We start from the raw sequence: 115,727 nt of genomic DNA, 5'->3' as shown, positions 1-115,727 counted from the left end.
CTAGAAACAGCAACAACTGAAATTAGGCAAATGCAACAAACGCTCTTTTCCCTTTCTTTGGCACTGTTGACAGAAGCAAAAAGGAGCTCCTCCATTTTTTCCAACCCTAGGACCGTAAGGGCTCTTGATTTGTCCTTAGAAAGGGCCTGGCCACTTGCAATCTATTCCGTTCAATCCCATTTTTTTTAAAAATTGTTTTAAATGTTTTTTGTTTGTTTTGGAGAGAGACAGAGCATTAATGGGGGAGGAGCAAAGAGAGAGGGAGGCCCAGAATCCGAAGCGGACTCCGGGCTCCGAGCTGTCAGCGCAGAGCCCAACATGGGGCTCCAATCCACAAACCGTGAGTGAGATCATGACCTGAGCTGAAGTGGTTGCTTGACTGAGCCACCCAGGCGCCCCAATCCCATTTTTTCTTAAAAGCTTAATTTACAGGGTGCCTGCTTGGCTCAGTTAAGCCTCCCACTCTTGATTTTGGCTCAGGTCATGATCGGTGGTTTTCTGAGTTAAAGCCCCGAATCGGACTCTGTGCAGGCAGCCCAGAGCCTGCTTGGGATTCTCTCTCCCTCTCCCTCTGCCCTTTCCCCACTCACGCTGTCTCTGTCTCTCTCAAAATAAAAAAAACATTTTTTTATTAAAATAAAAAAATTTTTAAAAGTTTATGCTCTTTGCCATTTCAATCCTTTCAAATGCAACCTAGCCACAAGCATCTAAACAGTGTTGCTCTTTGCATTTCAGTTTCCATTTATAGGAAAGACTAATTTATAAGCGGCCACTTAACATTCTCCACTTGTCCCCAAAAGCACCTTAAACTTAACGGTAGTAATCTCCAAACCTAATCTATTTCCTAGTGCCGCAATTAAGTAATGGTAGTTATAGTCACCTGGTTTTTTCATACTAGACAAGTGGGCATTTTTCTTGACATCTCCTGCCTCATTTCCACTACCCTGTTCATGATAGTGTTCATTTCATATCCTATCATATGGTAAAAGGTGATGTGAAATGTTGGGGTCCAGGAGCAAATGGTCAAGAAAGAACTGAGACCTCTCCAGTGCAAAAAAGTGAGTGTATTGAAGCACAGGACCCTGGGCAGAAAGAGCTGCACTGCAGTTGTGAGGAATGGCTGATAATAGACTTTCAGGCTGGGAGGGGGTCAGGTATCATGTAACTCTCTAAGGAATTTGGAAGCAGGTTTTCCAGCACCTTGAGAGGCAAGCTGTTGTTAGGAAAAGGTCATTTACAATGGTCTATAAAACCTTAGTCATGAGACCCTTCAGATGTGTACCAGTGGCCCTGTGCTTGGAGGATAATTGCTAACATGTATCTTGGGAGGTGGGGGTGGGGATGGGTAGAGAGTTTCCAAAGGGATTTTCCAAAGGATCTTTGATCCAAAGGGTCAGGTTACTGTCAAGCTAAGGTTGCCTTTTGCCTTTAGCAAAGTATTAACACTGACACAGCTAAGATCCTTGAGGAAGGTTGCTGTCTTCCTCAAGTACTTGTCAATACGCTGTAAGTGATTAGGAAGTTTAATTTTTTCCCCCTTTGTTCTCCACATTAATAGGCATTTTGCTAAGTGCTAGGATTTAGCTTTTTTTAGTCTTGGGAGGGTGCACTTATTCCAGTGATGCTATTATCATATTTTGAGAACTTTAAGAAATACTTTCAGTTCTCCTAGTCACAGTTTATTATTCACCTTATTCAGACTTTTTCTCTAAATGATTTTAAATTATGGTTTAAAGTATCAAATCAAGGATTGAGAATGATCACCTTGGACAATGACTGTACTACAGATCTTGAGGAGGACTTCACAAAAGGAGTTTTAACTTCTTAAGGTGGTTAGGAATAGTACTTGTTAGGGTATCTAGATTGTGGTATACTTGTTTAAAATACTATTTTCTTTAGCCATACCTAATGTAACAAATTACAGATTTTCAAAATACATGTAGTATTCTAAGATACAATAAAGGAAAGTTACTCAGAGGGTAATTTAAAAATTTTTGGTATAACTTAGAAGGTGCTCTGGAATTTTAGTGTTTGAATCATCTTTCAATAGTATTTATGATTCTAGATTACAGATGTAGAATAGGATTTAGAGACTGGACTGTGTATACATTATTTCATACCCAAAAGCTTTATCTTTAAACTCCAGTGACTTCCTCATGTACTTCCCTTTTATATCCCCCTCTCATTAAATGCTGCACTATATTCAGTTTGTGATTTATCATTGTTTGGATTTCAGAATAAATAGGGATTTACTACATTTAGGTTTACCTAAGTTAAAGAGAAGTAAAGTAATTTGAAAAGTCATTTTTCTGTGTGGGTAAACCATCTGCATACTTCAAATTTTTTTGTTTTGCTGGAAGCCGAGCTATCCCAGCCTGAGTGGCAGGGCCCGGGCTGTGGACGGATTGGTGACTGCAAGGCACCAGCCGACAGGGAAGCTTCTTGTCCTCCCGCTTTTAGGTAATTTGGCCTTAAAACTACCTGGGGTATTGTCTGTTGGGGAATTGCCCTCGGCAGGCCCTCTGGGAAAAGAACCAGTAGGAAAGAAAATAAGGTTCCGCAAGAAATGCGCGGCCTTACGTTTAGCCCTTGCCATTCCCCATGGAGACTCCTCTACTTATAGGAAGGATAGCCTCGTACCTTTGCCAGCAAAGAGGGCCTGTATAGGAGAGACATGGATTTGAAAGCCCCACTCTGGCAACTAAGGAGTGTATCTAGAGACACAGGTCACTCTAATCCCTAGGCCCACTTGGCGCCCAGGAGGCATTCCAGATGATGACTGAACCTAGTCGGTTAAAGTACAGAATGGTTCATTGGTTCCCAGGTGCACTGTCTCTCTGAGAATGTATAAGGCGTGGGTTTCTAAGGCCCTCTTGGCCCTCTTCCTGGCACCTCGGACCCAGGCGAACACTTTTGTTCTTCAAAACCACGAATGCTTCAGGGAAACAACTAACAGGTTGTGTCCCTCTAACTGTTCCACTTGAGGTGTTGAGAGATAAGTGACCTTTCATGAAAACCGCAAAGCAAATACTTTATAGATTATAGATAAACGTAGATACATAATAAAAACAATGAAAGAAATTAATAAGCAAAGGGCAGGAGGGAACGTTATGAGAAAACAATCATGTTATTCCTTATTGGGTGATGATACATAGAAACATTTTCAAAATTAGGTAATTTTAGAAAAACATAGATGACGTATGCTACAAGGAAATCACTAGCATATATAATGCCACGTTTGGTACAATAAATTGGCCAGTTCAACACACCGCTGTTGTCTGTGTCCATTTTTATTTTAGTTTTAGTTTTTTATTTTCCAGTTTTTTATTTTAGTTTTATTTTCACCGACGCTGTTCTTCCTTCGGGAACCCCTGGTTGCTGGAGCTGGTCTCTGGCAGTGTTTGGAAACTATTAACTTACTATAAACCAATAAAGGGCAAAAGCTGAATATAGTGAAAATTGTCTTTACTTTTATTGCCTTTTATTTTCAACAATGATTACTTGAACTTAAAAAAAAAAAAGCCTTTATTAACTAATGGTTATTGAAAAGCCAAACCTTTCCAGCCCACTTCATATTCTCTTTCAACCATTTCAGGGCAGAACAATGTTCCAAACTATAAACCTGTTCCTTATTAACATTGACGGTCATGTGCTTAATGAAGAGCTTTGGGTCCGATATACGAGCAGCCATAATTAGTCTTTCCACTGCAGCTTGATAATCATCCTTACTCCGAGATTTGTCTTCTTCACATCTACAAAGTGAACACTTCCCGAAGTCAGAAACTGTTAAAAAGGAGTTCTATCGTTTCTCCAAAAGACAGTACTTTGCATTTCCTGGTACTAAGCTATAAGAATCTTTTTACTATTTTCTTCTAACAGTGCCTTTCAAACTTGTTTGAACATAACACACAGCAAGAAACACACTTTATATTGTGACCCGGTGTATACCCTCCACATCAAAATGGAAATAAGAGTTTCACAAAACAAGACTTACCCTTATGACAATGTACTCTATTTTCTACTCTCTTTTAGTTTTGTAATAACGTTGCAATCCCCTGAACTGATTTCACCAACCAAATAGGCTACAACCCACAGTTTGAAAAACACTAATCTAGAACACAGATAATAACCTCTTTGTATTTTGAAAATTGATAACTGCGTAACTATTTATTGTAATATGTACAAAAACATTGAGTTTAATCAAGTTTGGAGTTACTAATGGTCATATGTTTTACCTTGATATTAGCTATTTTTAGTTATAAGCATATACGTAATAGGTAGCTAACATTTGGAACTGTCGCTATGTACCTTTACTAAATTTCCAGTTATTTTATTTAGTCTTGATTTAAGATTCTTCACTAAGTGCTCAGACTTACTTTTCTAATAACTCTTTTACCAGTCTCCAACTTTCATAAAATTCATACCTTATGGCTGTTTATCATAAGGGATAGGGAATGGGAAGTACATACATTTTTTAATGTTTACTTATTTTTGAGGGTGGGGAGAGCAGAGACAGAGGAAGTCACAGAATCCAAAGCAGGCTTTAGGCTCTGAGCTGTCAGCACAGAGCCCTATGCTGGGCTTGAACTCATGAACTGAGAGATCATGACCTGAGCTGAAGTCAGAAGCTTAAGCAACTGAACCACCCAAGCGTCCCTGGAGTGGGAAGTATTTAAAATAGAGATGTGGCTGTTACATTAGGCATCAGTTCTTTATGTTCACTGTATCCTGCTCTTGGCACCTGTAGGACCCAACAGCAAGGTCCAAGAGTGAGCCTACCCACATCAATACCTTAGTATGGTACAGAGTGGTGGGAGTGAGGACTTCAACTTAGAACAGAAACTTGTCACAGAGAGGAAAGATTGGTCAGGCACCTTCTACTACATTCTGGCTTAGAAACTGGTGCCTGGGATCTGGTAGACCGGGCATATGCCAACTATGTGCACTTTCTGAAAGTCTAAAGATGCATAGGTTCTCTCAGAGAGAGGTTCGTATAGCAAGGCAAGGCTCAGTATGATGATGACAATAAGAGAAAATAGTATTGGTTAGGACAAAATTAAAGATCTAGGCATGTCACTAATTTGCACTGAGGTCACAAATAGCAACCAAGTTCAACAATGAATAAAAAGGCTGCATATGTGTGGGGAGTCCTGAGAAAACCAAACCCTCATTAGGAAGATGGGGAGCCGAGATGCCTCATGCCACGTATAGTGCATAGTAGTAAACAAGGAGGCCCTCAGAAAAGACCTGTATCAATAAAGCTAATTTAGTGAGTTTTTAAAAAATTGTCGACCTAAAATAAATTATTTCATAATTCTCCTCCCTTTAAGTATGGGCTAGATTAAATGACTCGTTTATCACATATAGGATAAGGGTGCCTGCCTGGCTCAGTTGGGGTTGTGAGTTGAAGCCCCACACCGGGTGTAGCGATTATTTAAAAAATAAAACCTTAAACAAATGACTTGCTTATCACATATGGAACAAAGCAGAAATGACAGTGTGTAACTCTGGACACTAGGTTATCAGATGACAATTCTTCCTGGGTCCCTGAATTTCTGGAAGTTTTGAGGACAGAGACAGTAACTACCTCTTGTTCTGAATTTCAAGGATGTTTATATAGTGAACAACCTTGAAAGACAAAGATAGGCCCTCCCTCTGGAGCAAACGATAGGTTTGCTTACAGCCTTACAAGATAGTGATGGTGTTTCCCTGCAGAGCAACAGGGCACGCATGCTTATCATTTATAGTAAGAGACTTAGGTTCCCCAAAGTTCAAGATTCCTCTTCTGTAAGAGGGCCCGGTACCTGTGCAGGTATCCACCAGGGCCCCTCTGTGGGACTTGGGAGCAAAACCAGAGACACAGATATGCATATAATCATACTGCTTGCTGTACATAAGTAATAACATCCTCTGTCTCCAGTGCAAGCAAGAGTCTTACGTCTTATGCTAGGATCCAGGACACTGTCAGCCTGTAATTAGGGTAAAATTCAGAGCCTTCCCAGTTCTTGATATAGCTCATGAAAGGCACTGTAGCTTCCTCCTTGTCTTTTTTCTCTTGGATCACTCACTCAGAGTGTCATAAAGACACTCAAGGAATGTATGGAAGGACCCATGCGGCAAGCAACTGAGGATTCCTGGCAACAGGCACGTGAGTGAGCCATCTAGGAAACAGATCCTCCAGTCCCAGTCAAGCCATCAGGTAGGTGACTTTACCTCCTGACCCACTACCTCAGAGACTCTGAACCATAACCATACTGCTAAGCTACTCCAAAATTCCTGACCCACAAAAACTAACATAATGTTTGCTGTTTTAAGCCACTACATTTTGGGATAATTTATACACAGTGATAGATAGATAGATAGATAGATAGATAGATAGAAAGAATATCCAATCTGATGATGTGGTTTATGATACCATTAAACTGAAGCAAAATTCTTGTCAAGAAACCCTCAAAACAGGAGTTCCATGAGATCTTTATTAGTTTCCTGGATAGGCTAACAAGAAATTGGGAGTGGTGTAAGTCTAAATTCTGGGACTTTGAAAAAATTATTTAAAGAGATACCAGTCTGGTCCAACAGCTAAATTGTATGCATTAGTAACACTTTAAATGTAGGCACTAGGCTGATGGCTTTATTTTCAACAGAATTCTTAAAAAAATTTTTTTTTAATTTTATATTTGAGAGAGAGAGAGAGAGAGAGACAGAGTGTGAGTTGGGGAGGGGCAGAGAGAGAGAGGGAGACACAGAATCTGAAGCAGACTTCAGGCTCCGAGCTGTCAGTGTAGAACCTGATGCAGGGCTCGAACTCACGGACTGTGAGATCATGACCTGAGCCAAAGTCGGATGCTTAACTGACTGAGCCACCCAAGAGCCCCTCAACAGAATTCTTGACTGAACCAAATTCTTGACTGAACCAAAAAACTATCACATATTTTCCTTTTAGACCTGGTTCTTAGATCTTCTGTGTTGACCAAAAAGGTAAATAACTTAGATACCTATCTCAAAACCATCAGTGCACAAGAAAGATACATACCTAAAGAAGGCCCATCTCTTTGAACAGCATCTTTGGAGTTGTTAACGTGTTTATTAAATGCTATCAGCTTGTTCGTTTTAAGTCTCAGGTCAAATCCTTTCTCAATTTAAATGTTACCAAAATTTGTAAATGCATACAAACACAAGTATATACATATATATGAATATGTATGTGTATACATACACACACACGTGTGTAGAAATGTGTTTGTGTATATATGAAAATATTTATGCATAAAAATATATAAAATATGTATTACAAAATATAAAGTAGAGATAAACATTTACATCCTAGGGCAGGTGTAATGATCTGCTTTTAGCATGCAGTTAGAAGTTATATCAACCAACCTTTTCAAAACTATCTGCAGCATCTGTGTAGAAGTTCCAGGACTCTGAATACTACTAGCATTAGATACCAGGAAGATTTCAATAGCTAAAAGCATTTCAATCTCAGATAAATAAGAAGGAATCAGTAGAAGTTTTCGGTATAAATTTCCCTCCAATGGTGGATAGCAACCCAATGAAAGAGCACCTGGAAATCAAATAACAGATCAAACTTTATGAAACCCCAACAAGTGAAAAACTAGATTTCCAAAATATCCACAGGTGATAACTACTTACATCATAGAATGATTCTTCACATTAGTAGGTTTATTATACAAATTATATGGTGGTGAGCTTATCCTAATACATGGGAAATTATTCTTTGTAAAATACTTTTGAAACATTAAGTATGAAGTAAAAATATATATTTAAAAAACTCTCCTAAAAATGACTTTTGAGCCTCATCGTGGCAAGTGACCATTTATTTCAAGCCACAGTCAATCAATACAACATAATTTTAGAATAACTAAAAAACCAGAATAGCGACTTGGGTTTTATTTTAATGGGATCTGGTCTAATAGCAGCTACACAGATTTGTAATTATTGCCTATCTTGAATTATGAATCCAAAATGTAGAAAAAAAGAAATTATAATTTGAAGATTTTGTTATACTATTTTTTAGCACTTATTTATACTGCTGTTATAGTTTGTATAATAAACATTTACTGTTCTAACCACAAGAGACTCTTAACAATAAGAGAACAAACTGAGGGATAATGGAGGGAGGTGAGTGGGTGATGGGCATTAAGGAGAGCACTTGTTGGGATGAGCACTGGGTGTTGTATGTAAGTGACGAATCACTAAATTCTACTCCTGAAGCCAATACTGCATTGTATGTTAACTAAAATTTAAATTAAAATAAATAAATTAATAAAATAAAAATGGAAAAAACACATGTACTGTTCCTACTCTATATCTGGCATTGAGCTAAGCACTATTTAGATATGAAAATAAAATACATATCTTAAAATATGTATCTTTCCTGTAGATGGTCAATGTGTTGTAGCTATACTCACCAAGTAATGTTCTAAAAATTTTACTTTTCAAGAAAAGAGATTTAACTTTTAAACTGTTTAGGTGCTTATTACAAATGATCTATACGGAAAACCCCTGAAGTCTTGGGGTATCCAAACTGTATATAAACAATATTATACTGTCATATTTCACTGAAACCAATTTAAATCTGTATGTAAAATTTGTTTAAAATGTTGTGTTAAGATAAGTTTCTTTAAAAAAAAAAAAAAAAAAAAAAAGATAAGTTTCTTTAGGGGCACCTGGGTGGCTCAGTTGATTAAGCGTCCAACTTTGGCTCAGGTCATGATCTCAAGGTTTGGGCTTTTGAGCCCGCACCAGGCTCTGTGCTGACAGCTCAGGGCCTGGATCCTGCTTCGGATTCTGGGTCTCCCTCTCTCTGTGCCCCTTCCCCAGTCACACTGGAGGTCTCGGTCTCTCTCTCTCTCTCTCTCTCTCTCTCTGTCTCAAAAATGAGTAAATATTAAAAAAAAAAAGTTTCTTCAAGAAATCTAATGTGGATGATGACTGCTAATCTTTGGGGGCCTACTATGTGCCAGGTACCTGTGTTAAACATAAACACATAAGTTTTCCCTCATTTTAACTGACAGTACTACCTTTGAAATCAGGTATACTGACTCCTACATTAGGTGAAGGGCTCTGGCAATCACCCCAGCCTCTGACTCCAGATCTCGGATTCCTAACTACTAGGTAGTTCCACTCCCTAGGTCGCTTGCAGGATTAACATACTATTGACTCATTAACTTTCTGACTATTGATAGGTATAATTTACATACATTCTTGTTTTACTTTGCTGACCGGAAGAGGAAAACAAAAAATAACAAACTGAGTAGAAATTTACCAACATTATTTTTCCTCTAAAAGCAAATATGAAAAGAAAAATATTCCTATTCAGTTTTAGGGGAGGGAAACATACTGGAAAGACACACTAACATCTCCCCTTCCTGACTTTTTGGCTGAGAGAAAATCAGTATTTTTAGGACTAGGGAGAACAAATCAGGAGCATCAGGAAGGCAACTTTACTGTCCCTGGACAGTTTCTTTATGATTAGTTCTAAAATAAAAGCAGAGCCAAGCCATTAAGAAAGTGAAAGACAACTGACAGACTGGAAAAAAAAATATATTTGAAATTCATGTATCTGACATGGGACTTGCATCCAGAGTGTGTGTGTGTGTGTGTGTTGTGTGTGTTGTGTGTGTATGTACATATATGTATATATATGTATATTATGTGCATGTATTCTTACAACTCAATAATAAAAAAAACAAAAAATGTGCAAAGAAAAAAATGGGTAAAGGATTTAACAGAAATTTATCCAGAGAAAATACACAAATGGCTAATAAGTACTTGAAAAAGTCACTAGGATCATGCAAACCAAAACCACAATGAGATACCACTTTATATCCACAGGAAGTCTAAAATAAAAAACACAGTGTAACAAGTGTTGGTGAGGATGTGAGGAAACTGGAAATCTCAAATTTGGGGAGTGGGTATATAAATACAAAATGATACTGCATCTTTGGAAAAGCAGATTTGGCAGTTTCCTAAAATGCTAAAAACAGATTTATATGAGCCAGCCACTTTGATCCCAAGAGAAATAAAAATATATGTCCACACAAAAACTTGTATGTGAATACAGCAGTGTTATTCATAATAACTAAAAACTAGAAACAACTCAAATGTCCATCAAAGGATGGATGGATAATCCCATACAATGGAATATTATTCAGCAATAAACAGGAATGAAGTATTGATACACGCTATAACAGGATGAGCCTTGAAAATATTACACTAATTACATGAAGCTAGTCATAAAAAACTACATATTGAAGGATTTCATTTATGTGAAATGCCCCAAATATGCAAATCTACAGAAATAGAGTCAATTAGTTGTTGTCTGGTCAGCAGGAGGCATCCAGGGAATGCTAATGTGTTTCCTTTTTGGAGGTGCTGAAGATGTTCTAAAATTAGATTGTGGTGTTGGCTACACAATTCTGTGAATATAATAAACACTAATGCATTGCCTAAATGGCTGAAATTTATGGTATGTGAAATTATTTCAGTAAAGCTATACAAAATATTTTTTAAAAAAGCAAAACAAAGGCATTGGCAGCACAGTCTTAACAAGTGCCTTGATGCAAAAGCCATCAGCCTAAAATCCAGTACTACTGGACCAATTATAACGCTTTTCTAGAGTGTGAACTATGTGTGAAGATAAACCTAGAGAGTTCCAATGATATCTGAAATGTCAGCATTGTCAGGTAATAAGATGTTTTTGAAGACTGATTGGTGAGTATACATCACTCTTTTCGTTTTATAACTCAGGCACATTAAAAATACCAAAAATACTCTTAGCCCTATACCTAACCTGCATAAGTCCCAGTAGTTCACTGCATATGAAATTAGGCATAGATGTATTTAAATTATTATTATCATTTTTAATTTGAGACAGAGAGAGAGAGCATGAGTTGGGGAGACAGACACAGGGAAGGAGGGAGGGAGAGAGGGGGTAGGGAGGGAGGGAGGAGGGAGGGAAGGGAGGAGGGAGGGAAGGAGGGAGGGAGGGAGAGAGGGAGAGAGGGAGAGAGAGAGAGAGAGAGAGAGAGGGAGGGAGGGAGGGAGGGAGAGAGAATCCCAAGCAGGCTCCACACTCAGTGTGATTGCACGAACTATGAATACCTTAAGACCACTGTAAATGGGTGAACTGAATTTGAATTATATCTCAATAAAATTGTTAATAAAAATTTTTACAAATGATTAAGTTTAGCTGCTTTAAAACAGAATTTTATTTCCAACTAAGAAACAGAGATTCATAGAAATCTCATCTAACTGTTTCCAAGTTTATGTTTTGTTCCTATGGCAGAGAAACACCTTCTATGGCATGGTCCCCAAATCGCACAATTATTTTGAAAATAAATAACCCCACTGATACTAAAAACTAAAATAAAGAAGTTACAGCAAAAAGTAGTATATATATACTTTGTGTGTATGATTTCTAGTAATCTGCAGGGAAATAGTACAAGGAGTTGAAACATAAGTTGAAATGAGGTGTTTATGAATAAACAAATCTACGTTTCCTCTGAATTTCTGATCATTTTTAAAAATTGTTTTTAATTTTATTTATTTATTTTGAGAGGGGGGAGGCAGAGAGAGAGAGAGAGAGAGAGACAGAGAGAATCCCAAGCAGGCTCCATGCTGTCAGCACAGAGACCAATGTGGGGCTTGGTCCGTCAAAACGTAAGATCATGACCCAAGCTGAATCAAGAGTCAGGCGCTTAACTCACTGAGCCACCCAGGTGCCCCTAAAAAAATTCTGCTTTTAAAACTTCTTTTGATTGTAACCTACAATAAGAGGTACATTTTACATATTGACCTGGTACACATACATGGATATATGTAACTGAAATGAAAATTTTATCAAATAATACTTCATCTTACCACCTGTAATGTAAGCTAATGTTTTCTTTCCTATTTCATTGGGGAAAAGTTACCACCTGCTAAACGGCTGGTAGTGTGAAAAACACTCCCAAGTTCAGAGAGGTTTCTGGGCTGGCAGGGGTGGCTGGGATGTTTGGCACATCTGGCACAGTGGGGACATGTAGTAGGCACTCGAATGTCTGTTAGGTACGTGGCAGTGATAGAAACGTAAATTTGGGACAAACTAGTGCAGGAAGGCAGAAGTGTTTTCTGGGTCTCGACTCTACATGAAATTACTTCCAATGCAAATACCTATGAGGTGGCTGGGACTAGAGAAAGCATTAGTTTTCCAGGCTTATTGGTTAGAGAGAAACAACTGTAAATAGATTAATAAAGTTCTTTTACTAGGAACCACGTGAAAAACCTATGTGTCATGTTCATTGTAATGGCAGCCTCTGTACTTCTTATGTGGCCTGCTATCAAATATTCTAACTTATGAATTATAAAGATCAGGGATATAGCAGGGATGAATAAAATATATAAATATTCCTATTGTTTTACTCCTATATATTTATAAGCTATGTCAACTGGTTGAAATTCTTTCATTTATTTCCTTTGTGCACCCTCAAGTGGGCATACTAACGTGCAAAGAAATAAAGATATAGTAATTAGAAACAAGAAAGAACACGTTTCAAAAGAGAGAACAAATCTGTGTCCACCATTATCTTCGTGTATCAACTGCTCCTTTTACATATTTAAATGCCTAGTCATAGACATTCTGCAAGGATTCTTGGTTAGAAAATCGAAGTCAAAACCAAATTTCAAATATAAATTTTTAAAATGCAACTTACTTTTGTAATGGGCTCTGGCTTTGAGCCATAAACAACTCCTTCCCAAAGAAGTAATTAATCTTCTAAGAAAGGAGAGCTCAATAGGGATGTTCTTTGAAATCATGAAGTCTGCCACGGAGGATGACATACCAAGACTGTTGCTTTCTATACAGGCATCTAGAAGTTTATTAAAAAGAAGGCTGTACTGTGAGACCTCCACAGTTTCTGGAAAACAAAAAGGATATAATGAAATCAATCTATCTTAGTCTCTCCATCTTCCCTCTCTCACTACTTTTCTTTTCCCTTTGCTCCTGTTGGGATTTTCCTACCCACTATGGGAGTCACAGTCGCTAAAATGCAATCATATATTCTCTAAGAAACAAGCATTCAACAAAAGAAACCTCCTTCATTTACTTTGGAACAAAGAATAAGAAAGGAACCTTGTAACAATGTGGGTGAAACCAGAAGGTATTATGCTAAGTGAAGTAAGTCAGGCAGAGACAGATACCTGTTTTCACTCATATGTGGAATTTGAGACACTTAAGACCATGGGGGAACAGTAGAGAAAAAAAAAGTTACAAACAGAGAGGGAGGCAAACCGTGAGAGACTCTCAAATACAAACTGAGGGTGGATGGGGAGGTGGGGGCGGGGGACAATGGACGATGGGCACTGAGGAGGTAACTTGTTGGGATGAGCACTGGATGTTGTGTGTAAGTGATGAATCACGAGAATCCACTCCTGATGCCGAGAGCACACTGTATACATGTATGTTAGCGAAGCTGACAATAAATTATGCTTTAAAAAAAAAAAAAAGGAAGCTTGACAACTATTGCAGAGGCTACATTAACACCGCTGTCTGTGATTCCACCTGCGACCGCTCTCCCAAATGAATGACTTGCACAGTTCTGTTTGCACTGTCTACAGTTCAGACCTCAGACTGAATTTCCCATGACTAAAAATAAACCACCGCCTCTAATATTCTCTCTCAAATTAAAAACAAATCCTTTATTAGGTATTTATCGTTCTTTCAATTCCTCACTTAGAAGAAAGTGAAGTCACCTTGGAGACTGTGAAATCTCTTATTCCCTGTATTGTCAGTTCAATCTATGACCTAGATTTTGGTCTTTATCACTTCATCTGTAGCATCCTTTAGTGATCCAGGCCTGAGCAAGAAGTTAATCTCCTTACCTTTTAGTCTCTTCCTAAACATCTCCACCAATGGAACTTTCCTAGAACACGTACTCTGATAAAGCACTGTGGGAGGCCCTCAGGTTAACATTCTCATGAAGTGGCAACTTGCCACTCTGAAACCATTACTCAGTTCATTTTGATCCAAAGCTTTTGCTCATGTTTCCCTTAACATGGACCCCCTCTGGTCTATATAAAACTTGAGTGTCAGGATTCGAGAACACTACCTACTATTGTCCACATTAATATTCCCTTTCTTTGAACTTGTCATTTCTTCCAATTATTTCATATTTTCCTATGTTCCAAGGTAATGGAAACTAAGCTCTGTATTTAATGTTAAGTAATAAAAGAAAAAGTATTCTTCATTATTCTAATGCAATGAATTCTTTTATGACACAAAACTTGCTGGGTCATTATTGTTTGCTGCTGACCTGACAGAGAGGGAAAGGGGACTGACGAAAACAGTTGAGGGAGGGAATGGCTGACAACCCAAAGGTAAGCACCTCTGCTTTTGAAAAACAAAAACAAAAACAAAAACAAAAACAAAACAACAGAAAAAAAAAAACAAAAAAGAGAAAGAAAAAAGAAAAACATATTGAATTTGCAGAGAACACATTTAACAGAAAATAATTTCATTAAAAATATATGCTGGAATATAAAACTCAACCAAAACAGGTGGAGAATGGTTTCTTATTTAAACACCAGATGGACATTAGAATTGAGGCTTTTAAAAAACATACCTTGAGAATTTTGAAAACCTGGTAGATTTTGCAAAACTTCAAATGTCTGTCTATAAAGGCTCTTGGCTAAGATTTCATGTGCAATTGTACAGAGCAGATTATGTCGATTGAGTACATCCAGTCTATCACAAGGCCACAGTGGTGTATTGATGATCCATTCTGATTCTTCCAAAAAGAAAAAAGTACTAATACTTTATACTATGTAAATTACACTTAAGAGTATAATTACAACTAATGTTTTCAAATATGTTTTGTTAAGTATCAAAATTTAAGTATGTGTATTCAGAAAAGATAACAATAACTCAAATTTATTAGAAACAACTTGTATAGTAATGGTCACTATCCTAAGGGGATACAAACGAATGAGTACTTTGTTATACTTGTTTTTTAATTTTTCATTTTTCTAAGTGTACTAACTAGTTTTTAACCCTAAGGTTAATGTTTATTTTTACATGACAAAAATGTTTCTTTGGTAGTAAATTATTTGTTATAATGTAAAATATTTGTGTGGACAAGTTTAACAATTTTATAATAAAGAATACATAAATTAATTACTTTTTGGTATTTTGGGGAATAGCTTCCCCCCCCCAATTTCTTACATAAGTTTTATTACAAGATAGTTGATATGTGCACAATATATAATGTATGTAAGTTATAAAAGCAAAATAACAAACTTTTATGCACGCTTCACACAGCTTAAAAAAAAGAGAATATTACCTATAATGCTGAAGTTCCTTAATTTCTGCCTTGATATGCACATTGAGAAAAACAATAGGAGACTATAATACAGAACACTGAGATACTATAATATTAGAAATGTCAGTATTTTATCATTTGCCTAATTCTCTCAATCATCGTACACCAGACACATAAACGAAACATTGTTATAACACTTAAATCATATTTCCCTGTTTTTTAACTGTACTAAGTATAGGAGTCACGTTTTCTTTTTCTTTGGGGGCCTTCCCAGCACAGTGAATACAAAAATTATTGAAGGGAGATTTGGTAATTCATGTACACAAATGCCAAAATAAAGGCTTAATTATCCAGTATAACTTTAAAACAGGAGCTAGTTTTTAAATTAGTAGAGCCCATCTGACAGACTGATTGACTGACTGAATTGCCTTATGCTATGTGTTAGGCAATGTTTTACAAATATTGGTGCTTTATGAATCTTAGCTCATTTAAACAGATATTTCCATTAATTTACTTCCAAATCTGCTTAAACTTTACTTTATAGAGAAATTTAAATGAACTTGTTATCTTTTGAAAGACTGCATAAATCATTAAGCATAATTCCCATTTTCCCCCATAATTCCCCAAAGTAAAACCGCTAAATCACCATTCCTTATAAACTGAATTTTATTTTTATCAAATAAGTTCAATTGTTTTTTGTTAATGATATATCTGGTAGATATGTCACACTTATAAAAAGTAGACCATGTGGACCTTTCTCACAACAATTGTACTGTTCTTTAGTACTCATTTTTTATTGTTAAGGTAGAATAATGGTCACAGTTTTTGAAAGAATAGATGGTATTTTAGGAGCTTCATTTTGAAATCTTACCAAACTATGTAGCTATGTTAAAAACTCTGAATAAGCTGGTCATTTTATGTACTAAAGTTAACTGAAACTGGTAATTGGGTAGTCATTTAGACTTTTAACTAATCCACCCCATTCACAAGTCTATCAGCATAAACACTTCCGAGAAATTTTGTAAGACCTCTTATGAGAATTAAATTTTCAAAAACAAAAACCAGTTTACTGGTGTACTTTAATACCAGTTTTATGGTGATAGAAGTCCTTATTGCATTAATCCTCATGTTTTTCACTCTTCGACAGTTGGGAATATTTTCCATTTGTCTAAAATGTCTGAGTCAAAATGCAAGCAAATTTTCTATAATAGCCATTCTTTATCCACTAACCTTCCAACATATGCATATTCAGTCATTTGACTCATGCAAGATTTTGAATACAAGGCACTGAGAATATAAAGACTATTAATATGAAGATGGTCTGCAGTGAATGAATTTCCAGGCTAGTCAGTGAGACTATCAAATAACTATCCTTGACTACCATAGTGAATGCTACATATACCATAAAGAATATCTAAAGATACCTTTCTCCTTTTAATATATACATTTAACATAATCCCAATCAAATTTCCTTACAGAACTATATGAAAAACTCAATAACTGAAATTCATCTAAAAGAATAAGCACTTGAGAATGTGAACAATAGTTTGGAAAAGAGGAGTGAAAGTGGTGTTGCCTAAATAGATATTACAGATATTCTAAAGCTACATTAACTAAACAGAGTTTGGTGCTACCATAGAAACAGATCCCTGGGAGAGAAGACAAGTATAGAAACACACCTAAGCAGATACAAGATTCTAATAAATGATAAAAGTGTCATTTTAAATAAGTGAGTAAAGGGTGAGTTGGGACATTTTGGGGAAATAAATACAATTTTGTTCCCATTTCATATCAAAATTTAAAACTAGTAATGAACGAAAAAATTTGAAGAACATGGGTAAATATATAATTTTGAGACAGCTAAGGAATGCCTAAACCATGATACTAAACAAAAAGTCATGGGAATAAAAGGCATAGCAAAGGGAATATAGTCAACGGTATTGTAATAGTGTTGTATGGTGACAGATGTATAGCTGTGGTGAACATAAGCGTACTGTATAGAGATGTTGAGTCACTATGTCACTATGTCGTACACTTGAAACTAACGTAACATTGGTGTCAGGTATACTAAAAAAAAGAATATTAAAAAAATAAAAAGCTATACTAAAAAGAGAACACTAAAAAAATAAAAACAGTTTATGTTAGGTAGAAAAAATGTCAGGTGGACAACAGAAGAAAAACAAAAATGCAAAAAAAATCATAAAGTTAAAGGAAAATGAAAAGCTGAGAATAATATGTGCAAATATCCAACAGATGAAGGACTCATATCTTTAATATGTAAAACTATCATAATACAAAGGGACATAATTTACAGTATAATATTTTCTAAGTGTGATATATACATCATTGATGATAAGTACCTGAACTGATTTTTAGATCACATTATAATGTTAATAACCTATTTGATTGTGTACTATAAAAACTGTAAAAATAAAAGAGTGCATCAAGTACAAAAACCACATTAAACAGGCGATTTCAGAAATACTGTTCAGGATGAGGCCAAGCTGGTTGATTTACTTCTAAAATAATGTTTATTTAAAAAAATTATTTTTTAAAGTTTATTTACTTATTTCTGAGAGAGACAGAGAGAGAGAGTGAAGGAAGGGCAAAGAGAATGAATCCCAAGCAGGCTCTGCATGGTCAGCGCAAAGCCCGATGTGGGGCTGAAACTCACGAAGTGTGAGATCATGAGATCATGACCCAAGCTGAAACCAAGAGTTGGACGCTTAACCAACTGAGCCACCCAGGTGCCCCTAAAATAATGTTTATTTAAAAAATATAAACAATCACAGAGATGCCTGTGTGGCTCAGTTGGTTAAGCGTCAGACTTAGGCTCAGGTCATGATCTTGCAGTCTGGAAGTTCGAGCTCCCTGTTGGACTCTGCACTGACAGCTCAGAGCCTGGAGCCTACTTGGCATTCTGTGTATCCCTTTCTCTCTTCCCCTCCCCTGCTTGCATTCTGTCTCTCTCTCTCTCTCTCTCTCTCAAAAATAAACATTATACACACACACACACACACACACACACACACAATCACTACAAAAAATTAAAACAGAGAAGTATAAAGAAGAAATGAACAAAAATTGAATATCCCATCACTGAAAATGACCAGTGTTCACATTTGGTGAAAATTACCTGGGAAAGAAGTGTTAATGACCTAAATAATGGCTATGCCTACATAAGTAGTTATAAGTGAAACTGCTGTATGAAAACAGAGATTAAACATGGCCTGGCCTAACATAACATTGTTCTGAACAGGGCTATCCACGGATTGAAAATAAAGATGATGCAGTTTTTAAACATTAACATTGTTTATATGCTTATATTAGTACTGCAGTGGCAGTCACTGGTCTAGGTGTTCAAGCTAACCTTTATGCTAAATTTCCTATATAAAAAAGGGTAACACTTTCCTAAATAAACAAAAACACACACACACATCTATGCTTTAAACAAGTCTAAGCTAAAACAATGTAGATGGACCTTGAGAGCATTAGGCGAAGTGAAGTAAGTGAAATACAGAAAGAGAAACACTGCATGATCTCACTGGTATGTGAAATCTTAGAATCATAGAAAAAGAGATTGGATTTGTGGTTACCAGAGGTGGGGGTGGGGGTGGGGGTGGGGGAAATGGATGAAGGTGGTCAAAAGGCACAAACTTCTAGTTGTAAGGAATACTGGAGATGTAATGTACAGTAACACGGTGACTATAGTTAACATTGCTGTATGACATCCAGGAAAGTTGTTGAGAGTAGATCCTAAGAGTTCTCATCACAAGGGAAAAAATGTATTTTTCTTTTTTTTTTTCTATCTATAGGAGATGATGGATGTTAACTATATTTATTGTTTATTTGTTGTGAATCACAATTCACAACATATATGTCATTATGCTATACTCCTTAAACTTACACAGTGCTGTATGTCAATTATATCTCAATAAAACTAGAAAAAAAAATCTAAAACAAAAACCTCTCCAGCCATTTCCTCCCTAGGAAGGTACAAAGAGAGTTAAATGTAGAAAATCCATAAATAATACATAATAAAAATGGTAATGCTTGTGGCACTGGTTAACAAACTAGGGGAGTGACTTGAGGAAGTGTGGTTTAGGGATACAGGGGAGGTGTGAGAAATGCCCACACAAGAGAGCTATAGGGTAGTGGTCTTCAAAGTGAGGTCCCAGACTAGCATCATCATCAGTAACCTCTGAGAACTTATAAGAAATGCAAATTCCCAGGACCCATCCCAGATTTAATGAATCAGAAAATCTGGGAATGGACCAAGCAATCTGTGTTTTAACAATCTTTCAGGGTGTTCTGATGGCCAACTTTGAGAACTACTGTCTCAGATTTATAAAAACAAGATCAGAATCACCACTTTGCTCAGGTGGCTGACTAGGTCAGATCCAGGTCGTTTCTGTGGTTTGTGCTTCTTCCCCGGTTGCAATTTTACAAAGTCCATTTAAATGAAAGATTAGGGAAATAACAGTGGTATAAGGTTTTCATATATGGACTCTGCAATCAGACCTAGATTGGAATCGCTGTGTGACCTTCTCTGTGCCTCAGTGCCTTCATCTTGGGATACCATCATCTACTTAATAGGGTTAGTGTTGATTAAATGAGATGACACAAGTAACACACTTAGCATAATGCTTGGTATATAGCAAATAATTACATTATTAAATCAATAATGAAGAGATATATTAAAATTTGAAAACAGACCAAGAGGGGCGCCTGGGTGGCTCAGTCAGTTAAACGTCTGACTTCGGCTCAGGTCATGATCTCGCAGTTTGTGAGTTCGAGCCCCGCATCGGGCTCTGTGCTGGAGCCTGGAGCCTGCTTCGGATTCTGTGTCTCCCTCTCTCTGACCCTCCCCCACTGTGCTCTGTCTCTCTCTATCAAAAAATAAAAAAATGTAAAAAAAAAAAAATTAAAAAAAAAAAGAAAACAGACCAAGAACATGAATAATCCACAAAAGAATAAGTAAAAATGGTAAAAAGGGGAAAGAGTTAAATTTTCTAATAAGCAATTAAATGCAAAGTAAAGCGGCAAATATCACTTTTTCTCTGTCAAACTAGCAAAGAGAAAAGAAAAATAGTATTCAAAAAATAGTATTGGTGAGGGTGTTTCATAACATGCATCTTCACATGCTGGTAAGACTAATTACTACAAACTTTCTAAAGGTGCAGGGTACTTTTATATTCCACTTGCAGAGATAAGACCTGGAATGGAATGTATTGAATGGCCAGATTAGGGATTGCATAGACTGGAATGTACCAGTCTGTCTGACAACTAAAAACCATAATATTCGGCACTAACTCTTGGACTGTTTATATGCACCTATGACCCCTAAAAGGACAATGTCTTTATAGAATAGATACCTATGTAATAGTTCTCTAGGATTTTCTTACAAAGGGAGGGTTTCTAATAAACTCAAGATAACTTGATGCAAATCTGAATGGGAATAAGGGCAAATCTACCAACATTTACCAAAAAGCTTTAAACTGCCTTATCCTTTAACCCAGCAATTCTGTCAGAATTTATCCTAAGGATGTAAAATTAGCAGGAATGTTTAGCATGGATTATTATTTATGATGGACATCTGGAAACAAGCTAGATGAAGAAATGTGGGTCTATGGATATATTTATGTATCTACATTTATACACTTATATATATTTTTTCGTAAGATGGAAAACTAAGCATCCCATTAAGTGACGTTATAGAAGAACATTCCTTTACACAGAAGATGTCCACAGAAAGACTGTTCCCTAGGGGCACCTCGGTGGCTCAGTCGGTTAAGCGTCTGACTTCAGCTCAGGTCAGGATCTCGCGGTCCGTGAGTTCGAGCCCCACGTCGGGCTCTGTGCTGACAGCTCAGAACCTGGAGCCTGTTTGGGATTCTGTGTCTCCCTTTCTCTCTCTGACCCTCCCCCGTTCATGCTCTATCTCTCTCTGTCTCAAAAATAAATAAACGTTAAAAAAAATTAAAAGAAAAAAAAAGACTGTTCCCTGAACAAAACAATGCAAGGTACAAAAGGAGTCTGTATAGTAACGTTAAAGTGGTTAACAGTCATTTCTGGGTGGACTGAATAAGGAATTTTTATCATCAGTTTTTCTTATCTACCTTTTCCTACTGGTTGCTAATGAACATGTGTTACTTATGTTGAGGCAATAAAATTTATTTTAAAGTTCAAAGGCAGCTTCTCAATAAATGGCATAACTTTTTACAAAATGCATATTCTAGGGAGTTAGGACACTTATTTTTCAGCCTCTAAGCCATGATTATAAATTATGGTTTAAAGGCTTTTTTTTTTTTTTTTTTTTTACTCTGGTAAGGGGAGAAGGCAGGAATTTATTGTTCATTTGCCAAGATACAAGCTACTAGTGCTGAGAGTTTTAAATGTCAAACTGAAAAGCCAAAACAATAGATTTCTCATCATAAAGTCTGCCACTAACTAAAATGAGTAAAATATTCTGCATTTCTCCAACACAAGTAATGTATAACCCTTCTATAAAAAGTTTAGTAGGTAGTAAGTGCACAGGTTTTCAAAAGGAAAAAATATTGAGAAATAAGATGGCAGAGGAGCAGGGGGACCCTAAACTTCCCTTGTCCCTTGAACACAGCCAGATAAATATCCAATCATTCTGAGCACCCAAGAAATCGATCTGAGGACTGAGAGAGCAAAACTGCACAACTAGAGGGAGAAAATGGCCACAAAAGGCCACATCGTGGAAGATAGGAGCTACGGAGAGTTGATTTGGGAAAGAAAAGAACTGCAGGTGCTGTGAAGGGGAGGGAGTCCTGATGATGGAGAGATGAGAGAATATAAGAAAGAGAAAGAGGGGGCGGGGGCAGTGCGGAGCGACGAGCACATGCAGGGGACTGCACAAGCAAACTCTTTCCCCAAGACCACTGACTAGGAAAAGGAGAGCAGTGGAGCACAGTCTGAAGCTTTGAAGGTCTGCACCATGGTTGTGCCTTGTGGCCCCGGTGGGGAAAGACTATGAAGACCTGGGAGAGGCCAGCAAGATCTGAGGGTTCCCTGGGTCACATGGGAAGAAACAGTTCCCCTGCTAGGAGTACATTTGGGAGTGGCCGCACAGCCTCTGCGGGGACAAAACAACCGGCAGCACCAATGGGTTCCCTGTTCTCAAGCATAGGAACAAAGACACAAGCAGGGGAAGCAAATCTTGGTGCCAATTTTGTGCTGTGCTTTACAGAAACTCCAAGCTGCTGAGCTGTATTGTGACCATTTTTCTATAACAAACCAGCAAACGCAATAGTACAGTGAAAGCCTCCCCCAGACGGTCAGCACGGGTCCGAGCAGCTTGGATCTCTAAAATTTGGAATTTTGAAACTCACCTATGTGCCTGAGATAAAACATACGAATACAGTGTCACCTGGCAGGTAGACAGCTCAGACACTGGCAGGGTGAAGGCAGGAATCTGACAGAAGCTGGGGACACAAAAGGGGTGAATATCTGCTCTTCTGTGCCAGCTTCCTAAAGAGTGGTGGGTGTGAGCTTCCTGCTCTGGGGAAGGAGGAGAGAGCGGGGCTAAGCCATTACCCTCCCTCCCCCACACCGGCACTGATGTCCTTCAGTGAGCAAAACAGTGCCACCCAGTGTAGGCGAGAGCAGCTTACACCAAGGCCCTGCTGGGCACCTCCACTGGGGCAAGTCCACCTGAGAATCATCACTGCAGGCTCCACCATCATGGGACCAGCACAAACCCCTCTTATGCACTAAGTCTACTGATCATAGGGTGCTGCAAAGCTTCAGCTCTAGGGGAGATAGGATCCAGCTGCCTTTTTTTTTTTTTTTGATCTAGTTTCTTTTAATAAGCAGACCAAAATACACCTAGGATCTAGCTTCCTTCCTTTCTTTCTTTTTTTTGAACTTCTTCTTAATATAGCCATTACTCTCAGGAGCAGGAATACGACAAGCTTTCCTAACAATCTCTCTCTCTCTCTCACACACACACACACCCAGTGACTCAGGCAAAATGACAAGATGGTTGAATTCACACCAAAAGAAAGAACAGGATGAAATCATGGCCAGGGATTTAATCAATACAAATATAAGTAAGATGTCCAAATCAGAATTTAAAATAATAATTATAAGGATACTAGCTGGGCTTGAGAAAAGCATAGAAAACACTAGAGAATCCCTTACTGCACAGATAAAATAACCTAAAAACTAGTCCAGTCAAAATAAAAAATATTATAACTAAGATGCAAAACCGACTGGGGGTACTGACAACAAGGAAGCAGAAGAACAAACGAGTGATACAGAAGATAAAATTACGGGAAATGCTGGAGCTGAAAAGAAGAAGGAAAGAAAGGTACCGGACCATGGATGTGGACTTAGGGAACTCAGTGACTCCTTAAAGCACAACAACATTCCTATCATAGGAGTCCCAGAAGAAAAGGAGAAAGAGAAAGGAGCAGAAAGTTTATATGAGCAAATTATAGCTGAAAACCTCCCTAATCTAAGGAAGAACACAGATCCAAATCCATTACAACCACAGAGAATTCCCATTAAATTCAACAAAAGCCAGTCATCACCAAGACCTTTCACAGTCGAATTCACAAAATGCTCATATAAAGAAGGAATCCTGAAAGAAGCAAGGGTAAAAACAAATCCTTAACCTGCAAAGCAAGACAGATCGGGTTGCAGCAGATCTGTCCACAGAAACTTGGCAGGCCAGAAGAGAATGGCACGATATACTCAATGTGCTAAATGGGAAAAGTATGCAGCCAAGAATACTTTATGCAGCAAGGCTGTCATGCAGAATACAGGAAAGACAGTTTCCCAAACAAAAACTAAAGGAGTTCATGACCACTAACCCAGCCCTGCAAGAACTATTAAAGGGGACTCTTTGAAGTGGGAAAAAAAGAGCAAAAGCATAAAGACTAGAAAGGAAGAGAGAACATCACCAGAAACACCAACTTTATAGATAACACAATGTCACCAAATTGACATCTATCAATAATAGCTCTAAATATAATGGACTAAAAGCTCAAATCAAAAGACACAGGGTATTAGAATGGGTAAACAAACAAGACCCATCTACGTGGTGCCTACAAGAGGATCACTTTATTTTATTTCATTTTATTTTTTTTAAACTTCTTTTTTTGTTTGTTTATTCATTTTTGAGAGACAGAGCATGAGCAGGGGAGGGACAGAGAGAGAAGGAGACACAGAATCCAAAGCAGGCTCCAGGCTCTGAGCTGTCCGCACAGAGCCCAATGCGGGGCTTGAACTCACGAACCGAGAGATCATGACCTGAGCTGAAGTGGGATTCTCGACCTACTGAGCCACCCGGGTGCCCCTAAGAGGATCACTTTAGACCTAAAGACACCTACAGACTGAAAGTGAGAGGATGGATAATGATTTATCATGCTAACAGATGCCAAAACAAAGCCAGAGTAGCCATACTTATATCAGACAAACCAGATTTTAAACCAAAGACTGTAATGTGAGATGAAGAAGGGCATTATACCATAATTAAAGGACCTACCTATCAAGAAGATCTAACAATTGTAAACATTTATGTACCCAAAAATATAAATCAATTAATAACAAACATAAAGAAACTCAGTGATAATAATACAATAATAGTAAAGGACTTTAACATGCCACTTACAACAATGGATAGATCATCTAAGCAGATCAACAAAGAAACAATAGCCTTGAATGACACACTGGACCAGATAGACTTAACAGATATATTCAGAACTTTTCATCCTAAAGCTGGAGTATACACATTCTTCTCGAGTGACCATGGAACATTCTACAGATTAGATCACATACTGGGTCACAAATCAGCTCTCAACAAGTACAAAAAACTGAGATCATACCATGCATATTTTCAGACCACATTGTTATGAAACCTGAAGTCAGCCATAAGAAAAAATTTGGAAAGACTGCAAATTATTGGAGACTAAAGTCCGACTAAAGGATAAATGGGATAACCAGGAAATTAAAGAAGAAATTTAAAAAAATACATGGAAGCAAATGAAAATGAAAACATGATAGTCCAAAACCTTTGGGATATGGCAAAGGGGGTCCTAAGAGGGAAGTAAACCGTAATACAGGCCTACCTCAAGAAGTAAGACATGCCTCAAATAAACAACTTAAAGTACACTTAAAGAGGGTACAAAAGGAACAGCAAATAAAGCCTAAATCCAGCAGAATAAAGGAAGTAATAATGATTTGAGCAGAAATAAATAAAATAGAAACAAACAAAAAAACCCAGTAGAACAGATCAATGAAACTAAGAGCTGGTTCTCGGAAAGCATTAATAAAATTGATAAACCCCTAGCCAGACTTATCAAAAATAAAATAAATAAACAAAGTCACAAATGAAAGAGGAGCGATCACAACCAACATCACAGAAATATAAAATTATGAGAATATTACAAATTATATGCCAACAAACTGGTCAATGTGGAAGAAATGGTCAAATTCCTAGCAACATACAAACAACCAAAACTGAAACAGGAAGAAACAGAAAATCTGAACAAACCCAAACCAGCAAAGAAACGGAATCAGTAATCAAAAATCTCCCAACAAATAAAAGTCCTGCGCCAGATGGCTTCCCAGGGAAATTGTACCAGACATTTAAGAGTTAATACCTATTCTTCTCAAACTTCCAAAAAACAGAAATGAAAGGAAAACTTCCAAATTCACTCTATGAGGACAGCATCACCTTGAATCCAAAACCAGACAAAGACCCCACTATAAAGGAGACTTACAGGCCAATATCCCTGATGAACATGGATGCAAAAATTCTCAACAAGATACTAACAAATCAAATCCAACAATACACTAAAAGAATTATTTACCATAATTAAGTGGGACTTATTCCTGGGCTGCAGGGCTGGTTCAATATTTGCAAATCAATGTGATACACCACAATAAAAGAAAAGAACCATATATCCTCTCAATAGATAAACAAAAAAAAGCATTTGACAAAACATAGCCTCCACTCTTGACAAAAATGCTCAACAAAGTAGGTATAGATGGAACATACCTCAACATCATAAAGCCCATATACAAAAGACCCCCAGCCAATATTATCCTCAGTGGAGAAAAACTGAGAGCTTTTCCTGTATAGCCAGGAAAACTCTCACCACTGTTACTTACCATAGTATTGGAAGTCTTAGCCTCACCAATCAGACAACAAAAAGAAATGAAAAGCATCCAAATCAGCAATGAAGAAGTCAAACCTTTGCTCTTTGCAGATGACATGATATTCTATATAGAAAACCTAAAAGACTTCACCAAAAAATTGCCAGAACTAATATATAAATTCAACAAAGTTGCAGGATATAAAATCAATGTTCAGAAATCCGTTGCCATTTCTACACACCAAAAGAAGCAGAAGAAAAATAAATCAAGGTATCAATCCCATTTAAAATTGCACCAAAAAACATAGATACCTTGGAATAAACCTAATAAAAGAGGTAAAAAATCAGTACTCTGAAAACTATAGAACACTCATGAAAGAAATTAAAGAGGGCACACCCCTATGTTTATAGCAGCACTACCAACAATAGCCAAAGTATGGAAAGAGCCCAAATGTCCATCGATAGATGAATGGATAAAGAAAATGTGGTATATATATACAATGGAGTATTACTCGGCAATCAAAAAGAATGAAATCTTGCCATTTGCAACTACGTGGATGGAACTGGAGGGTATTATGCTAAGTGCAATTAGTCAGTCAGAGAAAGACAAAAATCATATGACTTCACTCATATGAGGACTTTAAGAAACAAAACCGATGAACATAAGGGAAGGGAAACAAAAATAATACAAAAACATGGAGGGGGACAAAACAAAAGAGACTCATAAATATGGAGAACAAACTGAGGGTTACTAGAGGGGTTGTGGGAGGGGGGATGGGCTAAATGGGTAAGGGGCATTAAGGAATCTACTGAAATCATTGCTTCACTATATACTAACTAATTTGGATGTAAATTTTAAAAAATAAAAAACCAAGGTTAAAAAATTAAAAAAAAAAGAAATTAAAGAGGACACAAAGAAATGGAAAAACATTCCATGCTTGTGGATTGAAAGAACAAACACTGTTATAATGTCGATACTACCCAAAGTTGTCTACACATTTAATGCAATCCCTATCAAAATACCACCAGCATTTTTCACAGAACTAGAGCAAACAACCCTAAAATTGGTATGGAACCACGAAAAACCTCCAATAGACAAAGCAATCCTGAAAAAGAAAGGGAGGGGCGCCTGGGTGGCTCAGTCAGGTTAAGCGCCCAACTTTGGCCCAGGTCATGCTCTCATGGTTCATGAGTTCAAGCCCTGTGTCGGGCTCTGTGCTGACAGCTCAGAGCCTGGAGCCTCCTTCAGATTCTGTGTCTCCCGTCTCTCTGCTCCTCCCCTGCTCATGCTCTGTCTCTCTCTCTCTCTCTCTCTCTCAAAAATAAATAAACATTAAAAAAAAAAAAAAAAGAAAAAGGAAAGTGGGAGGCATCACAATTCTGGACTTCAAGCTGTATTACAAAGCTGCAGTTATCAATACGGTGTGGTACTGACACAAAAACAGATCAATGGAACAGAACAGAAAACCCAGAAGTAGACCCACAAGTATGTGGTCAACCAATCTTTGACAAAGCAGAAGAGTATATCCAATGGAAAAAAGACAATCTCCTCAGCAAATGGTACTGGGAAGACTGGACAGCAACATGCAGAAGAATGAAACTGGACTACTTTCTTACACCATACACAAAAAGAAATTCAAGATGGATGAAACACTTAAATGTGAGACAGGAAACCATCAAAATCCTAGAGAACACAGCGAGCAACCTCTCTGGCCTCAGTCATAGCAACTTCTTACTAGACATGTCTTCAGAGGCAAGGGAAACAAAAGCAAAAATGAACTATTCGGACCTCATCAAAATAAAAAACTTCTGCATAGCAAAGGAAAACAATCAACAAAACTAAAAGGCAACCTACAGAATGGGAGAAGATATTTGCAAATGACATGTCTGAGAAAGAGAATATCCAAAATCTATTAAGAACTTATCAAACTCAATACCCCCAAAATAAACATTCTAGTTAAGAAATGGGCAGGAGACATTTATAGACATTTTTCCAAAGAAGACATCCAAATAGCTAACAGACACATGAAAAAATGCTCAACATCACTCATCATCAGGGAAATACAAATCAAAACTACAGTGAGATACCACCTCACACCTATCAGAATGGCTAAAATTTACAACACAAGAGACAACACATGTTGGCACGGATGTCTAGAAAGGGAACCTTCTTGCACTGTTGGTGGAAATGCAAACTGGTGTAGCCACTCTGGAGAACTGTATGGAGATTCCTCAAAAATTTAAAAATAGAACTACCCTATGAACTAGCAATCCACTAGTAGGTATTTACCCAAAGGTTACAAAAATACAGATTCGAAGGGGTACATGCACACTGATGTTTATAGCAGCATTATCAACAATAGCCAAACTATGGAAAGAGCCCAAGTGTCTGTCCACTGATGAGCGGATAAAGATGTGGTATAGATATACAATGGAATATTATGCAACCATCACAAAGAATGACATCTTGCCATTTGCAATGATGTGGATGGAGGTAGAGTGTATTATGCTAAGCAAAATAAGTCAGAGAAAGACAAATACCTTATTATTTCACAGATAGGTATAATTTAGGAAGCAAAACAGATGAACATAGGGGAAGGGGGAAAAAGAGAGAGGGAAACAAACCATAAGAGACTTAAATTTTTTTTTAATGTTTATTTTTGAGAGAGAGAGGGAGAAAGAATGTGAGCAGGGGAAGGGGGTGGGACAGAGAATCCGAAGCATCCTCTGTGCTGACAGCAAAAGCAGGGCTGGAACCCATAAACCATGAGATCATGACCTGAGCCAAAGTCAAGACACTTAACCAACTAAGCCAGCCAGGCACCCCAAAGACTCTCAACAATAGAGGACAAACTGATGGTTGATGAAGGGAGGTGGATGGCTGATGGGCTAAATGGATGATGGGCATTAATAGGAGGGCACTTGTGATGAGCACTGGGTGGTATATGTAGGTGATGAATCACTAAATTCTACTCCTGAAACCAACATTACACTGTATGTTATCTAAATACTATTTCAATAAAAATTTGGAAAAAATAATTAAAAAAGAAAAACAAAAGGAAAAAATATAGAAAAAGCATATGGAAAAAGTTAATCTGCCTCTTATCCATGTCCTCCAAGCACTAAACTCTTCTTTCCAGAAGCAAACACCATTCTTTGTTTCTCGTGCATCCTTCTAAAAATATTTTAAGGATATAAAAGGAAATACGTCTGTGTCCATCTTATTTACATTACTGTGGACACTGTTCTGCACATTCCTTTTTTCATCTGGCAACAGATCCTGGAGAACATTCCAAATGAATATCTGTAGATCTGCTTTATTCTACTCCATCATATGGCTATCACACAGTTAATCAACTTGTACTCTCTTAATGAAACATTTAAGTTATGTGGAATCCTTTGTTAGCACTGTGATGGTTAAAAAAAATATTCTAGGGGTTCCTGGGTAGCTTACTTGGTTGAACATTTGACTCTTGCCTTTAGTGTGGGTCATGATCCCAGGGTCATGGGATCGAGCCCCGAGTTGGGCTCCATGCTGAGCATGCAGCCTGCTTGAGATCCTCTCTGTCTCTGTGTCTCTCTCAGTCACTCTCTCCTTCGCCCCTCTCTCCCTGCTCGTGCACACTCTCTCAATCTATCTCTCTCTCTCGAAAAAAGATTGTAGACAACTTACAGTACATACTTGTGTTTGCAGGAGAAATTCCTAGAAATAGAGATGAAACATAAAAGAAAATATGCACTATTAGATTTTAACAGATATTTTGCCAAAAAGCCCCTAAAGACAATGTATGTGAATGCCTGTTTCTCTATACTTTCACGAAAAGTATATCACTAAACTCTTACTTTGCTACTCTGACAGGTATTTTGTAATTTTAATGTATATTTTTATTATGAGTATTGCGCTCATGTATTACAAGTGAGATAGAGTCCTTTGTATTTCCTTTCTTGAGAAAGGCCTGTTTACTGCAGAATGCTTTTAACAACAAAATAATTCTGGGGAGAACTTAGTATACTTCTGTGGGTCTTTCTTTTGAAGAAGTAAATTTTTATTTATGAAAATGACTTTCAGTTGAAATTATCCCTGCAAAAGGAAATCCTGTGTTATAACTTACAGAATTTTTAAAGAGAACATTAAAATTGTAAAAATTTTAAATCTCCACAGTTCATTTCACACCCTTCACACAAACTCTCCTTCATGCTCTAGTTTGAGAAAGATTGGTTTTTCCAGAATTTTTAGGCTGAAATTTCCTATCATAAGGTGACTCACGCTCATTTTTATCAACCATTTTAACCTTTCCATTCTCACCACATCTCTCCTTTCCAACAAAGCTTGTGAGCTCTGGCTTACATCTTGCTAATTTCTACTTTTGTATTTTGGTTACCCTTCCCCACTTAGCAAACTTCACTGGCTATATTTGTCAAGTTGGAGAAAACCCTTTCCAACAAGCTTTTGATCCTGAAGTCCACTCAGAACCTCTGTATTCCATAAATCTCAGCCCTGAACAAATACAAGGCATTACATATATGTATGCAATTATTCCGCGTATATAATACATAAATTATATATTCATATGTATGTGCATGTATATGGGCTTGTGTGTTAGTGTAAAGATTATCTATTTGCTCTACCTGTGCATATATTCTATGTTCCCACCTAAACCCAGAGATTTTTAATTTCTTTAATGTTTATTTATTTTTGAGAGAGAGAGAGTGAGCATGAGCAGGGAAGGGGCAGAGAGAGAGGGAGACACAGAATCCGAAGCAGGCTCCAGGCTCTGAGCTGTCAGTCAGCACAGATCCTGATGCAGGACTCGAACCCATGGACTGTGAGATCATGACCTGAGTTGTTCAGATGCTTAACTGACTGAACCATCCAGCTGCCCCATAAACCCAGAGATTCTTGAGGTTTCTTCACTGTTATCCCATTTTATCAAATGAAATCTGCCTGATGGTTTAAGCAGCCAGAGGTACCATCATGTAGCATGTTGTGTTACTAGTGTGATCTCTAAGTTTTCATTTACCTCATAGCAAACCAATTGCTTTTCCTGGCTTAATTTCATTGTAATTTCTGCTAGATGGATTGACGTACTAGGGAAGTAACCTTGCTTGTCCTGTCTTGAAGTCATGTTTGCCTGTATGTACAAAGGTTAAGAGTTCATGCAGATTATCAATAGGGATTTACCTGCCCCAGTGGTAGCTGAAGCCTGGGCTCTGAAGCTGGACTGTCTGGGTTTGAATCCAGCCTCCACTTCTTACTTGTTGTATCATTTTGGGCAAGTGGCTTAATGTCTCTGACATTTTTTAACTAACAAAAAAAGGGGGTTACACTAATTCCAAACTTGTAGAGTTTCTATGAAAATTAACTGAGATAATTGATATAAAGCATTTATTAGTATGGTGCCTGGGCTGAAGTAAGAACTAGCTTTTCAACAAAGGGTCATATGATTTTTTCTTTAAAGTGAGGTTAACTTTCTCCTTCCATTTAACACATCAACCACCTTTCCTATGCACATGATCACTAGGGTTTATTAGGTCAAACTGCCATTCACAATTCAACATCAATTTAAGGTAATTACATAGACAAGAATTTGTAACAACAAATTATATTATGCTTACATATATCAGAACTTACCCCTCAATACCCAAATGGCACCATCTAGGCTTCCACTTTTTAGAAAAATTTCTGCTGCAATATTCACAATTTGACATCTTGGTGCTAACTTCTCAGGCCCTGTAAGTCCTTTTAAAGTTGTAAAATGTATTTTCAATTCATATAGTTTATCTAAGACCTTCCTTCCCTAGAGTAAAAGTAAAGAACACTCATTGAATATCATTCATATAGAGTATCACAGAGGTACAAAATGAGTAATTATATACAAACCAATTATCCAATATTAATCATCCTTCTATACTGATGGTTTCAAACTGCTCTAAAATCCCTGTTTTCAGTCCCCTCCTGCTTAGCCACAAAGACAGACAGGGAAAGGGAGGAAGCAGGGCTTTGCCTCACTATTAATCTTCACACTGCTGACTCCTTTTTTCAAGTGTTTTTATACTTGTGCTTCCCCTAAAGATTTCTTTTGGAAAAAGGAGTTCTTGCCCTAATGTGGAAAACTACTGATTACAAGTTTCTGCACTTCTTCTGTTGATCACCCTAAGAGTTAAGAGGGAGAGACAGTGAAAATCGAGATAATGTCTTATCAAATTTATAGGAAGAATGACAGTGAGGGAAAAAAAGAATAAAACTACTGACTGGAAACTGTCTTTTTTATTCAATAGACCATTCACATAGTCTACATAAAAGATTAGCTCTAGTGTGGACATCAGAAATGAGACATATATTATTATTTTATATCAAGAGTCAGCAAACTTTATTTCTATAGACAGCCAGACAGCAAATACTTAGGCTCTGCAGGTCACATTTAGTCAGTTGCACATTCTTTTTGGTTGTTGCTGTTTTTCTTTTCTAACTGTTTAAAAATGTAAAAAACACTCTTACCTCTTGAGATGTAAAAAAACAGGTGAGGGCCAGATCTGGCTTTTAGTTTATGGACCCTTGTTTTATATTATATTCTATACTACCTGAGTCAGATTCATATTGTGATGTCAAAGTATTTTTAAGTTGCCTATATAAATGAGTGCATTTTTAAAGGGAAATCTTTAACTTAATTTTAATAATTTTGTGTTCAAAAGGAATAGGTTTCCACTAAAAAAATTCATACTAAGTAAAATAAATAAAATATTTGTTTCAAACAAGACAGTGAAAATTTTAAATCAAAATTCGGGTACAAACTCACCAACCTCTTAAGAGATAGTATTAACCAAATAAAATTAAAATATACCCTAAAATTGTAGCAAAATCTATCTTTTTCAAAAAGATTTTATCATGTAGTCCTCAATTTCTCAAGCATTAAATATCTAAGAAATTAATGCGAGGATGAACCTTAAACTAGATTGTGAGACCAGGGACAAGGTATATTCTGCCCATCCCAGTATGGGATCACATACTAATCACACATCAGTTGGTATGGGATCACACATCACAGTAGGTGCTAAACCTCATGAAGAGCTTGGAGACTGAAGACCTTATATATAAGGATTCTGTTGCTGTTTAAAAAAAAATTTTTTTTAATGTTTAGTTATCTTTGAGACAGAGACAGAGCATGAGCAGAGGAGGGTAGAAAGAGAGAGGGAGACACAGACTCTGAAGCAGGCTCCAGGCTCTGAGCTGTCAGCACAGAGGCCAACACGGGGCTCAAACTCATGAAATGTGAGATCATGACCTGAGCTGAAGTCAGACGCCCAACCGACTGAGCCACCCAGGTGCCCCTGTTGTTGTTGTTTTTCAAATAAAACAAATCCATGGGGGTGCCTGGGTGACTCAGTAGGTTAAGTGTCCATGTTGGCTCAGGTCATGATCTTGTGGTTCATGAGTTCGAGTCCCGCATCCGGGTCTGCGCTGACAGCTCGGTGCCTGAAGCCTACTTTGGATTCTGTGTCTCCCTCTCTCTCTGCCCCTCCTCCGCTCACGCCCTGTCTCTCTCTTTCAGAAATAGATAAGCATTAAAATTTTTAATATCCATGAATCTGTATATGTAGGAGTGACCCTGTGCTTAAATGTTATTGAACACATTCAATTATAACTTACTCAATTCACCTTCAATCATATGAAATATAAGAAGTAGTAACAAGAAGATATAATAGTTGATTCAGTATTGACCACACTCTCAACTGCTCCATTCATCCCTCAGCACTTACTTCTTATTTTAGATTTTCCTGTCCTTTACTTTATTTCACTTTAATGAATCTATAACCACCTGCCACCTCAGGGAAATCTAAAGAATGGTAGTTCAGTATAGTCCAGAATAACTAGACCACTTCTATTCAGATATCCCAAAGCAGATATCAAGATATATGGGATATAGTGTTCCAGAGCATTCTAGGAGATGATTTTTAAGAAGTTCTGTTGTGAGTTTCCCAGATTCATCTTAAAAAAAAGGTCTTGAACTCTTGCAAAATGGTATTTAGCACAGCTTCCCAAGTGCTCCCTATAGTGAGATACTTCAGGGTAGCTGGTCTCCTGATACTTCCTTTCCACGTTTGCTTAATATACTACCTAATAATTCACTTACTAGTCTGGGACTCATTTTGCCACTTGTAACATTATTAGCAAATTTCTAATTTGTAGTGCTAACTATATTCTGTCAAAAAATTTAAAATTAACACTTTCTGTACCAAGCCCAAACAAAATTTAATGACATACCTTGGCCCACTGCAACAGCTTGTGATAGAAGTACATAGCACTGATTCCAATTCTTCCCAGCAAAGTTTTATCTACTTCACTATTTTGTGGATCTTTGCTAACTGGAACACAAAGTAGGCATATGGGAAAAGGTGGAAAAGTCATTTAAAATGACAGAAAAGGCAAATTAACATGAAATTATTGATACTAGACCAAAGATCAGGTGTCAGCAAACCACAGCCTACATGCCAAATCTGGTGTGTGGTCTGTTTTTTTGTATAGCCTGAGAGCTAAAAATGGTTTCCCTATTAAAAAGAATTTTTTTAATGTTTTTATTTATTTTTGGGAGAGAGAGACACACACACAGAATCAGAAGCAGGCTCCAGGCTCTGAGCTGTCAGCACAGAGCCTGATGCAGGGCTCGAACCCACAAACCATGAGATCATGACCTGAGCTGAAGTCGGATGCTTAACTAACTGACAGAGCCACCCGGGTGCCCCATGTTTCCCTATTAAAAAAAAATTTTTTTTTAAATATTTATTTATTTTTGAGAGAGAGACAGAGTGTGAGCAGGGGAGGAGCAGAGAGAGAGGGAGACACAGAATCCAAAGCAGACTCCAGGCCCTGAGCTGTCAGCACAGAGCCCAACACAAGGTTCAAACTCACGAACTGTGAGATCTTGACCTGAGCTGAAGTCGGGCACTCAACCGACTGAGCCACCCAGGAGCCTCCCATGTTTCCCTATTTTTAAAGGGTTGTTTGAAAGGAAAAGAAGACTATGTAACACAGATTAAATGTGAATGTGTAAAGCCTAAAACATTTACTACCTGGCCCTTTGCAGAAAACATGTGTTGACCCCTGATAAAGAATATACAGCAGTGAAGGGGCACCTGGGTGGCTCAGTCAGTTGAGTGTCTGACTCTTGATTTCAGCTCAGGCCATGATCTCACGGTTTGTGGGATTGAGTCCTCTGTCAGGTTCTGCGCTGATGGTGGGAGCCTGCTTGGGACTCTCTTTCTGCTTATGTTCACTCTGCCTCTCTCTCAAAATAAGCAAATAAACATTTTAAAAATATATAAATAGCACTGAAGAGCTCAAAAAAAGTCTCAAAAACATGAATTTTGTTGACTTGTAGTGAAGATAGTAACAACTTAAATGATTCAAAAATTCAGGTGCTCCAGTATAATTTGCTAGGAATAGTTTTACCAATCTGAATGAAAAGAAAAATAAAACATGAAGCATGAGATATTAAAACACCAATTCTTGACGTTATTATCATTATAATCTAAATTAATAATAAAAAGATGGAAATATTTATAAAGAGAAATCTGAAATCTGCAATATTAACTTATCCCCAACGTGGAAAATATTAAGAGCTTTACATTCCTGTTAAGAACACTGCACCACGCTAACACACAGAATACTCAGACCCAAATAGTGACATTTTACCTGTTTCAGCAAATTCACAAAATGGAACGCCTGGTCTCTCTTCTTTACAGTTTTTTGTTAGTGTTTCAGCAATACAAGCACAAAATCTCTGGAAATCTGCAAAGTTTCCACAGCTCATTTTTATGTTAATGTATAAATTTCCCAATTTGGTCCAGTCACCTTTTTCTTTACAATGCTATCAGAATTATTAGAAACAAAACAAAACAAAACAAAACAAAAAAAGAGAAAGAAAACTGTCACTATGCAAACATATTATGGAATAGGCACATGCTGACATTAGATATATAGAAATTAATAAGACAATTTCTATAGGTCTTATAAACTTACCAGCAGTGTTATACCATTAAAAAACTTTCTATCATACAATTTGTGTTTCTGACTATAGCACAGTCTCTATAAGTTCCAGATGGCAATGTCCATTTGTTTTAATGGTCTTGTTCCTAATGTACTTAAGGATCTCACCCTCAAACCTGAACTAGACAGTAGGATAGATTTTATGGAAAAGAGATAATTAGCAATATGATTTGAGCTGTCTCCAGAGAAATACATTATTTTGCTACTTTTAAAGATTGCATTTTATTATTATTTGGCCCCATTTATGATTTGGGGCCCAAATATCATTTTGGGAATCACATTTCTTCTATGATAGGGAATACAAAGTAAATTTCAGTAAACTTAACATCTTCTCATTATTTTCTATTATAAACAAAGAAATAGTTTTCCATACCAACAGATTGTTTCAAGGATATAAATACTAATTAAGACTAGACCAACAATTACTACATGAATATAAAAATCATCTTAAACCAAACAGTAAAATCGTCCTGAAAGTTCTCCATTTCTTATCCTCCAAACGCCTGGAAAAGGCACACTGGCCTTGGCTTTCCACTATCATCTCACATATCGCAGCCATCCATGGACTGTGACAAGAAAGCCAACTTTCTTATGCACTGAGTCTGTCCAGTGATAAGAATTAAAGGCTAATTAAGCCTTAGATTATTATGCCTTGATAGAAGTTAACTTTGGAAATGAGCCAATTATTTCCAGAATTATTTTTAGAATAGTCCGTAACTCTAGAAGTTACATTTGCATTTCAAAGTATTAAAAAAATTAAACTTTTTTCTTGAGCACTTTCTTTGTATAACAGTCACATTTTAAAAACTTTTCCTAAAACTTTTACTATTCAAGGTCCTTTGTTATTACTGGTTTTCAGAGATCACAGCTATTTATTCAAAAAAGTAAATGTCATACCTGTATTTCATTCAAGGCTGAATCTAAATCACATTTCCAGTTCTGTTTAAATTGCCTCATCCGTAACCTTTAACAATAGAAAAGCATTAATTATGTTCACACCCCCCAAAGTCACTATTGTCCCTAATTCACTTGTTCCAAAGTATATACCTCAGAGAGTGGAAAAAAAAGGAATGCAGTATCTATAAAAATTCTTTAGAGCTGAAGAAAATGGCAAATGCATAGATACCCACCTCACATTATTTCTTCCCCAAACCATAGGCAACAGGAATGAAAAAGGAAATTCTACATGAAACCATACCTTCAGCCTGTAAAGTAACTAAGACAGAAAATGCCAAAGCTTCAAAATAATTGTGAATAAAAAGAGAAAAAAAACCACTAAAACCAGCACTTGTTCTCTCCTGCTCCCACTTCATCCTTGCTGATCCACAAGGATTTGTGATAAGCAGAAACAGACCAGAACAAAAACAATGCAAAAAAAAAAAAAAAAAAAAAAACCCAACCAACCAACCAAACGAAAAAACCAAAAACCAAAAACCAAAAACCCTGTGGGGGAAAACTGAACAGATGGAACCTAACACTGATTAAAAAAATACAACAGACTAAGTCCATACTAAATTTGAAAATGATTTTAAAAAACCCACAGAAGAAAACAAAAACTGGGTAGATTATAACCCAAATCACGCAGAAGGAACTTAAAAGTTTGTATGATTTGAAGAACACAATCTAGGGATGCCTGGGTGGCTCAGTCAGTTAAGGTGTTGGACTCTTGATCTCTGCTTAGGTTTGTGACCTCAGTTTGTGAGTCTGAGCTGAATTGGGCTCTTTGCTGACAGTGTGGAACCTGCTTGGAATTCTCTCTTCCTCTCTCTGCCCATACCCTGCTTGTGCTCTCTCTCAAAATAAATAAATCAACTTAAAATTTTTTTGAAAAAAAAAAAAAAAGAACACAATTTATAAAATGCATAGCTTCTGGGAAAGAAAAAACGACAAAAATGAAGAAGAAACATCCTTTGGCAATTGGAAAGAGAAAAAGAAGAAAAAAGGAGTAAGAGGGTGCCATTACTGTACATCAAATTATGGGGCTAGTTTTGATAATTAGTCCCAATGCTCTATAAATTAACTTATAATACTCTATAAGCATTAAAATGGAATTCCTTGGGGCGCCTGGGTGGCTCAGTCGGTTGAGCGTCCGGCTTCAGCTCAGGTCATGATCTCATGGTTCGTGAGTTCGAGCCCCGCATCCAGCTCTGTGCTGACAGCTCAGGGCCTGGAGCCTGCTTCGGATTCTATGTCTCCCTCTCTCTCTGCTCCTCCTGTGCTCACACTCTGTCTCTCTCTCAAAAATAAATAAAGATTAAAAAAAATTTTTTTAATGGAATTCCTAATTCCTTTCATGAATCAAGTATAAATAACATTGATACTTAAACTAGATAAAGGCAGAAGAAAGAAAAGTACAGAACAATATCAGTTATAACAGTGATGAAAAAAGCTAGATAAAATATTAACAAGCAAATCAGTTTTACAAAATTGAAAAGAGTTACGCAGATGATGGTTGTGATGGCTGCACAAAAATGTGAATGTGTTTAACACTGCTGAAATGTACACTTAAAAATGGTTAAGATGGTAAATATTATGTGTATTTTACCACAAAATTAAAAATATTGACAAACAGAATCCAAGACCATCTTAAGAAAATGACACACCATGACAGAGTGGTATTTATTTTGCAAATGTAAGGCAACTTCAGTATTAGAAAATCCATCAATATCATATACCATATTAAAAAATCTAAGGGAAAAAATCATGATTATTTCCATAGATATTAAAAAAGACTGATAAAATTCAACATCAATTCACTTATGAATATAGGGACCGAGAGACACTTTCTGAAGTGATTAAATACATATATCTTATTCCTAAAGCTACTATTGTATTTAATGAGAAAATTCTAGAGATATTTCCACTATGATCAGGAACAATGAAAAGATGTCCACCATATCCATTATTACTCATTATTATTCATTTAAAAATTTTTTTTAATGTTTATTCATTTTTGAGAGAGAGACAGAGTGGTAGCAGGGGAGGGGAAAGAGAGAGAGGGAGACACAGAATCTGAAGCAGGCTCCAGGCTCTGAGATGTCAGAGCCCCGAAGCGGGGCTCGAACTCATGAATCATGAGATCATGACCTGAACTGAAGTCGGACACTTAACCGACTGAGTCACCCAGGTGGCCCTATCCATTATTATTCAATACTGTACTAGAGGTAGGAGCCAAAGCAGTTAGGTAAGACAAACTACTTACAGGCAATAAAACATACATGCAAGAAGAGCAAGAGAGACATGGAAAAGAAAAACTTCACAGGGGATTATCCCCACAGAATGTTAAAACATATTACTAAAGCCTCTATAATTAAAATACTGTGGAACTGGTGCACGAATAAACAAATAGTCCAGTGGAGTAGAATACAAAGTCCAGACACAGACCCAAACACATATGAGATTTAGTATTTGACAAAGGTAGCATTTCAAATCACTCAAATTAAATAAGTGGTGCTGGGAAAACTGGGACAACCAATGGAGAAAAAAATTAGATCTGTATCTTACACCACACATAAGAATAAACTCTAAATAGATTAAGAACCTAACTATAGAAATGAAACCACATAAATAAGGAAACATGGGTGAATTTCTCTAAAACCTTGGTTTAGGTAAATTATGACTCAAAATTCAGATGCAATAAAAAATAACTATGACTCAAAACTGAGGCAATAAAAAAAGATTGATAATGTAGGTTGAATAAAAATAAAAGTTTTTGCATGGTAAAAACCATAAATAAATTCAAAAGACAACTGACAAACTAGAAAAAAATATTAAGGAACAAAGAACCAGAATCCAATAGAAAAATGGACATGAGCAGACAATTCACAACAAAAAGTATAAAAACAGCCCTCAAATACATGAAAAGTTTTAAACTCATTTATGGTAAAAGAAAAGCAAATCAGAACACTGAAATACCATTTGTTACCTAATAGACTAGAAAAGATAAAAAAGTATGACAACACACTATGTTAGCAAAGCTGTGAATAGTTTCTGAAGTTTCTGGATATATATATGTGTGTGTGTACATATATGTATACACACACACACCACAGGTACATATATGCACATATACCAAAATACGTATATACACACACCACACAAACAAACATATACACCGTGTATACAACATATCTATACAAACATAATGTATATATACATACCATGTATACAAGTTGGTAGAGCCCTCTGGGCTGTATCTAATATATGTACTTACCCTTAAAAAACTTATATTGAAATAATTATAGACTCACAGAAATTTTCAAAATAGTACCTAGTCCTGGTACTCTTCATCCAGCTTCTTCCAATGATGATTTCTTATATAATTGTAGAACAACATAAAAACTAGGAAACTGACATTGTTACAATACTGTTAATTAGACTACAGATATTATTTAGTTTCCACCACTTTTTACATGCATTCATCTGTGGGTGTGTAGTTCTATGCAATTTTATCCCATATATAGATTCATGTTACCATCACCACAATACAGATATAGAACTGTTCCATCACCACAAAGGAACTTCCTCATGTTATCCATTTATACTCACCCCCCAACCCCTATCCCCATCCCCTGTCAACCATACTTGCTTCTCCATATCTACAGCTTTGTCATTTTGAGAATGTTATATAAATGGAACCACGTAGCATGTGGCCTTTGAGATTGGCTTTTTAAATTCAGTATGATTTCTTTGAGAACAATTCAATTTGTTTCATGTTTCAATAGTTTGTTGATTTCTATTGCTAAGTAGTATTCCTTGGCATGGATGTACCACAACTGAACTGTTCATTCACTTGTTGAAGAACATCTGTTTTCCCCCTAGGTTTTGGCTATTACAATTAAAGCTGCTATGAATGTTTGTACACAAATTTTTGAGTACAAGTTTTCATTTCATTACAATAAATGCCCAATAGTTCAATGTTATACTTGATTTTTATATGTTCAGTTTTTAAGGAAACTGCTCAACTATTTTCCATAATGGCTATATCATTTTACATTCCCACCAAAACATATTAAGAGACACTTTTCCTAAACCCTTGCTAGCTAGCATTGTTATTGACACTTTTCCCCCAGTTAAACCAAGGCATGCTGACAAATAAAAATTGTATATAAGATATATAACATGTTTTACTAAATGTATATACATTGTGAAATAATTGTCACCATTGAGATAGTTAATGTATCTATCACCTCATCTAGTGTGTGTGTATGGGGGGCGGTGAAAACACGAGATCTACTCTCAGCAAATTCCAAGTTCACAATACGTTATGGTTAACCATAGTCATTATGTTGTAAAATCGGTCTCCAGAACTTACTAATTTTATAGCTACAAGTTTGTACCCTTTGACCAACACCTCATCTGCTCCCATCCCCATCTCCTGGTAACCACTATTCTAATTTGTTGCTGAGTTAGACTTCTTCAGATTCCACATACAAGTGAGATCATGCAGATCCGTCTTTCTGTGACTGCCTTGTTTCACTTAGCATAATGTACTCCATGTTAATCCGTGTTGTCACCGATGGTAGGATATCCTTCTTTTTAAAGGCTGAATAATACATATTCTGTATATATACACCATACCCTACTTTGTTCTTTTTGCTCAAGATTGCTTTAGCCATTCGGGGTATGTTGTAGCTCCGTATGAATTTTAAAATTGTTTTTTCTATTTCTGTAAAAAAATGTTATTAGAATTTTGATCGAAATTGAATTGAACCTATAGTTAGTTTTGGGTAGCATGGACATTTTCACAGTATTAATTCTTCCGATCTATGAACACAGAATATCTTTTTATTTTTTTTGTTTTGATTACTTTTATCAGTTTCATGGTTTTCAATGTATAAATCTTTCACCTCCTCAGTAAATTTATTTGTTAAGAGGTTATTGTAAATGGGATCGTTTTCTTGATTTTTCTGAATACTTCGCTATTAGTATATAGAGATGCAACTTTGTATTTTAATTTTTGAATTTTTATTTTAAGTTTTAAGTTTTTATTTAAATTCCAGTTAGTTAACACACAGTATAATGTTAGTTTCAGGTGTATAATTTAGTGATACAACACTTCTGCACAACACTGGGTGCTCATCACAAATGCCCTCCTTAATCACCATACCTATTTAACCCATCCCCCTGCCTATCTCCCCTCTGGTAGCCATTAGTTTGTTCTCTATATAAAGTGTCTGTTTCTTGGTTTGCCACTCTCTCTCTTCTTTTCCCTACAGTCATTTGTTTTGTTTCTTAAATTCCACATATGAATGAAATCATATGGTATTTGTCTTTCTCTGACTTATTTCACTTAGCATTATACTCTCTAGTTCCATCCACATTGTTGCAATGGTGAGATTTCATTCTTTTTTTATGGCTGAGTAATATTCCATTGCATGCATATATATATATATATATATACACACACACACGCACACACACACACCCACGCAGTAAAATCTTGGTTTGCGAGCGTAATTTGTTTCAGAAACATGCTTGTAATGCAAAGCACTTGTATATGAAAGTCAATTTCCCCACAAGAAATAATGGAAGCTCAGATGATTCATTCCACAACCCAAAAATATTCATATAAAAATGATTACAATACTGTACTATAATATAAAATTAAAAAGAAAATACAAAATAAAAAGAAAAATAAATTAATCTGTACTTCCCTTTGTAAACCTTTGTGGCTGGTGTGAGGGAGACAAGAGAGAGGAGGGTTATTGTATAGAATGACTTTCTAACAGAATTGCTGCCATCTATTGGCTCTGTGGAATCTTTTTCTTTTCATGCAACTTTAACAAGGAACCTTTCCAAGGACACTTGCTTTCGCCTCCTTTTGAGGATTCTGCGGAAATGTGACATTGCATTGTTGTTAAACAGATTCATCGCTTACACTGCTAAAGCCTTCATCAGGTGGTGCTTTTCTCCAAAATCTTGCACTGTTTCTCACATTTTACCCACTTCCCTAATCTCATCTGAAATGAGGGATACCTTTATCTCCTCCTCCTCCTCTGCAAACGAGATATAGACATAGACTTCTTATAAAATCTTGCAATTTTGGCCTTCTGCATACCTCATCTGTACTTCTCCTTTTTTACTTCCATTGTAATTATCTTCTTACTGCCTTTCTTTTCAACCTTTTTCTGCATGGGGGCCATTGTATATGCTCACACAGGTTGACTACAGTACAGTATTAATAAACTCTTGTCATATACTGTATTTAATGTAACAGGCAATAAGACAGCAGAGGAAAGGGTCTATATCTGCAGGCAACCTGACCCAGAATGCAGCAAAGCATTCCTACTCTTGTATGCAAAAGCAAATGACTGTCCATAGGTGCTTTGAAGTGACAAAAAACACACTAGTAGTACCAGCTGTGGGCACCTTCCAGCGTTCTGAAAAATCACTGATTTCTGCCAAATACTGTAGCCTGAGACCGAGCATCCGAGCATGAGAGATGATCACATACAATCTGCAGCAAGACAGAGAAGAACCAATGGCTAAGTTGTGATCCTGTGACATTCAGCATTACATACTACTCACATTGCAAGACATCACTCGTTTATCAAGTTAAAATTTGTTAGAAATGTTTGCTCATCTTGTGGAACACTCACAGAACAAGTTCCTCACAAGCCAAGGTTTTACACACACCACAACTTCTTTATCCACTCATCAGTTGATGGACATTTGAGCTGCTTCCATAACTTGGCGATCGTAGATAATGCTGCTATAAACATCAGGGTGCACGTATCCCTTTGAATTAGTATTTTTATATTCTTTCGGTAAATACTAGTGGTGCAACTGATGGATCGTAGGGTAGTTCTATTTTTAACTTTTCGAGGAAACTTCACACTGTTTTCCAGAGTGGATGCACCAGTTTGCATTCCTACCAACAGTGCAAGAGGGTTCCCCTTTCTTGACATTCTTGCCAACACCTGTTGTTTTTGGGTTATTGATTTTAGTCATTCTGACAGGTGTGAGAATTGGTAGTTTTGCTTTGCATTTCCTGGATGGTAAGTGATAATGAACATATTTTAATATGTGAATATGTTTAAACACACAAAACATGTGTGTTTTGTTTTTTTGTGTGTGTTGATTTCAGCCATTTTGACAGGTGTGAGGTGACATCTCATTGCAGTTTTGCTTTGCATTTCCTAGATGGTGACGATGAACGTATTTTCATGTGTCTGTTGGCCATCTATATGTCTTCTTTGGAAAAATGTCTAATTATGTCTTTTGCCCATTTGTTAACTAGATTATTCATTTTTTGGATATTCAGTTTTATAAGTTCTTCATTTATTTTAGATACTAACCCTTTATCAGATATGCCATTTGCAAATATCCTCTCCCATTCTGTAAGATGCCTTTTAGTTTTGTTGACTGTTTCCCTTGCTGTGTAGAAGTTTATTTTGATGAATTCCCAATAGTTTATTTTTGCTTTTGTTTCCCTTGTCTCAGGACATGTATCTAGTAAGAAGTTGCTATGGCCAAGGTCAAAGAGGTTACTGGGATTTTAATGTCTCACAGTTAGGTCTTTGATCCATTTGAATTTATTTTTGTGTATGTTGTAAGAAAGAGGTCCAGTTTCATTCTTTTGCATGTTGCTGTCTAGTTTTCCCAATACTATTTGTAAAAGAGACTGTTTTTTCCCAATTGGATTGTTGAAAACTGACCACATAGTTGTGGGTTCATTTCTGACTTTTGTGTTCTGTTCCATTGAAATATGTGTTTATTTTTGTGCCAGTACCATACTGTTTTGATCACTACAGCTTTGTACTATAACTTGAAGTCCAGAATTGTGATGCCTCCAGCTTTGCTTTGTTTTTTCCAGGTTGCTTTGACTGCTTGGGATATTTTGTGGTTCCATACAAATTTTAGGATTGTTTGTTCTAGCTCTGAGAAGATACCATCAAAATAACATCTTTCCATTTCTTGTGCCCTCCTCAATTTCTTTCATTAGTGTTCTATAGTTTTCGGAGTACAGAACTTTCACCTCTTTGGTTAGGTTTATTTCTAGGTATCTTATGGTTTTTGGTGCAATTGTAAATGGGATCCATCCCTTTATTTCTTTTTCTGCTGCTTTATTGTCAGTATATAGAAATGCAATGGATTTCTGTACAATGAATTTATATTCTAAGGCTGTTGAATTCATGTATTAGTTCTAGCAATTTTGGGGGTAGAGTCTTTTGGGTTTTCTGTATAGAGTATCATGTCATCTGCATATAATAGTGGAAGTTTTACCTCTTCCTTGCCAATTTGCTGTCTAATTGCTGTGGCTAGGACTTCCAATACTATGTTAAATAACAGTGGTGAGAATGGACATTCCTGTCTTGTTCCTGACTGCAAAAGGAAAACTCTCAGTTTTCCCCCATTGAGGATGATATTAGTTGTGGGTTTTTCATATATGGCCCTTATTATGGTGAGGTATGTTCCCTCTAACCCTATTTTGTTGAGGGTTTTTATCATGAATGGATGTTGCATTTTGTCAAATGCTTTTTCAATACACAACTGATTTTTGTATGTGGATATGACATCCTGCAACTTTACTTACTTTATTAGTTCTAACGATTTTTGGTGGCGTCTTTAAGGTTTTCTGTATGTAGGATCATGTAATCTGCAAACAGAGACAATTCTAATCCTTTCTTTCTAATTTGAATGTCTTTTATTTTTCTTTAAATTTTTTTTTCCTTTTTTTAAAAATTTTATTTTTTATTTTTTAAAATTTACATCCAAATTAGTTAGCATATGATTGCTAGCAACAATGATTTCAGTAGTAGATTCCTTAGTGCCCCTCACCCATTTAGCCCATCCCCCATCCCACAACCCCTCTAGTAACCCTCAGTTTGTTCTCCATATTTATGAGTCTCTTCTGTTTTGTCCCCCTCCCTGTTTTTATATTATTTTTGTTTCCCTTCCCTTATGTTCATCGGTTTTGTCTCTTAAAGTCCTCATATGAGTGAGGTCATATGATTTTTGTCTTTCTCTGACTAATTTCACTTAGCATAACACCCTCCAGTTCCATCCACATAGTTGCAAATGGCAAGATTTCATTTTGATTGCCGAGTAACACTCCATTGTATACATATACCACATCTTCTTTATCCATTCATCCATCGATGGACATTTGGTTTCTTTCCACACTTTGGCTATTGTTGATAGTGCTGCTATAAACATGGGGGTGCATGTGTCCCTTCGAAACAGCACACCTATATCCCGTGGATAAATGCCTAGTAATGCAATTTCTGGGTCATAGGGAGTTCTATTTTTAGTTTTTTGAGGAACCTCCATACTGTTTTCCAGAGTGGCTGCACCAGCTTGCATTGCCACCAACAGTGCAAAAGAGATCCTCTTTCTCCGCATCCTCGCCAACATCTGTTGTTGCCTGAGTTGTTAATGTTAGCCATTCTGACAGGTGTGAGGTCGTATCTCATTGTGGTTTTGATTTGTATTTCCCTGATGATGAGTGTTGTTGAGCATTTTTTCACGTGTCGGTTGGGCATCTGGATGTCTTCTTTGGAGAAGTGTCTGTTCAAGTCTTTTGCCCATTTCTTCACTGGATTTTTTTTGGGGGGGGAGGTGTTGAGTTTGATAAATTCTTTATAGATTTTGGATACTAGCCCTTTATCTGATATGTCATTTGGAAATATCTTCTCCCATTCTGTCAGTTGCCTTTTAGTTTTGGTGACTGTTTCCTTCACTGTGCAGAAGCTTTTTATTTTGATGAGATCCCATTAAAATTTTTTTTTAATGTTTATTACTTTTGAGAGAGACAGAGTGTGAGTGGGGGAGGGGCAGAGAGAGAGAGGAAGGCACAGATTCTGAAGCAGGCTCCAGGCTCTGAGCTGTCAGAACAGAGCCTGACATGGGGCTTGAACTTGTGAACCACGAGATCATGACCTGAGCTCAAGTCGGACACTTAACTGAGCCACCCAGGCACCCCTGATTTCTTTTTCTTGCCTAATTACTCCACCTAGGACTTCCACACTGTGCTGAACATAAGTGGTTACAGTAGACATCTTTTCTTTGTTCCTGATCTTAGAGAAAAATCTTTCAGCTTTTTACTGTGAAGTATGTTAGCTGCGGTCTTGTCATATATGGCCATTGTTATACTGAGGTACCATTTTCCCTATACATAATTTGTTGAGAGTTTTTATCACAAAAGGGTGTTAAATTTGGTCAAATGCTTTATCTGCATCTACTGAGAGAATCATTTGATATCCATCCTTCATTCTATTAATGGGACATATCATATTTATTGATTTACACATGTTGAACCATTACTGTATCCCAGGGACAAATCCCACTTTATCTTGGTGTATGATGCAGTTGAATTTGGTTTGGTAATATTTTGTTGAGAATTTTGTATCCATGTTCATCAAGAAAAATGTCCTGTGATTTTCAGTTTTTGTGGTACCTTTGTCTGACTTTGGTATCAGGGTAATACTGGACATGTAAATGAGTTTGGAAGTATCCCCTCATCTTCAATTTCTTGGGAGAGTTTGAGCAGGATTGTTATTAACTCTTCCTTAACTGGTAAAATTCATCAGTGAAGCGATCTAGTCCTGGGTTTTTCTTTGTGGAAAGATTTTTAATCTCCTTACTCAAAACTGTCTGTTCAATTTTTCTATTTCTTCATGTTTCAGACTTGGCAAGTTGTAGGTTTCTAGGAATTTATCCAATTCTTCTAGATTGTCCAATCAGTTGGTGTGTAACCGTTCTTAGTCTTTTAATAGCCTTTGTATTTCTGTGCTGCCAGTTATGTCTCCTCTTTCATTTCTGATTTATTTGCTCCATCTCTTTTTTCTTAGTGTAGCTAAAGGTTTGTCAATTTTATCTTTTTGAAAACAAACCCTTAGTTTTGTTTTTCTATTGCTTTTCTAGTTTCTACTTATTTCTGTTCTGATCTTTATTTCCTTCCATTAACCCTGACCTTAGTTTGTTCTTCTTTTTCTACTTCCTTGAGGTACATATTCAGTTAGGTTTCAGATCCTTCTTTTTTCTTAGTGTAGGCATTTATCACTATAAAGGTCTCTGTTAGAACTGCTTTTGCTGTATCCCACAGATTTTGGTATGTTGCATTTCCATTCTCATTTGTTTAAGGTTTTTTTACTTCCCTTTTGATTTATTCCTTGATTAACTGGTTGTTTAGGAGTATCTGTTTAATTTCCACATATCTGTGGATTTTCGAGTTTTCCTCCTGTTATTGACCTCTAGTTTCATACCATTGTAATCAGGAAAGATACTTGACTCAATCCTCTTAAATTTTGTTTACTTGTTTTGTGAACTAACATATGATCTATCCTGAGAATGGTCTGAATGTGCTTCAGAAGAATGTCTGTTCTGCTCCTGTTGGATGGAATTGTTTTGTATATATCTCTTAGGTCCATTTAGTCTAAAGTGTAGTTCAAGTCACATGTTTCTTTACTGATTTTCTGCTGGATGATATACCCATTGTTGAAATAAGTACTGACATCCTCTACTTTTATTATACTGGTGTCTATTTCTCCCATTAGATCTGTTAATATTTGCTTTAGATATTAGGCTGCTCTGATGTTGGGTGTGTGTGTGTGTGTGTGTGTGTGTGTGTGTGTGTATATATATATATATTTTTTTTTTTTTTTCCAATTGTTATATTCCCTATCTATCTTTTTATTTTGGGAGAGAGAGAGAGAGCACAAGCCAGGGAGAGGGGCAGAGGGAGAGAAAGAATGTTAAGTAGGCTCCACACTCAATGCTGAGCCTGATTCGGGGCTTAATCCCATGACCCCAGGATCATGACCTGAGCCAAAATCAAGAGTCGGACACTCAACTGACTGAGCCACCCAGGTGCCTCATACAATTGTTATACCCTTTGATGAACTGACTCCTTTCCTTATATAATGACTTTGTCTCTTCCTACTTAAAAGTCTAGTATTTCTAAGAAAAAGTATATCCTGCCCTCTTGGTTTCCATGTGCATGGAACAGCTTTTTTTTCATCCCTTCACTTTCAGCGTATATGTATCTTTATAGCTGAAGTAAGTCTCTAGAAGGTGGCATATAGCTGGATCTTGTTTTTAATCCATTTAGACACTGCCTTTCATTTGGAGAATTTAATCCAGTCACATTTAAAGTAATAATTGATAGGCAAGACTCACTGCTGGCATTTTGTTAAATTGTTTTTTGGCTATTTTGTAGTTCCTTTGTTCCTTCCTTACTATCTTCTTTGGTAATTTGGTATTATAGAGTCTCCAACTAAAATTATAGATTTGTTATTTTATCCATTCAGCTCTATCAGTTTTGTTTCACATATTTTGAAGCTCTGTTGTCTGCTGCATACACATTTCAGATTACTAAGCATTCTTGGTGTACTGACGATTTTGTTATTATGCAGTGTTCTTCTTTGTCTCTGGTAATTTTCTTTGCTCTGAAGTGTATCTTACCCGTAATCAATACAGCCATTCACATTCTTTCTTTAAAATTACCATTTGTATGGTATATCATTTTCCATGCTTTAACTTTCAACCTGCCTATATCTTCATATTGGAAGTGAATTTCTTATAGATAGTATATAGTTGGATCGTGCTTTTATACCTACTCTGCCAACTGCTGTCATTTAATTGTTATAATTGGAATATTTACATTTAGGGGCAGCTGGGTGGTTCAGTCGGCTGAGCATCTGACTCTTGATTTCAGCTCAGGTCCTGATCCCAGGGTTGTGGGATCAAGCCTGACACTGGGCTCAGTGCTGAGCGAGGAGCCGGCTTGAGATTCTCTCACTCTCTCCCACGTGCCCCTTCTTTCATTCTCTCCCACGCTCCCCTTCCCTGCTTATGTGTGCACACGCACAAATACATGCACATGTTCTCTCTCTCTCTCTCAAAAAAAAGAACATTTACATTTAAAGTGAGTATTGATAAGCTAAAAAGCTTAAGTCTGCCATTTTATTATATGGTCTGTTTCCCTTTATCTTCCTTTGGGGTTACTTGAATATTCTTAGAATTTCATTTTGGTTATCCATACCTTTTTGAGTACTTTGTATAGTAGTGCACTTATCTTTTGACCAAGCAATCCCAATTCTAGAAATATGCCATAAAAATATACCTCCAACAATACAAAAATACATACATTCAGGGTTATTCACTGCAGCACTGTATGAATATCCACACAATGAAGTATGGTGCAGTTCTAAAAAAGGATGACAAATTTCCCTATACTAATTTAAATTGATTTCCAGGATATACTGTTTTAGTGAAAAAAGCAAAGTTGAAGAGAGCATTTATTGTATGATACACTTTATGTAAGAAAGAATTAAACATAACAAAATATATATATATATCTATCTACATACATATATATATATCTACATATATATATATCTACATATATATATATATATCTACATATATATATATATCTACATATATATATATATATCTGTACATACATATATATATATATATATCTAGATATATATATCTAGATATATATATATATATATATATATATCTACACATTATAAGAAGGACAAACCAGAAACTAAAATACTGGCTACCTTGAGTAGGTGGAAAACAGGTAAAAAGAAGGAATGGAAATAGGGCATTAGGGGTAAGGAGAATCAACACTTTTCATTGCATACATTTTAGTACAGCTTTGACTCTTAGAACAAACAGTAATGTTTCATATACCACCTTAAATAATTAAAACCAGGATTTGGAAGAACTCAAAATATAAAACAAACAGTAATGAATAACCTCAATGTTCTACAAATGAATAACCACACTGAAAGGAGTGAGGCAAAAAAGAACTAACCTAAGTGAGGAACTAATTTTTTTGGCTGAATACTATAAGGCTAAAGAAAAAAAATAACTTTATACTAATACCAAACTCTAAATAAATTTTTTTTTCACAGGGGTATAGGTTAGCAGTTCTGACACCACTTTATGTGGATAGGATTTATAAATGACTAAACATATTATTCATAATGAAAGTCAGGTTTCTCACTGTCAGAAAGAATTTATAAATAAGAAAAAGGGAAGGCTAAAATAAACCTGTGGTTTTGGATTAGAATCAAGCTGTCAGTATGAACTCATGTTTTTTAAATATACATACAAAGAGAAAAATTTATGTTTTTTGTGTATATATGTATATGTCTATGTATATAGACACACATATATTTCCTATGTGTATTTTTATTTACATATTTTGTATACACATATATATGTGTATATTTCCTAGCCCTGTCCACTCAGAAGGCCTGGCTGCAGTTATGCTCCTGTAGCAATGATCAGATCTTGGTCTTCGAATACCACTCTCCCATAAAAGGAACCAAAGCTCCTTGGAGAAGCTCCTTGGTTGTTGCCAATGTTGCAGGAGGAAAAACAGAAGATGACACTTAAAGCAACTTTATGGCTCCAAAAAATAAGAAAATGGTAGAAAAATGAACAGAATGTGATGGAAGGATATAGGAACTACCCTGAAGCACTTCCCAAAAGTCAAATCTGGAATAATTTGAGCAACAAAACAAATAATAATAGTATTAGATCATATATAACCCCTAAAATAAAAATAAAATAAAATGAGCTCATACTGATATAAATAAATGAAGAAATAAATGAAGAAGGGGCAGCTCTCCTTTACTCAAAATTCCAATTAAAAAAATGTACAAGAAATAGGGAAAATACAAAATCACCATGGGGCAAATACCACAGTAGTAACTTCCAGGAAAGATCCCCTGATGAATCCTAAAATTAATGTGTAAAAGTTTGAGGAGGAAGCAGATAATGTATAATGTTAAAGTCTCTTCCCCCAAATATTAATTACAAAGGGGCAAAGAGTATCTTTACATGTAGAAACCTGGCAGTTAACACTGTTTTTACTAAGTTATCAAGGTTAACTTATCTGAAATGTATTGGCACCATGTACCTCCTATGAGGATGCACTGAGACGTGTAGTTAATTGGGTTTTACAGTAGTGATTTCCTGGTTTTGATAACTGCACCATTACTATGTAGGATATTAACATGAAGGGAAGCTAGATGAAGGGTTCATGGGAAGTCTCTATACTAATTTTTGCAACATTTCTGTAAGTCTAAAATTATTTCAAAATAAAAAAAATTACTCATTAAATGTATGTTAAATGTCCTAGATTATAGACACACCTACATTCTCACTGATATCCTGAAAGTAAATGTTAGAATTTTTTTCTAGCAGCCTTATCTACTGAAAGTGAAAACCTTCCAAATGAACTATAAACTACCTAATTAAAAACTATAATAAAATCAAAGTATGAGTGTCTATTGAAACTCATTTCCCTAGGCCAGAAAAGGGTAATTATTTCAACAGGTGTCAGGAAAATACAAATATAAAATAATATTAATTTTTTTTCCTTCTGCATTGAGGCTGCATCCACATCCCCAACCATAAACTGTACCTTTTAACTACCAAGTTATTTTCCTAGTCTGTCCTTCATCAAATAGGTCACCAATGTTAATTCCTCTTAAAAATACTAGATAATTCTTTTGAAGTGGGAGCATACGAAGTAGTAGAGTATTTAAGGATACAATTTTCAAAATTAGGGGTTGTAAAATAAACTACAAAAATATTTGCGAGATTGTGTCAATTTGAAAATTTGAAAACTAAGGCTGGTTTGTTCTGGAGTCTTCCTATATCAAGAGATCCTTTTCCCAGTCAGTGCCTGAAGGGTTGAGTTGTATAGCTGTTCTGGGTACCAGGGTACTGTTGCTCCTTTTGAACATGGACGCGCACACTTCCCTTGTGCCAAATGCTACTCAATCTGGCAGCAGACTAACATCTGCTAGCCACTTCAGCTCTCCGTCATAGCTGCCACTGTCCAAAAAGCCAACTTGTTAGCATGTGGATCAGGAGAGGAATGACTTAATGTTCTGAAGAAAACATCCATGTACTCTAGTTATTATAAATGGATTTAATCCCAGAACTCTATGCTAGACATTCTTCTCACAAAAATTTATTTCCTAAGTAGTCCCAACACTTTATGTAGCCTGAAGAGTATTATAATTTTTATAGACAACATAAATTGCAATTATCATTAGTTAAAGAAATGAAACAACTCCCAGAACTTGAAGAAGTCAAATGTATCTTCAATGCTGGTGCTTCAAGGGACGTCCTATTACTTAGTAGAATCACTGCAATTCCCTATCTGTGTACCAGGACATCCAGGGCTAGACTATAGCAAATGCATAGGACCCTCACAGGTTATTGAAAGTTTTTAAGAACCTCCTGTCAGATATCATAAAATTACTACTATTAACTTGTTTGCATCTAACTACGTAATAAATGTGACTATTAATGTACTTTTGGCCTACGGACACTATGAACCAAGGAAGTCAAAAGCTCTGTATTAGAAAATAATGAGAAATGAGATGACAACAGCTGTAGAAGCTGTATGAAGGAACTTTCTAGGCATTCTCAAGGACTTTGGTGGTTAATACCATTTGTATTCTATCAACTATGATTTCATTCAAAAGTCACGGTTCTTTTAAACACAATATGTAATACTTTCTCTATGTATATAATGGTTTACTTAAAATTTCTGTAAAAGTCAAGGCTTTCCTTTTTCTCAATACAGGTACATTATGATACTGCTCATAATTATCATAGGTTTCCAAATAAAAAAAGTCTTGGGAGTCCTATGAGCCACATAGAGAAACTGAGCAAGTGAGAGACAGATGAAGAAGGGGATTAAAGTATTTTATTATAGCTAACATGAAAAGAAGTGAAAGAAAATAAAGAATTAACGCAATTTATATACATAAAAGAGAGTGCAGTAAGTGTAATTAAGTAAGTTCTGAAACAAAGGATAAGAGATTCCTCTTACACTTGATGTGCAGGCATGGAGATGAATGAGGTACTGACAAAGATTTGGTGAGGCTGGTCAGAAGGGCTGTCTAGAGGCAGCCCGACTAATGACAATGTGACTAGGACAGAGCCAAGAGATGGGAGAAGGGCTTATGGTGGGTTACTACCCAGGTGTTTGAACAGTGGTAAGTGCTTTCCTTTCATCCTTTGTAAGTCCGTAAGTATATATATTTAAATATATAAATATATAGAAAAATATATATATAAATATAAAACTTAACCTTAATTATAATGACTTTTCTCACCTGGATTTCATTTCCAGAACTGCAGTTATTTCTTGTTGGGAAGCCTGTAGTTGGTATAAGAGCTTGATGATATGGTTAAAGTGTTCTGGGTCAAACACCATCCCAACTTCAACAAACTGTAGAAGACAAAAAAAAAAAAAAAGAAAAGGAATCATTTTTATACAAATATGAAAAAGTTAAAAACCAGTATGTAACAATTAGGAGACTGGTGGACAAAATGAAATAAGCGGACAAGCAGAATTAAAATTCACCTAAAAAGTCTGAAGCATATATTCTTCCAATATTTGAGAACCAAAATTAGACACACTACTTTAAGAATTTAAGGTGAAAATGAAAATAATTCTTTAACTCAAAACTTGAATACTCTTTCTGTTTTTCAAGTTATCTCAATGAATTTATCGTCCGTACATCTTGTTTTGTACTCATTTCATCTTTAGCATAGCACTGGTGTTTATACCTTATCCCAGATTGTAAACTTCCTGAGAAGTATCAAACCGAGCTTTTCTACAACTATTAGTGGTAATCAGTAATTTCTGGTTCAAAAAATTTCTAGGCAGGTAATTCTGTCAAGTTTTGTAAAGTGGAACTAGAGGCATTCACTGAAATATGTGTACATCTGCTAGAGTGGTTCCAATGCTGCTCCTTAAAGAAAATGCAGGCTTTCTTGCTGTTAGCCTATTCTGAAATGGATGGCCATGCAGTGCTAAATACCAGTAAGCATCCAAAAGTACAAATTTTAACATATTTTTAGGAAGCCATGAAAATTATTTTTCTTTTTGTTTAGTGTCAAATATAAAATTAATTCCTAACCTCCATGTTTTTCCCTATCTACTTCCTTTGTTTCGGTCATGATTTTCTATTCATATATTGATTTGCATATTTATTTTTGTTATAAATGACCTCAAATCTTTTTGATGAAGAGAGTTTTCTTTAATCATTTTTAAGGTATCAAGATGACTTCACAACTTAAAAAGAAGTCACATGGAGTTCTTGGAATAATTTATTTAAGGGGAAGGCCTATCAGTCACTGGAGTCCGTTTATAAATCCTCTTTCAAGAGAAAAAGAACATTTCTGAAAAACAGAATTCTTTGGCATCAATAATGTGGATAAAAGGTGCTTTAAGAGTGTTAGTGGAAAGAATTATTTTCTTGGTTAGTCACTATCAGAGAATAAAAGAGATAAAATAAAGCATACCTTACAAAATATATCAATTAAAGCAGGTACAGCATTCCTTAATTTCATAGTTGCCACATGCTCAAATATTTTTAGTAATATTTTCAGAGCAGGCTGGATAAAACAAAAAAAATTACACTCATTTTCATGTCTTCTTTCTGTACACCTTAAGTTTCTCAAATTCGTTTATGCTGAAAAACACAAGTGTTCTCTAGGAAGTATTTGACAACACAGAAATTTAACTGCTAAATTATACAAACAACAAACATAACAGAGAAGTTCACATATGAGTTAGAAAGTATATATTTTTAGGTTACTTACCAGCATTTTAACCATTATGCTGAGGTTCACTACCTGAAATACTTCTTTCAATAAACAATGTTTGAGTAAAGAATTTAGAAGGTCATTTAGCACTTGTAAATCAAAGTGTATACCTGGAGGAAACTTTCTGTAGTACTCCATAAACATGTTTACTAAAACAAACAAACAAAACATAAAAGTCATGTGCTGATTTTAAGATATTTATCTTTCCTAAATTAGGCAAATTTTCTATACTTAAAAATCAAGTAGTATAAATTTATTTTCTTGAAAGGTACATTTCCACATCAGAAATATTTGATGAAAGTAAATTAAAGCAGAAGTTAATAACCACACAACATTTGAAATCAACGAGGCATATTAGGCACTAGACCGGGAGCTAACTCAATGTGCTAACCACACGAAATATGTCGAAGTTACCTCATATACCATGGTCTCAATATGAACTCTGAGGGAGCCATGCTCTCGGGGAGTGTTCAGGCCTGGCCTAGTCATGTATGAGAAACTGTGTAATTGGGGGTGGATGTAGACTATTCTGACACACACAAGAATGTCATTTTAACCCCACCAACATGTTAATCCTAAGGATAGTTTTTTTATTCCAGTTTATGATTATGAACATTCTACTAAAAAGTACAGATTAATTTCCTTTGACAGAGTAACTTCTTAATGTCAATTCCTTAATCTATTTTCTATACAACACTTAACCATTACATATTTTCCCCATTAATTTTAGGGATCATTCATTGATTATTTTTTCCCAATTTCAAAATTTCATAGGTCAAAATCTATACACCTTAGCTGAAACTGCCTTAATAAAAATTACTTTGGGCTTTACTCTTGTGTAATTATTTCTGCCCAAAATACTTATTACTATCTGGATCACTTGGTGATGCTTGGGAAAGTCAGTAACTACTGATAAAGTTCAATAGCATAATAAGAAAAAATAATTGTTGAAGTTACAATAACCTTTAACTACCTTAATACGATATAATAACATTCAGGTTTTCTTTTTTTAAAAAAAAATTTTTCTTAATGTTTATTTTTGAGAGAGAGAGAGAGAGAGAGAGAGAGGGAGAGAAAGAGAGGGAGGGAGGGAGGGGGAAGGGCAGAGAGAGAGGGAGACAGAATCTGAAGTAGCTCCAGGCTCTGAGCCATGAGCACAGAGACTGACGTGGGGCTCCAACCCAGGAACCATGAGATCATGACCTGAGCCAAAATCAGATGTTTAACTGACTGAGCCACCCAGGTGCCCCAACATTCAGGTTTTCTTAAAGCTTCTTTATATACAATTGTTTTTCCTGGGCGCATACAGATGAGTTCTTCCTGATATTCATTTTGCAGTATCTGCATAGTTGCCTTCTTAGCAGGTAACATGGGAAATTCAGAGTGCTTGCTATTATAATTTATTAATAAAACTGGAACTGCATGTTTAAAAAAAGAGGGGTGCCTGGGTGGCTCAGTTAAGCGTCCGATTCGTGATTTCTGCTCAAGTTATGATTTCACAGTTTGTTGGATCGAGCTCTGTGTCAGGCTCCGAGGTATGGAGAGGAGATTGATAATTCTTGGCATTTTCTCTCTCTCCTCTGCTCTCTCTCCTCACCAACACCACCCCCCTCTGCCCCACCGCCCTCGGGAACATGGGCACTCTCTCTCAAAATAAATAAACTAAAAAAAAAAGCATAGTTGGAAAAAATTTGTTAATGTTTAAGTAGTCCACTAAATGACATGAAGCCCTCCTTCTTTTGTCATGAACTACTTTTAAATTTTAAAATATTAATATAACTTCTCTTTTTAAAGTAATCTCTCCTGGTTAAACTGTTGGGTGACAAAAGTTTAAAAATTGTGATGGCTTTTGACACAATCTGCTACATTGCTTGCCCCTCCCCCCAATTTTTCATTGTGATAAAATACACATAATATAAAATTTACCATCTTCATTATTTTTTAATGTTTCTTTATTTTTGAGACAGAGAGAAAGACTCATAGTGTGAGCAGTGGAGGGGCAGAGAGAGAAAGGGAGACACAGAATCAGAAGCAGGCTCCAGGCTTCGAGCTGTCAGCACAGGGCCCAACGCAGGGCTTGAACTCACAAACCATGAGATCATGACCTGAGCCAAAGTCAGACGCTTAACCAACTGAGCCCCAACCAACCCAGGCACCCCACTGTCTTCATTATTTTTAAGTGTACTGTTCAGTGGTATTAAATACATTCAAAATGTTCATCCATCTCCATGAAATTTTTTCATCTTATAAAACTGAAACTCTATACTCATTAAATGATAATTCTCCCTTTTCACCTCCTCCTAGCCCCCCACAACCACCACTCTACTTTCCATCTCTATGATTTTGACTACTCGAACTACGTCACATAAATAGAATCACACAGTATTTGTCTCTTTGTGATGGACTGACTTCACTTAGCATAATGACCTCAAGGTTCATCCATCCATATTGTAGCATGTGTTAGAATTTCCTCTTTTTAAGGAATAATATTCCTTAAATATTAGGAATAGATACTGTATGTTAATGCACAAATTTTTTAAAATTTTCATAAAGTCCAATTTGTTTATTTTTCTTTTGTTGTCTGTGTTTTTGGTGTCATACCTGAGAAATTACTGTGAAACCAATACTGTGGAGCTTTTGCCCTTAAGACTTCCAAGAGCTTTATTTTTGTACATTTTGTACATTAAGGTCTTTGATCCATTTTGAATTAATTTTTGTATATAGTGTTAGGTAAGGGTTTAATTTTATTCTTTTGCATGTTGGATAGCCAGCATTCCCAGCACCATTTGTTGAAAAAAACTATCCTTTCCCCATGAAGTAGTATTGGCACCATTGTCTAAAATCATTTGACCATATCCATGAGGGTTTATGTTTGGGCTTTCTATTCTATTCCATTGGTTTTACGTCTTTATGCCAGTACTACAGTTTTTGACTACTGTAGCTTTGTAGGAAGCTTTCAAGTCAGAAGTTTGATTCCTCAAGTTTTATTCTTTTTCAAGATTGCTCTTCGATATGCGGAGTTTAGGAAACAAAACAGATGAACATAAGGGAAGGGAAAGAAAAATAAGATAAAAACAGAGAGGGAGGTAAACCATAAGAGACTCCTAAATAGAAAGAACAATCTGAGGGTCGCTGGAGGGGAGCTGTGTGGGGTGATGGGCTAAGTAGGTAATGGGTATTAATGAGGGCACTTGTTGGGATGTGCCCTGGGAGCTGTATATAAGTGATGAATCACTGGGTTCTACTCGGGAAACGAATACTACACCAGTAAATCAATACTATGTTAACTAACTTGAATTTAAATAATAAATTTAAAAAAAAACTTGAAAAAAATTGTTTTGGTATTCCTTATAATAGATAGGTTATTCTATTTCTGCAGACAAATGTCATTGGGATTTTGATAGGGACTGCGCTGAATTTTAACAATATTAAGTCTTCCAGTCTGTGAACATGGAATGTGTTTCCACTAGTTTAGGTCTTCTTTAATTTCTTTCAGCAATGCTTTGTAGATTTCATTAGACAAGGCTTTCACTTCCTTGGTTAACTCCTAAATATTTTATTATTTTTGATGCTATTGTAATTGAAATGTTTTTATAGTTTCCTTTTCAGATTGCTCAAAAATGCAACGGATTTTTGCATGTTGATTCTATATCCTACTTTGCTGAATTCATAGTTTAGTTCTTATAGGGGTTTTTTTTTTTTTTTTCGGTGTCAAATTTTTAGGACTTCTACATATAAGATCATATCACTTGCAAGCAGAGATAATTTTACTTCTTCCTTTCCAAAATGGATATATTTCATTTCCTTGCCTTGCCTAATTACTCTGGCTAGACTATGTTGAACAGAAGTGATGAAAGTAGGTATCCTTGACTTTGTTCCTGATCTTAAGGGAAAGAGTTTTCAGTCTTTCACCATTGAGCATGATATTTGCAATAGGTTTTTTATATACAGGTTCCCCTCATTCTCTGTAAGTTTGCTTTATCCACTTTACTTTTATGAAAGTCCTAGCTTAGTGTGCCTACCTTGTTTTATTGTACTTTGCTTTACTGTACTTTGCACAGTGCATTTTTTTTTTACAAATTAAAGATTTGTGGGAACCCTACATCAAGTAAACCTATTGGCACAATTTTTCTGATAGCACTTGCTCATTTCATGTCTGTGTGTCACCTTTTGGTAATTCTTGAAATATTTCAAACTTTTTCATTATTACGTCTGTTGTGGTGACCTGTGATCAGTGTTTAGGACTAACAGAGGGCTTAGATGATCGTTAGAATTTTTTAGCAATAAAGTTTAACTAAGGTTCATATGCACATTGTTTTTTCCTATTACACACTTAACAGACTATAATATATAAATTTTATATTTACCAGGAAACAAAAAATTCACCTATTTTTTCTATATTCATTTTATTGCAGTGGTCTGGAACAGAACTCACATCTCTGAGGTATGCCTGTACCTATTTTCACTAACAGAGAAACCTAAAGAGGATTTTCACTTCTACAAAATGGTAACTGCTTCTCCACTTTATGTCGCTTTGGCTTATGAAAGGTTTCCTAAGAACACTTTACTTTCAGATAGTGGGAGAAACTTATACAGCTTTTACATCAGTCTCCTCTTATTCCCAGTTTTTTGGAGTGTTTTTATCATGAAAGAATGTTGAATTTTACCACATGCTTTTTCTGCATCAATTGAAAGGAGTATGTGGTTTTTCTCTTTCATTCTGTTAATGTGGTGTATTACTTTGATTTTGTATGTTGAACTATCCTTGCAATTCCAAGAAGAAAATCCCACTTGGTCATGGTGTATAATCCTCTGAATGTGCTGCTGACTTTGGTCTGCTAGTATTCTGTTGAGGAATTTTTATCAGTTTCATAAAGGATACTGATTTGTAGTTTTCTTTAGTGTCTTTGCTTTGCTCGCTATCAAAATAATGACTAACTCAACCTCATAGAATGAGTAAGCACGTGTTCCTCCTCTTCAACTTTCTGGGAAAGATTGAGAATAACTGCTATTGGTTCTTTTTTTTTCTTTTTTTCTTAACACTTACTTATTTTGAGAGAGAGAGAGAGAAAGTGCACATGTGGAGAGAGGAGAGGGAGACCGGGGATCCAAAACAGGCTCTGTGCTGAGGGCAGAGAGCTGGATGCACGGCTTGAACCCACAAACCACCAGATCATGACCTGAGCTGAAGTCAGCTGCTTAACTGACTGAGCCACCCAGGCGTCCTGGTATTAGCTCTTTTCTAAATGTTTGGTAAAACTCACAAATGAAGCCATTGGGCGCAGGGATTATGTCAGGAGCCTTCTGATTACTGATTTAATACGCTTACTAGTTATAGGTCTATTTGGATTTTGACATCACTTAGTCTTGGCAGGTTTTGGGTTTCTAGGAATTCATTCATCTAGTTTTGTGTACAATTATTCATAGTATTCTTTTATAATTGTTTTTACTTTCTGTAGAATCATTAATGTCTTTCAGTTTTTATTTTAGTAACTTGAATATTCCTTTTTTCTTAGTCAAGAAAAAGGTTTGTACATTTTGATGGTTTAAGAACCAACTTTCAGTTTCACTGATTTTTTTTCTCATTGTTTCTCTATTCTCTATCCCCTTTATCTCTGCTCTAAGTTTTATCATTTCCTTCCTTCTGCTAGCTTTGGGTTTAGTTTGTTTTTCTTTCTCTAGTTTCTTAAGTTGTAAAGGTAGGTTGTTGATTTAAGATCTTTCTTGTTTCTTAATGTAAGCCTTTAAAGCCTTAAACTTCCTTCTTAGCAGCACGTTCACTGCATCCCATATGTTTTGGTATGTTCTGCTTCATCTTCATTTGTCTCTAAGTTTTTTCTCATTTCTCCTTTGATATACCTGTTCAACTTCCACCATTTTGTGAATTTTCCAGTTTTCCTTCTGTTACTGATTTCTGATTTTATCCTATTGTAGTCACAGAAGACACTTTGTGCAATATGTATCTTTCAAAATCTGTTGAGACTTAATTTGTGGCCTAACATATTGTCTATCCTGGAAAATGTCCTATGTGTTCACAAAAATAATGTGTATGCTATTGTTATTAAGTAGAATATTCTGTATATGTCTGTTAGACCTATTTGGTATATTGTGTCAAGGGCTCTTTTATCAGGTTGCTCAATACATTATTGTGAATTGGATACTGAAATCTCTATTATTGGAAAACTGTCTCTAATTCTGTCAATTTTTGCTTTATAGATTTTGATGGTCTTTAGGTATATAAATGTTTATAACTATTATATCTTCTTACTATATTGAAACTTTTATTACTATATAATGTGTGAACTTAAGGTATACTCAGGTCTTTTCTGAGCCTTTCCCATGCATAGTCACTTTTTAGTTTTCTCCATAAATGGATACAGCAGTTGTTTTTGAATATTCTAGTCTCTAATGGTTCCCGTAAAGGAAAAAAGAGAAAAATGAAAGGGAGGATAAAAAAAAAGGTTGCTAGCTCTTTAAATCCTCTGGAAGTCACTTTAGCAGGAAGGAGAGGGGCTTGCAACAATGGGGAAAATTGCAATAAGAGCTGCCCATCCCTTTGCACCTGTGATTAGAAGCAGCAATCAGCAATCTGAGTGTAGATCCCTGATAATCTGGGGGACAGCATCTCTATTCCCCACCCTGGCTCTCACAAGCTGTGTGCAAACTGCTCCAGGAAGTCATGTGCAGCTGCCCATTAAATGGCTCTGATGAGGCAATGGCAGTTGTTACTGTGCTAAGAGCTGAAATTGACTGAAATTAACCCCAATTTATCCCTCAAGTCTTCTCATAGAAGTTGCAAACCTTCAATAGACTCTGGAGTTCTAAAACAGTTGTACCAGATTCTGCCAGTGCAGTTGTTATCTAGGTGGGAAGACAGATACATACACACACACACACATCAAAGAAAGACAATGGCAGTGTTCTATAATAAAGGAGCATAAAGAGAACAACTAAATGTAATGACTGATCCTGATCTGGAGGGGAAAATGATATAAGCACATTATGGGTTAACTGACAGAATTTGAATACAAATGTAGATTAGACAAAAGTATTGTACCCAATGTTAAATTTACTGAGTTGATAAATGTGCCATGGTTACATAAGAGGATATCCTGTTTTTAGGAAATATACACTGAAGTATTTAGGAGTAAAAAGCCATGATGCATGTAACCTACTTTTGGATGATTCAGGGAAAAAAATGTTGTGTGTGCATGTATACCACACACATGCACACACATGCATACAAGGAGAGAAGGAGAGGGGGATAGAGAGAATGAGTGCAAACATTAAAGTAAGGATATGTGGGTATTCTTTGTATTATTTTAAGTTTTGCAACTTCCTGGAAATTTGAAATTATTTCTAAGTAAAACATTCAAAAATCGCTTCCAGAAAGAGAATTTTATGTCTAAAATCAAATATAAAATATATAAAAGAGGACCTATGGATAAATAGGGGATGAGGAGTCCTACCCACTCAGTAACTTCCCCTGTGTACCAATGTAGGTTCTCTGTAGAGCCTGAACAGTTAGACCTACACCTTATACCTGTGGTATTCGTTTCTCTTTCTAAAATGGTATCTAGTTATCCTAACATCATTCATTAAATGAGTCTTCCCTTACCAAACTCTCTGGTCTTTCTAAATATTAAAATTCTTTATATGTAATATTGGTTCTATTCTGAGCTATCTATTCTGTTCCACTGATCTAAGTTTCTGTTTTCACACCAAACATAATTTCCACAGGTTCTTACCAACTTTCATTCATTATAGGTCTTTATTTTTGTTCTCTGTATTTGTTGATTTTTATTTATTTGTTAATTATTATTATCTTTTTTACATTCTAATAAGCCAAGAGCTTTATTGATGCAGTAGGCACTTTACAATGAACCCAAGAGAGCCCCATCTTCCCAGGGATGTCTGTACAAATCTGGAAGTTTTACTACTTCAGAAAAACAAGGCTCTGCCTTTTACCACAGCCCTTGGATCTGTACCTGCTCAGATAGTCCCTCTTCCATTTTAAATAGGCAGAGCACACATGTACACCTGGCCAAGATGCGCCAGCCACTCCAGCAGGCAGTTACAACATCAGTTCTGTGTTACTTGTGGACAAAGGCATAGACTATCAGATCCTACAAAGGATTTAAGAAACAGACGATTTCTCCCTCCACCTTGAAAATAAAATACACTTCAGCGGATGCATGTCCTGAAATAGTTTAGCTGGGAATTCCTAGGAAGATGGTCCAGTGTCAATCCCTTCTTCATCAGCCTGTGCATCCAAAATTCTTCTCAAGATAAGAGGAGTCCCTTTTTTTTTCTTTTTAAAGTCTTTCTTGCTGTGAGAACTCATAATGGAGCCTAGTCCTCCTACTGCTAATGCCTTTTCATGCCATTGGGGTAACACTGCGCTGCTGTTTTCTGTGGGCTTCTCAAACCCTTTATAAATGTACTTCATTGGCAAGTCAATGCCATTTCTGTCCAGTGAGTGCACAGCCTGCTCAATTGCTCTGCTCTTAAAATCTGTAAGTACTTTCAGCACCATGCTCTGGGACCGTTCCTTCACGGCCTGATTCTTGGTGTTGATGGGACAGTTCTGCAAGCAAGGCTGCACGGAATGCTCGAAGCACGCCCCCTTGCTGCAGAAGGCCATCCGCCTCACCAGGGTCCGGGCATGGTCTGGCCACCGCTGCCTCCTCCTGCTTGCCCAGGAATCTGTTCTCATCAAACTTGTCGATGTCCACCCAATGGAAGTTCTGGGCTGTGGCAGGGAGTCAGAGCCTGCTCAGCCGGCTCGGCTCTGGGTCCTGCCCCGGCTCTACACCACTTGGCACTGGCTCAGGGGCAAGAAGCGGCTGCCAGGGGCCTCCTCCACCTCCTCCGTGCACAGACGCCGCCACCCATCCCTGTATTTGTTGTTTTAAAACTAAATTCAAATATATTTCTCCTGATACACTAGATGTTTACATAATCAGAATTACAATTTTGGGAGTTTTCCTGGTTTTGTTTTTTTTTTTCATGTCATCCACTTTTCTTCCACATCTCATGCTATGGAATTATTTCTGGAATATACATGTTCATTGACATCTAATCATGCAGCTTCTCCCATCAATGCCTTGGTGATGGGTACATTCTCTATATAGGCTCCTATTACTTCTCCCTTGCCTACTTCCTCCTTACTGTAAGAGTAAGTTCAGTCATAGCAGTTCCCTCAGACGCTTCCTTTAATCCTTGGGGAGATGATGTCACTCAGCAAAACAAATAATAAACTTGTCAGAAATTTTGTTTTTAACCAAATGAGATTTCAAGCTGATGAATATGCAGCTAACATGCTCTATTACCACGATACTATGTGGCTTGGGTGGCTGTGTCAGCGTGACAAATATAAATAAGCTTGGTCCCTTCCTCTTGACACTCAAGGTGTAGTAGGGGGAGACGGTGACAGAGAATGGGATGAGGCAGTAGAGTCAGATAACGGCTGACAGAGGAGGTAATCCTATTTCCTATGACTAAAACTTGCGAGATAAATAGGTCTTTGCTGTGGGGAAAGGGGATGAAAGAAAGGCATCCCAGATAGACAGCAGGGACAGCAGTGGCTCTGATATTATACCACAGCCTGTCCTGCTTAGGGAACTGAACAGAACTCAGTATGGATGGTGCATCGGCCTCAAGGGGTAAGTGTTAAAAGAGAAGGATAAAGACGTAGGGAAGATCTAGTTTCTGAAACATCCCTTCAGAAAGATTTTAAGCCAATTATCTATGTTATATTTTTGTCTTACACACATACATAAAATTTCTATCTATATCATGCAATTTGGTTTTAGAAAATGATAGTGCTAGGTGGATTATAGTTTTTTAGTAACCAAAATGCCAAACTTATTTTTAATCATTTATAACACCAATAGAGCCACTCTAAGGCATTCAGTTTTCATACTTACAAGTATTGAATTTACTTTCAAACTGTAAGATACAATTGCACATTGCTTGAAATACTCACATTCTTGAATTTATAGTAATCATCCCTGTCTCATACCTGCACGTTGTAGCAAACACAGCTCGTTGATGCTTATATATTTCTTAAACACATCCATACAAACCTACAAGTAATGAAAAATATAACGTTACCTTTTTATATTTCATAAAGAAGACAAAATTTCAATCCTATCTTTCTGCTTATTCTCAAAGTGAACTTAAAGCAATGGAATAAAAAAACTGATGTTGGTTAACTCACAGATTTGAAATGTATACTGAATTCACTATAAAAACTTAATTTTACAGATGTTCTGACAAAGAAATAGTCAAGGAAATAGCAAGATTAGCAAGCAATTGGGGAGGGAAGGAAATTCCTGAATATTCAAAATTAAAAAAAAACTTATTTAGGTCATTTAAAAAATAGCCATTTACTGACTCAAGGATAAACACATTGACCAATGGATTAGAACAAAGAGCCTAGAAACAGACCCACTCATATATAATTAGCTGATTTATGACACAGTGACCCTGAAGTGCAACAGGGGAAAAGGATGGTTTTTTTAAGTAAATGGTGTTGGCTTACAAAGGGATCCTCATGCAGAAAAAATATTTATCTTGACCTTGTTTTCACATGAAAACCAAAAATCAATTCCAGGTGGCTTTGTGTTCTAAATGCCAAGATAAAACAACAGACCTTTTAAAGGAAAAAATATAAGAGAACATCTTCATGATCTTGGCAAAGATTTCTCCAACAGGATGCAAAAAGTTAACACCGTAAAAAGATCGACAGAATCGGACTACGTAGAAATTAAGTTGTTCTGTGTACCAAAAGACACCTTAAGAGGGTGAAAAGGCAACCTTTACAGTAGTAAAAGTTATTTGCTATACACATACTCAATAAAGAACTTATACCCAGAATATATAAAGAATTCTTAAGGTATATAAGAAAAAGACAATCCCATAGAATACAGGCAAAATATTTAGAGATTTCCAAAAAGAGTGTATCCAAGTGTCCAATAATGATTTTGAAAGATGCTCAGCTTCGTAAGTCATCAAGGAAGACATCACTCCCCACTCACTAGAATGGCTAAAATTAAAATACCAAGAGCTGGTAACGCTATGAAGCAAGCTGAACTCTCAGACATTGCTGGTGAAAAAGTGTAATTGGGCAGACCACCTTGGAAATCTGTTTGGTACTATCAACTAACGTTGAATATATGCAGATCCTATGACTCAGCAATTCCAGTTTTAAGTATAACCCATCAGAAAGTACACATATGTTCACCAAAAGACACACAAAAGAACACTGATAACATCACTACTGTAATTCCCAAATTCAGAAATCCAATGAATCAAAAGTAATATTTATCAATAAAATAAATTTTGATATACTCACAAAATGGAATATTCAATATTACAATGAGAAAGACATGTTTATAATTAAATAAAAAAATATAGATGAATCTCAAAAATATTGAGCAAAAAGAAGCCGGAAACAAAAGAATACAGATTGTATGATTTATTTAAAGCACAAAACCAGACAAAGCTCATCTATGCTATTAGGGGTTAATGAAAATCTGACTTAAAACATATAACTGAGATAATCTGAAAACAATCTCTACTTCAAGAACTTTACATATTTTACCTTTTCATCCCCTTGCTCAGGCACATGAGCAAACTTGCATTGTGATCGCTCACAGCCACGTAATGTATTAAAATGAAATTTGCAGTATCTATGGGGTAGCATCAACCCTAGGGGCTTCTGGAACACCTAGAAAATTAAATAAATTTTCTTTCTGTGTTAATTGTAAAAAAATACCATAATCAGGTAAGAAAGCATTTGAAGGAACCAGAAATTATACCCAAAACTGCACCAAGACAAATTGCTTGCTGACTTGATAAAAAAATAAAACTCCCAACTTAATTTATATTTTCAAAAATGATGAAAAAAACCAACTCAAAGTGGTTTGTCTGACTTTTTGCAATATTTTGAAAATACTCCATCAAAGTTACTACTGTTTTACTTTACATGTTTTTAAAAGTTTTACATCCCCTCCCTTTCTCACATACTTGCCCTGTTTGCTTTTACAAAAAGTTAGTCCTATTTACAATATGTACCATATTTCAGATGCATTTATTTAGAACTCAGATTTTTCTTAGCTTTTCTGATTAACAGAAAGAGAAATGACAGATTCAAAATATATACAACAAACTTTTCCTATAAACAGCTTTAAATCACTAGTTTTCTCTTCTATCACCAGGAACTATCCATCCTGTATTTTCTGTTTTGGATATCCCCTCTCCACCCCGCCTGCCCAGCCTTCTGCTTTCAACTTCTTACATTATATGTGAATATCCTCTGAGTTACTACTCATTTTCTGCTTCTCATCACCAAGTGTCATTCAAACTCTGTAAACGTCCAGAAGTGCTTAACAAATGATAGGGAAATACAACCAAAATATGTGCTTTGTAAGGTTTTTTTTTTTAAATGGGGGACTTACCCCTACATTTTTTTCCCTCTTAAATATTTCACAAGTTTCAGGATTCTGCAGCTTTAAGAGAGAATGTTTTCCTGGAAATCTGAAATCTAGAAATGATTAAGAATCACATCAAATACCAATATGTTATAGCTTCTTCCCTTCATAACAATGAACAGATGACTACTACTATCTGTTTAAAGTTTCACTTTGGACTACTCATACTCAGTTCACAGACTATGCTGCCATGTGTATTCCTGTGAAATTATTTACATCTTTGGTGCTCCTTAAGTATTTCTAGGCCTAACTGTAAAATTTTAAACTCATTTTAAGCTGAAGATACTTTCTTAAAAGCCTTAAAACAGCAGCACTGAACACTGCACTCAAATGACAGTCTCCATGTTAAACAAATATGATAGACAATTAAAATCTCTAAGTAAATTAGTGACAAACCTAAGTGTTATGAAATGAGCCTCACAAATTCATATGCCCTAAACCTCAGTGTGACTTTATTTGAAGATAGGGTCTTTTACAGAACTAATTAAGGTTAAATGGGGTCATAAGGAAGAGACCCTGAGCTGATGGAATTAATGCTCTTATAAGAGACAGCAGAGAGCTTGCTCTCTCTCCATGCACATGCACCAAGGAAAAGCCATGTGAGGACTTAGCAAGAAGGCAGCCATCTGTAAGCCAGGAAGAGAGCTAGAAACTAGACCCTGCCAGAACCCTGATCTTAAGACTTCTAGCCTCCAGAACCGTGTGAAATAAATTTCTGTGGTTTAGGCCATCTAGTCTGTGGTATTTTATTATGGCTGCCTGAGCTGACTAATATACCAGGCACCCTATTCCTTAATGTTGGTCCTTTAAAATGAGAATTAGGACATCTGGAAATGTTTTTTTCTAAAGATATTTTATTTTTTTATTTTAAATAATTTCATTTTTCAGTTGGCAGCATTCAGACAGAATTTGGAAAAAGCTGAAGTTTCTGCTGCATAGTTTTGCTGTAGTTTCCATTATAAAATCTGTTAAGGCTTTTTAAGATAAAACACACAATCATCTGGACATGCTGCAGTCCTACAAGACACCAGGAAGCACAAAGTCAACGACAGGAAGGGACAATTAGGTGTGAGCTACACAAAGAAAATTTATTGTTTCCAAATTCATTCCTCAATCTAGCTTATTTTGTTCAAAAGCTTTATGGATTTTCAAAAAAACTAACACAAATTTTAAAATACATTATAATTCTAAAATATTCAACTAAAATATGAATATTTTAGGTATAACCTATAATTTATTTGCACTACAACTATCACGTAAGTACAGATATTTAAGAAATTGTTCCATCAAAAGTATTTACAAGTAAAGGTATACAAACTTCCTAATTTTAACATATCCTAGGCTGGTTTTGATTTTTTTAACCTTTTTTGTTTTTGGTGAAAAAAATCTCCCACATAATTTCTATACTATCAAAAGGCAACATAATTATATTAAGAAAATAGTACCATTCATCCAGGGCTTCAGTAATATGTCTTCTTGATGAGCACTTAGATTCAAAGGTGGCACTGATAAGCACAGAGGTTTGGGGGCCAATGTTGATAACTGACATTCACCAACCATCTCTGAATTTTTAGGATCTTTGCTGTATGAGCAGAAAAAAACAAAATCAGAATTTAAATTTATTCTAAAACCTTTAAAGTAATGAGAATCGAGTGGAAACACAACCTAACACTATGTATATACTATATACCATGCTGTATAGTGTTACCGTACTATGATTCTTCATTATTTTCAGTAAGCGTTCCTGCCTTCTTACATAGAAAACCAATGCTTGTTAAATGGCCAGGGTAGAGGCAGGAGTAAGGTGGTTGGGTTAAAACTAGAGCAGAATACTTTTAAAAAAAATTTAAAAAAAAATTTTTTTTAACGTTTATTTATTTCTGAGACAGAGAGAGAGCATGAACTGGGGAGAGTCAGAGAGAGGGAGACACAGAATCCGAAACAGGCTCCAGGCTCTGAGCTGTCAGCACAGAGCCCGACGTGGGGCTTGAACTCACTGACCGCGAGATCATGACCTGAGCCGAAGTCGGCTGCCCAACCGACTGAGCCACCCAGGCGCCCCAAAAAAACTTTTTTTAAAAATCTTTATTCACTTTTGAGAGACAGAGCATGAGTGGGAGAGGGGCAGAGAGAGAGGGGCAGACACAGAATCCGAAGCAGGCTCCAGGCTCTGAGCAGTCAGCACAGAGCCCGACACAGGGCTCGAACCCATGAACCATGAGATCATGACCTGAGCCGAAGTTGGACGCTCAACTGACCAAGCCACCCAGCTGTCCTGAGCAGAATACTTTTGATCATGCCAGACAAAATGTCCAAGGAGGCACTGAGCTGGCATTCTAACAGAAAAGATTATCCAATTATTCTATTGATAGTATAGTGAAAAAAGAATGAGTTATAAATTAATTCTTTGGGATAAGTATATTTAATAAATTTATACATGTACTTGAGAGCTTCCTTTGGGAAGAAGGTATAAAAAATTTACTGTCCTTGGTTGCTGATTTAAACAGTTTCAACTAGGGGCACCTGGGTGGCTCAGTCGGTTAAGCATCTGACTTTGGCTCAGGTGATGATCTCACAGTTTGTGAGTTTGAGCCCTGTGCTGGGCTCTGGGCTGATAGCACAGAGCCTGGAACCCTCTTGGAGTTCTGTGTCTCCCTCTCTCTCTGCCCCTCCCCTGTTTACTCTCTCTCTCAAATATAAATAAACGTTAAAAAAATAAACAAAAATAAACAGTTTCAACTCTATTTTAATATGTGAGATCCTATATAACCAATTTTAGAAAAACTTAAAAAGAGTTTGCTGGACAAAGCAGGAAAGAATATCCAATGGAATGAAGACAGTCTCTTCAGCAAGTGGTGCTGGGAAAACTGGACAGTGACATGCAGAAGAATGAACCTGGACCACTTTCTTACACCAGACACAAAAATAAACTCAAAATGGATGAAAGACCTCAATGTAAGACAGGAAGCCATCAAAATCCTAGAGGAGAAAGCAGGCAAAAACCTCTTTGATCTTGGCTGCAGCAACTTCTTACTCAACATGTCTCCGGAGTCAAGGGAAACAAAAGCAAAAATGAACTACTGGGACCTCATCAAAATAAAAAGCTTCTGTACAGTGAAGGAAACAATCACCAAAACTAAAAGTCAACCGACAGAATGGGAGAAGATATTTCCAAATGACATATCAGATAAAGGGCTAGTATCCAAAATCTATAAAGAACTTATCAAACTCAACACCCCCCCCCCAAAAAAAATCCAGTGAAGAAATGGGCAAAAGACTTGAACAGACACTTCTCCAAAGAAGACATCCAGATGCCCAACCGACACGTGAAAAAATGTTCAACATCACTCATCATCAGGGAAATACAAATCAAAACCACAATGAGATACCACCTCACACCTGTCAGAATGGCTAACATTAACAACTCAGGCAACAACAGATGTTGGCGAGGATGCGGAGAAAAAGGATCTCTTTTACACTGTTGGTGGCAATGCAAGCTGGTGCAGCCACTCCGGAAAACAGTATGGAGGTTCCTCAAAAAAACTAAAAATAGAACTACCCTACGACTCAGCAATTGCACTACTAGGCATTTATCCACAGGATATAGGTGTGCTGTTTCGAAGGGACACATGCACCCCCATGTTTATAGCCACACTATCAACAATAGCCAAAGTACGGAAAGAGCCCAAATGTCCATCGATGGATGAACAGATAAAGAAGATGTGGTATATGTATACAATGGAGTGTTACTTGGCAATCAAAAAGAATGAAATCTTGCCATTTGCAACTACGTGGATGGAACTGGGGAGTATTATGCTAAGTGAAATTAGTTAGTCAGAGAAAGACAAAAATCATATGACTTCACTCATATGAGGACTTTAAGAGACAAAACCGATGAACATAAGGGAAGGGAAACAAAAATAATATAAAAACAGGGAGGGGGACAAAACAGAAGAGACTCATAAATATGGAGAACAAACTGAGGGTTACTAGAGGGGTTGTGGGAGGGGGGATGGGCTAAATGGGTAAGGGGCACTAAGGAATCTACCTGAAATCATTGTTGCACTATATGCTAACTAATTTGGTTGTAAATTTTTAAAAATAAAAAATTAAATTAAATTAAAATAAAATTAAAATCTCCCCCCCCCCAAAAAAAAAGTTTTCTGGAGTTTCACTTACCTAGAAAAAGAAATAAGCAAGGGGGAGAGGAGGAAGTATCTCAAAGCTGACTAACAGACAACTAATAGATAAGGAAATCAGTTTTTTGGAGAAAGATCTCTCAGCTAATATATTTTATCTTAAAAACAATTCTAACAAGCTTTTTCAGCTGGGGTTCCCTGGACCAATGGAGAGTAAAAATAGAAAAGGGTCCCACACTTACAACAGTTGAAACTTACTAGCATTGACGGGGCTTAAAAATTACACAGAAAATAAAGATACTTCTCTTTCCAACTTGGGACATAATTAATATGTGCATTCAATAATAACCTCCCTCAAAACAAAAGCAATAACATACAATAAACAAATAAGAATTATGGAATTTTACAGATGGAAGAGATGATCTAGTAAAACTTTTTGTTTTTGATTGGATGACTGAATCCAAGGGTAATGTAGTGACTTCAATGTCAACATTCCTGGTCATTATGGTAGATCCAAAATCATGATAAAACTCTGCAGGCTGCAATGACACTATTTAGTTTGTAAGCAAAATGCTTTCAATAGAATAAAAAAGTTAAATTGTCATTTTTTCCTTTAAAAATTTTCAAATGGTCATGAATCGTACTGGGTTTCTGTGCCAATCTAATTCTTACCTAGCTTTCCCTTAATACAATGGTTCTCAAACTCGAGCACCTCTTAGGACTAGCTAAGGGGCGCTGTTGAAACACAGACTGATGGGCTCCATCTCCAGCGTTTCTGATTTAGCAAATCAGGGATGGGACCAAATAATTTGCATTTCTGACTCATTCCCAGATGCTGCTGCCACTACAAGAATCACACTTTGAAAACTATGTCTTAACATAAAAAGACTTGAACACATTTGTCACCTGATTTGAGTGTACCTTGCCTCAACAGCAAAATGGGAGTGCAGGATGGTCAGGTGATCTCCAAGGTATCCTCCAACTCTAAGTTTTGTATTTGCATATATTCTAGTGAGTGTACTGTAACTTGCAGTACTCATGACCACAACCATGTCAGATACCTGCAAACTGCAATATTCATCTGATTTCAGCTGCTTTTGCCTTCACAAATGTCATGTACACATTCTTTTTTCTTTTATCACTACTCTTTACTCCTTCCTTGAAAAATATTTTAATGGCTCAAAAATCTTTGTGACAGCTTTAAGGTAACTTACAGTATTGCTGACATCTGTGTGTACCTGATACACCAATTTAATAATACCCCTATATGGCTTACGGCATAGTGGCCCAAGTACATAAAGCAGAGAATGAAAAACACACTCAAAATACAAATTATTTGACTATTTTAAAGTTACATAATTAAAAATGTTACAGACCTTTTGCAAACTTCAAAAATATTTTCTTTTTCTTCTTTAATAGTCACCTCTTCTGAAAATCTATGCTATAAGGAGATTATGGTTAAAAAGTACAAGTGAGTATCTCTGTATTCCATATTAAGCTGAGGCTTACCAGACATACTAGAATTTATTAGATGTTAATTAAACCACCACCTGATGGCCAACCAAAAACACAACTCTGTATTATTTAAAATAATAAATATTGACTTAAAAATTCCACTGTTGCTTAAAAAAAAAACTAATAGAAATAATATATTTTCTCAGCTTTTGACATCACTTTTAATTATACAGGCTGTCATTTAAAGTTATTAGGAACAATTAAAGTTACATTTGTTTTCTTTCAGACAAAAAGCTTCAAATGATTTTTATTTTCAGATGGTATTTATGAACATAAATTTATTTTTCTCATTAGAAGTATCTATATGGGGTGCCTGGGTGGCTCAGTCGGTTAAGCATCAGACTTCAGCTCAGGTCATGATCTCGTGGTTCATGAGTTCAAGCCCTGTGTCAGGCTGTGTGCTGACAATTTGGAGCCTGGAGCCTGCTTTCAATTCTCTGTCTCCCCCTCTCTCTCTTCCCCGCTGCTCGCACTCTGTCTCTCTTAAAAATAAATTTTTAAAAAATTTAAAAAGGAAGTATTTGTATGTATTTTATATATCACTATACTTAAAACATTTCACATTAGTGTTCTGGAATTGTGACTTTCCAATTATAAGAAAGTTCTAAATGCTTAAACTTTTGAAAAAACAGGCAAGCACCAAGAAAACAAACCTCCAAATCACCTATCATTTGAGCAGTGATAACCATTTAATATCTTACTTTATATCTTTCAAGTCTTTTTAATTTTAAAAAATTATTTTTTGGGGCGCCTGGGTGGTGCAGTCGGTTAAGCGTCCGACTTCAGCCAGGTCACGATCTCGCGGTCCGTGAGTTCGAGCCCCGCGTCAGGCTCTGGGCTGATGGCTCGGAGCCTGGAGCCAGTTTCTGATTCTGTGTCTCCCTCTCTCTCTGCCCCTCCCCCGTTCATGCTCTGTCTCTCTCTGTCCCAAAAATAAATAAAAAACGTTGAAAAAAAAATTTTAAAAAAAAATTATTTTTTAATTATTAAACATTTTTCCAGTCTTATTGAGAATTAATTGATACATATTATGGTGTAAGTTTAAAGCATACAGCATGATGGTTGGGTTTATATATATTGTCAGATCATTACAACTGGTTCAGCTAACATCCATCTTTTCACAGAGATACAACAAAAAGAAGAAAACAAGAAAAAAATTTTCTCCTTGTGATGAGAACTCTGAAAATGCACTCTCTTAGCAACTACTCTTTTTTAAAGTACATAATCACACATTACATAATGATACGCACTGCATATACTACTGTTACGAAGAAAATTAGAAAAATCAAGTGAGAAACATAAAACATCAACAAATACAAAAATATACTATGTTCCTGAATGAGATTAAAAAAAATTTTTTTTAAGTGTTTATTTATTTTTGACAGAGAGACAGAGAGAGTGCGAGCTCAGGAGGGCAGAGAGGGAGACACAGAATCCGAAGCAGGCTCCAGGATCTGAGCTGTCAGCAGAGCCTGATGCAGGGCTCAAACCCACCAGCAGTGAGATCATGACCAGAGCTGAAGTCCGACACTCAACCAACTGAGCCACCCAGGGGCCCCCTGAATGAGATTATTAAATGTAAAGATGTTAGTTCTCCCTAAATTAATTCATACACTTTAAAAACTACTTTACATGTGAGTTTAAAGAACTCTTAGGAAAATATAAGAACAGCCAAAAAATATTTTAGATTTATAATACATTTCAGAATCTTTTAAAGTAAGCGTTCCTTGTTTTATTTTTATTTTGCTTGCCATTTTTATTTTTCAAATAACTGACAATATGGTATCAGTAAAAGGACCTGGGCAATCAATGAAACAAAAGAGAAGGAATAGTTCCATACATAAAAATTTGAAAAATTTAAAGATAGCATTTGAAATTTGTGAAAAAATGATTCAATAAATGGAAGTAGAACAACAGTCTAGCTAACTGGATAGAAAATAAGTTTGGTAGCAACTCACCATATGTCAAAATACTTTTTAGGTTCATTAAAGATTTAAATACAAAAAATATCAGAAATAGCAAAAACAAAATAGAGATAAATTATAATTTGGAGGGTGGAGAAAGACTAAGCATGATACCAGAAGCAGAAACCATAAATTATGATACCAACAGGTGTGAATATAAATATGTTAGATATTTTCTTATGCTGGAGAATACAAAGCACACAAAAGCCATTTGTCAAAAAAAATTTTTTAAAGGTTACATTGTTTCTACCTTCTTTCTCCTAAGATAAATGTTAGATTCAGATAGATAAAAAATTCAAACATAATAAAAAACAACAGAAAAAAGCACCAGGAGGAAATACAGAAGAAAAATTTTAAATCTTGAAATGGGGAAGAGCTTCATTAGAATACCCAGTGCTCATCACAAGAAGTGCCCTCCTTAATACCCATCACTCATTTAGCCCATTCCCCTGCCCACCTCCCCTCGTAACCCTCAGTTTGTTCTCTACAGCTAAAGTCTGTTTTATGGTTTGCCTTTCTCTCTTTTCCCTCCTCCCCCCACCCAGGTTCATTTGTTTTGTTTCTTAACTTCCACATGAGTGAAATCATATGGTATTTGTCCTTCTATGATGGACTTATTTTGTTTAGCCTAATACTCTAGAGCTCCATCCATGTCATTTCAAATGGTAAGATTTCATTCTTTTTATGGCTGAGTAATATTCCATTGTACATATACACAACTTCCTTATCCATTCATCAGTCAATGGACATTTGGGTTCTTCCTATAATTTGGGTATTGCTGATAATGCTGCTATAAACACTGGAGTGCATGTATCCCTTCAAATCAGTATTTTTGTACCCTCTGGGTAAATACCTAGCAGTAAAATTGCTGGATCATAGTGTAGTTCTATTTTTAACGTTTTGAGGAACCTTCACATCGGTTTCCAGAGTGGCTGCACCAGTTTGCATTTCCACCAACAGCGTAAGAGGGTTCCCCTTTCTCTGAATCCTCGCCAACATCTGCTGTTTCTTGAGTTGTTAATTTTAGCCATTCTGACAGGTGTGAAGTGATATCTCATTTGTATTTCCCTGATGATGAGTGATGTAAGAATATATTTAATACATGAAAAGTTCCTACAACTAAAAAAATCAAAATCTCAGAAGAAAAATGGGCAAAGAACATAAAAAGGAAGTTCATAAAAAATGTAAATGGCCTTTAAATATACTAAAAGATGCTTAACTAGTCTCATAAGAGGAAAGCAAATTAAAACTAAAAGTCATTTGTAAAAATAGACAGATGGGACAAAATTTTAATACTGAGTTGGTTAGTGTGTGGGGAGAAAACTGGCATTCTTACCCAATGTTGCTGAATGTATAAATCACAGTCATCTTTATGTAGGCCGATCTGACAATTCTACTTCTAAGAATTAATCCAAAAATGCTTGCACATATACAAAATGCCTTATGTTCAAGGGTACATAATGCAGCAATATTTAAATTGCAAAAAATGGGAACAAAGCAACTGTCCACCAACAGTGGAAGTTGTTGAATAGAGTATATCCATACAGTGGATAATTATACAATTAGAAAAACAGGGCATAATTACATACGTTGAAAAGAAACAATCTCCATTATATATTTAGTTTAAAAAGCAAGATAAAGAATGGTATGCTACTGTTTGTATAAAATTAAAAACAATAAACAATACATCCACTTTGAGAAATGGCAGAGTATGTCTTACTGGGATAATCCTCTTGCAGTTAACAATTCTAAACCCTAGATAAAATGTAAAAAAAATCACTGGAAAGATATGAAAAGCAGGCAGAATCTGGAGCGAAGTCTACACTTGGAAAGAAGGAATAGTACTGACCAGCTCTTTTGCTTTCATGGTTTTATTCCTGAAGGTAGGCCCTAGTTGGAATCACCTGGGAAGGCCAAGAACTTGCCTTGCTGAAACAATGAACTGGAAGGCTAAATTTAGGACATAGTCAGAAACTGGGAAATAAGGATGAGAATCCAGGAAAGGAGAGAACCTAAGACAGGAAACCCTGAAATCTGGTTATACACTTGGTGCAAATCTCTCGCTGATCCTTGAACTGTATCTCTCTAAGGTTAGACTCCAAACAGCCCAGCTGAGGTTACAAGAACCGAAAAAATATTTAAACTAACTGCTACTGTGGAAGAGTAATCTGGAGGCTGAACTCACCTAAGTTAAAACCTAAACATACAATTACCATACAACCCAGCAAATACAGACTTGGGCATTGATCCCAGAGAAACTAAAAATTAGATTCACCAAAAACCTGTACACAAATGTTTATAGCAGCTTTATTTGGAATAGCCCAAAACTGGAGACAAGACAGTTGTCCTTCAATGAGTGAACAGCTTTTAAATAAATGGTAGTAACCCATCCCACGGAATACTGCTAAGCAATCAAAATGAATGAACTATTGATACATGCAACAAACTTGATGACTATCCAGAGCATTATGCTGGGTGAAAAAAACCCCAATCTGCAGTGGTTACGTACTATATCTAATTCCATTTATGTAATACACTTAAAAAAATTTTTTTTAATGTTTATTTTTGAGAGTGAGCGAGCATGAGTGGGGGAGGGGCAGAGAGAGACAGAGAGGGAGACACAGAACCCGAAGCAGGCTCCAGGCTCTGAGCTGTCAGCACAGAGCTCAACACAGGGCTCAAATCCACGAACCGTGAAATCAATGACCCGAGCTGAAGTCGGACACTTAACCAACTGAGCCACCCAGGCATCCCTGTAACATCTTGAAATGACAAAATTATAGCAATGAAGAACAGATTAGCAGTTGTCAAGGGTTAAGGAGAGGTTAGGGGGAGGCACAGAGAAAGCAGGCATCGTTATAAAAGGGTAACATAAGGGATCCTTGTGGTGATGGAAGTGTTTTGTATCTCTGACTGTATTATAGTGTCAATATTCTGGTTGTGGTATTATACTAAAGCTTTGCAATGTTACCATTGGGAGAAATTGGGTAAAGAGTACATGAGATTTCTGTTATTTCTTACCACTACTGTGGTGAATCTATAACTATTTCAAAGTTAAAAGAAATGTGGGATCCTGCTAAGGCAGTATTTATGGATATGTTTATAGCACTAAATTGTCTCAGAAAATAAGTTTTAAATCAGTGACCCCAGTTGTAACCTTAAGAAACTACAAAAAGAGGGGTGCCTGGGTGGCTCAGTTGGTTAAGCCTCTGACTTAAGCTCAGGTCACGATCTCACGGTTTGTGAGTTTGAGCCCCGCGTCAGGCTCTGTGCTGACAGTTCAGAGCCTGGAGCCTGCTTAGGATTCTGTGTCTCCCTCTCTCTCTGCCCACCCCCGGCTTGCACTCTGATACTCTGTCTCTCAAAAATGAATAAACATTAAAAAAATTAAAAAAAAAAAAAGAAACTACAAAATGAATGGCAGATTAAATCCAAAGTAAGCAGAAAAAAGGAGAAAGTAATGATCAGCAGAAATCAGTAAAATAGAAAACAACAGAGCAACAGAGAAAAAAAATTAATAAAACCAAAGCTGGTTCTTTTCAAATAGTAACAAAATTGATAATCTTCTAGTCAACCTCCAGCAAATCTACATCTATTTCAAAATACCAAAATTACAGAGATGGAAAACAGATTAATGGTTGGCTAAGGTTAGGAATGTTAGAGTTAGGGAGAAAAGTGTAACCAAGGAATAACATAAGGGAGATATTTATAGTGATAGAATAATTCTTTACCTTGATTGCAGTGGTGGCTAAAAGAGTCTGCCCATTTAATAAAATACAGAGAAGTATCTATACTATACATTTAATATCAGATTCCTGCTTCTGATGTTGCATTTAAAGACGTAATCAGGAAAAAACTAGGTGGAGGATACACAGGTCCTCTCTATACTACTTTTGCAACTTCCTGTGAATCTACAATTATTTCAAAATAAAAAAATTTTAAAACGGTATGCTAGCATTTTAGCTATATGGGGTTCAAAACTAGAATTAAGTAATTCCTATCATGGTTAAATTTAAAAATTGTTACATACACAAGACAAAATAAAAGGTCACTGGAAAAGACAGAATATACATATACTTATTCCATGAATATTTATCCCGTAAGTATTATATAAATATATACAAAATATCAGTAAGGAAGCATTTATAAAAATTCACAGAAAACTATGTAAAAGGAGAAAAGTAGTAGGCCATACATATGTCCTAAAGTCAATCTATTTATCCCCTCAAATTCCTAAAATGTAAAGTGAGAGAGAGACAAAGTTTAATTCCCAAATTTGGGGGCCAGATATCTTAAAAAAAAATTTTTTTTAACATTTATTTATTTGTGAGAGACAGAGAAAGAGCAAGAGTGGGGGAGGGGCAGAGAGAGAGGTAGACACAAAATCCGAAGCAGGCTCCAGGCTCTGAGCTGTCAGCACAGGGCCCGATGTGGGGTTCGAACTCATGAACCGTGAGATCATGACCTGAGCCGAAGTCGGACACTGAACCAACTGAGCCACCCAGGCAGCGCAGAGGCCAGATATCTTAAAGACAAATATTACTGTTTGGTCATGATTATTTTCTAGAGTTGGTACTTTGAAGCTTACCATAATAGAAGAATAAATGTATCATCCCCTTTTCTTAAACAAAACCAAAAATCTTACTATATATACTAGGAAGCAACTAAACAATTCTGTGGATTATTTTAAAAGAATTAATGCCAAAAATAGTCTACATCTTGAAAATATTTACAGTGTTAAGAATTCAGTGACTTCTGGCAAACATCTCCTAAAATCTATCCTTACAGGAACAAATGGATTAAGTCTTTTCCTCAGCTTTAAGTAGAACAGAGTACAAACTAGTTTTTGTTGTTATTTTGTCTTAACATTCATTTATTTTTGAGAGACAGAGACAGAGCACCAGTTGGGGAAGGGCAAAGAGAGAAGGAGACACAGAATCTGAGGCAGGCTCCAGGTTCTGGGCTGTCAGCACAGAGTCTGACACGGGGCTCAAACCCATGAACCGCAAGATCATGACCTGAGCCAAAGTCCTATGCTTAACCAACTGAGCCAGCCAGGCGCCCGTTTGTTTGTTTTTAATGCTTCAGAGCAAGGGCTGGCAAGCTACAGCCTGCCTGTTTTTGTAAAGATTTACTTGAATATAGCAACTGCTATTTGTTTATATATTGTCTATGGCTTCTTTCATGTTATGACGGCAGAGTTGCAACACCAACTATAGGGCCCACAAAGCCATACAGGAATTTTACCATCTAGCCCTTTGAAAAAAACTTTGCCAACCCTTGCTATACTGTAAGTCAAGGGACTCTGCTGTGAGACCTTGGACAAGATACAGACTCAAAATCTGTTTCTTCATCTATTAAAAAGAATAATAGCACATGCCCCATGTGCAGCAAATGAGTAACTCAGCAAGTCAGGGTTGTCTATACTGTGTACATTGAAGGTATGGTCCTTGATCTACTCCTTGGAGGGAACTTTTAAGCCCTTGGAATGTGCTGCCTTTGGTAATGTGTTTTTGCTTACTTGGGGGTCTGGGACCAGACAGTGTATACTAATAGTGTAATTCATGGCAGGGGCTTTGGGCCACTCTAGACAGTCTAAACTAACAATTTGACTTATGGTGGGGGCCTCAGGTCATCTGGTATCCAGCGTGACCTCTGGAGGGTATGGAGAGACTGAGTGATCAAGGTCAGCCACACAGGCAGTCAGACATGCCACTGTGACTGATCCCAAAAAAGACTGACCAGGGCTCAGGTAAATTCCTTTGGCTAGCATTCCTCTGTGTTGCTATGCATCATTGCTGGGAGAAGCAAGCAGTGTCTACATGGCTCTACTGAGAAAGGACAGCTGGAAACCTGTGCCTGGTTTCTCTTGGACTCTGCCCTATGTGACTCTTGTTTGTGGATTTTTTTTTTAATTTTTTAACGTATATTTATTTTTGAGACAGAGAGAGACAGAGCATGAATGGGGGAGGGGCAGAGAGAGAGGGAGACACAGAATCCAAAGCAGGCTCCAGGCTCTGAGCCATCAACCCAGAGCCCGATGCGGGGCTCGAACTCACAGACCGCAAGATCGTGACCTGAGCTGAAGTCGCCCGCTTAACCGACTGAGCCACCCAGGTGCCCCATCTTGTTTGTGGATTTTAATGTACACTCTTTCACTGTAATAAAATGTAATCTCAAGTATTAACAGCTTTGCTGACCTCTGTAAGTTCTAGCAAATCACCAAATCTGAGGGTGGTCTGGGGGGCTCCTGAGCAGCATCTCATTATATTATGTGGATAAAATGTGATAACCCATACTAGGCACTTAACAGTGGCTGGTTGGCATTATGATAAAGGCTGAGTACATACTGGCTGTTATCATCAAACCATTAAGCAAGTACTTTGTAAGATTCTTTGTGTTATAAGACTCTTATAGCACTTAAAGACTTTTCAAATGGAGTTCATATTCAATATGCATTCAACATTTGTGTTATTACTCTGTATCAGCCACTGCACTAGGTGCTAGAGATTTAGTAGTAAGCAAAATGGACAAAAATCCTTGCTTTCATGGAGCTTCACTCTAGCAGGAAGAGATAAACATAAAAAAGTAAATGTGTAGAATGTTAAACCATAATAAATATAAGAAAGGGGAATATGAAATGTTGAGAGAAAGGAGAACACTTGAAGTTTCAGGTTGAATGGCCAGGAAAGTTATCTTTGAGAACACGAAACCTGAGTGAAGATGTGAAGGAAGTATGAGAACCAGCTGTACTATTTTTAGGAGAACATCCCAGGCAGATAAAATAGCGAGAGCAAAGGCCCTGAAGTAGGAGAAAGCCTACTATGTTTTAAGAACAGCAAGGAGGCTAGTGTGGTCAGGGTGAAATGGATATGGATAGGAGTAGAAGAGATCAGAGAGATAACAAGGTGGGGAATGGGTATAGGAGACAGATACAGGGCACTACAGGTCACAGTAAGGACTTTGGCTTTGAATCTGAATGTCATTAGAAACTAACGGAGAGTCTGAAACAAAATAATGACATGATCTAACTCATGCACGGAGAGTCTGAAACAAAATAATGACATGATCTAACTCATGCTGTGTCGAGAATAAACTACAAGAGAACAAAATTAGAAGCAGGAGATCTACTAGAAGGTGACTGTAATAAATCAGGCAAGAGAGGACCCTCACTTGGGTCTGTGTGGTATTGGTGAGGGGTGATGAAAAGTGGACAGTTTCTAGACATCTGATGGTAAAGCCTGCAGGTTTTCCTTGCAGTCTGGGTATGGACTGAGAGAAAGAGAAAGGAAATCCAAGGTTTTGAGTCTGAACAATCATAAAGGATGGAGTTGCCATTAACAGAGAAGGAGAAGATTATAGGAGGAACTAGTTTGTGGTAGAGGAGGGGATATATAACAGAAGTTCATTTTTTAAAAAATTTAAAAAATTCTTTCTTAATTTTTTATTGAGACATAGCTGACATACAATATTACATTAATTTCAGGTGTACAACATAGCGCTTTGGCATTTGTATACATTACAAAATGATCACAACTGATCTAATTACCATCTGTCACCATACAAAGTGAATACAATATTAACTATATTCCCTATGCTGTAGATTGTACCCCCTTATTTTATAACTGAAAGTTTGTACCTTTTGACCACCCTTCACCCATTTTGCCCCACCACAACCCCCCCTCCTGTCTGGCAACAACCAATCTGTTCTCTATATCTTTGAGTCCGGGTTTTATTGTGGTTGTTGTTTTGATTCCAAACAGTGAAATCATAAAGTATTTATTTTTCTTTGCCTGACTTACTTTACTTAGCGTAATACTGGTAAATAATACTGCAATGAACACAGGAGTGCATGTATCTTTTTGAATTAATATTTTTGGTTTTTTTGGAAACCCTGTAGTGGAACTGCTAGATTGTATGGTAGTTCTATTTTTAGTTTTTTTTAGGAACTGCCATACTTTTTTTCCATAATGGTTATACCAAATTACACTCTTACCAACAGTATACAAAAGTTTTCTCTGTATCTTTTTCTCCATATCCTCACCAGCATTTGTTATTCCTTGTCTTTTGAATAACAACCATTCAGACAGATGTTAAGGTGATATCTCACTGTGGTTCTGATTTACATTTCCATGATCATGAGTGATGTTGAGTACCTTTTCATGTGTCTGTTCACCAACTGGATGTCTTCTTTTGGAAAATGCCAATTTAGGTCTTCTGCCCATTTTTAAATCAGATTGTTTGTTTTTCTTTGTTATTGAGTTGCAGGAGTTCTTCACATATTTTGGACATTAACCCCTTATCTGATATATGACTTACAAATGTCTTCTCCTGTTAAGTTGCCTTTGCATTTTGTTGTTTGGTAGTTTCCTTCTCTGTGCAGAAGCTTTTCTGTTTCATGTGGTCCCATTTGTTTGGTTTTGCTTTGTTTCCCTTGCCTTTGGAGTCAGATGCAAAAAAACTTTGCTAAGGTTTATGTCAAGGAGATTACTGCTTATGTTTCCTTCTAGGCTTTATGGTTTCAGGTCTTAAAGTCAAGTCTTTAATCCATTTTGAGTTAATTTTTGTATATGGTGCAAAATAGTAATCCATATTCATTCTTTTGCATGTAGCTGGCCAGTTTTTCCAAAACTATTTACTGAAGAGACTGTCCTTCCCCCATTGTATGTCCTTACTTCCTTTATTGTAAATTAATTGACTATATATACTTGGGTCTATTTCCAGGCTGTCTATTCTGTTCCACTAATCTATGTGTGTTTTTATGCTAACACCATACTGTTTTGATTACTATAGGTTTATGGTATAGTTTGAAATCAGGGAGTGTGATACCTCTGGCTTTGTTCCTTTTTAAGACTGCTTTGGCTATTCAAGGTCTTTTGTGGTTCCTTATACATTTTAGAAGTATTTTTTCTTGTTCTGTGGAAAATGCCATTGGAATTTTGATAGGGATTGCATCAAATCTGTGCATTGCTTCGGGTGGTACGGTCATTTTACCAATATTAATTCTTCCAATCCATGGGCACAGAATATCTTTCCATTTATTTGTGTCTTTAATTTCTTTCATCAATGTCTTATAGTTTTTTAAATTTTTTCAAATGTTTATCTTTGAGAGAGAGGGATAGACAGAACACGAATGCGGAGGGGCAGAGAGAGAGAGAGAGAGAGAGAGAGAGAGAGAGAGAAAATCCAAAGCAGGCTCCAGGCTCTGAGCCATCAGCATAGACCCCGACACAGGGCTTGAACTCATGAACCATGAGATCATGACCTAAGCCGAAGTTGGATGCTTGACCAACTGAGCCACTCAGGCACCCCAATGTCTTACGGTTTTCAGTGTAACCTATAGTTTTTGGTTAAATTTATTCACAGGTATTTTACTCTTTTTGATGTGCCCATAAATGGGATTTTTTGGATTTCTTTTGTTGATAGCTATTATTATACAGAAACACAACAGATTTTTGAATATTAACTTTGTGTCCTGAAACTTTACTGAATCCATTTATTAGTTCTAACAGCTTTTTGGTGGAGTCTTGAGGGTTTTCTATATATAATATCACGTCACCAGCAAATAGTGATGGTTTTACTTCTTCCTTTCCAATCTGGATATCTTTTATTTCTTTTTCTTGCCTAACTGTCCTTGTTAGGACTTCCAATGCTATGTCGAATAAAAGTAGGGACAGTGGGAATCCTTGTCTTGTTCTTGATCTCAGTGGAAAAGCTTTTAACCTTTCACTGTTGCATATGACCTTAGCTGTGGGTTTGTCATATACAGTCTTGATTATGTTGAGGTACATTCTCTACTCACTTTGTTGAGTTTTTATCATCAATGGATGTTGAATTTTATCAATGCTTTTCTGTATCTATTGAGATGATCATACATTTTTATCTTTCATTTTGTTAATGTGGCATATCACATTGATTTGATTTGTGGATGTTGAATAATCCTTGTATCTGTGGAGTAAATCCCACTTGATCATGGTGCACAATCCTTTTCACGTACTGTCGAATTCCTAAGGTTGAATTTGATTTTGTTGAAGGTTTCTGCACCTGTGTTCATTAGGGATCTTGGCCTGTAATTTTCGTTTTTTTGTGGTATCTGTGTCTGGTTTTAGTATCAGGCCTTGTAAAGTGAGTTTGGAACTGTTTCCTCCTCTTCAGTTATTGGAAAAAGTTTGTGAAGGAGGGTAGGTGTTAAATCTTCTTTGAATGTCCGATAGAATTCACCAATGAAGTCCAGTGGTCCTGGACTTTAATTTTTGGGAGGTTTTTGATTGCTGATTCAATCTCCTTACTAGTAATTATAATCAGATTTTCTATTTCTTCATAATTCACTCTTGGAAAATTGTAAGTTTCTAGGAATTTATCTATTTCTTCTAGGTTGTCCAAGTTTTTGGTCTATAATTCATAATTCATAGTGAACTATAGTTCATAGTATTTCTGTGGTATCAGTTATAACTTCTTTTTCACTTCTAATTTTATTTGAGTCCTGTTTTTGTTGTTGTTGTTGTTTCTAAGTCTGGCCAAGAGTCTTGTAAATTTTATCTTTTCAAAGAACCAGCTCTTGGGTTCCACTGATCTTTTCTACTGTCTTTTTATTCTCTATTTCACCTATTCCATTCTGATATTTATTATTTCCTTCCTCCTACTAACTTTTGGCTTTATTCTTTTTCTAGTTCCTTCTGATGTACCATTAAATTGAGATTTCTCCTGTTTCTGGAGGTAGGCCTGCATGCTATCAACCTCCCTCTCAGAACTGCTTTTACTTCATCCTGTAGATTTTTGTATGCCATATTTCCGTTTTCATTGTGTCTAGGTATTTTTTTCTCTTTTGATTTATTCTATGATCCACCAATTGTTCAGTAGCATGTTGTTTATTCTCCACATATTTGTGATTTTTCTGATTTTCCTCTTGTAATTTATTTCTAGTTTCATACAATAGTGGTATGCTAGATATGCTTGATATGCTTGATGGGATTTAAACCTTCTTGCATTTATTGAGACTTGCTTTGTGACCTAACACCTTATCTATTCTAGACAATATTCTGTGTGAACTTGAGAGGAATTTATATTCTGCTGCTTTTGGATGGAATGTTCCATATATATCTATTAAGTCCATCTGGTCTAAAATGTCATTTAAGGTTTATGTTTCCTTACTGATTTTCAGTTTTTTTTTTTTTTAATTAAAAGGGTATTTTTAAATACTTACTTTTGAGAGAGAGAGAGAGAGAGAGAGAGAGAGAGCAGGAGTGGAGGGGGGGAGCAGAGAGAGGGAGATACAGAATCCGAAGCAGGCTCCAGGCTTTGAGCTGTCAGCACAGAGCCCAATGTGGGGCTTGAACCCACAAACTGCGAGATCATGACCTGAGTGGAAGTCGGCTGTTTAACCAACTGAGCCACTCAGGTGCCCCTGATTTTCAGTTTTGATGACTGATGTAAGTAAGATGTTAAAGTCCTCTACTATTATTGTATAGTATATACAATTATATACTTTGACACTCTTATGTTGGGTGCATACATATTTATAAATGTTATATTTTCTTGCTGGATTGACTACTTTATCATTATGTACTGCATCTCTTTGTCTTTAATTACACTCTCTTTTTTAAAGTCTATTTTGTTTGATACAAGTATAGCTGCACCAGCTTTTTGTTTCCATTTGCACTGAACATCTTTTTCCTTCCCTTTACTTTCAGCCTGCGTGTGTTCTTACAGCTGAAATGAGTCTGGTAGGCTGTATATAGATGTTTTAGGAATTCAGTTTGAACATGTTAAGTTTTATATGTCTAACTGGACATCCAAGTGGAAAAATCCAGTAGACAACTAGACATAAAGGTCTGCAGTTCAGAAAGTCCAGGCTGCAGTTATAAATTTGAGAGTCCTAGCACACAGATGGCATTTAATTCAATGAGGTTGCATGAGACCATTTAAAGAGCAAATCTACATAGGAAAGAAGAACACATCATGGTCTAGGCTCTAGGTCATTCTAATATGTAGAGGTCAGGGAGATTAGGAGACACCAGCAACATTAATTGGGAAGTTGCAGACAGAAAGGCAAAAAGTAAACCAGGCAAGTATGTTTACCCTGAAAGTCAGGGTTTCAAGGAAAGTGTGATCAACTGTGACAAATGATGATAGGTTAAGTAAGATTAAGACTGAGAAAATGTTCATTGGATTCGGCAACAAGGAGGTCAACCAGAGAGTTAAAGGATAATTCTGGTTGCAGTAAAGGCAAATGTCTTTGGAATGGGTTCAAGAGAACTGGAGAAGAGAAACTAGAAATAGTGGGTATAGATATGTCTTTTGAGAAATAGGGTGACAGCTGGAAAAAAAATGGGACTATGTAAAGGTTTTTGTTCTGTTTGAAAATGGGAGAACAACATGTTTATATACTGATGAGAATAATCCAACAATAAAAGAAGAATTATTGCAGTAATATTTTGAGAGAGAGAAGAGATGGACTTTAGCACTTAAGTGGAAGGAATATCCTTGGCTAAATCATCTATTGTAATTGAAGAGAAGCTGGAGTTTGGGGAGCAGATGCAGGTTAAGTGGCTAATGTTTTGGTAGGGAACCAGGATGCTCTTTTCCAGTTACTTCACTTTTCTTGGAAAGTAGGATACTAGGTTGTTAGCCATGAGGATGAAAGAGCAGGAATAATGAGAAAAAAGAAAGTATGAAATAGTTGCCTAGGAAGTCAAATGAATTATGCAAAAGGTCAGGACAATCATACACATTTTCTGGCAGAAAACAAGAACAAACTTTATATCCAAACTTTTCCCCATAACATATGCCAGTGGTATGTTCCGCCATCACTCCAATATGCCTTCTGGATCTGTGGTTAAATAACTGCTGTGTGCATTCATAGCCCTTGAGCACTAGGATATTATTAAATTTTAAAGATCAAGTGATATTCAGAACTTTGTGTTTAATGAGGCAGAAAAATATGTAATAATTTAGAGACTTATGTAGGTTTGAGACCAACTTCAGGACACTAAAAAAAACAAACAAAAAAAAATAAATAATAATTAAATACCTTATTTTCCCAGACAAGTGAAACTTGTAAATAGTGTGCTTATGCAAAGCATCAAACAATATATCCTTAGGAGCAGAATGATGCAATTCTTTTCCTCAATAAAAAGGCGTTACACTTGTCACCTGACCACACTGTTACGATGAATTTCTGTATTATAACTATTTAGACCAAGAAATAAGAAAATGCAGAAGGTTCCCCCAGTACCTTTTCATCCAAGTCTGAACTACTGACAGCATCATTAAGATGAAATTCTGCATTACCACTGTTTAGACCAGGAAATAAGAAAATGCAAGAGTCTCTTGTACCTTTTCATCCAAGTCTGAACTTTTTATGTGTTCACTGAAGTCTCCCAGATTTTCACTTTCAGAGGTCTCATTAGTAATTTCCCCTAGGGAAATGTTTTCACCTTTGGAATCATGTTTTATCTCATTTGCTGAAAAGAAAGAATATTCAACTGTAGAAACTTCAAACAGTGAAATAACTAAGTTATTCAAAGATTGTTCTAAAAATGAGTTGGAATTCAGACTCTTTTAAAGTCCGATGTGACAAACATAAAGTAGTTTTCAGCAAACTATACAATTATTCCTCCCTCTTTCAAAATAACTCCATTATATTAGATATAAAAAGAATGGCACTAAGACAAACTGAGATATATCAAGATAAATTTAAGAATGTTTCTTGATTATGTCCAGTTATTTTAAATATGTTTTTAAAACTTTAAAGTACAATTAACTTTCAAAATATTTCCTGTGAAGACCCAGGTATTCAAACTTATGATTAACTGTAAATTACAAAAAATTATAAAAAGGATTCAGATTTAAAATGTGATAAAGTTTATGGGGCGCCTGGGTGGCACAGTCGGTTAAGCCTCCGACTTCAGCCAGGTCACGATCTCGCGGTCCGTGAGTTCGAGCCCCGCGTCGGGCTCTGGGCTGATGGCTCAGAGCCTGGAGCCTGTTTCCGATTCTGTGTCTCCCTCTCTCTCTGCCCCTCCCCCTTTCATGCTCTGTCTCTCTCTGTCCCAAAAATAAATAAAAAACATTGAAAAAAAAAAAATTTAAAATGTGATAAAGTTTAAATACATACTTCCGTTTAAAAATAATGCCACAAAATTTCTAAGGTCAATGATCCTCTCTTTTGTAGATAAAGCTGAACAAAGTTACTTACTAAATAATCAAATGGAAAATCTCTCAATCTCATCTGTCAACCAAGCAATAAAACTGAGGAAAACTGACAAACTATAAAACATGTTTTAACAAACTCTAAAATGAGAAGCTTCCTATTTTAATGAATTCATTTTGGCTAGGCCTGAATAGAGACACAAAATGATACTTCAATATACATATTTTGAAAACGTCAAATTTTACCTGCTGACAAGGAAGCACAGACCTCTGACTTCATCAATCCAGAATCCGGTAAAGGAAGTTCTCTATTATAAAGCAAACAGAGCTTGAACATTATAAAGGATTCTACACAGATCCACTTCTCTAAACATTATATATTACCAGCTTTAGTAGCTGGTGAAGATCAGCTCAAGTTCTCCAAGGACAGAGTATTACAATGGAGGTTCAGAAACCCAGCACACCCAAGTAGATTCCTCATTTGGTTCTTTTAATCACACACATAAGCCACAACTGTTAGGGAGTGCTGCCATTCAAACTGCTACTCAGGGAGAACCCGATGACAGTTCTAACAGTTCTAAACTATTACACCCATACTAGAAGATGTTTAACTTCTACTCTGAAGTTTATGTATGTACAGCTTACTGCCAATGTAAAAAGGAAGACAGTTTGACAGCTGTTTGAATCTTTTTTTGTAGTCTCTAAAGACCACATATGGTCTAAAGGTTAAGGGTATAGAGATCAGAGTTAGATCAACCTAGGTTCAAATATTGTTCTGCCGCTTAACTGTGTCAACTATGACAACATTATTTCTTTCAGTCTAACCATATCTGTAAAATGGGAATATCACCTATCCATGAGGTTATTGTGAGGATTAAATGAAGTGTTTTTAAAACCAACAGCATAGACTCAACAAATGAAAACTACATTTATATGAGCGACAAATGGCTAAACATTTCTCCATTTTTAAAAATTTAGAAATATATAAAAGAATAAAATATAATAAACGCCCATAATCCCACCATTTTTTTCATTTAATAAATTCGTTTTATTAAACCCAGCCTACGCTCTACAACCACTCACTGGTTCAAGATTACTTCCTACTCAAGAAAGAGAAAAACTAAACAAAGTATTTTATACATCATTCTTTAAAGTCTTTGGAAAACAGGAAGTATTTGCTCCCTGACATAAGATCTAAAACAATTGGAAACATATAGTTTAAAGAATGGAAAAAATAATAATATGAATAGAAGGCTCATACAATTTGACATGATGAGCAGAACACATCCCCAATCCTGCCCATTCATATCTGAGAACTGTCATGTCCTTCTCTGAAATAAGAAAGAAATCAGGTATCATTCTTAACTCCTACCTATGATTAATCAATCAGATTAATCAATCTTCACTTCCTAAATCTCTCCCAAATCCACATCCACTTCTGTTTGAAGTCATCATGTCCTTTGGCCTCATTATTACAATAGCTCCCCGCCACACCAGAGCTACAATGATTTTTAAAATTTAAAAGTCCTTTGGTGAATCCCTATATGCTGTTAGGATAAAGTTCAAACTCACCATGACTTCCAGTTTATCTAGGATGGTCTGTTTAGTCCTGTTGTCTTGACTTAAATTATTAAAAGCTCCTCACTTCACTCTCAAAAGTTTTGCAGTTCAGAAGACAGATTCTATGGTCATTCTATTTGTAAAGGATGTAATTTAATGACTGAGCTTTCTGCACATTTTGCAGCTTTATTTCTTGCCATATGAACCCTAAGCCATGGAACATTATCTCTGTTTCTCAGTTGTGACATGCCTTTCCCTGTGGGCCTTTATACAGGCTATTACTCCTATAACAAAATTCTATTTACTTTTCTTCACCAACTGGCTAATTCTTGGTAATTCCTTTAGTGTTCATCTTAAATACCATTTTGAAAGGAAGTCCTTAACATCTCACACTTCTATTATAGTTTACTGTACTTGCTTAAATATCTGCCTCTCTTGGTGGATCAAAAGCTTAGGGAGGACAAGGCCCAGATGTGTCTTGTTGCCCTCCATATATACTCAGCACCTGACATCTTCGTAGCCAGGTACCACAGGGAGACCCAAATGAAGATGCCTCTCTTCTGTCTAGGAACTCCCAGTATATGGGAGGCTCACATACAAGCAGACGTAATATACTGAGATAAGTGCCAAGAAAACTGCTAGAACAAATTCCTAGAATACCATCTCAGATGAGACTTGAAGGATAGCTGAATAAAAAGAAAGGGACTTGCAGATAAAGTAACATAATGCAAAAGGACTCAAGCACATGACATACTGTAGAAACCACAAGCTGCTTGCTGTGCGTATCTGTTATTACCCTTTTCCCCCCTTCCCCCCACCCCCCAAAACCATATTTGTCAAAGAGAGAATGGATGCAATCCACTAAAGAGCCTTAAAAAGACATGCCAAGCAATTTAGACTCTATCCTCAGGTGGGCAGAAAGCCACTGAAGCAATGTAAGCAGTCACTGGCAGATCAATTTCTATTACAGACTATCACTACGGAGGAGGATAAACAGAGAGTTCAGGGAGAATTAGCCAGGAGCTCATTACAATAATCTAGGAGAAAGATGAATAAGATAGCAGCAGTGAGAATGAGAGGAAGGAAAAACTGTGAGAGATTAAAGTAATAGCATGAATACAATTAAGTGTCTCAATAAATACACAAGAACTGAAGGATGTTTTTGCAGTTTCTAATTATCCTGAAAGTTACATTCTCACATAGGTATAGCTCCAGACACATAGGAGGTTATATCTGCAAACAAAACAAAAACCATAAACAGGCATATAGCAAGTATACTGCTTTAATTTCAACTTCAAAGTACTATATTAAAATAGTATTTTTAATATTGCTGGTATAGCTTATAAGCATGAGAAACTTTTTACTATGAATAACTAGCTCACAGGAAGGTAAAACTGTACATGCTGCTCTTGTTAGAAGTAATTTAATTTTGTTTTGAAGATGAGAAACACAAAGAAATTAAATTCATCTAAACTACAAAAATAATAAAGCAACACTGTAATGCACATAAATATTTTACAGTTTTGTACTGCTGTAATGAAAAGGCACAGCTCTCCCTTGATGGAGTGGGAAGGTTCAAAAATGAAGGGGAGGATGAGGAAAGGAGAGAAACGAACAGACTTGAGTGAAGCTATAGAAGTACAGAGAAGCAAAAGAGATTTGAGCAACAAGGAGAGGGGAGTAAAACTGAAGAACGACATGGATGACATCAAGTTTATCCTCCAACCACAGCATTTTATAAGGGAGTGATGAAGTTTAATAGGTTCCACCCAGGACTTGTTTTGTTTTTTTTTTATAAAACAAAATTTAATACAAAATATGATACTACATCTCTCATAGTAGGGAAAATATTGTTTTTATAAATCTGTTTCACACACTCACAAGTATGTACTGGATTGTAATGCAAAATGTACCTTTGCTATGGGTAACTGACAAAAAGTTGAGCAGGACTGCTCTAGAATTATTACTACCAGAACAAGTCTGAAAACTATGCCCAAGAAAAATTCAAAATGTTATTGCTTTCTTCTGAGATGTTAACTAGCTGACTTGAGGTCAGTGTTCACTTATTTACACATTCACATACTGCTTCTAAATAGGGCCGCTACAAATTTACTGAGGCAATTTTTCTGTAGATAGCAGTGGCCAAAAGCAGAGAAATATTATAGTATCCAGTTCATTGGGCCAGAGGTTGCCTGGCCTGATGCCCTGGTGTGAGGTGCTAGGTCTCTTGCTACTACAAATGAGTATTCCATAAAGTACAATATCATATATTCTGGCAAAGACAAAAAAAAACAATGGTTTATGTGACCCAAAAGAGAAAAAAGTAAAAATAAGAATGACACTTCTTCAAACTGCCCCACCGCCACTTTAGAGAGGAAATGACGGAGAAAAGAGATGAAAAGTAGATTAATGTTCTGTGGCAATCTGTAGAGTAATCAAATTAAAGTCTTACAAATAACTAAAATGGCCCTGTTCTAGCAGGCTGTTTTGGGCTGAGGAGCAAACTTCAGAGCAAGCTACCCTGGGTTCAGATCCAGGCCTTACTAACTTACTAGCTGTGTGTCCTTTGGAAAATTAAACACTTTGATTCAATTTTAAGGAGGGCTAGTTTTGGAGAAACTGAACAGACATTTTTCCTAAGAAGACTCAGAGATGGCCAATGAACACATGAAAAGATGCTCAATACCACTAGTCATCAGAAAGGTGCAAATCAAAATCACTTCATACCTGTCAGAATGGCTAAAATAAGTAACACAAGAAATAACAAGTGTTAGTGAGGATGTGGAGAAAAAGGAACGCTTGTACAATGCTGGTGCAACCACTGTGGAAAATAGTATGGAGGTTCCTCAAAAAATTAAAAATAGAAGTACATTATGACTCAATAATTGTACTACTGAAAGAAAATGAAAATACCAATATATGCACCTCTATGTTTACTGCAGCATTACTTACATTAGCCAAGATAAGGAAGCACCCTAAGTGTCCATCGATAGATGAATGGATAAAGATGTAGTGTATACACACAGGAATATTACATAGCACTAAAAAAAAAAAAAAAGGAAGAGGTCATACTATTTGCAACAACATGGATGGACCTACAGGGTATTATGCTAAATGAAATCAGTCAGACTGAGGAAGACAAATACTATATGATTTCACTCGTATGTGGAATCTAAAAAACAAATGAATAAACAAAAAGCAGAATGAAACCTATAAAGAATGAACTGATGATTGCTACCGGGAAGGGAGGTATGGGAATGGAAAAAGTGGGTTAAGGAGAATAGGAGATACAGGATTCTAGTTATGGAGTGAAAAATTCATGGGAAGAAAAGGCACAACATAGGAAATATAGTCAATGATATTGTAATACTATTGTAAGGTGACAGATGGTAGTTAAACTTGTGGTGAGCATAGCATAAGGTACAGAGATAGTGAGTCACTACACTGTATACCTGAAACTAATACAACATTGTATGTCAACTGGACTTAAAAAAGAATTAAAATAAAAAGGGCCAGTTTCAACCTCAGAATTATTCTACTAAATAAAATAATGTAAGTGATGTATCTAGCACAGGGTAGACACCAAATATCAGTTCTGACAATTCAGTGTAAAATTTTGCACTATAGAGTGTCTCAGATATTCAGTGGAAAGGCAGAATGGAGCAACATAAGCTTCTTAAAAGACAGGCTACAGAATCTAAATATACAGGGAGAGAAAGAATGTCTTCTGAATCATCTGAACAACCTTGGTGTCAGGCATTTTTCCCTCTAGAAGTTTGTGTTTATTATTACCAGCTCCAGAAGGTACAATGCTCTTTATGGATTTAAATCCAATTTGCAAAGGTGGTGTAACTGGTCCTCATTGATCACCAGCATTAGTCCTGTCCTGGTGACTTCAATTTCTGATGCTCAACTTTCCAACCATCTTAATCTGGCATCACCCTATTTATCCAGTTTTATTTCCCAGTACTCATCAACATCTATTTGCTTTAGAAAGAAAGGATTCACTGTCTTCATTTACATATATTCTAATCTAGATGCTTGAGGCACAGCCTACTATGACAGAAATTTAAAGTTTAATTCTCTCCCTTCCCTCAAAGTATGAGGGACTGGGCTTGCAAAGGTAAATGAGACATGGAAACTTCCTACTCTCAAGAAGTCCAACAGTTTAATAGGCAAGAGACATGTAAGCTATTACTATCATAACATCAGTGCCATAATTGTGATAGGAAAAGGTGCTATGGGAACAGAAAGGGCTCCTAACTCTACCTGAAAGAGTCAGGAAATGCTTCATAATCTGCCCTCTACAACCATATTCATATTTACCTTTACCTTATGCCTACCTTTTCTTCATTAATTTTCTTCCCCCACCAATTTTTTTTTCCTTCTTCCCCTTTATTAAATCTAAATCAATCCAAATTTCAAGGATCAGTACAAATTCTGACTTTTCCAAGATACCTTTTCATCCCTCTTTTCTAAACTACTAGTATTTCTTAGTACTTGTTTATGTATTTTTGTTTCAGGCACATTGATTTTTCCTCCATACCTACACAGCAATTCCCTCGAATGCTTGGCAGATTCTTAAAATCTCAATGATCCACTGTATGATATCACTCAACTTATATCTTAGAATATAATAAAATTGTGATTGAAGATAATCCTACGTTCTAGGTCAGCACTATTATAGACAATCTCAGGCTAATGTATTTACAGGCTAATTCAAAAGTTTTATCGTTGTCAAAAATTATGCATTACCAAGCTCATCAGTTCAAGTGTTAGTGGATTAGTTCCAATATGCTTCTGATAATTTGGGTTTTAAAATGAACTCTATCCATTGTAGAGATCAAAAATGAATAAGCATTCTAACATAACTTACACATCTTACAAATTCTCCCTAACCAAGTCTGAGAACACTTCCTCCAACAACTGAATCAATTCAGGTTTGACTATGTTTTAACAGTAAGAAGCAGTCCAGAGCTTCTGACAGTATCTGCCCTAACCCTCCCATACTTTTTTTTTAAAATTATTTAAAAAAAAAACCTTTTCTTAGTGTTTATTTTTTGAGAGACAGAGTAAGAGTGGGGGAGGGGCAGAGAGAGAAAGGGAGACACAGAATCTGAAGCAAACTCCAGGCTCTGAGCTGTCAGCACAGCAGCGCCTGACGCAGGGCTTGAACCCATGAACCACGAGATCATTACCTGAGCCGAAGTTGGCCACTTAACTGACTGAGCCAGTCAGACGCCCCCTAACCCTCCCATCGTTAAGTTCTGTTCCTGTAAAATACAAACACGGTCTAACAGGCTTCAACCTCTTAGTGTCTTAGAGGAAAAAGTAGTATATGAACCAAAAACTGGTTGATGAAAGGGACAGTTTTGAAATTTGAAATTATATTTTAAGCTTCATTTAGTTCTAGAATCATTAACAACTTTGTGTCCAACTATTAGCAGACCGTCTGTTTATCATACCTCCATTTTTCCCCGTTAAGGTTGATCCTAGCACTGTGGATGATTATAAAACGGGTATTTCTATTGCAGAAAAAATATTAAAATAACTACTGAGGGGACACCCGGGTGGCTCAGTTAGTTGAGTGTCTGACTCTTGATATCAGCTCAAGTCATGATCCCAGGGTCATGGGAATGAGCCACACATTCGGGTTTGCACTGAGCATGAAGCCTGCTTAAGATTTGCTCTCCCTCTCTCTCTCTTTCCCTCTGCCCCTTTCCCCGGCTCACACTTTCTCTAAAAAAGTAAAATCAAATTAAAAAAAATACAATACAATAAATAACAACTGAGGAAATTTTCAAGTTTACTTGAAGACCAAAATTTCAGAAGGAGATATGAAAAAAAAAAGCCAATAAAAGTATAATTGGCACTTTTGAAATAAAGGGAAATGAGGTTCAAAGACAATCAGAAAAATTATCTGAAGTAAATTTGATACTGCAAACCAAAATGGTTCACCTTGTCCAGGAAAAACTGACACATAATTACCAATCCCAAGACAGAAAGTAAGAGAAACAACTGATAGCTGATAGGAGGAAGACGAAGTGGAAAGGGAGGAGGAGGAGTGGGGGAAGGGCTAGGAGGAAAAGGCAGCAGTGGCAGTTGAGAGAGGAATGATGGGAGAATTAGGTTTGGCTTCAGACTTCACAACGAAGTCAGAAAGCAGGCTGGAATGACCATACAGTTGTAAAGAGGAAAAACATAAACTGAAAATTTTATACCCAATTTTGCCTACACAATAGTTGTTCTTATGTATCCAAGATCTTAAAGAACACAGCAATCATGAACTCTTCTTGAAAAAAACTGCTCTGAAATCTATCCAACTAAGAAATGAATCAAAATAGCCAAAGCAGAGGAAAGTACAAAGAATAATGGTAGGGACTGAATCAATTTAAATATATAACTTAAGAGAGTCTTTGGGAATTCAGATTACTGAAGAAAATGTAAATGACACAAAGCTTAGCAATATAAAACATTTTTTTAAAACACAAAAGTTGGGGGCAACACTGGTAGAAAAGCCAAAGTGTACAGTTATGCTCATCTTTCATGTTTGGAAAGCAAATGCTGCTGTCTGAAGTTAGAACATAATTTTTAAAAGGCATGATAAAATTCAAGCTATTAAATATCTCTTATTAACTTTAGAGAGAGACTTTTCGAAACTAATCTCTTGTGATACAGAAGTATATTGTTTCAGCAATCCCTTTAGCTTCATTTTAGTTCCCCTTCCCCTCAATCAAGAATAAATAAAATTAAATATTTTTACTAAAAAATAACAATATAATTTTTCTAAAATATGTCTATGCATATGCCTAAATAGATGTCTGAAATGATGACTACAAATTGTTAGCAATTGATTTGTTATTTTGGATGGTAGGATTACCCCCCTTTTATACTTTTAATGTAATGAACATGTATCACTTTTTTCAAAATCAGCCATTATTCTAAAAAAAAGAATAGAAAACAAACTTCCTAACAATTCACATTTCTTTCTACCTTTGGTGGTAGCTTACTGTCAACATCTTATTAGCTAATGGAGATGTCTGCTCTATTTAAATGCAGGATTTGCTCTAATTTCCCTTTGTATTCCTCAAAAGAAGTGTGGTATACCAAGAGTTAAAATCACCTTCATTAACTACCTCCTTTTGAACCCTTACTCCTCACTCAGTGCCATGCTAAAACCAAAATCTCCTCTTTGATTTAACCCACACAATCCAGAAGCAAGTATCTTCCCCTTTAACAGATAAGGTAAAATAATTTGCCTAAAAGGTCCCATAGCTGATAGGCGGCAAGAAGATTAAAAACCGATAAAGACTATAAAGGTCAAGTTCTTAATCATTAAATTTTTTCTTTTTTTAGCACTAATTCTAAAGTAAGACAGGCCTCAGTTCATAGCCAGATTATGTTATTAGCAGTGTGACCCTAGACAAGTGACAACTTGTCATCTTTCTTTTTCCATCTTTGAAATGGGCAAACTATCATCCTATCTCATTATACTGCTAAAAATACATAATAAAGCTTAGTCTTCCATTTGGCAAACAGAAAGTACTCTATTTGATAAGTTAAAAGCTCTTGAGGGGCGCCTGGGTGGCTCAGTCGGTTGGGCGACCGACTTCGGCTCAGGTCATGATCTCGCAGTTTGTGAGTTCGGGCCCCGCGCTGGGCTCTGTACTGACAGCTCGGAGCCTGGAGCATGCTTCGGATTCTGTGTCTCCCCCCTCTCTCTAACCCTCCCCTGCTCATGCTCTGTGTCTGTCTCTCAATAATAAATAAACATTAAAAAAAAAATTAAAAAAAAAGTTCTTGGAACACTAAAAACATCAAGAATATATCACAAAAATAACTATAAGTAAAATGTATAAATACCAAAGAGATTTAAGTAATGTAACACTGAATCTTAGTGGAAAGGGTTTTCATGTTTCCTTTTGAGTCTGTTCACAAAACACTGCATTATTCAAGTGTTGTAACGTATAGATTAGAGCTTGAAGAATCATAAAAATTTAGTAAAATATGACATAACATAAAATAAAATTTGGATCAACCAGAATAGACCAAATTCCTGAGCATGAAGGTTACTACTTGGTTCCATTTACAGTTGCCTTAGGCAAAACTGCCCTCTTTGGGGACTAAACCATCATTTAAAACCATCACCTTAAAAGTAGAACCATGAGAAAAATTTTACGCCATTTTCTTCTGAAAAGTGGTTTAACTTTTGATTCTACTCTCAAGTCCTAAATATGTCAAATAAACCTTTCCAAGGTTTCTGTGTTCCTTGAAAAATGAATTTTTTATCTAATAAGGAAGACACAGAAAATGGGTTAAAATGTACAGTACTGTTCTTAGTAACTTGGCTGAAATAAAAGTATATCTGCATATTTGTAATAATTTAAGAACATAGGAAAATAAATTTAATTGACTTTTGAAAGCATCAGTGTCAGAAATTTACAAATCACCATTTTAAATTCTGAACTGCTAATGTGCCCATAATATCCAAAATAGAATTGCTTTATTTTGACTCTAAATTTTAGCATAATGACATTTCCAGGTTTCAGCAGTAATGTGTTATATTACATTTAGTAAATAACTGTATTAAAAACATAATGGAGTTTCAATGATCACTGAATAAATCAGTGATACCTAAGAGCAGAAAGTGCTTTTGAAACCCCCAACAATAATCTGCACCAAAAGGCATACTTTAACATGCATACCTCAAGTCATCGCTTGTTTCTTTTTTTTCTGGAAGTTCCACGTGCTTAGAGTCTGTTGATTGGTGCTCTTCGGCAACAATGGGATCCTGGCTTATCATAGGGACCTCTGAAGTAAATGAGAGCTCCCCTTCATTGGAGACCCCAAAGAGATCTGGGTCATCTTGAATGACATCAATTAAGAGGACATCATCTTCATATGCTTTCAGAATATCTGGAAACCCCATTTTAATTTCTGAAAAGTTCTTAGTCATTTCTCTACCACTAACTTCAGAGAAAACTGGTTTGAATGTTTCTTGTTTATTAGAGAAGGCACAACTTTTCTCCATACACCCAAGATCACAAGAAAAACTATTTCTTTCAATTGTGAGAGAAACAGCTTCCTTATTAGAAATAATATTGCCTGGTTCAGAGATGCAGTTAGATGGTTTAGTATCATTGCTTTCCTTTAAAAAGTTTGGAGAAATACCACAGGAATTCTTACACATGCATGAGTCAGAATCAGCTTGCACTGGAGTTACACTATTTTGTATACTCAAAGACTGAGGTCCTGATGTTACTGTGGAGACATTTTCTTTACTCCTACTTTGTCTTACCTCTGCTCCAGATAAATTGTCAAGAAGTTCTAGGGGACTATATGCATCTCTCTCTGATGACCTGGCATTTATTTCTTTTCTTTTTTCTGTTTTATTCTTAAGTAATGGAATTTTAAAATTAGTCAGTCTTCCTGTGTTCAATATTTTAACCAAGTCTGGAACCACAAGTGTTTGCTTAGCAATGCATGCTTTTCGATGAATCGTTTTGCCTAGAGAGTTATTTGCTTCCTGGCCATCCTGTGAAGCCACTGTCAAATTAAGTTTTGTTAAATTCCCTCTATCTTTTTTTTTACTTCCTGTTAAGTTTTGAGTCACATTAGTTAGCGGAGTATCTTCATCAGTATTAGAAACTACCTCTGACCCACTTCTGCTCCATTCCTCTGACTTCATCTTTTTACCATCATCAATTGTAGGTTCCTTTATAATCGTCAAAGTAGGTTCTACTGCAGAGACTGAAGACAAACAACTTAAATTAGAATTCAATTTTTCTTTGCTTGAAGATTCACCATTTGTTTTTGTTATGGTACTCTGTAATGATAATTTAGAATCAATTAAGTGAGTTTGATTTGTTTGGTGTTTAAGAAAATCATCTTGCCTAAAACTTTGCTGAGACCCAGGAAGAAAGTTATTTGAATCTGGCAAGGAAGACTTTTTCCAACACTGGGCAGATATTCTAGCACATGAATAACAAGGCCAAGTTCTTTTACCAGTCATCGGTATTGTTCTGTGACAGCCTGACTTCGATTCTTCAGCTTCATTTCTCAAGTCTTCCCGTGAAGATCTCTTTTCAGTAAGATGGCAATCACTAGATAATTTCACTACTGAGCTTTGCATTGACTTAAAATACTCTTCCGGCTCCATGCCTTTAAATCCTAAGGGCTCTGAAGTGTTCTTTGTTTCTTCTTCCACAAGTGGCTCAAGGGTTTTCTGAAACATAGCATTTACATGATGTTCAGGACTTGTATTTTTTCCTATTTCTGGAAGACTTAATAAATGATCCATTGGGGAGAGTGTATTATGGTTTACTTTTCTCAAAACTTTTAAAGGACTTTTTTTAGCCTCTAAAGTCTCTGCTCCTTTGCCCTCAGCACCTGTTTGGTTGTCTTGTAACACCAATTCAGATTTGTTATACACATTACAGCAGTTCATCTCAATAACCATTTCATCTCCTTTTTCAGACACTTTCATCCTTTTCCTGGGTTTTCTCCCAATATTGTTCTCCTCTATTGAATATTTATTTTTTTCATTTTGAAGGCAGGAAAGCAAGCCATTAATTTTACTTTGGTGTAAATCAGCTTCTTCAAATAATAACCTATTTACTCCCATTAAGTGTTCTTCAGTCTGTAAGAGCTGGGGAATATTATTTGTGTCACTCTTATCTGCAAGACTCCTGAGGTTTTCTTTCTTTAACTTCGAGGAATTTTCTGGAACGTGCATACATCCACCATCAGGTTTATATGCAAGGTTATTTCCATCATTACAACCCTTGGAATGGGGGAAAAAATTGTAATCATGTAACTTTAAAACGGAATTATTTTCTACTCCAGGTGACAAGCTGTTACAAGAATATTTTGGAGTATTCTTGTACAGGTCATCTTGGAATTCAACCTTAATATTTTGTGTAGCCTTATTGTCAGTTATTTTGAGAGGAGGGCTCTCTAAGCTTTTAAGTTTTTTAATTTGAATTCTTCTTTTAATACCTTCTACCAAACTCTCCTTACCCAAAGACTGCAAGAAAGCCATACTTTGAACTTCACTGCACTCCACTGTTTGGAAAGATTCCAAACTGGTTAATGATTCCTTTCTTACCAGGTCAATCCCTGGCTGTGGATCATCACTTGAAGCTTCAGTGACTTTTCTTTTTTCCTTGGCTGATCAAAACAACAAAACATACCAGAAAAGATTTTTATATTGAGGAGGAAAAAGCAACACCACTTAAAATAAAAAACTGTGAAGCCATCCACATTTATTTCCCTGAATAGCTAGCTGTATGGGAATACACTTCTGTTTTCAAATGAAAAACCTAATTTCCGCTAAGGAACTCCATACAAACCCGTATAAATTCCAAGCCAGCTGAATAATCGCTAGCATCAACATCACTTCACAGTAGCCAAAAGGGACCACTAATAGGAATTCCTCTGAAAGTAATTCTGACCAAGGGCTCCCGGTCAATCACGCGCATCGATAAAGCTCAATGCAAATTCAAGTTACACACTCGTGTGAAACAACACGGGGGCAGGCTGAGATGCAAACGCTAGAATGCGGGCGATCTAGGAGGCCTCTCTCACTGGTCCTCCCGGCTGCAAGGGGAGCTCCGCCTCCTTCGCTGCTTCTAAGGCTAAGCCCCGAGGGTCTGAGCGGCCCGAAGCCCCCCACCCCCGCCAACCCTGGCCCTCCTCCCGCCGCCTCACCTCGGCCTTCCCAGTCCCATACGCCTCACCCTCACCCGACTTGTCACTTTCCACCTCTTCTCTCCCAGACGCTCGGGCCACCATTCTCCTCTTCTGCCTGCTCTCCTCGCGTCCCGTGGCCTCAGGGCCACAACTTCCCGCTGCGCCTGGCCCTGGCCGCCGGCCTCGCTTCCTCAGGCCTCGCGCGTCGCCTTCCCGCCCGGGGGCCGCCGCGGGGCCCGAGGGCAGCGGCGGCCGCATCCGCCCTAGGCGGCCAGCCCAGTCCACGGCCAAGGCCCACCGAGGCCTGCCGCACCCACTCACAGGAGCCCACCAGCCGCGCGAAGGCCGCCCCCGCCGCGGAGCTCCTACCGCCCTCAGCCCCGCTCCGGGCCGCCCGCCTGCAGTCTGGATCCGGGGCGGAAGCGGAAGTGGGGCCCGCGCTACCCCCCGGGCAGGACGGGCGGGGCCCAACGGGCGGAAGTGCCCCAAGCAGGTGCGGCCTACGCGTGAGGGCCTCGTTGCCTGGGTCTGTGGCCCGAGTCGCCTTCCTAGGCCGGAACCTCCAGCAGCCGCTGGGGGCCCTTTCTCTCGCCTGCTGCCCCTCCTGACTAGCCACTGGCAAAGATGAGTGTCAGCCAGTGGCTTCTAACCGTCCCGTCCTCTGGGGTCCCGTTCCTTCAGCCTTCTCAATATAGTCACCCACATACCGTATAGACACCTCAAGCTCCAGATGTGCAAAACTGAGCTTAGTCCTTCCTCGACAAGCTTCCTCCTCCTGTGTTGGTGGATGTGCCACTGTCCACCCATTTGTGTAAGCCGAGAATCTAGAAACGATCAGAGACCACTTCTTTCCACTTCTGTCGCCACAGCCACATTCATTACATCTGCTTGATTCTACTTCCTGTGTTTGTCAGCCACTCTCTCTGCTCTTTGCCATTACTTTGGGCCTGGCTCTCAGAATTTGACCCACGGCATCAGCCTCCTAAATTGTATTCATGCCTCTGTCCTTATGTAACCAAACCAACCTTGAGTTTGCTACTTGGTGAGCCAGAAACTGCACCAGGTTGAGTTGTCACGCAAAGAAAAGTTCATTTGCAGCAAATAAGGAGATAATAGGGAGTGGCTTCCAAAGCCATGACTCCAAGAACATGGGTGAATGGGTTCCTCTCATTTAGGGTTAAGTTGCATATTTAGATAGGGAAGCCTTGTCATCATATGTAGGGTAGGTAGAAGTTGTCCATGTGCCTTAAGGAAACATGCCTATACATACGTTGTTTGTTATATAAATGAGGCTGAGGATCCTTCTGGGGTTGAGATTTTATTTATTTATTTATTTATTTATTTTTTAATGTTTATTATTTTTGAGAGAGACAGAGTGTGACCAGGGGAGGGGCAGAAACAGACACATAACACACAGAATCTGAAGCAGGCTCCAGGCTCTGAACTGTAAGCACAGAGTAGGACACGGGGCTCGAACTCATGGACCACAAGATCATGACCTGAGCTGAATTCGGACACTTGCTTAACCAACTGAGACAGCCAGACGCCCCTCTTGGGTGGGGATTTTAGTATTATGATGAGTTAAGGTAATCATCAGTTATTCTAGAGGTCATAACATGGTCCATCTGCACAAGCATGAGTCAGAAGTTAAATTCAAACTGGTCTGGGTGGCCTGGGCTGGCTGGAGGTCTTAGGGCAGTCGCTATGGCTGAAGGGAAGTTTCACTTCCCATTTACCCAAGTTAAGAGATGAGCTGGAAAAAAGAGATTAAGGAAAAATGTGGAACAAAGGTCAGTGAATACAAGCAGGTGTGAGGTAAAGGTCAGGTCTTGGTGTCCGGCAGGTGCCACTTGTGGTATTTCAGTGAGGTTTCCACCTGCTGCCAGGCCTTGCCCTGCCCCTCCCATGTCAGAGATCCTGGCATTCCCAGATTGGTCCTTCATGAACCTCCTTTACTTAGAGACTAAAACTAGCAGAAAGAAGTCCAAACCTTTTATGGTTCTCTCCTGTGGCCACTGAATATTTAACAAATTTTGTCTCTTGTTGTCCCTGTAGGGGAAAAGTTGTGCTTCAGTGGAAAACGATATGTAGGAGTCACCCTTCTGCATTATCTGATTCTGATTCTATGGGACATATCTTACTAATTTTAAAATAAGTGGTAGCAATACAAAATAATGGTCTCTGGACATGCAAATCCTGTCTTAGCCTCAGTTGACTTCCCACTCTCACTGTGGAAGAAGCCAGTTTTGCCTCAATTGGCACATTCATTTCAATATTCCTGATCTGTGTGTCTGCGTTTTAGACTTATCCTTTGAACTGGTATTTATAAAATCTGCCTAATGAGAGAAAGTTAGCACAAGTTCATTTTTACATCTCTATGAGAGTCATGACTTTATCTTTTTTTTTGGAAAACTATCTTCTAACACCACACATATCCTGCTCTTTATATGCTGTGTCATGCTTATGCGTCTTTACATGCTAGTCCTGGAAATTCTTTTTTTGCTTTTCTGCTTGGTGAACTACATATTCTCCTTCAAGATTTAGTATGAGGGTCACCCCTCAAGGAAGCTTCCCTGCTACCCTTCTCCATACGTGTGTGTGTGTGTGTGTGTGTGTGTGTGTGTGTGTGTGTGTGTTGGAGGCAAGGAGCATCAGGTATTCCTGCCTGCCTGCTAACACATTGCTTTCAGCTCTTTCTATCTCTTTCAGGGCAGATACCTTCTGTTAATCTTTGCATTTTGTATGTTTTAAGATAAACTTGGTGATTTTTAACACAATGTGTGTGGACGTTAAAGGCTGGTAGGTATGATGCACAGACTACTATGGCAGTTTGGATGAGCCGTTTAAGAGGAGTATCCTTAGGAGCTTCTATAAAATAGAACTCGGGTAAAGGAGGTGTAAATGATCTAGAAACTTCCCTTGTTTCTTTCTTCTTGTGAAAAACCCCCAGTAAAAGGGAAACCAGTTTAAGAATAACAGAATAGGAAAAGCTATTTTAGGGAATTCAGGCTACATGCTTGTTCACTTTGTGCCTCAGTTTTCTCAACTGTAGAATGAAATAATAGTGTCTCCTGAAAGAAACCAAATATGTTACCCAAAATATGACTCTTTGACATAAAAATTATTTGGAGCTAAAGACAATTAGGAAGTAGCAAATACAGAAAAAGCTTTCTCTACCTCCCTCCCCTTGCCCTCTGCCTAAAGGCAGGATGTAAATTCTGCTTTACTGGAGATGACTCTAGACTTTACCATCATAGAGCTGGTACTAGAGGAATTTTCAAATAAACCTTCCTCCATTAGTTTCTTCCCATATATTGATCTTCCTGCAGTTTGCCACCCTAGGAAGACTAAAACCATTTTCCTTTGTCCTGCCACTTCTAAACAAAGTTATTGTTCTTTGTTGAAGATGATAGCATCTTATAGGCCAGAGTTCTAAGCCATCACTTTGAGTTACCCTTTGTTGAGGTTTCTCCTGCATGATGTACACTGTATTCATTAAACTGTTTTTCTCTTATTAATATTTTTGTTAAAGAGCCCCAGTGGAGGACTAAAGATGTGTAGAGTTTTGTGTGCAAATATTTGTAAAGCACTTAGAACAAATGCCTAGCAGGTTGTAAACATTAGGTTGATTTGTTAAACAAAAACCTCAATAGATTCTATATAATTCTGACATTTATTGCCTACAAAATATTTTTTTGCTACTAAGATCTCAATAAAATAAAAGATAAAAATTCAAGAATCTAGCTTCTTTGGTCTGAATAAAAACAGATGATCTTAAATACAGCTATAGACCCAAGAATTTAAAAACTTTTATGACCCATAACTGTTAAGCAATGCATAAAAAAAGAATGGGAAGAGTTTAGTAGCATAGGAAATTGCAAATTCAAGCAATTGAGTGTTCTGAATAAGAAATTTCTAATCTTTACTACAGATTTTAAATTCCCCATACCAAACTGCTTTCACAGAAAACCATAGGAGATTAGGTGTGTTTATACAAGTTTTCATGGATCTCTTGTTCTCTTCTGTGAAATGATTATCATAATCCTTTCATTGTGCTTGGTAATTTCTGGAAAGGACAGGCACAGTTGTTTACCAAAAAAGGATTCAATATTCCTAGTGGCAGATCTCACACACTTGGGAGTTCAGAAGATAGATGAGAATATTTACCCATACCTATTGGCTTATATCTCAGTCCACACAGAATCAGCCCTCTGTGAGAGTCTGGGGTCCTTTCTCTTCTAGTCCCCTACCCTTTTCTATTAACCCCTTCCCCTTGCCCCTGGATCCTGACTGACACTACTGTTCAGCCCTCAAAGTCAACTTCAGAGTCACTGCTTCTCCAGTGTCCTTTGTGTGTGGTAGGTCCTAGCTCTATCCTTGAAGGATGACAGCAGAGCCACATTCTCTACATTCCACAACTACAGCTGTAGGTTATTAATGCACAGAACTGGCTACATAATTTGTTGGCCTTGTGGAACTACACAGCCCATGTGCCCATGAAGCCAGCCCTACAGATCCATGGTCTACTTCTACAAACATCCAGAAGACTACAAGACCTCTCTATTACTAATATTTATCAGCTTTGACAGTATTACTTTTACTCTGTAACATACCAGTCACTGGCCAGTTTGTACTCAGAGTAATTCCACACCCTTCCTCTGCCCTGTTCTGAATCATAGGGGTGTTTTCCACACTCCTGGGTCAGTTGGCTTTGGGTGAGATTTGGCCAATGGAGGACACTGGTAGGAAAATGGAGAAGGGATATTTTCTCTACCTTAGGCTGCCTGTCAGACACCAGCTGCATCTTCTTTGAGACTCCATCTCTTGCTGGTCAGGCTTACTGTGGTGCAGCTTCCACCAGGTACCTTGATGTCCCTTTGCTTCAAGGGGTGGTAGTGGCTTTCTGTTATGAATCTCTGGGAACATGAAACTCTATTTGTTTTCTCTGTGAATTTAGCCTATCTTCTGCATTATATTCCTCTCTTTAAAATACTTAATTTCTTTTTTTTCTGGTAAGAGACACCCCTCCCCACCACACACTCCCCAGTAACTAAGGATGAGGATGAAAGGAGCAAAGGGGATGAAAGGAAAAACTTCTGTCCTGACACAGTGTCAGGAGACATTCTTTCACCATCTAAAAATGAATAACAAAAGAATAAATGTGGTGATCCCCCAAGACATAATCACCTTTCTTTCTCCTAAGTATTTTCAATACATTCTCCAGGGTTAGCTTCTTATTCAAGTTTAGATTGTAAATCTTCTGTCCAGGAATATTATATAATCTGATGTTCAGCAAATAACAACATATTGGAACCTTTATATGTGTTTCTTTTAATTGATGATCCTATTTTACCTCTAGAAAAAAAATCAAAGTCCAAATATTTTACTTCAGATATTAAAGTCCAGATTTGGGAACCTCAATTAACTCTCCCCACTAGAGGGCTTCAGATTCAGAGCAGCCAAGGATGAGCCACGACTCTTTCCTCTGGCTCCAGGAACTCATGCTCTTTGATCATAAAAGTCTTTGATTGTGCCATTGAGGCAGAACTCAATTACTCAATGTAACAAGTCCAAAATAGAACACAATGGAAATCTGTGAGGGGAATAGGACCTTAGAAACGGTCTAGTCTAAGCTCTTCAGTGCTTTAAGTAATTTAAAAGTGCTGTGAATCAATCACTTCCTAAGTGTTTCTTCTGATTGCTGCTTAGTTGCCTGTACTTCCAAGTAAGGTTTCTTCAGGAGACAAGCACTTCTGGTCTGAGTGAGAGACTGAAGCAAGCACAAATTTATTCTGTGTGTATGGCTGTACATGGCTGCACACCAGTTGCAGGAATGACTATGGTGCAGGTGTCCACACTCTAGCATCTCTGCAAGGGATCCTATATTTATGCCTGTAAAAATTTCCATTTGAATTAGGGCCATCACTGCAGTCTATTATCTTGTTTGTGGAGGAGGGAATCCCTATTTCAGTATCCAATATGAGATAACCTCAGACAGAAGGGAGCTATGCCAGTGGCTACTATGTCAAAGTCAAACTTACCAGGGTAAGAATGGGTAGAATGGATGGTTGCTTAAATGGTTTTATTTGAAGTGTGACAGGGGAAATTTCCTTCTATTTAGTCACTTTCCAGCTCAAGAGGACATTATGTATGTTTACATACACATTGATGACTTCCAAATTTTTATCTCTAGCACCATGTCCTGCTTTGTAGTCCCTTGCCCATGCTTCTGATTCAAATGGCTGCAATAAACAGTTCTTTCAGGCTTTGACTCACTTAGCAGAAAGCATTCAGCAAGAATTTTCCTTTTCTGCACCAGGGATTTCCCTCAATGCCCCAGGGCAGACAGCTGGCCTTTTTAAGGGCATGGGCAATTAGAAGGTGCAATGGTGTTAGCAGGCCTGGAGAAACTACGGGTGGGGAGCTGGTAAATAAGTGCTCCTGCCCCTTACCCTTCAGACAGTCCTGGAGGCATTTTGCATACTCTTTTTGGTACTTTTGAAGATTTGAGTTTTCACTGTACATGGCAGCAACCTTGATAACACAACTTTCTATTGGCCTTTCTTCCTTCCTGGTCACACTCTCCCTTTTCTTATTGCCGGCCCTTGTACCTCCTAAATAAACTACTTACACATAGGCCTTGGACTCTGCTCAAGCTAAGACCATATCTAGTTGACATTAAAAAAAAATTTTTTTTAACATTCGCTCGTTTTTGAGAGAGACAAAAAGAGAGAGAGAGAGAGAATGAGTGGGGAAGGGGCAGAGAGAGAGAGGGAGACACACAATCAGAAGCAGGCTCCAGGCCCTGAGCTGTCAGCACAGAGAATTGAACTCATGGACCGTGAGATCATGACCTGAGCTGAAGTCAGAGGTTTAACTGACTAAGCCACCCAGGTGCCCCTCTAGTTGACATTTTTAAATTTACATATCCCCAAGATAACGCTTGATCTTTCCATAGTTTCTTCTCCCATAGTTTTCTCAGCTTAGTTAGCGATAACTCCGTAATTCCAGGTCAAAAACCTTAGACTCATTCTGGAATGCTCTTTCTCACTGGTCTGCTCTTCCACTCCCATCTAATCCATCAGCAAACTGCTCTACCTGAAAATTAAATCCAAAATCTCACCATTTCTTATCATGTCCACCACTTCTGCCCCCTAGTCAGGCCACCACCATCCTTTCTTGTCTGGACTATTGTAAAAGCCTTGTAACTGATTTCCCTATTTCTAACTTTGCCCACCTAATAGTCAAGTTACTTCACTAAAATCAAGTTGTCTCTGCCCAGAAACCCTCCAAAGGCTACCCATTCGATTTAAAATAAAATCCAAGGTCTTGGCAAAGTATAATCATGTCCCTAGTATCCTTTTGTGCTAGTATTCTATCTATCACTTTCCTCCTTATGGTGCTCTAGGCCACTGGCCTTCTCACTTGCCACTTGAACAAGCTAAGTATGATCTCTCCTTATGTCTTTTGCATTTGCTGTCCCCCTGCCTGGAATCTTCCTTCCCACCAGAATCTATATGCTCCATTCCCTAATTTCCTTCAGGCTTCTGCTCAAATGTTGCTACAAAGAGAGACCTTCCCCTGACCACTGTCAGAAAAAAAACAAATCTGGACTTCACAAGGGGAGTTGAATAGCTGCTCCCCCTTCAGGTAGGACAGTGCTCTGCAGTTTGCCACAGTCTCCACTATTCCCTACTGTCCTCAGCCAATTTTGTTTGTTTATGCTTGCTGTCTGGCCCCTGTCAACGTTGCAGTTTTACTCTAAAGTTATACATTTCAGTTTACAGGATATTTGCAACCCCACCATCTGGCTGCTCAAAAATCATCACACCATATCCCTTTCTTATTATTAATACCCTACTCTCTTCTCCACATCACCCTCTGCAAACCTCCTCCATCTTCTCAAGCCTTCAGTTCTACACTCTCGGCTCCACAGGTGAAACAGTCTCCTTTTCTGGGGTGTTCTTAGTCATTCTGAGATTCCAGTTCCCTCTGTATCAGTAAATCTCTGTATTTATCTGTTCCCTCTCTTGAAGGAAATAAACAAAGACAAAACCAAATGAGAAAAGCAAAGTCTACTTGGGTGTCAGTTACCATTGCAGACACTCAAAGGCAAGCAGAGCAGGGGGAAAGCTTGTTAGTTAAAACAAGTGAAAAGTTTCAAGCATGCCCTGGTTAGAGGCTATTGGCCTGGGGAAATTACACGTGGGCTATCAATATGATAGGTTAGGGATGCATATTTGGCTTTCTCTGATTTGTCCTAAGCTGGAAACAGGGACAAAAATTAGGGAAGCTGTCAGTTATTAATCAAGTATTAGCCACTTCGGTCTGATTGTTACAGAAGTAATTAACTTCCTGGATTGTTACTAGAGATAGCAATCTGACTTCTTACAAGTCTAACTGATAGCAGACTGGCTTCCTGGGCCATTTATTGTACATAAGGTGATTAATTTCTTGGGCAGGTTGCTGTAGATTGGGGAGTCAGACTTTTATTTCTATAGATCATCTGGCCATTGTCTGTTTGTATATTTATTCTCTCATTTTTTTTTCTACTGCTGCACAGAAAGAGCCTTCCTCTATTTGTCAAGGCTAACTCTTTCACTGATGATCTCAACATTTTGTGGCCGTGCTAACGAAGCTCTCCCATACCTTTCTTCTTTTTACCTGCCAGATGCGTCTGGGTCCAATTATTCACACCCTTTCTCCTTAGTTCTTTGAAAATTGGTTTCCTTCTCAGATACTCAAATGAAGTTTTAATTTCAAATGAGATTATAGGTTTAAAACAAACTGACAACACAAGCATCACAAAATCCATAAAAGTTACATAACATCATTATCATGTGTATAATTTCTGTACTGTTATATGTTGTATATGTCTATATTATTATAACTTTTCTCTTAACTTTTTTGGCTACACTCTTTGATTACATCTTCACTTGATAATAGTTTTGTAATATTTTCTATGGAGAGAATAAACAATCTGGTCTTTCTTCCAGGATAGTCAACTGAAATTTGTTCATAAGTGGTAGTTTGGAAATATAAACATGTGTCTTTATACTGCCATACTTTCTGTTACAAAGCAACACTTTGCTACAGGTTTGTGCCCAGAACACACAGGAATCCTGATAAATTTTACTTCATGTGATTAGCATTTGAGAGGATGAATATACACATTCACAATGATATATAAAAATGGTGATATACAAAAATAGAACTCTGACCCACAATCTCCAGCAACCAGCCCAGGAAACCAAAACATTATCTACAGTAAGTAGCTCAGGAAGCTAGCTTACTATCTGTAACTCAGACTTGTAGGAATTCAGAGCATTATCTCTAACAACTGATCCAGGAAGCCAAACAACAACCTCTGTACCAATTGATCCCAAATGACCAGAATTTGAATAAAATCTGACAGCTTTCTTAATTTTTGCTTCCAACATAGGATCAATCAGAGAAAGCCAAATTTGACCCTTAACCAATCATATAGGACACGGTACTCCTAGTTAGCCCACCGTCAGCTTTTTTATGCCAACAGCCTCCAGTCAGGACACACGTGAAGCTTTCCTTTTTTTCCACTAGAAAACCTTTCCACTCCTCTGCTTGCCTTTGGGCCTCTGCCAAAGGCAGAGTGATGGTGGTTGACTTCATTGTTATAGCAAGCTCTGAATAAATATACTTTGCTTATTCTCATTTGGTTGGTCTTAATTTATTTCTACACATCAAAAAAGAGAAATGAATGTCTAAAGAATTTATAATTACATATGCTGCATTACCTTGCGTATTAAACAAGAAAGATCTTCCATTTTAACTGATCACTGATGAGAACTCAGTCCTCTGTTTGTAATAAACTTTGGACCCTGTTTATTCTAAATCTTGTTTTTCCTCCACCGCTCATTTACTTCTGTGGTGGGAGTTGCAGACCACTTTCATATCCTGATACAAAGTCTGGTCCATAGGCCCCCACACTGGGTTCAGTGCACAGCAGAAGAAATCATTCCTAGTTCAGCAGAGAAGCAGTAACTTAACTATACATTGGAGTGCAGGGATCTTCATCATTATGTCCCACAAATCCCAAACTAACTATATCCCCGACTCAAATTCTCCTTAGCCACAATTAAGGAGGGTACAGCGAAAATGTCCTGTGGTACAGGCAGATTTCTGTTAGAGCAGGAAAATGATGGGAATGTTCAGACTGATATGGAGGGTCTTCTTGATGGACCATTTATTTTAGAGGGCGTAGCAGATTGAGAATGGGGTCAGAGTTGGGACATGCAGAGTCTGAGGGATAACTAGGGAGTCTTCACCTTTCTTCAGTGATTTTCATATCAGGATACAGTCCAGGTAAGGGATCATTATAGTTGCTTCTATATCATCCTGTACTAATAATGTTAATAGATGAATCTACAAGGCACTCTTCTAAATAACATTGTTGCTAGCCTATTTTACAGATGAGGAAACTCAAGCACATAGCACTTAAGTGACATTCTCAAGTCCTATAGGCTTGACACCTCCAAAGTCTACATGTTTATTTGCCCTTGGCACTGATGTTCTGTTGGAATCTCCTGGTTTTGTCTCCATTCTTTCTTTGTACTAGTTTCTATTGCTGCTGTCACAAATTACCACAAATTTAGTGGCTTAAGACAACACAAATTTGTCTTGCAGTTCTGGAGGTCAAAAGCCAGAAATGGGTCTTACTGGCTAAAATCAGGGTGTCAGGCAAGCCTGAGTTCCTATCTGAAGGCTCTAGGAGAGAATCTATTTTATTGCCTTGTCCAGAGGCTGCCTGCATTCCTTGCTTGTGGCCTCTCCCACCTTCAAGGTCAGAAATGCCTGGTCAAGTCTTTTCACATCAATCATTCTGGCACTCCACCTTCCACATTTAGGGACCCTTGCAATTACATTAGTGTGGATCTTGGTGAAAGGATGTGTTTGGTGAGAGCTGGTGCTTTGCTGAATCCTGTCCCTTTCCCTCCATTAGAAGGAGACATTTTTTGACATAAGCCCAGCAAGGGTGGCTTCCAAGAAACCCGTTGGAAATTTGACCAGGATTCCATCCAGTTGGGAGACCCAGATCTGGAGCCTGACCCATTTGTGGAGTTATTTCTAGAGAATGTATTGTAAGCCCCGGGAAAGTAAATGGGGTGATTGCTGAAACATCAACAATGTTCTGGTCTCAAGGCTGTCAAACGCGATAGCACTATGAGATCCAGAGCCCCATGATCTCCCAGGAGCCAGTCAGGGAGCAGACCCACTGTAATTACCTAGTAGTTCTTGAAACTGCCCATCTTCCCTGCATGCTTTCACATAAACACCAGATGTGTGTTTGGTCTATGTCTGGAGGCTCTTTGTGTTTTCCTCCCATGCTTTAACATTCTTTGATGTTTACACCTGGTGAACATGAAATAAAGACTATGTGCAGTTTTCTGTGGCTACTATTTCCCTGGCAGAGACAGCCCTGCATGTCCACTCAGTCTCAGTGTCTGAGAACTTTTTCTTCAGTGCATGGCTCCACCTATTCTTCACAAAGCTAAAATGAACCATGGATGGGGTCTGACTCCCTTCTACCAAAGGTGATCCGGAGTGGGGAAGAACTGGCTTTCCATCTTGGTAGTGAAGCCAGCAGCCTGGCCAGGTTGAGAGAATCTGCATTCCTAGAACTAGTCAAGGCAAGAGACCTGACAGCATCCACCATACACCAGATGTGGACCATGCAGGAGAAGCTGACACAAGGTCCTGGCCAGTGGGACCGGCTGGTAGTATGAGGTGACCTTAAGAGGAGAATGCTAGGTGATCAGGGGCTAAAGACAGAATTTCAAGGACCATCTGGAATATAGATGCACCTTCTCAGATTGAGGGATAAGAGGAGTCTCTGAGGAAGTCATGAGAGATGGTTTTGACCGCAACCCATCCCATCTCAGGCCTAGCTTCTCTCTGAAACTACTAGTAAGGGGGAGACAAAGGAGGCCAGGAAAAGCATTGAGCTTAGAAAGAGGGGCAAGGAGAAGGATGATCCCTTTTCCCTACTGGAAACTTCCATCTGGAAGCAGGAATGAACTTAGAGGGGAGATAACCTAATGCCATTCCAACTGACAATCAAAGTTAGAGTTTGAC

The 115,727-nt window shown here is 37.1% G+C and overlaps 1 protein-coding gene and 1 pseudogene across 7 annotated transcripts; both read right to left on the bottom strand.

Annotated features, from left to right (window-relative positions):
- Positions 1-3,011: 3,011 nt before the first annotated feature.
- TOPAZ1 (testis and ovary specific TOPAZ 1) lies at positions 3,012-104,008 on the bottom strand. 7 transcript variants are annotated; one of them, XM_019418535.2, is made up of 21 exons: positions 103,664-104,008; positions 103,033-103,094; positions 100,631-102,708; positions 90,612-90,673; positions 89,550-89,677; positions 74,112-74,176; positions 70,042-70,178; positions 68,564-68,649; positions 67,708-67,833; positions 66,124-66,187; positions 56,097-56,248; positions 55,797-55,889; positions 54,602-54,717; positions 37,392-37,458; positions 36,141-36,315; positions 34,713-34,813; positions 32,082-32,247; positions 14,625-14,789; positions 12,717-12,920; positions 7,381-7,564; positions 3,012-3,752 (listed from the first exon to the last, which is right to left on the bottom strand). In XM_019418535.2, the coding sequence occupies exons 1-21, from the start codon at positions 103,872-103,874 to the stop codon at positions 3,533-3,535; spliced, it is 4,662 nt and encodes a 1,553-aa protein (XP_019274080.2). In that variant the 5' UTR covers positions 103,875-104,008; the 3' UTR covers positions 3,012-3,532. The 7 variants fall into 7 exon arrangements, with proteins under 7 accessions (XP_019274080.2, XP_053760114.1, XP_019274082.1 ...); XM_053904139.1 differs by having other exon boundaries at positions 12,717-12,872; XM_019418537.2 differs by having other exon boundaries at positions 100,631-102,150.
- LOC109248833 (actin-related protein 2/3 complex subunit 5-like protein) lies at positions 58,625-64,861 on the bottom strand (annotated as a pseudogene).
- Positions 104,009-115,727: the final 11,719 nt, after the last annotated feature.

The sequence above is a fragment of the Panthera pardus genome, unplaced genomic scaffold, assembly GCF_024362965.1.
Source record: "Panthera pardus isolate Hobbes unplaced genomic scaffold, ASM2436296v1 HiC_scaffold_16, whole genome shotgun sequence".
Classification (NCBI taxonomy): Eukaryota; Metazoa; Chordata; class Mammalia; order Carnivora; family Felidae; genus Panthera; species Panthera pardus.
The sequence above is the reverse complement of the archived record's forward strand: the minus strand, read 5'-3'. Positions and strand labels throughout refer to the sequence as shown.

Bases quoted from the DNA above. Each gene is read 5' to 3' on its own strand.
- TOPAZ1 (XM_053904138.1), bottom strand. From the start codon at position 103,874: ATGCGGCCGCCGCTGCCCTCGGGCCCCGCGGCGGCCCCCGGGCGGGAA. The intron at 12,921-14,624 runs GTATGTTTTTTA...TTTGTTTTCCAG, and splicing joins AGGTTTTCAAAATTCTCAAG to AAACTGTGGAGGTCTCACAG. The intron at 7,565-12,716 runs GTAAGTTGCATT...TTTGATTTCCAG, and splicing joins AGCCAGAGCCCATTACAAAA to GTGCTCTTTCATTGGGTTGC.